Source organism: Eschrichtius robustus, chromosome 14, assembly GCF_028021215.1.
Source record: "Eschrichtius robustus isolate mEscRob2 chromosome 14, mEscRob2.pri, whole genome shotgun sequence".
Classification (NCBI taxonomy): Eukaryota; Metazoa; Chordata; class Mammalia; order Artiodactyla; family Eschrichtiidae; genus Eschrichtius; species Eschrichtius robustus.
In genome coordinates this window covers 22,383,643-22,490,018 of record NC_090837.1, presented here as the reverse complement: position 1 = coordinate 22,490,018, position 106,376 = coordinate 22,383,643, and the positions used below count along the sequence as shown (strand labels likewise).

At 50.1% G+C, this 106,376-nt stretch overlaps 3 protein-coding genes and 1 non-coding gene across 12 annotated transcripts; 2 read left to right on the top strand and 2 right to left on the bottom strand.

The window, feature by feature from the left end:
- The first annotated feature begins 26,195 nt into the window (after nt 1-26,195).
- Nucleotides 26,196-66,228, top strand: EMID1 (EMI domain containing 1). Of its 3 annotated transcripts, XM_068562995.1 has the most exons (16): nt 26,196-26,296; nt 33,928-34,041; nt 34,509-34,612; nt 42,133-42,216; nt 43,244-43,305; nt 44,701-44,821; nt 45,050-45,100; nt 45,184-45,273; nt 45,891-46,028; nt 47,082-47,171; nt 47,312-47,364; nt 47,875-47,937; nt 48,040-48,084; nt 55,666-55,710; nt 62,076-62,166; nt 65,410-66,228. In XM_068562995.1, the coding sequence occupies exons 1-16, from the start codon at nt 26,196-26,198 to the stop codon at nt 65,532-65,534; spliced, it is 1,377 nt and encodes a 458-aa protein (XP_068419096.1). In that variant the 3' UTR covers nt 65,535-66,228. The 3 variants fall into 3 exon arrangements, with proteins under 3 accessions (XP_068419096.1, XP_068419095.1, XP_068419094.1); XM_068562994.1 differs by lacking the exons at nt 45,050-45,100; nt 62,076-62,166 and adding an exon at nt 61,084-61,168 and having other exon boundaries at nt 42,139-42,216; XM_068562993.1 differs by lacking the exons at nt 45,050-45,100; nt 62,076-62,166 and adding an exon at nt 61,084-61,168.
- LOC137777080 (U6 spliceosomal RNA) lies at nt 31,550-31,656 on the bottom strand. Its single transcript, XR_011076409.1, has one exon. It is a non-coding gene; the product is annotated as a U6 spliceosomal RNA (small nuclear RNA).
- Nucleotides 66,229-67,307: 1,079 nt separating the features above from the next.
- RHBDD3 (rhomboid domain containing 3) lies at nt 67,308-72,950 on the bottom strand. Of its 6 annotated transcripts, none has more exons than XM_068563753.1 (6): nt 72,789-72,950; nt 70,266-70,455; nt 69,190-69,573; nt 68,101-68,263; nt 67,724-68,011; nt 67,308-67,636 (listed from the first exon to the last, which is right to left on the bottom strand). In XM_068563753.1, the coding sequence occupies exons 2-6, from the start codon at nt 70,411-70,413 to the stop codon at nt 67,459-67,461; spliced, it is 1,161 nt and encodes a 386-aa protein (XP_068419854.1). In that variant the 5' UTR covers nt 70,414-70,455; nt 72,789-72,950; the 3' UTR covers nt 67,308-67,458. The 6 variants fall into 6 exon arrangements, with proteins under 6 accessions (XP_068419854.1, XP_068419855.1, XP_068419857.1 ...); XM_068563754.1 differs by having other exon boundaries at nt 72,824-72,950; XM_068563756.1 differs by lacking the exon at nt 72,789-72,950 and adding an exon at nt 72,621-72,675.
- Nucleotides 72,951-72,989: 39 nt separating this feature from the next.
- EWSR1 (EWS RNA binding protein 1) lies at nt 72,990-101,540 on the top strand. 2 transcript variants are annotated; one of them, XM_068563752.1, is made up of 17 exons: nt 72,990-73,101; nt 77,421-77,457; nt 77,847-77,898; nt 79,144-79,267; nt 84,344-84,530; nt 86,629-86,796; nt 88,911-89,122; nt 90,044-90,224; nt 92,997-93,031; nt 93,565-93,597; nt 93,921-94,039; nt 97,970-98,099; nt 98,929-99,051; nt 99,504-99,666; nt 100,090-100,187; nt 100,709-100,961; nt 101,146-101,540. In XM_068563752.1, the coding sequence occupies exons 1-17, from the start codon at nt 73,089-73,091 to the stop codon at nt 101,183-101,185; spliced, it is 1,968 nt and encodes a 655-aa protein (XP_068419853.1). In that variant the 5' UTR covers nt 72,990-73,088; the 3' UTR covers nt 101,186-101,540. The 2 variants fall into 2 exon arrangements, with proteins under 2 accessions (XP_068419853.1, XP_068419852.1); XM_068563751.1 differs by having other exon boundaries at nt 92,994-93,031.
- Nucleotides 101,541-106,376: the final 4,836 nt, after the last annotated feature.

Genomic DNA, 106,376 nt, shown 5'->3' with positions numbered 1-106,376 from the left:
AATATTTTTATTTTAAAGTAACTATATTTTTAAAAACATTAGTGAGAATATGGCTTTTTAAAAAATATTTTCGTAAATCTTTTCATGTCTGGCTCCACAGATGATAGCTGGATTCCCATGTCTGCTCCTGCATTCTGTCTGTTGTGATGTATTGCTTTGGTTGAAAATATGAAGAAAATTCAACCTCATACAGATAGGAAGGTGGAAAAAAAGAGGAGCATTTCAATAGCTTTTTCAGACAACAATGGCTATTCTTCTTTGATATAAACTAAAACACAAAATTGGCAGTTTTTCAAAGGTTAGTTGCAGTGTGGAATCTGAAACCATATCAATGGTCTTTGTTATGACGGCCTTTGAATGATTCTGGCCTTGATGCCCCTTTGCTACACAGAGGAGCTGACAGTCCCCTTGCTGGGGAGCCCAGGAAAATGCTGAAGGTAACTCAGCCCTAGTAGGAGCTGGGCCAGGGAAAGGACAGAGGTGACAACGGGGTGGAAGTGGCAGAGCAGTTCAGGACAGTGGCATTGGACACAGCCAGCTGAGACCTTTAGAGGCTGCCAATGACAAGCTGACACTGCCCCGTCCCCTCCGCATAGCCAATTACAACTCAAACAAAACTAACCATAAGTTCCAAACCTTTGTGCATGTTGGAATTAAAATAGCTTCTTTCTAAATCTTCTGCTATCTTCTAGCCAGATTCTGGCTAAGTTTGTCAAAGCCCATCTCTGCTAATTGCTCTGGTCCTTGGGTATCCAGCCTGCTGGGAGTTAAGACAAGCTGAGTGTGAGTGCAGATCCTGCTATGCACCAGGCCTGTGGCCCTCGGTGTCCTCCTCTGTACAGCAGGCATCTTAACACCTGTCCACCAGGGTTGTGAAGACCCTGAGATGAGGCTTGTGAGGCATTTTAGCCAGCGCCTGGTGAGTGCAAGCTCAAGTTTGCTGTTATTATTGCAGGAATGCAAGTGACCTTCCAGGTGCCTCCAGCTGGCTCCTGCAGCCCAGATCTTTCAGCCAGTGCCCAGGGCTTAGTGAGGTCGGCTGAACTGTCCACTCTCTCCACAGCTCCATAACCTGGGGTTTCCCTGGAAGCCTCAGGGCTGGGGATGGAGGTGTTGATGAAAATAATCAACAAACAATCTGTAATAGGAATAGCAAAGAGTTTTATCTGAGCCAAACTAAGGACTATAGCCAGGAAGACAGCCTCTCAGATAACTCTGAGAAACTGCTGCATAGAAGCATGGTTTTCAGCACAGTTTTATGTCTTGTCAGAACAAAGAACATTAAACAAGTCAGGGATACATTCCTTCAAGTTAAAAAAAAAAAAAAAAGCAGATCAGCATGTACACATCAAGTCAGTATGGCCTTGGCACCTGGGAAGGGAGTCTTAGCATCAGAGGAGTGCCATCCCAGGAAGGGAGGCATTTAATCTTTATTTTTAACATGGGCATTCTTTACCTCTGGTCAAAGCGCCCTTTTCTTTAATCAAAGCAGATGTACAATGTATGTTTAATAGGCCACAAACGGGCTGTACTAGTTAGCATAAAATTCAAGTTAACTCATGTATAAGCCAGAATGACTTCCCCAGACCTCAATACGTGAACATTTCTTTTATCAGAGGAATACAAGGAAATGTCTCAAATACAAGCAACTTTTCCATTTCCTCTTCCGGCAGAGCCCAGAACCACTGCAGCTGCTTCCAGAAGGATAGGATCTGGGAGGCCAGGGGGAGGAGGGGAGCAGGTCAAGGAGGCAGCACACTTGTCCCACAAACTTGAAGCTTGTGGTGGACGCTCTGAGGGGCACTGTCCAGATCCCCCTTCCAGGCCGCGGCACCCAGAGCTCACCCCAGTAGCCCAGAACTCGTCCCGGCAGCCAGGTAGTGGGAACACATGGCTAGATGTCCTCCTTGTCCTCCCTTGGGGGATCTTGTCCGCCTTCAGTGGCTCACTTTGCACAAGTCCAAAGGGCCATACCAGCAGCAGAGTCCCAGTGGCCGGCCAGCTCCCCCTGCCCAAGCCTGCCTTCCTGAGAACAAGTTCTTATAACCTGCTCTCAGATCTGGGGTCTCTGAGCTGCCCTCGGGGAGCCCGCCAAGGGGCCTGGGTCCTGCTGGGTGGTCCAGGTGAGCCCCTCACCCTTCCCAGTCTCAAGACCTCCCACAAAGGACTGGAGGAGCCTCTAGTTAGGAAGGGAATGTGCAGCCAGTGGCACATATGTCACACCTCCCTCCTTAGCAGACCCCTCCCCACCCCACCTGAGTCAGAGGCTGAGTCAGAGGAGAGGAGGGAAGTCTCCTTGAAACCTCCCAAGCGTGTGGGGGAGAGGGGAGGGATGGAGACAGAGATGGGGATGGGGCCTCCTGCCCTTTCTGCAGACTTTGGGGACAATCGGCAGAGTGCTGGTTTCTTCTATCCAGCCTTTGCATCTTAAGGGGAACAGAACCCTAACCTTCCCTGGTGGTGGAATGCCACCCTCAGCTGCAGACTTGCGGGAGGGGGTCTCTGAGGCATGGTGGTTTTGCCTGAAGGGGCAGTTCTGCCCCTGGCACAGGGAGGTGGACAGGGGAGCCAGGGCAGCCCCATGGATCTCTACTGAACTAAAAAGGGGAGGTCAGAAGGGAGATGGGTCAGACTACCCTTGGTTTCCAAGGGTTGGCCATAAAAGGAGTTGCAGTGCCTGCCTTCCTCTCTCTTGGATCACTTGCTCTGGGGAAAGCCAGCCGCCATATTGTGAGGACACTGAAGCAGCCCCATGGGAGGCCTGTGTGATGAGGAACTGAGACCTCCAGCCAAGAGCCATGTGAGCAAGCCATCTCGGAAGTGGGTGTTTCAGCTCCAGCCGAGTCTTCAGGTGATGGTAGCCTTAGCCAATATCTTGACCGCAGTCTCATGAGTGACCTGAGCCAGAACAGCTCAGCTGAGCTGCTCCTGAACTCTTGACCTACAAGAGCAACAGATAACTAATAAAGAGTTCCTCAGAATTTGGAGGATCTAGGTGTGGAGGAAACAGGTTCTGCTCCAACCTTTGTTGGTGGTTGGATTCTTCCGCCCTCAGATCCTCGGGCTGTGGCCTCTTGGCTCTGCCAGGAACCAAAAAGATCTGCACCCAGCTCTGCAGACTGGCTGAGGGTATGGCTGGGCCACCTCCCTCAATGGGTAGAAAAGCTTGTTGTGTGTGTGAGGAGGGGATGAGGGGTGATGATTAATTTGCTATGGCTACCATAACAAAATACCACAGACTAGGTGGTTTAAATAACAGAAATGTATTTTCTCATAGTCCTGAAGGCTGAAAGTCCAAGATCAGAGTGCTGGCGGGTTTGGTTTCTCCTGAGACCCCTATCCTTGGCTTGCAGATGGCCACCCTCTTTCTGCCTCTTCACATAGTTGTCCCTGTGTGCATGTTCATCCCTGGTATCTCTTTGTGTATCCAAATTTCCTCTTATCAAAAGGACTCCAGTCATATCAGATTCGGGTCTACCCTAATGACCTTCTTTTAACTTAATTACCTCTTTAAAGACCTTAGGTCCAAATGTGGTTACTTTTTGAGATACTGGGAGTTAGGACATCAACATATGAGTTTGGGGGTGGGCACAGTTCACCTAATACAGGTGCTGAGAGCTTAGTTTTGTCTGAGCCAAGGGGCTGCAGGCAGTGGGGAGGAGCATAAAAGAACTGGGTGTGGGAACAGGACCCATGATCTGAGGAGGAAGAGTGAGGCTCAGGGTAGGCTGCCTGCCTCAGATAACTTTCTGGGAAATAGAGGAGCCAGGACCCAAACATATAGTGCCTGTACCCCACCTAAGTGGACACAGAATCCAGTGGGGGGGGGGTCTCTCTGTGGCCAGAGTTTCATTGGTAGGCCCAGTGGCCACGTCAAGGCCTGGGGCCTTGAGGAGGGTAGAAATTGGAACTTGGGTATCAGCCCAGCCCAGCAGAGGGGACCTGTGAAGGAGATAGCCAGGGAGGCAGCTATGAGGGCCACAATGCAGACAGGCCCAGGGCCAAGATGACATTGAACCTGCACCTCCCTCCTGGACCTCTCCTTGCCAGAACCAGGTGTTTACCCACAGACCCTGGACAGACCATCTCTGTACAGCCTCAGCCTTCGCTATGACTGAGAAATATTCCTGCAGTTTCTGCAACAACCCTTGACCTTCTCTTCACTGCCTGGACTCATTCAGGGTTTTTCCACATTCTTTTCAACTTAACTGACATTTATACAACTTCCTACCCCAAAATAGCAGGATGCACATGGAACGTTTACCAAGATAGACCATATTCTGGGCTATAAAACAGACCTCAATGAATTTTAAAGGATTGGAGTGAGCTTTCGCCTTAAGAAACTAAAAGGCAAGAAGAAAAAGGTGAAGAGCAGAAGGAGGAGATGAAGAAGGGGCGGTGGGGGAGGAGGAGGAGGAGATTAGTGAGACCCCAAGTAAGTAGAAGAAAGGCATAAAAATCAACATGGAAATCAAACAAATGGAAAACAGAAATATAATAGAGAAAATCACTGGAAAAAAAAACTGGTTCTCTGAGAGCAATAAAATTGATTAACCTCCAGCCAGATTGGCCAATAAAAAAAGGAAGAAGACACACTACAGAAGTGCCATCACTATAGATTTTATAGATATTTAAAAAACAAAAAGGGAATATTTTGAACAGCTTTGTGCCAAAAATTTTGGCAATTTAAATGAAATAGACAAATTCCTTGAAAAGACATGATTTACCAAAGATCATTCAAGAACCAAGAAATACCCTGAATACCTCTTTATCTATTAAAGACTTCGAATTTATAGTTAAAAACCTTCCTACAAACAAAACTTGAGGCCTAAATGGCTTCACTGGGCCCGCAAATCCCCCCCAACATTTAAGGAAGAAATAATACCAATTCCATACAAACTTTCAGAAACTTGAACAGGAAGAAATATTTCCCAATTCATTCTATGAGGCCATTAATTCAACTGATACGAAAACCAGACAGTAGTATTTTAAGAATAGAAAAATTACAATATCACTCATGAACACAGAAACAAAAATTCTTACTAAAATGTTGGCAAATTGAATCCAATAATATACAGCAAATTCTCTTGGTTTTTGTCTATCTGGGGATGTCTTTATTTCACCTTCAGCTTTGAAAGATAGTTTTTGCTAGGTATAAGATTCTTGGCTGACATATTTTTCCTTTCAGCACTTTGCCTCCATTGTTTCTTTCTCTTTTTTTTTTAATAAATTTATTTATTTATTTATCTATCTATTTATTTTTGGCTGTGTTGGGTCTTTGTTGCTGCGTGCAGGCTTTCTCCAGTTGCAGCAAACGGGGGCTACTCTTCATTGTGGTGCTCATGCTTCTCATTGCGGTGGCTTCTCTTGTTGCGGAGCACAGGCTCTAGGCATGCAGCCTTCAGTAGTTGTGGCACACGGGTTCAGTAGTTGTGGCTCACGGGCTCTAGAGTGCAGGCTCAGTAGTCATGGCGCACGGGCTTAGTTGCTCTGCAGCATGTGGGATCTTCCCAGACCAGGGCTCAAATCAGTGTCCCCTCCACTGGCAGGCGGATTCTTTTATTTTTTTAACAAATTTATTTACTTTATTTATTTATTTTTGGCTGTGTTGGGTCTTCATTGCTGCGCACAGACTATCTCTAGCTGTGGTGAGCAGGGGCTACTCTTTGGTGTGGTGCATGGGCTTCTCATTGCAGTGGCTTCTCTTGTTGCAGAGCACAGGTTCTAGGTGCATGGGCTTCAGTAGTTGTGGCGTGCAGGCTCAGTAGTTGTGGCACATGGGCTTCAGTGGGTGTGGCTCGCGGGCTCTAGAGCGCGGGCTCAGTAGTTGTGGCACACAGGCTTCGTTGCTCCGCAGCATGTGGGATCTTCCCAGACCAGGGCTTGAACCCATATCCCCTGCATTGGCAGGTGGATTCTTAACCACTGCACCACCAGGGAAGCCCTGCCTCCATTGTTTCTGATGAGAAGTCAGCTATTAGTCTTATTGAAGTCCTCTTGTATGTGATGACATACTTTTCTTTTGATGCTTTCAAGAATTTCTTTTTGTCCTTGAACTTTTTTTTTATTATGATGTGTTTGGATGTGGATCTGTTTGTATTTTTCCTACTTGGAGTTCATTAAGCTTCTTGGATATGTAGATTAATGTTTTCATCAAATTTGAGGAGTTTTCAGCCATTATTTCTTCTTTTTTTTTTAAAGGAATTCCTTTATTTTTATTTTATTTATTTATTTATTTATTTATTTATTTATTTATTTATTTATTTTTGGCTGTGTTGGGTCTTCGTTTCTGTGCAAAGGCTTTCTCTAGTTGCGGCAAGCGGGGGCCACTCTTCATCACGGTGTGCAGGCCTCTCACTATCACGGCCTCTCTTGTTGGAGAGCACAGGCTCCAGATGCGCAGGCTCAGTAGTTGTGGCTCACGGGCCCAGTTGCTCCGCGGCATGTGGGATCTTCCCAGACCAGGGCTCGAACCCGTGTCCCCTGCATTGGCAGGCAGATTCTCAACCACTGCACCACCAGGGAAGCCCCATTATTTCTTCAAATAGTTTTTCTTCCCCCTTTTCTCTCTCCTCTCCTCTCCTCTGGTGCTCCCATTATACATGTGTTGGTGCACGTAATGCTGTATCACATTTCTCTAACTCTCTGTTCATTTTTCTGCATTCTTTTCTCTCTCCATTCTTCAGATTGTATAATCTCTGTCAGTCTATCCTCGTTTGCTGATTCTTTCTGAGCTGAAATGGGTGGGGGAGGGAGGGAATGTGCCATGTCTCAAATGCTACAGACTCTTGCTGTTCTGAGATTTACTAGATTTTCTTGAATAAATGTTTCTTTGTTTGCTGTATGCCCTTAAGGCAATTTTCAGAGACTTTAAGTGTGTTTTTTGTTTGTTTGTTTTACAAATAATTGTTATCAATTATAGTTGTTTCTCTGGGGAGAGGGAGCCACAGAGTTCCTCACACCACTATTCCACAAGCCATCTCTGAATATATGACATGTAAAAAGAGTAATACATCACAACCAAGTGAGATTTCTCTAAAGAATACAAAGTTGCTTTAATATTGGAAAATCAGTCAGTATGATTCACTGTATTAATAGACTGAAAAATAAAAACTGTAAGAGCATCTCAATAAATGCAGAAAAACATGCATTCCTGTTAAAAAAAAAAACTTTAAGCAAGCCAGGAATAGAAGGGAAATTCCTTACCTAATAAAGGACATCTACACAAAAAACACCAAACGACAACAACAAAAATCCTACAGCTAACATCATCTTTAATGACGGAAGACTGAATACTTTCCCCCAAGATCATGAACAAGACAGGCCTGTCTACTCTCACCACTTCTATTCAGCATTGTACGAGAGGTTCTAGCCAATATAATCTGGCAAGAAAAAGAAATAAAAGGCATCTGTATTTGAGAGAAAGGGGGAAAACTGCCTTTATTTGCAAATAACATGTATGTCTACATTGAAAATATAATGGAATTTACAAAAAAGCTATGAGAACAAGTAAGTGAGTATAATAAGGATGCAAGATACAAGATCAACATACAAAACTCAATAGTATTACTAGCAACAAACAATTGGAAATTTAAAAATATTTATTTACAATAGTACAAAAATATGAAATAGGGATAAATACAACAGGAAGTATGAAGCATTGTACAGAACATTGTTCCGAGAAATTTAAAAAGTCTAAATAAGTGGAAAAGTATGCCATGTTTGTGGATCGAAAGACTTAGTATTGTCAAACATGTCAATTCTCCCTAAATCAATCTACAGATTCAATATAATCCTAGTCGAAATCCCAGCAGGCCTTTTGGTAGACGTTGACAAGCTGATTCTAAAATTTACATGGAAATGCAAAGGACTTAGAATAGTCCTTTCAACAACTTTTAAAAAGAACAAAGTTGGAGGGCTTAAATAAATGACTTCAAGATATTATAAAGCTACAGCAATGAAGACAATGTGGCATTGGTATAAAAATAGACAAGTGATTTAATGGAACAGAACAAAGAATCCAGAAATAGACTCATGTATGTATATGGTCAATTGACTTTCAACAAAGGTGCAAAGGCAATTTCATAGAGAAAGTGTAGTATTGATATTTTCAACAAATGGTGCTAAAACAATGATAGTGTGCTGAACCTCCACCCCCAAGATACATCCACATCCTAATTCCCAGAACCTCTGAATGTTACCTTATTTGGGAAAATGGTCTTTGCAGATGTAATTACATTAAGGATCATGAAATGAGAAGATCATCCTGGATTATCCGAGTGGGCCCTAAATCCAATGACAAGTATGTTTATAAGAGACACACAGAGGAGAGACATACAAGGAGAAGGTGGTATGAAGTCAGAGGCAGAGATGGGAGTGATGTGACCAAGGAATGCCAGGCAGCCACCAGAAGCTACAAGATATGGGGAAGAGATTTTCTCACAGAGGCCCTGAGGGAGCACGGCCCTGCCAACATTTTGCTTTCAGACTTCTGAACTCCAGAACTGTTAGAGAGTTGTTTTAAGCCACCAAGTATGTGGTAATTTGTCATGGCATCCTCAAGAAACTAATGTAGGCATCCATACGCAATTTTTTTAAAAAAAGAATTTTGATCCACACCTTGCACTGTATATAAAAATTAGCTCAAAAATAGATCATAAACCTAAATGTAAAACCTAAAACTATAAAACTTCTAGAAGAAAAGATAGGAAAAGAAAATCTTTGCAACCTTAGGTTAGGCAAAGATTTTTTATTTATATGCTCCTGCATATCCAACACCGAACCTGAACTTGGGCTCCGAGTGGCCACTCAGCAAACTTGTGTGGGGGACGAATGAGGCCATTCCCTGTACAGGCCGGGGATGCTCAGGCCACAGAGCCAGCATTGAATCTCCTGGGGATTCAAGTCGGCCACGTTCCACCCAGCAGGAAAAATTCAGAGCTGACATGAATTCAGACCCCACATACATGATTCTTACTGAGTGAGGCATTGAGACAATCTCGCCCTTTGTCAGAACTGTGGGAGTCTTACTTACACGTAGAGAGAAGCCAGTCTAAAATCAGTCGCTTTTTGAAACCATCAACTCAAGAAATTAAGGATTCTGTCAGCGTGCCCTGAATTTCTGAGGCCAGCAATTAGTTCCTTCTAGATTAAAGGATTGTTGTGTTTCTAATACATTATTATGCGGAGTGGGCTTGCTGTGAATTTTAAAACTTTAGCTAGAATCCTCATTAACTGGGACCTTTTATCTGTGTGCAACTTCTAGAAGAGGCCAGTGGCTAGAAAGTGAGCTGACACATCCAAAAAGAAAAAAAAGCATCCAAGGGGGCATCCCAATGCACATTCAGCCCGGGCAGCTGTCCCCTCTCCTAACGGTAACGGGGCCATTTCCTCATAAGGCACCAGGCCCAGGCTGGACTTTGTACATCACCCCACGAATCCTCGCCCGCCCTGTCAGGTGAACACAGTTGTTATTATCTCCAGTTTACAAGTGAGGAGACTGTGGCTGGTGAAGGGAGGTGAGGACCCTTGCTCAGGCCCGTGGTGGCCCAAGTCTGTCTAACCTCCAGGCTCCATGCTTGGTCTCATTTTCCACTGCATCCCCTACTACCTGGACAGTGAAGATCGCTGTGCAGAAGGATGACTCCAAGGCCTTTTGAGTCCACCATCCACCTAAGAACCATTCCATTGTGGAGTGGTGCCCAGGGCCATTTACATGCTGGGAGGGAGCCATGGAAATGCAGCCATGTATGAGGCGGAGGGTGACCCAGAGGCCAGGGTCTCCATCCCATGTCTGGGAACCTCGGGATTCTTTTTTTTTTTTTTTTTTTTTTTTTACTTAATTAATTAATTTATTTATTTTTGGCTGTGTTGGGTCTTCGTTTCTGTGCGAGGGCTTTCTCTCTAGTTGCGGCAAGTGGAGGCCACTCTTCATCGTGGTGCGCGGGCCTCTCACTATCGCGGCCTCTCTAGTTGTGGAGCACAGGCTCCAGACGCGCAGGCTCAGTAGTTGTGGCTCACGGGCCTAGTTGCTCCGCGGCATGTGGGATCTTCCCAGACCAGGGCTCGAACCCATGTCCCCTGCATTGGCAGGCAGATTCTCAACCACTGCGCCACCAGGGAAGCCCAAACCTCGGGATTCTTTCAGGCAGGGTCCAGCCTGGCTGCACTTATGGCAGAACCTGAACTCAGATGCAGCCCTTGAGGGGAGATTTCCAGGACCTGGGTCAGACGCTGGCTGAGCCACCCCACATTAACCTAGGTCCCCTCAGTATTTTAGTCAATCCTCGTTTTTAGTTCACATGGGTTCATATACATAATGTGTGTGCACCCAGCCATCTCCTCACCCCACCCCAGCCCCCGGCAGGCTGGGAACCAGTGCCCACGTCCCCTCAGTCCAGTGCAGGTCCCTGGAACCCTGGGGTCTCCTCCTAGAAACTTTAGAAACTCACAAGGGAGTGGGTCAGGAGCTCCGGCCCCCCTAATAAAATGCCCCCTTCCAGCTCTCCAGGCGAGACGTCAGGAGACAGGCAGCCCCGAGAGCAGACCCATCCCAGGGCCTCCTTCCTCTGGGCCCACGGCACCTACCTAGAGCAGAGGGGCTGCTCAGCACCTCCTGCCAAGGTGGCTGGAGCTCACCACCGCACAAGCTGCTCACAATAGTCTTCTCGTGGAAAATAAAATCTAAAGGAAGTTCTGATACATGCTGCAACATGGATGAACCTTGAGGACATTATGCTGAGTGAAGTTAGCCAGTCACAAAAAGACAAATACTGTATGATTCCACTTATATGAGGTCCCTAGAGCAGCCAAATTCATAGAGACAGAAAGTAGAGTGGTGGTTGCCAGGGGCAGGAGGGGAGGAGGGATGGGGAGTTAGTGTTTAATGAGGATGGAGTTTCAGTTTTGCAAGATGAAAAGAGCTCTGGAGATGGATGGTGCTGACGGTTGCACAACAAATATGAATGTACTTAATGCCACTGAACCATACACTTAAAAATGGTTAAAAAGGTAAATTTAAATGATGTATATTTTGCCACAATATTTTTGGTAAATTTATGTATTTTATTATTTTATTTTATTTATTTATTGTTTCTGTCTGCGTTGGGTCTTCGTTGCTGTGCGTGGGCTTTTCTCTGGTTGAGGCGAGTGAGGGCTACTCTTTGTTGCAGTTCCCGGGCTTCTCATTGCGGTAGCTTTTCTTGTTGCGGAGCACAGGCTCTAGGCGCACAGGCTTCAGTAGTTGTGGCACATGGGCTCAGTAGTTGTGGCACGTGGGCTCTAGAGCGCAGGCTCAGTAGTTGTAGCGCACAGACTTAGTTGCTCCGTGGCATGTGGGATCTTCCTGGACCAGGGATCGAACCCGTGTCCCCTGCACTGGCAGGTGGATTCTCAACCACTGTGCCACCAGGGAATCCCTACAATTTTTTTAAGTTAAAAAAAATATCTAAAATTTCCCTTCATCAAGCATCCTGCTATTCCCATTCTCCCACTGAATGCTGGCAGCAACATTTGGAGGTAACTTCTATTATTATTCTCATTTAATAGGTAAGAAAACAAAGAGGAGGGAGGTGACATGAGTGGCCTGAGTTCACCCAGCAAGTAAGTGTAGAGCCAGGGCTTGACCCAGGGCCAGACTGCAGGACCTGCTGTCTCCCACAGGGAGCCCTGGCCGCAAAGGGAGCCGCCCTTCCCTGATTACTTGCTACAGCTCTGCTCTGATTCCCCTGCCAGGGGCTGCAGACAGGATCCAGATGGTGGTTCCCCTGCTGACCAGGATGGGGCCGAATTGGAAAACCCCTCCTCCAGGGTTTCCAAATGCATCCCAGACTTCTGTCCTGGAAGCGCCTGGTGCCCTCTTGCTGGGATGGTGGGAGGCAGAGAGCAGCCGAGCCTGGCCACTGGCCTGGACGGTGATTGTTGTGGGCGACAGGGGTTGGCACCAACCCAAGGTACCCCTACAGGCCCTGGAATGCCCAGTTTCCTCCGACCGTGAGACTCATCTCATCCTCACCTGAGCTCGTGCCCTGGGGCCACAGTAACAAAGTATCACAACTGGAGGGTATAAACAACACACTTATTGTGTCACAGCTCGGAGGCTGGGAGACTGCAGTTGAGGGCTCAGCAGGTGCCTTTGTGGGTTGGGAGGGAGAATCTGTTCCATTGCTCTCTCCACCTCCTGGTGGCCTCAGGCATTCCTTGGCTCATAGGTGGCCTTCTCCCTGTGTCTTCACATCATCTTCCCTCCATCTGTCTCTGTGTCCAAATTTCCCATTTCATAAGGACACGGCCATAGTGGATGAGGACCCACCCCAATGACCTCATCTTAACTTGATCATCTACAAAGACTCTATTTCTAAATAACGTCACATTTCAAGGGGTGGGACTTCAACATCTTTTAGGGGGACACCATGCAACCCATAACTCTGTTCCACTACACTCTTACTCCTCTCAGCCTCCCTGGAGGCCAGTGGGGAAGGTTCTGAGGGTTGGGGATGTTTGCAAAGTGAAAGGGTATTTCACGTACTCTCTAAGGTTTTGTGAATTTATAACCATCATCGCATGTACTGAATGCTCGCCGTGTGCCAGGCACTGGGCATACACACTCCCCCATCCTTAGCTGCAGGGCAGCTATTACCATCCCATTTCACAGGTGGGTGACACAGCCCTCAGTTGAAGGAATGAAGCTTAGATCATTGCAGTTGGAGTAAAAGGCAATGCCTGGGAATTCGGGCAGGAGAGGAGGTGTGAGGGGGAGGTTATTTCTACCTCCTAAAAGTCTTCGGATCTGGTGACTTCTCTCCATCCCCACGTGCCTGCCTGTATCCGTGTCCTGGGGCTGCTGTAACAAATGACCATAGACTTGGTGGCTTAAAACAACAGAAGTTTATTCTCTCACACTTCTGGAAGCCGGAAGTCAAGACGTCAGCAGGGCTCCCTCTGAAGCCTCTAGAGGGGGATCCTTCCCTGCCACATGCAGCTTCTGGTGGCTCCAGGCATTCCTTGGCTTGTGGCTGCATCCCTCTCGGATCTCTGCCTCTGTCTCCACATGGCCTCCTCTTCTCTGTCTCTCCTCCGGTGTCCTTTATAAGGACATTTGTCCTTGGATTTAGAGCTCACCCAGGTAATCCAGGACGATGTCATCTCAAAATCGTTAATTACATCTGCAGAGACTCTTTTCCAAATAAGGACACCTTCACAGCTTCCAGGACGTGGACATATGTTTTGGGGGTCACCATTCAACCCCTTCTTATAGTCCCAGCTGCCATCATCCAAGCTGGGCCACTGCAACTACCCCGTCTCCCAGCCTCCAGCGCGCACAGCCAGAGGAATCTTTCAGAAGCAGACACCAGACCCCAGTCCCTTCCAACTTAAAGCCTCACAGGCTCCCAGAGCCTCAGGAAGCTCCCTCGGCCGGGTCCTGCTGACCTCTTAGGCCTTGGATCTCCCTGCTCCCCTCCCCGCACCCTGTTCCCACCACACTGACCTGCCCTTGGTTCCTGCAAGGGTCCACGTGTGCTCTTGCCTTCAGGCGTCCCCTGTGCGGTTACCGCCACTCCCTCTGCCTGGGATTCTTCCCGTGGGCTTCACCTGGATGACTTTTGCTCGTCTACCAAGTCTGTTTAGAGAGATTCTCCTGCACTCCCCTTGACAAGTGAATCAGGGGCCTGAGTTCCTACAGCCTGTCCCCGTCACGAGTCGTCCCAGGGGGTTATAACGTGGGTTCACCTGTCTTTGCTCTCCGGACTGCGAGCTCGGCCCGAGCAGGGCCCACCTCACCCACATCCATCCTGCTCACTGCAGAATGGCCGCCACCCGCTGCAGGGCACAGCTGGCGTCCTGCAGTGTGTCTGGGGGAGCGTGAGGGTCAGACATGGCTGGATCTTTCCTCCCACCTCCCACCCCGGCCCATCTTCCTTCCTCAGAGTCTAGGGAAACACTTTTTTCCCACCTTTAAAATCTTAAGTTCTGTTTGAATGTATGTATGTGTGTTTCCTATATAATAGCTTTATTGATATATAATTTACATACCGTACAATTCACCCAAAGTGTACAAGTCAATAGTTTTCAGTGTATTCAGAATTGTGCAATCATCACTACAGTCAACTTTAGAACATTTTCATTATCCCAAAAAGAAATCCTATACATATGAGCAGTCATGACCCATTTCCCTCCGACTGCACCCCTTCCCCAGCCCCAGCCTCAGGCAACCAGTAATCTCTCTGTCTCCAAGGAGTTCCCTATTCTGGACATTTCATACCAATAGAATCTTACAGTATGTGGCCTTTTGTGTCTGGCTTCTTTCACTTAGCATAATGTTTTCGAGATTCAGCCACCTTGTAGCATGTGTCATCACTGCATTCCTTTTTATTGCCTGAATAATATTCCGTTGTATGGATAGACCACTATTTATCCATTCATCAGCTGATGGACATTTGGATTGTTTCCACTTTGGGGCTATGATGAATAGTGACGCTGTGAACCTTTGTGTGCAAGTTTCTGTGTGGATATATGTTTTCATTTCTCTTGGGTCTATACCTAAGTGTGGTGAATGTGCTTTTCTTAATTAAAAATAATTTATATTTTAAATTACAAATGCAAAACACGAGAGATCACCAAAGCCACAAATTAGAAACAAGAAAATACAGACACGTCCATAATCCCTACAAACAAAGATATCTGGTGTCCTGCCCTGGAAACATCCCTTTGCTCTTGTTTACTTATATGGATCGTGAACGGGAGGCCGTGTATGTGGAAACTGTGACAACTCCTGGCCCTTGCATTCAGCTTCCTCTGATCTCTCGTGTGACTATCAATAAAGAACCATTCAGCGCAGATTAGAAATGAAACCAGCTTTAACTTCAAAGGACAAACAGCTAAGAGTTTAGCTAACAGCTAAGAAAGAAGGAAGATTTTCAGCTGTCTGGAGATGGGGGAAAGATTTTCAATGGGGCTGGAACTTCTCATTCTTTGGCCAAAAAAAAAAGCACTAAAAAAAGGGGAAGCCCAAACCCCAAACAAAAATCATCTAGGGAATCATTACATCAAGATAGATGGATTACAAGTGATTTATTTTCTTTTCGAAAAAATTTAATGATATTATATTATTATAATGTTTTACCACTTAAAAGATTCTAAGAAGGCTTTGAGGGATTACGGATGAAAAAGAGTGATTTTATAAAACCCAGCAATTCTTAAGGAGAGTGCGGCCAAAAAGGCCTTTTTTGTTCTTTTATAGTTTCTTCCAAGAATGGGCTCACTGAGACAGAGGCCGAGTGAGCAGACAGCCGCAGACCTGAGGGAAGCTATGAACATCTCAACTCCAAGAATGAAAGTTGCCTGTGAGCACGTAGGAAAAAACAGGTAAGAAAAGGCATTAAAAGTGTCTCTCTTTAAAACGATTGTGGGGAAAAAATGGAAATTCTTAACCATTCATGACCGGTAAGAAAGGCTGAACCTTCATGTTTGCTTTCTTAAATATCTTGCTGCAAACCTTTTCCCAAACTATATGTTCGTTATTACAAAAATAATTCTTATAAGCATTCTTTCTTAAACAGATATTAGTAATTCTAATATTCATGATCAAGTGTTTTAAATATTTCCACTTAAATCTAAATCTAAAAAGTATCATTAAACAGAAACACATTCTTGTCTACTCAGAAGCACAGTCTAGAGGTGGCTGGATGCCTGGCACAGAAGCTGCTGCTTTCCACTCCTTCACCCAGGGTAGACATTGCTAAGTGATCACAGCACTCTTTTCCACCAAACTAAAGACTGTCTCTGTATCCCTATCTATTCTTCTCAAAAGGTAACTTCTAGGAGTGAATCAGAGGGGGCAAAAAAAAAAAAAACAAAAACCACTCATTAATGTGCAAGTACAAACCCAAGGCGCCACCTAGTGGCAGAGCTTCCTAATTGCAGGCAGAGTACAACTAAAACGATCCCCAGTTTTATTTATTTTTTTAAATTAATTTTTATTTATTTATTTATTTATTTATTATTTTTGGCTGTGTTGGGTCTTCGTTTCTGTGTGAGGGCTTTCTCCAGTTGCGGCGAGCGGGGGCCCCTCTTCATCGCGGTGTGCGGGCCTCTCACTGTTGCGGCCTCTCGTTGCGGAGCACAGACTCCAGACGCACAGGCTCAGTAGTTGCGGTTCACGGGCTTAGTTGCTCTGCGGCATGTGGGATCTTCCCGGACCAGGGCTCGAATCCGTGTCCCCTGCATTGGCAGGCAGACTCTCAACCACTGCGCCACCAGGGAAGCCCATATCCCCAGTTTTAGAAAGAACCGGGTCCCTGGGCCAGCAAAGCCAGTCACGATGACAGTAAATAAACTATGCAGTCTAGTCTTGAGCAAATACAGTAGCCCTCCTAGAGAAAAGTTTTGTATTTCAACATGGGTTTTCCTTGCTTTAGCCCAAGAGATTGGCCAATAGAAGAATGTCAGGCAACAACTAGTAGCAACAAAGGGCCTTTAGAAAACCCCAAATTCTTCCCCAATATTCTCTTTGCCAAAGACTGACTCTTCTGTCTGTCAGGTTCCCAAGCTGCCCAGATTTCTCATTCTGCAAACTACATACACCATGCCTCAGAGTCACGTGGGTACCTTTTCCTGAGCAGAATATGCCAGGCCCTGCATAAGGAGCTCATCTGAATTTTCCTCTTAGCAACCTACCCTGAGACAAGTGCTGCTATCCCCATTTTCCAGGCAAATACACTGAGGCTCAGAGAGGGGAAGCAACTTGGCCAAGGTCACACAGTGAGGAAGATACGGGCAGGATTGAAACGTCCTCCTGGCCAAGCTGGGGCTACACACCCCACAATGTCAGCCCCTTCCTGACAGCAGGCTGCCCTTCTTGCTGGAGGAGTCTAAGCAGGTCAGCTGTGCTCCTGGGAACGTCCCACTGGGGAAGGGCACAAGCAGCCCAGATGGGCCAATGGGCCCCATCAGGAGGGGGCTGGGCACAGTGCAGTGTCCCAGTGCCAATTTGGGACCTGGACTGTCCCAAGCACCTGCTCCAGGGTTCTGCAGCAAGACGTTGAGTCGCACTCTGTGCAGTTTATCAGCCTCCCTGGCCTCCCTTTCCTGGGCAGAATACCTCTGCATGGGTGGCTGTGATAATGCATGCCGTCTGCAGGCACATAGATAAAGGCTTGGGGCTGACTCAGTAGAAGACAGGTCATTGCTGCCCACCCCCCACCCCCTGCTCCTCTCCACCATCCTGTCCTCCTGCGGTCTCTCTGCTCACTCCACATCGCTGTCTGCCTGTGTGGCTACTCTGAGCCCCACCTCTTTCCATGTCAGGCCCGGCTCCTCCCTGCTGATGGCAGGGCTCAGTCTCTCTGTCTCTGTATGTTTATCTCTGTCTCTAACATTTTCTTTCTCTCTCTCTTATCCTCCCTCTCTCTCTCACCCTCCTCTTCTCTATCTCTGTCTTCTCTCCCCTTCTCTTCCTCTTCTTCCCTCCCTGGGATCAGGGGAGGACACAGTCAACTTCAGCTTCTCGTGGCTCCAGCGGGTGGACATGGGGGGCAGCCCTGGCTCTCTGCCAGGTCCTTCCCTCTGGCCAGGGCCCCCACCTCCCCATCACCTCCCTGAACAGCCTCCACTCAGGTGTGTCATGAGTAACCGGAATCCCTGGGCCAGGCCTGCTGAGGACAGAGGCACAGGGTTCTTCCCGGGAGGGGAGGGAGGGGCCGCCTCCCAGGGTACAGCTGGTTCAGAGGCGCAGCTCCTGATCCAGCCCTGGCCCTTGTGGATCCTCTGCCTGCCCAGAGGTGGAGATCCATGTCAAAACTTCACCCCAGCACCCAGGGGCCCTCCCAGGATGCAGGCAATAGCAGCTTCCAGAGCTGGAATTGTAAGAGTTGCCATTTCATATGTGTGCATGCGTGGGCGCACACACACATGAATTTAATTCTTAGGGCAGAGGGTGAATATAATATGTATACTTTTTGGTATTAATTTTTTTCAAACCATGCAAAAGGATTCACAGTGAAAACTAACACCCTCAGTCCCTCAGTTCACCTTCCCAAAGGCAGCCAGTTAGCAGTTTCTTGTGAATTCTTCTAAAGAAAGTAAGTGCATGATCTGAGTACTTACGGGTAGATATTCCTGCAATTTCCCCCCAATGGCAGCATCCTTTACACACAGCTGCACTTACTTTTTTCACTTAACAACTGATCTTAGAAGTTCCATAATCTAGGGACTTCCCTGGTGGCGCAGTGGTTAAGAATCCGCCTGCCAATGCAGGGGACATGCATTCGAGCCCTGGCCCAGGAAGATCCCACATGCCACGGAGCAACTAAGCCCGCCTGCCACAACTACTGAGCCTGCGCTCTAGAGCCCGTGAGCCACAACTACTGAGCCTGCGTGCCACAACTACTGAAGCCCATGTGCCTATAGTCTGTGCTCTGCAACAAGAGAAACCACCACAAAGAAAAGTAGCCCCCACTCGCTGCAACTAGAGAAAAGCCCATGCGCAGCAACAAAGACCCAACGCAGCCAAAAAAAAAAAAGTTCCCTAATCTACCTCATCTTTATATATATAAATATATATAAGCCTTATCTTTATATGTATATGTATATATAATTCACATGCCACAAAACTCATTCTTTAGTATGAACAATTCAGTGGTTTTTAGTATATTCAGAGTTGTGTAACCATTGCCACTAATTTTAGAACATTTTCATCACCCCAAAAAGAAACCCCAAAAAAAAAAAAAAAAAAGAAACCCCATACCCACTAGCAGTCACTCCCCATCCCCTGCCCCCAGCCCCTGGCAACCACTAATCTATTTTTTGTCTCTAGGGATTTGCCTATTCTAGACATTTCATATAAATACAATATGTAGCCTTTTGTGTCTGGCTTCTTTCACTCAGCATGATGTTTTCAAGGTTCATCCGTGCTGGAGCATGTATCAGTACTGTGTTCCTTTCAATGGCTGACTAATATTCCACTGTATATGTATGCCACATTTCACTTATCTCTGTTCTTTTTACTGGCAATACAGCATTCCACTGATGGGTGTACCTTAATATACTAGTCTCCTGCAAGGGGCATTTAGGTTGTTTCCAGTCTTTTGATACTACGTATAGTACTGCAGTTAATTTCCTTCTGTTCTTTGCAAATATACATGTAAGAAACTTCCTCACTGTGGAATTACTAGGTCAAAGGAAGACACATTTTGCCTTCTATTACATATTACCAACTGTGCTCCAAAGAGGGCATATGTGAAGTGACATTTTCTCCACATCCTTGCCAACTCACTTTTTCAAAGATTTTAAGTCCTTACCATCAGTTTTGGAAGGTGCTATCTCATTGTGGTTTTCATCTGCAATTTTTTCTTTTGAGTGAAATTGAATGCCTTTTCATTCTGAGTTGTCTGTTCATAACTTTTGTCTATTTCTCTATTGGGTCATTGATTGATGTTATTGATTTGTAAGAGCTCTTTACATGTGGAGGAAATTAGTCTTTTTTTCTGATTGATATGTTGAAAATTTTTTCCACAGTTAATCATATTATTCTTTTTCAATGCAGAAATTTTTATGTACCCAGTGTATCCTTTATGGCTTCTGGGGTATGTAGTTTTCCTAGTACTCTTAGAAAGATTACGGAAAGGGCCCAGCATCTATTTATGATCCATCAGGGGAATCAGACAAATCAACAGATGGCTCCTGCATAGAACGCTGTGAGTGGAGCAGCCCAGTGGACATGTGATCCAGTCTTGGGGTATGGGACACCTTCCTAGAGGCAGGGAGGGGGTGATGTCTGAGCTGTGACAGAAGGGGGAGTGGGCATTGGTAGGCAGAGGGGATGGGATGGGAAACACCTGTGGTCCAGCTGGAGAGCACAGGGTTAGCTGGGAGGATAGAGACTCTCTTTGGTGTCCCAGGGTCTGGGACACAGGGAGGATGAGCAGGCCAGGCCACATTCAGTTCCCACCCTGAGGGCAGCAGGGACACTGAAGGTTTCCCTCACAGGGAAATACCTCCAGTCACCTTTGGGAAGATCCCAAAAGACTGGAAGCGTCAGAGAGGAGGTGAGAAGCCACCAAGGAAACTGAAGCCACGTCCCATAGAGGGTGGGGAGGCTGGAAGGGACAGAGCCGAGGAGTGGGCAGATGGAGAGGATCCAGGCTTGGCCCTGCAGGGGTGGACAGGAGGGCAGGGCAGGGAGAGCCTGGAGTCCAGGTGCTCCAGGGGTGCACATCCCCCATGCTGTCCATCCACTTATGACTCCCTGGGCCAAGCCACGGGCTAGAAATCCATCTCTTCTGGGTCCAGCAGCTCCATCTGCCTTACAGGGCTTCCCAGGCACAATTTATACCAATGCAGTCAGCCCAGAGCCTATTGGTCAGCCAGTGCCAGGCAAGGGCAGCAGATGGCAGAAGGACCAGCTCCTGCCTCTTAGGGGTGTGGGAGTGTGGGTCTGAGGGAGGCAGAGCCTGTCGTGCAGAGGATGGTGCTGGGCTGGCACCCTGGTCCTGCCCCCTCTGCCCGGTCCCCACAGGAGCTGAGACCGACAACCTGGGGTCCTCTTCCCCAAGTGCTCTTCTCTCTGTGTCTGTCTGTCTCTTTTTCTGTCTCTCTGTCTTTCCATCTGCCTCTCTCTACATCTCTCTGGCTGACATCTCTCCCTCTGTCTCCAGCTTGCTGGCTCTCTTTCTCTCTTTCTGAGTATCTCTCTATATCTCTATATCTCTCTCTGGCTCTTTCTCTCTCCCTCTCCTCTTCCTCCTCAGAATCACTTCCTCAGGGTGGAACCCATTCATCCTGGGGGTGTCAGGTGGGGCAGGCCCACATGCTCCTGGCCCAGCAGGCACCTCCTGGGACTGGCAGGGCTGGCAGGCAGCTCCAGGGTCTCCTCTCTGAATGGCTCCTCTTGCCTGTCCTTCGTGCCTGCCAGGTCCATCTCAACCACAGGGACTTGTGGCCACCACTCCAGATGCGTCCAGCAGGGGGTGGGTTTCACCTCACTGTGGCCGGGAAGAGGACATTTTCCCACACAGAAGGCCCTTTCACTTGGCAGACCTTGTTCCTAGACCCTTGGTCACCAAGCATTCCCCTTACTAGCCTAGAAGTGATTACTAGCCCACTACTAGTGATTTAGGGTTTAAATGAGGAAGAATCCCTGTTAACTGGGCCCCAACATTTAACAACATTCATTAACACTCTAGCGTAAATGAGCCAACCTCTACCCCCTCCAGCTAGGTGGATGTTGCCTAAGGAGACCTCATTAGTCTGTTTTTGCAGGAGGAGAGATGTGGAAAAAGAAGCAGAGCCAGGGATACCCAAAGAAGGGAGGTAGGGCAAAGATGGGGGGCAGAAAGGAGGGGATTTGTGGGCAAGGAACCAGAGGAAGGGAAGTGGGACAAACATTGTTAAGGAGAAGGCCTCTTATCTGTCCATTTCTTCACAGTCAGCAAAGCACAGTCACAGGAAAGTCCCCAAGTCTTGTATCCCTCCCTCCCCTGGTTTCCAGATGGGGGCACTGAGGCCCAGAGAGAAGGGACTCACTGTAGATCATGCAGACATCCAGGTGTCCGAACTCCAAATACAGGTGCCCTGGCTGCCACCCTGTCGTCCTCCCCTGACCCAAGGTGCCGGTCTCTCCCCCCTGAGGATTCCTGAGGAGGGCAGGAAAGCCCTCTCTCGGAGCCCTAATTTATGATTTTCCGACAGCTTCCTTCCTCCCATCACTCCTTCCAGCTCCAGTCCCAGCTCCATGAGGAAGGAATGAACTGGGTGAGAAGGGCAGCTCCATGGAGCATAAATAACTTAGCTGGGCAGCTGCAGGCTCTCCAGGTCCCCCAGCATCCCCGCCCTGGCCCAGCGAGGGGCCGCAGGGCCAGGCCTCCACATCAAAGGCACAGAAAGCGGGCATTGTTCCCTAACCTGGAAGGCCGGCCCACCGGCCCTGCCCTTTGTCTGGGCAGAGGCTTCAATGGCGATGGTGCTGGCGCTGGCTGGGCCCCTGGGGGCTCCGGGTACCCCCAGGCCTCTTGGGCTGCTCCCTCCCCTATAGAATGGGCACGACATGGGTACAGATCAACTGGGGCACCTGGGCTCACACAAGCTGGTGTGCAAGCAGGGCTAATTTTATGGGCTCCCCCACCCCCAGCCAGGGAAACTGTCCTTGGGACATAGTCAGAGGGAAGAGGTCCTTAGCACAGGCTCCAGGGGCAGTTCACAGGGAAGGGAGGCTGCGACCCAGGTTTGTTTGCTGTTAGAAGAACAGCATTTCCTGTTTGGATTAGGCCGGCTGGATGTGTCAGTGAATCCACACCAGAAGGGCTGTGTTTCCCAGACCCCATGGCCTGCTCCCGGGTTGGGGGTGTGTGTGTGTGTGTGTGTGTGTGTGTGTGTGTGTGTGTGTGTTCACACATGTGCTCCCTCTCACCTCCTCAGCCTCCCAACGGGAGTCTAAATCTGAGCTGAGTTCTCTTTTTGCCCAAAGAAACCCCCTTGCAGGGTCAGAGGGCAGCAGTGTGGCCTAATGCGTAAGCGCAGAGGCCGGCACCCATCACTCACCAGCCGTGGGCCCCACACCTGGGGATAATATGGAGGCCTCCCGGGTGTGGGAGAAGAGGGCAGGCGACAATGCAAGCAAAATGCTTAGCACAGCGCCTGGCACACGGTCAGCGCTCAGACCGGACCGGAAGCTGCTGTTGTTGCTGGCGGTTGTGGTTCAGTCTTGGCAGCTGAGAAGATCAGCCCCCCAGGGAAGAGGCCCCACCCACAGGGGCCTTGAGCCAGCGGGCCCCTCTCCTCCCCATCTCAGCAAACACTGAAACCTCAAATGACCAAACCCAGGTCCCTGCAGCATTTCCTGCCCTTCCTGCTCAGGGGGGAAAGAGGACCAGAAAATAGGCTGATATCCACCAGGAGAGTGCACCCTCAAAAGGGGGCTTCATACTGTGCCCCAGGACCACTGCGCAGAGACCCAAAGCTTTAAAAACTGCCTTGTTTTTTGTTTGTTTAATTGAAGTATAGTTGATTTACAATGTTGTGTTAGTTTCTAGTGTACAGCCAAGTGATTCGGTTATATATATATTCAGTTTTTCAGATTATTTTCCATTATAGCTTATTACAAGATACTGAATATAGTTCCCTATGCTATACAGTAGGACCTTGTTGTTTATCTGTCTTATATAAAGTAGTGTGTATCTGTTAATCCCAAACTCCTAGTTTATCCCTCCCCCGCTTTCCCCTTTGGTAACCATAGGTTTGTTTTCTGTGTCTGTGAGTCTGTTTCTGTTTTGTAAATAAGTTCATTTGTACCATTTTTTTAGAATCTACGTGTAAGTGATATCATATGGTATTTGCCTTTCTCTCTCTGACTGACTTCTCTTAGTATGATAATCTCTAGGTCCATCCATGTTTCTGTAAATGGCAATATTTCATTCTTTTTTATGGTTGAGTAATATTCCATGGTATATGTATATACCACATCTTCTTTATCCATTCATCTGTCGATGGACACTTAGGTTGCTTCCATGTCTTAAAACTGCCTTGTTTTTTCAGGCAAGGAAATGAGGCTCCGAGAGGGGAGGTGACTTGTCCTGGGTCACACAGTGTCCAGTGGTTGCTCTGGAATTGACACCTAGGCCTATGGGGTGCTGAGCCTATGTGGTAACCACCAGGCTGCACTGGCATGGGGGCCTAGCTGTAGTTTTAAATAAATACCCTGGACCAAGGGACCCCAGCCTCAGTAAGGATAGGACCCTTTCTGAGGTCAAAATGTTGATCACAGCTTTTCCTGGGAGCATCCATCGCTGGAGAAATTCGCAGTGGCCTGGAGCACCCACGAGTTTGGTGATAAAGGAACATATATGCCATTCATCACAGGAGCATCTCAGACACGTTGCAAACAGATGTGGTAGTGCCTCCTCATTCTGTGGCCCTCCTGGGCCTTCCCAGGACAGAAGCCACTGCCCAGCACTTCCCCTTCCTAAAGAGCTGCATACCCTCCAAAGTGCCCTTTGGGGTGTTGGGGGTTTTTTTTGTTTTTTGTTTTTTAATTAATTAATTAATTTATTTATTTACTTATGGCTGTGTTGGGTCTTCGTTTCTGTGCGAGGGCTTTCTCTAGTTGTGGCAAGCGGGGGCCGCTCTTCATCGCGGTGCGCGGGCCTCTCATCATCGCGGCCTTTCTTGTTGTGGAGCACAGGCTCCAGACGCGCAGGCTCAGCAATTGTGGCTCACGGGCCCGGTCGCTCCGCAGCATGTGGGATCCTCCCAGACCAGGCCACCAGGGAAGCCCTGGGGTGTTGGGTTTTGATCGTGGCCACCTGACCAGGCCTCAGATGGGCCTGGGACCATCTCATAAGATGGCCCCTTGAGAGTGACAAGTTATCTAGAGGATTAAGTAACTGATCTAGTTGTGTCAAAAATAAGAGCTAACCAGAGAGGTGCAAAGCTGCTTTTCTTGGGGGTCAGACAGATGGCACATAGAGGTGCCCAAAAATCACAGATGGAAGGGAGGGAGGCAGCTCCCCTAGGGGGGCAAAGTTGGCACCATGATGACGTTGTTGGAGGATGTGAGGAGCCCTTGGGGGAACCACGTGAAGCAGGGGACTGTGGGGGCCAAGGCATATCTCATTCCTGCACACACCCCATAAGGAACGTGCAACTGTTCTCCTTACAAAGAGAAACTGAGGCTCAGAGAGGGGCAGGCCTTGCCCCAGCTAACACGGGCAGAGGGGGCAGAGGGAGGGTTTGAACCCAGCTCTCATTGCCTGCCCCCTCGGGAGACAGGGGTCGGCTCTCTCCACTGGCACACCCTCCGCCCTCTGACTCAGCCCAGGGCCCTGTGCTGCTCTGGTGAGTCTAGGAGAGGTAGTCCCAGGAATCAGAGGTCAGGGCCAGCATGCCCTTCTTGCTGGAGTGTTTCTAGCAGAGATCCTAGATCTGGACAAGCCACAGCAGGATCCTGTAGGACAGGCCCCCGGTGCACTGCCACGGTGGTAGGGGCTTCACCAGCCTGGGACTGCCTGCTGCCCATCAGTTCTGGCAGAAGGGGGTGGGGGGAGGTCAGAGACTGTCCTGGAGTTTGGGGAGGGTCTGGGTGCCCTCTGATGAGAACATAAACACACACTCCGGTCACAGACACATACATCACACACATGCACACAGGCATCACACATTTCACATGCCCCTATCACACCTGCACACATATGTATCACACACACATACCATACTTTCATACACTTTGGTAGGATTCACAGCCCTCTCCCCAGAAGCTCATCCATGTACCCCAGATGAAGTAACTCCACTGTAAGCCAGTCCTTTCCTTGTCACTGATGGGGAAGCCCAGGCCCAGAGCAACTGATGTCTGCACTCTTCCTTAATTGTGCTAAAGAGCTGACACCCCCTCTGAAGTCAGGAGACCTGGATTTGAATCCTAGCTCTTCCAACCACTGATGGGGTGCTTTAGGCAGATGACATCTCCTCTCTGCCTCAGTTTCTCCATCTGTAAAATGGTGATAAGAGTGGACACTGACTTTATGGGGTCAGCCCAGGCCTTCTCCTAGGGGGACTACGAGTGCCTGGGCCTCCTTTTTTCTCTCTGTAAAATGGGGATAATTGTGCCCACCTCACCCAGAGTGGTTTGAAGATTAAACCGAGAGAGGATGTGAGGCGGCGGTGAGGTGCCCTGCACACAGTGGCGCTCACTGCTCAGGAAGCCTTTGTTGCATGGATGGACAGTCCCTCGTGGCTCGGGAACTGGAACCCTCAAAAATGTCGAGAGGGGATGACGCCCCCGCATCATTAGCCCAGGCTTGTTGGGTTTGGGTCCTGGCTGCGTCTGAGACCGTGGCCCAGCCTCAGCTCCCCACTTTGCAACACGTGGGAGGGCACCTCGAAACTGGCACCGCGCCCCCAAAAGGGCCACGCGGCGCAGGGCGCCAGGCTCAGGTGGGCACCTGGCGGCCTTCCTGGCGGGGGTGCCCGGCCCCCCAGGGCTCCTTCCGGGTTGGCAGCGGCGGCGCAAGGGGCGGGGGGCCGCGCGGAGGGGCCGGGCGAGGCCGGGAACGCGCGCCCCCGCCCCGCGCCCGCCTCCCGCCCGCCCTCCCTCCCGCCGCTGCGCTGGGAACCGGGATCCGCGCGTCCTGGGCGGCTGGCTGCGCGGGCGGGGACGCCAGGCTGGGGGCGACGGCGAGGGGCCGCGCGCGGAGGGCGCCGGGCGCAACATGGGCGGCCCGCGGGCCTGGGCGCTGCTTTGCTTCGGGCTCCTGCTCCCGGGAGGCAGCGCCGCGTGGAGCGTTGGGGGAGCCCCGTTCTCTGCACGCAGGTAAGGGCTGCCCCCACCCCCCGCACCACCTCTGTGCCCTGCCAGCCCGGGGTTGGGGACAGGGACTCCAGGCACCGCCCCCCCCCCCCAAACTCCGTGCAAGCCCGGGATTGGGAAAGGGACCCGGTTCCCCACCTCATTGCCAGCCCGGGTTGGGGCAGGAACCCTGGGCCTCCCCGCTATCTGGCAGAAGCTCCAGGCCCTGCGGGGGTACCCTACTTCACGTATACGGAGCCGGCAGTCCCCCGACAGCCTTCTCCACCCGCCACCACTTCACCTCCAGAGCCCCAGGGGGTGGTTTCCCCCGAGGGAGGAAACCACCAAGACTTCCCCCACCCTCTCCCTAGGGCCCCCTTCCTGCACATAGGAGAAGCCCAGGACACCCTCTAGCTGACACTTGGGGGACCCTCCCCGCTTTACTGTGCTCCTGGCTTTTTTTTAGTATCCCAGCTATTTATTTTCCTCAAAGGAAGGAGACTGGGGTGGAGTTTCACAGACCGAGGGTCAGTGTCGGCCCCCAGGGACCTGGCATTTTGGACTGCGCTGGGAGCAAGTGCTCTGTCTTCCTGCTGCTCTCTCAGGAGCAGGGAGAATTCTGTCTGGTGGTGTTTATGGAGCATCTCCCAGTACCAGTGAGGGGGGCCCTTTATGTGCAGTGTTCAAGGATTGAATGAGGTAGGGAACTCTTGTCCCCATTTAGCAGATGAGCAAATTGAGGCCCCAGACGATTAACATAATCTTCTAGGCTCATTGACCATTAATAGCAGAACTGGGATTCAAATCTGTGTCTTTCTGGCCTTGGTGACACTGTTTGAACCTACCCAGGCCCCTCTCCTGGCTGTAGCCCCTGCCCCTGCCCCTGCTGGGGTCCCCTCTCGAGGGCCAGCCGCCACTGTTGTCTGAGGCAGACAATACGGAGTAGCCAGGCCTCTCCAGGCCTTTTCATCCCATTCAAAGGCCTGCCCGGCCCCCACCCCCTACGGGCTCAATTCTTTAATTCTTTTCAGAAATTCCCTTTTCCCAGTGGTCAGGGGCCAGCGTGCCCCCACTGGGCTAGCAAGAGCAGGTGACATGGGCAGGGCTGGAGGGCAGAGGTGGCCGTGGCATCAGAGGCCAGAGGAGCAGTTGTCTTGAGACAGGGACTGACGGCTGGCAGATGTCACAGCCACCACCATGCATGCTGACCTGGGCTGGCATTTCACCTGTACCTATCCCCTCCAGAATCTTCCCGACTGCCATGGGAGGCACACATTTTTATGGTCCTCATTTCATAGAGGAGGAAGGTGAGGCTCAGAGAGGGGACATGACCTGCCTAGGGCAAGGATGTGAACCCCCAGGGTCCCCAGTGTCAATCTCAGGATGATGGTTGAGAAGGCGTAAGTCCTGGACTGCCCTTCAGCCAGTCCACTGCCTCGCAGCCTGGACTCCTTGGCCCCCCAGGACTTGCTATGTGGGAGCAGAATGGTGTCTGTGGGCAGGTATCTGGTGGTCACTGAGGACTGTCACCCCATCTGATCATAGAAGGCTCACAGTGGCCTGAGCATCACAAAAGCTCTGTAGGCAATGCTGTTGCTCCCATTTTACAGATAAGAAAACCAAGGCCTAGAGAGGGAAAGGCACCTCAATCTAAGTCAATCAGTTTCCAGATCCAGTGTACTTTTCACCCCAGCAGCTCTCCTGGAGGAGAGCGAGCTTTTGTCAGCTTGGGGAGCTGAAAAAGGTTTGCAGGTCGTGGTTAGGAATTAGGGGCTCTGGCCTCAGATAGAGCAGGGTTTTATTCCTGGCTCTGTCACCCACTCAGTGTGTGACCTCAGGCAGGTCTCTTCAGGGCCCCAGGTCTCAGTTCCCCTCTCAGTTTCCTCACTGTTCCCCTCTTCCCTCCCCTCGTCCCCTGCACACAGGCCTGTTCTGAGGACAGTCCCCCATGGGAGGAACCAGTGCAGGACCTGATGTACAGTGGTTCCTGCTATGACCAACATTAAGTGAGGGGAGGGACCCCTAGCCAGAGGAGTCTGTGGTTCTTGGCTGCCAGGACCTCCCCTTGTGGCCCCATCCCAGCATCACTGGAGACGGCATGAGGATGTTGCTCCCCATCAGCCCTCCCTCCACCCCTATCCCGGTGCCCCAGGCGCCCCTTGGCAGCCGAGAGACCAGAGGGAGAAAAGAGGCTTTGTGCCTGGGGAGGGGGAGGCCCGGGAAGGCATCCAAGGGGCCGCCCCCAGGCCCAAGAATGTGGCAAGACTTTGAGACCCCCGGAACCAGGGTGCCCGGGGCTGTGCAGAGCTGCCTTGGCTCGCCCTTGCCCCTGTCTGCCCCCCCCAGTCCCTGCTGGGGGTGCTTCCTGCCCCTCTGAGGGCCCTTCCAGCCTTTAATGACCCATCTCAGTGTCTCAACGCTGTGGCTGTAGAGTTGAAGCCGTCACCGGTGTCCTGGTCCAGGCTTCTTCCCCTGCAGTACTGGCTTTTTTTGGGCAAATCCAAGAATCAAGGAGAGTGGAGAATTTTCTTCCCCACCCCCTCCCTTGGGAGCTCAGATCCCAGCGCTATACCCACAGGGGTGACCTGGGTAGGTGACTTCTCTTGGAGCCTCAGTTTCCACTTGGTAGAATGCAGAGCCTGGCAATCCCTATCCCAAAGTCAAGGGGGAGGACCTTGTGCGGAAGGTACAGTGCTGGTGTCCCTCAGGGAAGCCCCTGGACCACAGCCGCCTGGTGTGGGCCCTATGTCACGGTCCAGGAACAAGAACTACCAAAAGCTGTCAGCGCTGCGCTAAGGGCTTTGCCTGAAACCTCCCTTGCTGGAGGAGAGTCTGCTGTCCCCATTTGCAGATGGACAAAGTGAGGCCCCGAGTGGGTCAGGGCTTTGTCCAAGGTCACCAACTTAGGAAGCAGCAGAGCCAGTGTGTGGGGTTCGCCTCCGGTGTGGGGTTCTGGCTCTGTTCACCCCACCCCCACCCTGTGGGTCTTCTTTCTTTCCTCTCCTTTTCATAGCGTCCCTTGGCCCCCAGCCCGCTTGGCTGCCTCCTGCAATTAGCCCCTATCACTGTTCCGGATCACAGCCCTGGGCCCCGTGGAGACAAAGTCCCCTGAGCTCCTCGTGGCAGGGGGTGGAGGGCAGATGCGGGGGGGCCCTCGTGGGGGTGGCCAGTGCCAGGCCGAGCTGGTCTGGCCTGTTTTCTCTTCTCCCGGCAGCCTCTGGAGGCCCAGGAGGTGCTGAGTGGGCAGAAGTGGCAGGCCCAGGAGAGAGGTGCTGCCTCCTCCCAGCCCCTGCCATTGTCCCATCCCACAGGAGGTAACCCAGTGTCATCGGGTTCCTGGGTGGCTTATCACCAACCACGCCCCAGAAAAGAAGCTCCCAAGGGCAGCAGGATGGGGGCGGGGCCTCCAAGGACTGCGCCCATCTGTGGGAACCTGGGTCCTGGCTCCTCTGCCCAGGGCCACTGTCTGTTCTCAGTCATTCAGTCATTCAGCAAACCTCCCTGAGCGCCCCCGGGCTGAGCCCCATACTGGCTTGGTCCCCGCCAACGCCCTCCCACAGCACCATCGGGGGAGGAAAAAGCTCAGGGCTGCTGTGAGTGGCTGAAGGGGGGCCCTGCAGGTGCCCAACTGTGCCCAAAGCCTCAGGACTGAGACCCAGAGGATGAATAGGAGTTTGCTAGAGCAGGGAGAGGGCTTTCCAGGCAGAGGGTATCTCCTATGCAAAGATCTGAGGTGGGGAGAAGACGCACATGGGAGGGAGGGCAGGAAGGAGAAAGAGCAGCAGCGCAAGTGTGCAGGACCCAGCGGTCAGGGCTTGCAGGGTGACGGGCAGTGTGGTGGGCTGTGGACTTCAGGCCAGCAGCGCCCCTGGAAAGTGGACGGAGGGGTGGGCGGGTGGTGGAGCCAGGCTAGGACCTTGCGGAGGAGCTCGGGCTTATCCTGGCAGCAGTGGGGCTGGGTCTTCAAGGCCAGGGAGGGGCAGCGCGTAATTATTGGTGACCCCCCAGGTGGAGGGCACGAGGGGCTGACCTTGAACCCCACCTGGCCAGAGTGTCGCCTCCTGTCTAAAGTGTCTGCTAGCCGGCCATCAGCTCCGTGTCTCCTAAGCAGGGGATTCAAGCAAACTCCAGCTGGTGGGAAATAAACCAGGGAACCAGGCAGCAACTCACATGGGGGAGATTTTAAGTAAGGAAGAAGAAGAAAAAAATTGTTTTCTCTAGCTTCCCCGTGGTCAAAAGAATTGCTAGGGCAATTGTGGGCAGTCACAGGCCTGCCTCCCCCAGTCCAGTCCAGGGGCTGGGCATGGGGGGGGGGGTGTGCACACATGTGTGTGAGGGTGCACAGCCCTGTGTCTGCAGGTGTGGGCCCGAGTGCAAGTTGGACAGTCATTTCTGTGGTTATGTGTCCTGCCAGATTGACCTTGGTCTGATTGCGTGCTGTAGTGTGTGTGTGTGCGCGCACGCTTATGTGGGTCTGTGTGTGCACATGGACATGTGTGTCTGGAAGTTGTGTATGTGGGTGTGTCTGTGTGCTTTCATGTCTGCATGTGTGTGTGCATATTGATGTGTGTGCATGTGTGTGAGTCTGTACACTGGCATGGAGTCTTCAGTCCGTGCCCAGGGCCCTCCTCCTGTGTCCCATGCTCTGGCTGTCCTCTGCCCAGGTTGCTCCCTCCCTCCCTCCTTCCTCCACTCACAGAGCCCCTGGGCTAGGCTGCGGGACATCACACAGGCTCAGGGAGCCCCTGAGTCCCCCTGAACTTGTACCCCAAGTTTTATGCATTTTTTGAGGGAGGAGCGACAGCTCACATCAGTCTCCAAAGGGGCTTATGTCCCCCCCAAACAAGATCCCAGCGGGTTTTAAACCACAGCTCTGGGGACCCAAAGGCTCTAACGGGTGGGGGGGCCTTTCTTTTTTTAACATCTTTATTGGAGTATAATTGTTTTACAGTGGTGTGTTAGTTTCTGCTTTATAACAAAGTGAATCAGCTATATATATACATATATCCCCATATCTCCTCCATCTTGCGTCTCCCTCCCACCCTCCCTATCCCGTCACTCTAGGTGGTCACAAAGCACCCAGCTGATCTCCCTGTGCTATGCGGCTGCTTCCCACTAGCTATCTATTTTACATTTGGTAGTGTATATATGGCCATGCCACTCTCTCACTTCGTCCCAGCTTACCTTTCCCACTCCCCGTGTCCTCAAGTCCATTCTCTACGTCTGCATCTTTATTCCTGTCCTGCCCCTAGGTTCTTCAGAACCTTTTTTTTTTTTTTAAATATGGAATGCTTCACGAATTTGCGTGCCATCCTTGCGCAGGGGCCATGCTAATCTTCTCTGTATCGTTCCAATTTTAGTATATGTGCTGCCGAAGTGAGCACTGGGGGGCCTTTTTGAAATGCATCTTTTTAAACATAAAATCCCCACTTGCTCATTAGGAGAAACATTTCCAGCCTGTGGTTAAGAGCACAAGCCCTGGGGTTAGAAGAAGCTGAGTTCCAACCGTGACAGTGTCGCTCATCGTGGGTGCCTGGGGCACATCCCAGACCCCAGAGCCTCAGTCTTCCCATCTGTAAAGTGGCACTTATAATTAGGTGTGTGGAAGGCCCTGGGCACAGCTCCTGGCATGGTAAACGGAGGCTGCTGTGAGCACAGGGTCCTGAGTGGATGGAGCTCATCTAGGCATGTGATTTTTCCTCACTTAATACACACATAGGGAATTCCCTGGCGTCCAGCGGTTGGGACTCCGTGCTTTCACGCCAAGGGCCGGGGTTCGATCCCTGGTTGGGGAACTAAGGTCCCACGAGCCGCATAGCGTGGCCAAATAAAATTTAAAAAAAATAATAATACACGCATAGCTTTATATGTACATACATTTACAGTCTTTTGGCTTTCTCTGCTTTTCATGTATTAATGGAAATGTCATTCTCTTGGTCCACACATACTTTTTCCCCCTTAACCAGGCACATGGAGACCTTGAACTCTGTCACAGCACCTGGTTCTCTGTGTCTAGGGGTCCCACTTAGGCTGTTCCAGTTTTGCGCCATTCCTGACAGTGCTGTAACAAGCGCCTGGCACCTCTGCTGTGGGTTCCCTGGCCGAGGGCTCTTTTGAGCTCCTGCCCCATCACTGGGCTGATCAGAGCCACCCTCCTCTGGCTTTCCCACCTCTGTGCGGTCGGCCAGGGTGTTTCCTCCTCCTGAACTGATTTCAGCGTGACACAGAACGGTGAAGGGACTTACGCAGAGTCCCATAGCGAGTTTGTCAACTGGTCCCCGCCAAAGACTTTCTCCTTCAGGTGGGCTGGGTGGGGGTGGGGCTGCAGCTGCAGGGCTGGGTTTCCGAGGTGGCAGGCACCTCCGTGATGGCTGGGACATTCCAGGTGCTCACCGGCCCTCAGCCCTGCACGGGGTCACGGGCCTGCGTTTTTTTGCTGGTGCTGGGAAAGGAGTGACCGTTTCAGGTGACCCTTCTCAGCTTGAGCCCCCACCCCACCAGACTTTCCTTTGTGGCCTGGAGCCCAGGGTCAGCAGGTTCCCAGGCTGAGGCCTTCACAGAGCCACAGACCGTGGCTCAGGAGGTGGGGAGGAGACGGGAGCTGACGGGGCCTCTGGGATGGAGGTGGGGGCCAGGCTGAGCCGTCCACATTCCTGGGTTCAAATCCAGATCTGCCATGCACCAGCTCTTTAACATGAACAATTGTCTTCCCCTCCCTGAGCCTCAGTTTACCCCTCTGTTAAATGGGGGGGTGGTTCCTGGTTCACTGTGGGAAGATGATGTAAATACCTTTAGCATACAGTAGGTGCTCAGTATGTGCAGTGCAAGATGATTATTCGTTGGCATTTGAAAAAGTCAGTCCTCCATGCTTGGGATATTGATTGTGCATCCCAGCTGTCACACAGAGGGGACCTGAGGATAAGTGAGACAGAGCCTCTTTCTCACATGCCTCAGGGAGGGAGAGGGCAGACATGAATCGAATCACCAGCTTAATTCAGCATGACAGGGATACAGAGCGCTTAGGATCCCAGGCAGGGAACCATCGCTTCTACTCAGATCGGGGTGGAGGTGGAAGAGGACAAGGGAAGAGGTGACAGCACAGCGGGGCTTCGAAGGTAGGAGGTGTCAGGAAGAGAATTGGGGGAAGGGTGCTCCAGGCATCAGGTCCAGCATGAGCAAAGGCCTGGAGGTGAGGGATCCACAGCAGGAGTGGGAGCAGGAGACTTGGAGGGCTGAGGGTAGGGCTAGGCAAGGGACACCACCAGGTTTCCATTGTCTGACCCTCCCTCTGGGGAGAGAGTGAGGGGAAAGACACTCACTCGCTGCCCTTGTCCAGGTAGGAGGTGGGAGGCAGTGGTGGCCTGGACGGGTCAGGGTTGGAAAGGAGATGCTGAGGAGGAAGAGCCCCGGTGAAGATGCCCTGCTCCCGTCTGGCCCCCTGCAGCTCGTTCCCCAAGACCTCCGAGAGCCCCCAGCACAGCTGTCCCCTCCAGGGTTCTGGAATTCACTGCTCAGCCACTTCAGCCCAGAGACTCCCACCAGGGCCCAAAGAACTCAGAGAGCTTAGGGGTCTCCCTGCCTGGAGACTCGGGGCTCCCAGAGAGAACATGGGCTGCGCGTGGCACCTGAGCTTCCTCTCTGCTGGTCTGTTTCAGGAACTGGTGCTCATACGTGGTGACCCGCACCATCTCGTGCCACGTGCAGAATGGCACCTACCTGCAGCGCGTGCTGCAGAATTGCCCCTGGCCCATGAGCTGCCCTGGGAACAGGTGAGCGAGACCGCGTGGAGCAGGAGCTGCTGGTGTTCCCGCTGTGGGCACGGCCTGGTCGAAGGGCTGGTGCTGGGGCTGGGACCCAGTGCAGGAGATGCCTGGGACCCCAAGGGTGGGCGGACAAAGGGACCATTGTCCATTCCCAGCGCCTCCCCTTGACTCTTGGGCCTTCCTTGGGGGAGGGATTCCAGCATTCACCTGCACGCCTTCGCTAGGTGAGCGTTCAACACTGGGGACAGTCTAGCCCAGCTCGCAGGGGCTTCCTGTCCAGTTGGTTTCTAGATCCCCCCGGCTGGGGGCTGGGGAGGGAATGGAAGGGCTGAGTCCCAGAATGCATGAGGAAAGAGGCTCCAGAGGGACCTGGCGGTGGCAGAGGACCCTGGAGGCTCTGGGTTTGTCCCCATGGATGGTGGGAGGGGTGGCGGAAGGCCCATCTGAACCGGGCCACCTGGGCGCTCTTTCAGCTACAGAACCGTGGTGAGACCCACATACAAGGTGATGTACAAGACGGTGACAGCCCGCGAGTGGAGGTGCTGCCCTGGGCGCTCGGGGTCGAGCTGTGAGGAAGGTAGGACTGCCCCAGGCGCAGACCAGGTGCCTCCCCTCAGGTGTGTGGGAGGGAGCTGTAAACCATCGCTGAGTCAGTAGGTGCTCAAGGGCGCAGCGCCACACTTACTGGGGCTGCTGCACAGAGCTGCTGGCCAGACGCAGCTGGGCCACAGTGGGTGTCTGCTGTCCCACGGGTGTTGACCACCTGCCTCCTGGGACACTGTCAGGACCCCTGGAGGAATTTCATACATGCTGGGTAGCTCACATCTTAGGTCACACATCCCAAGCCTTTCCTCCAAACTTTGGGACATTTCCATGGGAGGTGGTAACGGTGCAGGGAAGCAAAGCACCACTTAGTGCAGTGGGTCAGCAAGGTTGGGATGGCTACACCCAGTCTGCAGGTGAGGAAACCAAGGCTGTGTGATGGGCACACAGGGGCGTGTGATGGGCACACAGCTCCTAAGTGGCAGGATTCGAACCCAGGTCTGCCTGGCTTCCCCCAGGCCCTCAGGGATGGGAGGACTCAGCTGGGCACCCTGTGTGTGGAGTGTGTCCCAGGCAGAGGCCCCCCCTCTCACCCCCCACCTTCTCTGCGTGCAGCTCGGTGGTTTGGGGCCAAGCACCCAGCAGGGGCGCAGAGGAGGCAGCCCGCCCCTCCCCTGACCACACAGCTACCGGCAGCGCCGTCTCCTTGAGGGCGCCTACCTCTGCTGAGGGGTCCAGGCTGCATCCACCCTCACTGCCTGGCTGAACCCAGTGTGCTCCGAAGAATGTCCAGAAAGAGGATGGACTGGCCTAGAGCCAGCCTGAGAACCAGGCCCGTAGGCCCCTCAATAGAAAGAGGCATTCGGGGCCCCCAAGTAGCACTTTAATGTGACTATCGGTCGAAAGATGCATTCTGATTCCAGAAACACCGACGTGTGAAACACAGCCTCCGAATCAAGGGAAGGTGATGCTTATAGCGCCATTCATAGGTGTTTCTTGAGAGATTTACACACTTCACCTCCCTGGGACCCCACAGCAGCCCCAGTTCACAGATGGGGCAACGGAGGCCCAAAGAGGTGAAGTCATACGGGGTGGGGGCAGACTCCCCATGGAGTGGGGCAGGGAGGGAGCCTGGTGGTTTCCATGTGGGGTGGGAGAGCCCCCAACACAGCGGGGGAGGAGCAGGGTGGCCAGAGGGAGGGGGGAGCTGCCCGACGTCCAGCAGGGGTCCGGTACAGAGAGGCAGCCCTTTTTACAGATGGAGAAACTGAGGCTCAGAGAGGTGAGGGGGTTGACCTGCGGTCACTCAGTATGTGAGAGCTGGGACTGGGACCAGCCTGACCAAGCATCCATGTGTCAGTGCCTCCAGGCCTTGAGGCTGGATGGCAGGGAAGGAAACTGGCTGAGACTCTCACCAAGGCAGATGTGGGAGGCTGGGAGGAGCAGACAGGAAGGGAAGGGAGGGGGCCAGGAACAGCGCCCTCCCCTACATGCTGGGAGGAAGAGGGGGAGGCAGAAGGGCCCCAGGGGCAGGAGGGGAGCCAGCCAGGAGGGACTGTTGCCAAGGAGGCCACAGAGGAGCCGGTGGTAAGGAGGGGGCGAATCCCCAGGGTGCGGGGGCCCCCTGGGTGCAGAGCGCTTGCCCATACATAGGCCACTCTGTCCCTGGCTCCCCTCCCAAGGGCAAACCTTCCCAGGTCTGTGGGGCCATCGTGGAGCAGGTGGCGGCAGCGCCCATGCCCTTGAGTGCAGCAGCTGGAGGCTGTGCATCCACGACCAAGCCAAGGGCTGGGGCTCTGCCGCGGGGGTGAGGTGGGGGTGCGAGACAAGGACTGGGGCCGGGCCAACCCTCGGCAGGGCCTTGGGGTTCCAGCCTGGGGATGGGCCAGCTCTGTCACACACCAGCTGTATGGCCTTGGGCCGGGTACTCCCCGTGCACCGTGCGAGTCGTTGTGCAGGGGTATCAGGCCGGGGGTGGGGGAGGCTGCAGTTCACACGGCACTTGTCTCGTGCCCACTCAGAGGGAGGGGCACCTTCTCTAAAGGGCACCAAGCTGCCTTGTGCTCTTGCAACACCTGGGGCTCTCCTGCCCTGGGCCTCAGTGTCCTCACCTGTGAAATGGGCAGGATCATACCCATACTCAGTATGTGAGAGCTGGGACTGGGACCAGCCTGACCAAGCGTCCATCTGTCAGTGCCTCCAGGCCTTGGGGCTGGATGGCAGGGAGGAGACTGGCCCAGGCTCTCACCTGGCTGCCTGCTACCACCAGAAACAACGGGCAAGGAATGGCCAAGGCCAGAATGCATCACGTGGGCTGGTCCTGATCCCCTGGGTGGCCTGGGCTGTTGGGCTCTGCTGAGGGTAGGGCTGTAGTGATCACCCTGCCTCTGGGGGCTCCCCGCAGACTGATCTCTCACCCAACAACCCCATTGTCCAGATGATGAAAGTGAGGCTCAGAGAGGGTACAGGTCTCACACAAGGTCACACAGCAAGTAAGCATCATGGCTGGGATTCTCCCAAGGGCTCTGACCTGAGGTCTGCAATGTCGCCCTGCCTCAGACCCTCCTGCAGTCATAATGATGTAGACTTTATGACTGCCACTGTCATAAAGGGGGAGGAAAGCTGCCACTGTCCTCTGTGCTGGGCACCATGATTTGTACTCACCTGCATCGTGCCATCATGTCACGGTACAGAAGGTCCAATTGTGGAAACTGAGGCTGGGAGAGAGGAGTGCCTTGCTCTGGATCACAGCTGGATTCAAAGCCCTTCAGTCTGACCAGAGCCGAGGTCTTTCCTCTGCAGCAGCGCTGGCCAAGGACTTCGTGGGGCACGTGTTCAGACAGCTGGGACTGACGGAAGCCAGCCTCTGCCCCAGCTCCTCCCAGATAGAAAGATAGAGGAGAGGGGGCTCCCTCACCTTCCCCTCCCCATGGGCTCCCCCAGAGCCGGGCAGCCTCCACTTTCCCCCACACTGGGGCACGTGTTCAGACAGCTGGGACTGACGGAAGCCAGCCTCTGCCCCAGCTCCTCCCAGATAGAAAGATAGAGGAGAGGGGGCTCCCTCACCTTCCCCTCCCCATGGGCTCCCCCAGAGCCGGGCAGCCTCCACTTTCCCCCACACTGTCCCCGTCTGTCCGTCACACCTGTCCCTTCCCCATCCGTGGACCCCCACAGCCCTTGTCTTCTGTGGTGGGGAACAGCAAGGGAAGAAGTTTGCCCAGGGTCACACAGTAAAAAAGCTTAAAAGCAGACGGAGATTCCAGCCCAGTACTTCCTGGGCCCCTCGGCCTCTCCACCGTCCAGGGCTGGACCCTTTCCAAACACGGCTCTTGTGCTCTAACCAAATGCCAGGTTGCAGTGCCAAGCCTGTGCCTTACTCTGCGGATTCAGAATTCTGCAGGTTAAATGCTGTTGGAATTTGCCCATATCTGCCACCCGTCTACTCCACTCCTGTCTGGGAGGCTCAGTGGCCCCCACCTCCGACTCCCACCAGTGTATCCTCCACCCCCAGCCAGGAGGCTCCCCCTCTGCCCTCCCAGCTGCCCCAGCGAGGTGCTCCAGCCTCGCCCTCCCTCCGTTTTGCCTGGGGCCCACTATGGCCTTCTCTCCCACCCCAGAGCCTGGGCAGTGGCTGTCCTCTCTGCCTGTAACCTTCTTGGCGCTCCCGCCTGGCTCCGAGGATCCCCACCCTTTCATCACTAATCCTGTCTCTCTGGTTCCTGGAACGGGTCTGGCGTTAAGTGGGTGCACGGGAAATGAGTGGAAACCTCATTTTACCCACAGAGGGACCAGGACAGACACAGACCAGGGCTTCCCAGAGGGCTGCTGGAGAGTTCTTGGAGCTCCCAGCTCCAGCCCTGACCCCAAACCCTGGCTCAGGCCAACAGTAGCAAATATTTACATTTGCAAAGTAAATTCCCGGGAGGGGAGCTGGGCTGGGGCAGGGGAGGCTACGCTCATGTGGTCTGTGGTCACTGGACCCAGCAGACCTGGGGGGAGGGTTATGAAGGAATAAGCCCCTCGGAGAGAAAGTTAGAACTGGAGCCCAGGGACACTGCCAACGTCTCATACCCCCGGTCCCGGCTGAGGGTGGGATTTAAACACCATGCTCTGCTCCCGTCTTCTCCTGCCCTGGTCCTGCTGTGAGGACAGGCAGCCTCTCCTCTCTGGGCCTCAGTGTTCTCATGAGGATCTGTTGAGAAGGAACATGAGACACTGGGCAGAGGGAAGGGCGGCTGCTTAGGGGGGCACAGGGCTAGAAACTGCAGATGGCACTGGCCTTGTGGAGGTCAAGATGGAGTGATGAGAGCTTGTTGGTGGGGGGCTTTGGTGGGTTCCCTGGTCTGTCCAGGAAGGCTTTCTGGAGGAGGTGACATGGGAGCAGTGGCTGTGGGGATGAGGAGGCAGCGCGCGTGCGTGTGTGTGTGTGTGTGTGTGTGTGTGTGTGTGTATAGGGCTGGCCGGGACCTCCCAGATGGTGGGAAGTGGCCCACAGTCAGGGTCCCGGAGTGGAGCCAGGGTTTGTGGTCCTGGGACTAGCCGGGAGCTCCTTGGAGGGCGAGGTTGGGGCTGGGGAGGGACCCTTCAGGGTGGACCACCAGGCTGGGGTGAGGGGGGCTCTCAGCCCACTGGGGCCCGCTCCAGGGGCCCTGGCTCAACACCAGTGGGAGGGATGTGACTTTTTTTTTTTAATTTTATTTATTTATTTATTTATTTATGGCTGTGTTGGGTCTCCGTTTCTGTGCGAGGGCTTTCTCCAGTTGCGGCAAGCGGGGGCCACTCTTCATCGCGGTGCGCAGGCCTCTCACCATCGTGGCCTCTCTTGTTGCGGAGCACGGGCTCCAGACGCGCGGGCTCAGTAATTGTGGCTCACGGGCCCAGTCGCTCCGCGGCATGTGGGATCTTCCCAGACCAGGGCTCGAACCCGTGTCCCCTGCGTTGGCAGGCAGACTCTCAACCACTGCGCCACCAGGGAAGCCCCGGGATGTGACATTTTTATCCTACAGGAGACCTTCCCCAGCCCTAGGCTTTTTACGTACTGGAATCTTGTGTGGTATAGGGCCATTTACAACATGGTTCATCCCTTAAAGTATTTCTGTCCGTTTATTAGAATTTGGGGGGAGCTTGGGGGGCCATTTTTTGTGAATCTTGAATCCAGAGCCAATATTTTCTGGTCTTTTTGACAGTTTTTGTTATTTAAACTTTCTTTCTTTTTTTTTTTTTTAATTTTAACTCACAGTTTCTTTGAGCCAGTTATGTCTGCACTGCTGGTCAGACCATGCTTTCATTAGTTTTTCTAGTTCTCTCTGGCTCCCAGTGAAATGTCCCAAAGCAAGTGGGTTGAAAAAGAATTTCCAACCATATGTTCACAGATTAAAAACTCGGGGACACCCTGGCATGACATTCGAACCCTTATGTTCATTTTCAAAACAGTCATGTCTGCCGTCCACATTATTTTGCCTTTTATTTTGTTTGCTTGCTTTAAATTCATTTTCAGCCAGTGATTCATGCATTCCTCAACAAGAGGTTTAGTGAAGCCCTGAGGCCCTACTGCGCGCCAGGCACTTTCCCCAGCCACTCACAAGACGGACGAGGTCCCTGCCTGGTGGAGTTCACGTTCCAGCCAAGGAGGGCGGAAGATCAGACCGGGGAACTGGCAAGCAGATAACATGTTAGAGGGTGGAAAGTGCCATGGAAAAAATGGAAGACGATAGCAGGGTGGTGGGGAGGATGGGCAGGGCGGACACTCTGCCCAACTTCATCCCAGAGAAAACCCAAAGTTCCATGGGGTTGGAGGGACGGCCTCTTCTTTTGGTCGACTTCCTGGAAGCAGTCATCCAGTGGCCTTTTACATCTTCACCTGGGAGCAAAGGGGATGAGGAGGGCTTCCCGAGGCCGTTCTTCTCAGGAACCAGCATTCTTGACGGGCACCGCGCCTCCCTGCCTCTGCCCAGGGGAACCTGGGGGACTTGCAGTGCCAGGTGGCCCAGGAGAGAGGACGACGGGCCCTGGAGTTAGACTAACCTGGGTTCCAGTCCAGGCTCCAGCCTTCAGCTGGGTGACCAGTCTCTTTCCCTCTCTGCGTTGTTTCCCCCCAAAGGGAAATATTCATATTCACTCATCCATTTATCTGAGCACGGGGTGGGGGGGCAGAAGAGTGGTAATACCAAGCTACTCTGTGCCCCAGTTTCCCCATCTGTAAAGCAGAGGGGTTACTAGCACCCACTCACAGGGCTTCGTGAGGACAGTGAGTTAAGACTGTTTATGAGAAGTGCTTAGAATGTGCCGGGCCCAGCATAAGTGCTGCACAAGCATTGGCTGTTATTATTATTACCTACCTTGTAGGATCGAGCTGGGCTTAGCACCGGGCATGGCTCATGGTGGCATTACCACCCCCCACTGCTGTTGTTCTGCCCACAGAGCCCCCAACCCCTGCCCCAGTCGTGGGCTGCCAACCCCCTTCCTCTATCCCAGGTGAGATTTACCCCCTGTGAGAGTACAAGTCGCAGGCCCCCAGGGAGGGCATGCTGGGGATGCGGGCCCAGCCTGGGCGAAGGCCCCGTGGTGGGACCCGGAGAGGGTCTGGCAGCAACCCTGCTGGGGGTTGGCCAGAGGGACCCGTCTGGTTTGAATTCCCGGCGCCTCTCACTCCCTGCACCAACCCACAGCCTGGCTCTGAGCTGCCAGGCCCATGCCTTATTTGGGTCTTGTCTCCCCCCAGGCGACACTTTGCGGCCTTAAAAGGCAGGCCTGGGCTGTGGGGGGGGGCAGTTGCCACTGCTGGCTTCAGAGCCCCTCCAGCTGCGCCCCCCGCCCCTGGCTTGGCCAGCCCAACCCTCCAGCTATGGAGAGGACCAGGTCCCCAAAGCCAGACCAGCCAGGATGGCCTGCTCCTCACAGGGGTGGCGGCAGGGGTGGCCTCCTGGAACAGGTCCCCGTGCCCTCCCAGGCAGCCAGCCTCCCTCTGGTTTTCATTTAAAACCAGAGCTGGATCCACTTCGGTGTCTTCTTACCAAGTGGGGCAGGGAGAGGGTGGATGGTGACGTTGCTGTGTTTATTGAGCACCTACTGCATACCAGGCCCTGTGTGTGCTCAGTGAGCCCTTTGCATGCATGGCCATCCTCAGGCCTCACACCAGCCCAGGAGGTGTAGAGACCTTATGATCCCATTTTACAGATGGGAAAATCAGCAGGTCCAGGGAGGACAAGTCACACAGGTCAGCAAGTAGCAGGGCTGGGACCTGACCTTGCATCTGTTGACTCTAAGCTCTTAACCCATGCAGCTTGCTGGGGTTGTTGGAGAAGCCCCCAGCCTCACCCGTGGCCCCCACCCATTGCCAGCCCCTCTCCCCAGCCCCGTCAGGTTGATAGCCTTGTCCCAGCTCAGCCCAGTTCATGCTGTGTGACCCAGGTAAACTGCCCCACCTCTCTGGGCCTGTCTCCCTTTGCACTAAGGGGAGTAGGGATCCCTCTGTGGCTGCAGTGGCAGGTGGGGGGGAGGGGGACAGAACAAAATGTCACAGCCAGCAGGGCTCTCACCCTCACTGTCCGTCAGTTGTAGGCTCCTCTGGCTTCGTGGAGCCCGGGTGGTCGGGCAACGCCATGTGGCGGATGGCACTTCGGCCCACAGCCCTGTCAGGTGGGTCCTGGGGCAGCTGCTTGGGGTCCCCCTGGGCTAAGGGAGGCTGGAGGGGCTGGTGGTGACTGTCCTAAAAGCCAGCTGGGCCCAGCAGTGGAGGGTCAGGGATAGCACCCTGCGCTTGTCCACCGCAGGCTAGAAAGAAAACTGGAAGGTGGAGGAAGGGCCCCCCAAGGAGAGTCTGACCTGGGCCCAGGCACCTGAGACCCAGGACCCCCAGAGTCTTGCAGACACGGGTCCAAGCCCCCAGTTTCCTTTTTTTATTGAAACGACACTTTTCTGAGTGTCTGTAGGATGCAGGGCACTGTGCCAGGAGCTTTCCATAATCAACTTGTTTAAACCTCACCCCAGGAAGGCATCACTGTCGCCACTTTAAAGAGGAGGAGGCTGAGGGTCAGAGAGGGGACATACCCTGCCTGGGGCCCCGCAGCCAAGAAGGGACAGCACTGGGCCTCGACCCAGGGCTTTTGCCTGTTACACACTCACTCCACCCTTGCTCTGAGCTCAGCCTTCCCAGGTGTGAACGGGGTGACACTTGTCCTAACACACAGGATCATGGTGAGGACCGGAGAGGCGAGCTTGTATCGTGCTCGGCGGCTGCCCGGCACTGTTATGAATAACGTTGGGGTATCAGTGAGGAGGCCAGGGAGCTGGATGGTGGTTCTGGAAGAAGGGTCAGAGAGTGGCACCTAAGGCCATCCCAGTCTGGACTGTAATGTGTCGGTCCCCAAAGCTTCAAGCCGAGGCCAGCCCCGCCCATGTGGGATGCAGTCGTTTTGGATGAGGAGTCAGATCCCTGGTCCTGCTCTGAGAGAAACAGTCCCTTGGAGGCTCTGGAGCCAAAGGACACCCACAGGGCATGGCTCACCCTGGACAGGCTGTGACTCTTTAGCCCCTTCCCTGTGATGGGCTATCTCATGGGTTGGGGTCATCAGGTATCTGTCCCCTCCCTCCATCCTGCCCCCAGGGGCTGAGGGGCTCCAAGGGGAACCTGGGAGCCCTGGCCCAGCCTGCTTCCTCCCTGCAGGTTGTCTCAACTGCAGCAAAGTGTCGGAGCTGACGGAGAGGCTGAAGGTTCTAGAGGCCAAGGTGGGTGAACAGCTTCCGGGGCAGGCAGGCACCACCCTCCCATCCAGCTTTCTCAGCCTCCCTTCCAGTGCCCACCCCGGGAAGCCTGCTCACAGTCAGACAGCCTGGCCTGCTCTCCTTCCAGGAGATCCATGAGGTTCTCCTATCCCAATCCCACCCAGAGACTCCTAGACACCCCCCCAGAGCTCGTGGCTGGGTCCCCTCATTGCCCCGTCACCTTCATCCTTTATGCCACCCACCCATAATGCTATCTTCCCAGTTCCAGAAAGCAAAAACATCTATTGCATGTCTCAAATTACCTCAAGATAAAAAGTTTTTAACCATTAAAAAGTAAGACATTCTAAATTTAGAAACATGAAAAACTCAGCACCATGAAAAACCTACCAGAAAACCATTGGCCTCCGTCGCCTGTGCCTCCAGAGAGAGCGATTGCCAACATTTAAGCATCTTTTCTTCCAGATTTTTTAAACACACATAGAGGCATTTACATTAATCTGCATATCCATTCCCTCCTCTGGGAATTTATCTTAGGAAGATTAGTTGCGAAGATGTTCATCCAAGTGTTAATTAAGAGGGAAATTTGAAAACCAAACAACAGAAGGGGTGGTTGTGTAATGAGCAAGTGTGGCTCAGTGCGATATTGGACAGCCATTAACAATGCCTCCATTTTCCAACACGAAAAGATGCCCCTGATCTATCTATCAAGTGGAAAAACCAAGCTTCTAAACAGCATGGGTTAAAACCCCCGTTATGAGGTGTGAGCACCCCAGGAACCCCACCCTGCTCCCCAAGCTCCCTCCCAGGGGAAGCCGGCATGAGGGGCAGCTCAGCTCAGATCTGGGGGCTGGGTCTCAGTTCCGGGTCAGCTGCTCTCTGGGCAGGTCTACACGGCCCCCACTTTCTGGTCTGCGGGCATTCTGGCCTCTCTTAATCCTCAGTAAGTGGCTCACGGGACACCGCTGACCCTTCAGGCTCTCCCCTCCACTGGGTCCAAAAGTGGTTTTGTACACACCTCAGCACCTCTGTTTCATGCCAGACCCTCCCAAATTTCCCTTCAAATTTAGTAAAAATCCTTGCAGCCTGTGGTGCTTTAACAGACCAAGAGAAGTTTCATATTATGTATGCATATAAATGTATATAAATATACTTATTAACATTCAGGTAAGCATAGGAAAAAACCGCACGGCCCAGCAAACACGAGGACAGTCTCAGAACTCAAAGTGGGTGACTGTGATGGTGTGTGATGACTTTTCTACAATGAATGTGATGAATTGTGCATTTTGAAAACCATAGTCACTTCTGATGAAGTTCTGGGCCCCTGTGAGTCCCCAAGCTGGCCTGACCCTGGCAAGACCCTGGTACCCACCCCATCCCTATTGTCCTCTTCCTCCATAGGTGGCGGTGCTGACTGTCACCGAGCAGGCAGTGCCCCCGACCCCAACTGCCCCCGAGGACCCCGCCCCACTCTGGGGTTCCCCAGCTGCCCAGGGCAGCCCCGGGGATGGAGGCCTCCAAGGTGAGTGGGTCAGTGGGGAACACGCTCCCGTGTGGCGATGAGTTGGTTCCAGCCCCCTCCCTGCTGCTGACTCCCAGCTTGACCCCCTTGTGGGCCTCAGTCTTCCTAGTTTTCCCTTGGGCCTGAGGGGATGGAGCTGAGCACTGGAGTCCTGGGAGGCCCAGCAGCTGGTGGAGCAGGGGTAGGAACTCTAAACACCACTGACCCCTGCCTACCCCTCCACCCCAGGGCTACCAGGAACCAGAGAAAACGTGAGGGCCCCTCTGCTCCCCCGAGATGGTAGGTGCTGGCGGGGCGGGCAGGGCCGGGGGCAGGCCAAGCGCAAGGCCGGAGCTGCGGAGCTGATGAACTTTCTCCCCCAGATCGAGTTGGTGCCCGGGGGCTTCCTGGGCCCTCTGGCCCCAAGGGAGACCCTGGCAGCCGGGGCCCAATGGGGATGAGAGGCCCGCCAGGTGAGTGCCCACAACACCGGCCCTTCCAGCTCCCCTGGCCAGCCCCGCTCAGGTGAGCCCAGGCTGGGGCCTTCCTTACCAGACCCTGCCCTCCTGGAGCTCCCAGACCATGGAGGCTAGTGAGGGGTAGGCCTAGGCAGGGGAGAAATAGCAGTGCCCACCCCATGTGACCAGGGTTCTTATGGGGGACGTTGCAGCTAAGGGAGCCCTAAGGAAGGAAGCCCAGACCCAGCCTGGATGGAGTGGGGGATGGGGAGGGCTTCCCAGTGGGAGCTACACCTTAGGTGAGGCCTCAGAATGACCTGAAGTGCACACCAGGCAGCGCCAAGGGAGGATTGATAGAGGGAGCAGCTCGTGCAAAAGCCTAGAAGAGAGAGGAGAGAACATTCTGGAAATCAGCGTCTGCTAGGCACCTGTTGTGTACCAAGTGTCCACTGTCCTGAAGCCCCAGGGGAGGGCTGTGTTCATCCCCCTCATAGGCGGCCAGGGAGTCTGGCCTGTGGCCTCTGGAGCCGTCTCGTACCCGCTGCCCCTGGCTGCCTCATCCCTCCCCCTTGCAGCCACCCTGGGCCTCCCTGCCTCTTGCATACTCACCAAACCCCCTGGTTCCATTGCAGGTCCGCAGGGTCCCCCAGGGAGCCCTGGCCAGGCTGGAGCTGTGGGCACCCCTGGAGAGAGGGGACCTCCAGGCCCCCCAGGGCCTCCTGGCCCCCCAGCCCCACTTGGACCACACTACGCCCGGATCTCCCAGCATGGTGAGTCCCTTGGGGTCACAGCAGGTCCAGGTGGTGGTGGGGTGAGGCTGGCATGACCATCTGCCAGGCACCTTCTGTATACCAGGCTTGCCCTTGGGCCATAAGTCACCTGATCCTCCAATGGGCACTGTTGTCACTGATGAGGAAAACTGAGGGCCAGAGAGGGGAGATCACACAGCCAGGGCACAGGGGGGCCGGCTTTAGATCCACGAGGCCTCCAGAGCCTGTGCTGGGAACCACCAGCATCAGGCCCTCCCACCAAGCCTTGGAGTTGGCCGGGATCCAGCCCTCAGAGCACTGGGAAGCTTAAGGCCTAGCAGCAGGACGTGAGCCCTGAACTCCCAAGGCCACAGCCCTGCCTCTGTGCTCAGAGAGGCCCTGCCCCCTCCACCCAGCTGGGCCCTGACACGCATCCTTCACCTTCTCCGAAGCCTGACTTGCACGCGTGCTGCCAGGGGTCAGCGCTTGGAGTGCCAGGTTCAACCCCATCTGCATCATACCTTTGGTGCGTGACCAGGCACCATTCATTCATTCTCCCTCTCCAAGGGACTTCCCTGGTGGTTCAGTGGTTAAGACTCTGCCCTTCCAATGCAGGGGGCACTGGTTCGATCCCTGCTCAGGGAACCAAGATCCCACGTGTGGTGGGGCGTTGCCAAAAAAAAACCAACAACAACAAAACATTCTCCGTCTCAGAGCCTCAGTTTCCTTATCTGTATGACACCCATGCACAGAAGCTTGGCACAAAGTAAGTGTCAAAAATGGTAACTTTTATTATTATTCCCATTAGGCATGTGACAGTACAGGCTCAGGAGGGTAGACACTTGCTGTATGTCACTGGCTAGACTCTGGCAGTGTCTGCCTGCTTCCTGGTCCTGCATGGCCAACAGTCTCCTGACTCCCCACCCTTGGAGTGGGTGCCTGGTGGCCCCAGCCATTCTGCAGGCTGTCCCACAGGGCAGTCAAAGCTGGCTTGGCAGAAGTGACAGGTTAAAACTGACTGCCCCACTCTGCCCCGCCCAGCCCAGCCCTGCTCACTCATCTTTCCTCCCCCAGGGGACCCATTTCTGTCCAACACCTTCACTGAGACCAGCAGCCACTGGCCCCAGGGACCGGCTGGGCCCCCAGGTCCCCCAGGACCCATGGGTAAGTTGAGTCCAGGTCTAGGGTAAGGGGCAGGGTTGAGGGATGGCAGAGACACTAGGGCTGGCTATCAGGAGGGAGCTGATGGTGGACTTCCTGGCATAGTACTGTTTCGGACCTGAGGACATCATGTCTTATTCCAGGTCCTCCTGGACCTCCTGGTCCCATGGGCATCCCTGGGAATCCTGGACATATAGTGAGTATTTCTCCATATACTCCCACTCTTCTGTCCGTCCATCCACCCCCCAACACCCAACCCATCCATGCACTCACCTATCCACCCACCCACCCACTCAACCACCCATCCATCCATCATCCATTCATCCATCCTTTCATTCATTCATTCAAGCATTTATGGAGCACTTAATGTGCAAAATACTTTCCATAAATCTTCTTATTCAGTCCATGTAACAAGAAGCAAGTATTGTTATCACCTAAGGCCAAGAAAGGTGGAGATTCTTGCCCTAGGGCTGTGGCCAGCACATGGCAGCTTCCAGATCAATGCAGGGACTGTCTGACTCCAGGGCCATCGCTCTGAACACTGAGCTGTATGAACTTCCTGTTGTGTGCCAGGCATTGGGTGTGTGGTGAAGGGCCCAGAGGCCGAGGCCAAGCTGGGGTGCCCTTCCCTACCCCTCTGACCCCTAAGTCCCTGCCCACTCTACCCTGCCCCAGCACAAGGCTGAGGCCCTGTCTTGTTGCTCAGGGACCCCCAGGCCCCACTGGACCCAAAGGAATCTCCGGCCACCCAGGAGAGAAGGGCGAGAGAGTGAGTATTGAGGTGGCCCTGGGTGGAGGATTCTGGGGAGTCCTGGGCACCCTGGGTCAGACCCTCTGACAGCGCACTCCATTCTTCTCCTCCCTCCTACAGGGACTGCGTGGGGAGCCCGGCCCCCAGGGCTCCATGGGGCGGCAGGTAAGTGATGCTGCCCACCGTGCAGCACCCCCTCCAGGATCCCACAGGCCCAGACCCCTGCCACGGCTCCATCTCCTACGGCCAGAGCCCCTGACCCTCCCTGTCTGGTCCAGAGCAAGCTCCATCTCCTTTCTCACCCCCTGTCTCAGGGTCCCATCAGCCTCTTAGGATCAGGCTGCCTCCAGCTCCCTCGCTCTGGCTCTGTATCTCTGTACCTGTTTCTCTTTCTCTATCTTCCCTCTGTGTCTCCATCTCTCTGACTCTTTGTATTTCCCTCTTTCTCCATCTCTCCAACTATGACTGTAGATTTGTCTGTTTCTCGCTCTAGTTTGGTCAGTTTTTGCTGCATGTATTTTGAAGCTTTGTTATTAGGTGCATACACATTCAAGATTTTAATGTCTTCTTGGTCCTTTTATCTTTATGAAAGGAATATCTTTCTCTCTGGGAATACTTCTTGTCTTGAATTCTATTTTGTTTGATATTAAAATAGCCACACCAGCTTTCTTATGCTTGGTGTTTGCGTGGTATATATTTTCCAATCCTTTTACTTTCAACCTGTTTGTCTTTCTATTTAAAGTGCATCTTGGGCTTCCCTGGTGGTGCAGTGGTTAAGAATCCACCTGCCAATGCAGGGGACATGGGTTCGAGCCCTGGTCAGGGAACTGGGATCCTGCATGCTGCGTGGTGCGGCCAAAAAAAGAAAAAAGACATACTTGAGTCTTGCTTTTTTTTTTAAAAACAGTCTAACTATTGAGTTCATTTACTTTTTTTTTTTTTTTGGCCACACTGCCCAGCTTGCAGGATCTTAGCTCCCCAACAAGGGATTGAACCCGCACCCTTGGCAGTGAAAACACAGAGTCCTAACCACTGGACCACCAGGGAATTCCCCATTTACATTTATTTATTTATTTGGTTGCGCTGGGTCTTAGTTGCAGCAGGCAGTCTCCTTAGTTGCAGCTCACGGGCTCCTTAGTTGCAGTTCGTGGTCTCCTTAGTTGTAGCATGTGAACTCTTAGTTGCAGCATGCATGTGGGATCTAGTTCCCTGAGCAGGGATCGAACCCAGGCCCCCTGCATTGGGAGCATGGAGTCTTAACCACTGTGCCACCAGGGAAGTCCCTCCATTTACATTTAGTGATGTATATTATTATTGATATGGTTCTGTTTAAGTCAACTATCTGGCTATTTGTGTTCTGTTTACCCCAAGCTCTCCTTTATTTCTTTTTTTTCCCTTCTTTTCCTGCCTTCTTTTTTTTTTATTTTAGATTTAAAAAAAAATTTTATTGGAGTATAGTTGATTTACAATGTTGTGTTTCAGGTATACAGCAAAGTGAATCGGTTATACATATACAAATACCTGCTCTTTTTTAGAGTCTTCTCCCGTATAGGTCATTACAGAGTATTGAGTAGAGTTCCCTGTGCTATACAGTAGGTCCTTATTAGTTATCTATTTTATATACAGTAGTGTGTATATGTCAATCCCAGTCTCCCAATTTATCCCTCCTCCCCCCTTTCCTCCCTGGTAACCGTAAGTTTGTTTTCTACATCTGTGACTCTATTTCTGCTTTGTAGATAAGTTCATTTGTACCTTTTTTTTTAGATTCCCTGCCTTCTTTTGGATTGAGAATTGTCCTGTGTTGTCTGTACTAATGACTTTTTCACTATACCTCTTTGTGTTATTTTTTTCATGGTTGCTCTAAGGATAATAATATGCATCCTTTTACTTGAATTAGTATTATACCTCTTCATGTATATATAAGAACGTTGCAACTGTATAATTCACTCCCTTCTGTCCTTGTGCTATTGCCATCATATATTTTACTTCTGTATTTGTTATAAATCCTCAATACATTGTTGTTATTGCTTTAAACAGTTGACTTTTAAAGAAGTTTAAAAAACAAAGAAAAATAGTCTTTTACATCTCATGATGTATTTATCGTTTCTATACTCTTTATACCTTCCTGTAGATCCAGATTTTCATATCGTATCATCTCTCTTGAGCCTAAAGAACATCCTTTAGCCTTTTTTGTAGTGTGGGTCTGCTGGCAACAAATCCTCACTGCTTTTGTTTATCTAAAACTGTATTTAACCTTAATTTTTGAAAGATATTTTCAGTGGATATAAAATGATAGGTTGGCAGTTTTATCCCCCTTTATTACTTTAAAGATGTTGTTCCGTGGTCCTCTGGCTTACGTAGACAATTACAATTTCTCATGAGAAACTGACTGTCATTCTTATTGTTTTTCCCCTGTACATAATATGTCTTTTTTTCTTTAGGCATTTAAGACTTTCTCTTTACCCTTGGTTTTCATCAGATTGATCATGATGTAGTTGGCTGTGATTTTCTTTGTGTTTATCCTGCTTCGGGTTGGCTGAGATTCCCAGATCTGTAAGGTTGCTGGGTTGTGTTTTTCGTTGGTTGTTTTGTTTAATGAATAAAATTCTTTTTTACAGCATTTTTTGAGTTCACAGCAAAATTGAGTAGAAAGTATAGAGAATTCTCATATACTCCCTGTCCCCACACGTGGATAGCCTACCCCACCATCGACATCTTACATCACAGTGGTGCATTTGATACAATTGATGAACCCACATTGTCATGTCATTATCCCCCAAAGTCCATAGTTTACATTAGGATTCATTCTTGGTGTTGTACATTCTATGGGTATTAATAGATGTATAATGACATGTATACACCATTGTAGTATCATATAGAATATTTCACTGCCCTAAAAATCCTCTGTGCTCTGCTTATTCATCCCTCTCTCCCTTCTAACCCCTGATCTTTTAACTGTCTCCACATTTTTGCTTTTTCCAGAATGTCATATAGCTGGAATAATACAGTATGCAGCCTTTTCAGATTGGCTTTTTTCACTTAGTAATACACATTTAAGGTTCCAGCGTGTCTCTTCATGGCTTGATAGCCCTTTTTTTTTGGTTTGAATAATATTCCATGGTATGTACCACAGTTCATTTATCCATTCACCTACTGAAGGACATCTTGGTTGCTTCCAAGTTTTGGCAATAGTGAATAAAGCTGCTATAAACATCCAAGTGTAGGTCTTTGTGTGGACATAACTTTTCAATTAATTTGGTTAAATACCAATGAGTGCAATTGCTGGATCATATGGTAAGAGTATGTTTAGTTTTATAAACTTTTTTGTAAGTTTTTGTAAGAAACTATGGTCACCATACTATATCTTAGATCCTTAGATTAGAAGTTAGTCATCTGGGAGTTCCCTGGCAGTCTAGTGGTTAGGACTTGGCACTTTCACTGCCCTGGGTTCAATCCCTGGTCGGGGAACTAAGATCCCTCAAGCTGCACGATGCAGCCAAAAGAAAAAAAAAAAAGAGCTTAGTCATCTTATAACTGAAAGTTTGTACCCTTTTACCAACCTTTCTCCATTCCTCCCCTCCCCACAATCCAGTCCCTGGCAACCACCGTTCTACTGTTTCTCTGAGTTCAACTTTTCTTTTCTTTTCTTTTTTTTTCGCATTCCACATATAAGTGATACCACACGGTAGTTGTCTTTCTCTGTCTGGCTTATTTCACTTAGCATAATGCCCTCCAGATTCATCCATGTGGTCACAAATGGCAGGATTTCCTTCTTTTTTAAGGCTGAATAATATTCCTCTGTGTGTGTGTGTGTGTGTGTGTGTGTGTGTGTGTGTGTGTAACCCACATAGTATTTATCTGTTCATCAATCAATGGACACAGGTTCTTTCCATATCTTGGCTATCATGAATAATGCTGCAATGAACATACGTCTTCAAGACAGTGATTTCCTTTCCTTTGGATAGATAACCAGAAGTGGGATTGCTGGATCATACAGTAGTTCTATTTTTAATTTCTTGAGGAATCTCCATACTGTTTTCCATAATGGCTGTGCCAGTTTACATTTCCACCAGCAGTATACAAGTGTTCCCCTTTTTCCACATTCTCACCAGCATTTGTTATCTCTCATCTTTTTGATAACAGACATCCTAACAGGTATGAAGTGATAGCTCAAGTTGTGGTTTTGATTTGCATATTCCTGATGACTAGTGATGTTGAGCATCTTTTCACATACCTATTGGCCATTTGTATGTCTTCTTTGCAAAAATGTCTATTCAGGTCCTTAGCCCATTTTCTAATTGGCTTATTTGGGGGTTTTGCTATTGAGTTGTATAACTTCCTTATATATTTTGGATATTAACTCCTTATTGGACATGTGGCTTGCAAATATCTTCTCCGATTTCATAGGTTGCCTTTTCATTTTGTTGATGGTTTCCTTTCCTGTGCAAAAGCTTTTTAAATTGGGTTGTTTGTTTTCTTCTTGTTGAATTTTAAGAGTTCTTTGTATATTTTGCATATACAGAGATACACCTTTGTACACCTTTATCAGATGTATCTTTTGCAAATATTTTCTCCAAGTCTATAACTTGTCTTCTAATTCTCTTGACATTCACTTTTGCAGAGCAGAAGTTTGTAATTTTAATGAAGTCCAGCTTATCAATGATTTCTTTCATGGATTATGCTTCTGGAGTTGTATCTAAAAAGTCATCATCAAACCCAAGGTCATCAAGGTTTTCTCCTATGTTATCTTCTACGAATTTTATAGTTTTGCATTTTACATTTAGGTCTGTGATATATTTTGAGTTAATTTTTGTGAAGAATATGAGGTCTGTGTCTAGATTCATGTTTTTGCATTTATATGTCCAGTTGTTCCAGCATCATTTGTGGAAAAGACTACCTTTGCTCCATTGTATTGCCTTTGCTCCTTTGTCAAAGATCAGTCAACTACATTTATGTGGGTCTATTTCTGGGCTCTCTATTCTGTTCCATTAATCTATTTGACTGTTCTTTAGCCAATACCACACTGTCTTGACTAGTGTAGATTTATACTAAGTTTCCCTTTAAGCACTGCTTTCACTATCTCCCACAAATTTTGCTAAGTTGCATTTTTATTTTCATGTAGTTCAAAGTATTTTAAAATTTCTCTTGAGATTTGTTCTTTGGCCCATGTGTTATTTAGAAGTCTTTTGTTTAATCTCCAAGTATTGGGGGAGTTTCCGGTTATCTTTTTTTGTGAGGGGGGCTGTGCCTCGCGGCTTGTGGGATCTTAATTCCCCGACCCGGGATCGAACCCATGTCGCCTGCAATGGAAGCTTGGAGTCCTAACCACTGGACCGCCAGGGAATTCCCTCCAGTTATCTTTTTGTTAGGGATTTCTAGTTTAATTCCATTGTGGTCTAAGAGCATACATTGTATGATTTTTATTCTTTTTAATTTGTTGAGATATATTTTATGGGCCAGAATGTGGTCTATCTTGGTGAATGTTCCATGTGAGCTTGAGAAGAATGTGTAATCTGCTATTGTTGGATGAAGTGGTCTACAGATGTCAATTTTATCTGGTTGATTAATGGCATTGGTGGATTCATCTATTTCTCTTTGCAGTTCTATCGGTTTTGGCCTCACATATTTTGATGCTCTGTTGTAAAGTGCATACACGTTAAGGATTGTTATGCTTTCATGGGGTGGTGACCCCTCTATATCCACGATAACTTTCCTTGCTCTGAAGTGTGCTCTGTCTGAAATTAATATAGCTACTCCCACTTTTGTTAAAAAATTAATTTATTTTATTTTATTTTTGGCTGCATTGGGTCTTTGTTGCTGCGCGCGGGCTTTTCTCTAGATGTGGCGAGTGGGAGCTACTATTTGTTGTGGTGCTCAGGCTTCTCATTGCCATGGCTTCTCTTGTTGCAGAGGACGGGCTCTAGGTGCGTGGGCTTCAGTATTTGTGGCACGCAGGCTCAGTAGTTGTGGCTCGCGGGCTCTAGAGCGCGGGCTCAGTAGTTGTGGCGCACGGGCTTAGTTGCTCCGCAGCATGTGGAATCTTCCCGGACCAGGGCTCGAACCCGTGTCCCCTGCATTGGCAGGCGGATTCTTAACCACTGCGCCACCAGGGAAGTCTGAGGCTCTGTTAATTTTTTAAAAAATCTTTCTTCTCTCTGTGCTTCACTTAGAATTATTGCATTGACCTGTCGTCAAGTTAATTGATTCTTTCTTCTGTTATGGCACATCTTCAGTTAATCCCAGCTAATGAATTTTTTATTTCAAGTATTATCATTTTCATTTCCAGGATTTCCATTTGATTCTTTTTTCATAATTTTTGCATCCCTCCTGAAATTCCCCATCTCATCACCCATTGTATCAATTCCACTAGATTCTTTTATTTTTTTTAATTTTTTTTTTTTTAAAGCTGGTATATTAACTCTGCTCTTTTTTTTTAAATTTTAATTAATTAATTAATTTATTTATGGCTGTGTTGGGTCTTCGTTTCTGTGCGAGGGCTTTCTCTAGCTGCGGCAAGCGGGGGCCACTCTTCATCGCGGTGCGCGGGCCTCTCACTATCACGGCCTCTCTTGTTGTGGAGCACAGGCTCCAGACGCGCAGGCTCAGTAATTGTGGCTCACGGGCCCAGCTGTTCCGCGGCATGTGGGATCCTCCCAGACCAGGGCTCGAACCCGTGTCCCCTGCATTGGCAGGCAGATTCTCAACCACTGCGCCACCAGGGAAGCCCTAAATTTTTTTATTTTTGGCTGCATTGGGTCTTAGTTGTGGCAGGCGGGATCTTCACTGAGGCACGCGGGATCTTTTGTTGCGGCACACAGGCTCTTCACTGCGGCACTCATGATTCTCTCTAGTTGTGGCGTGCGGGTTTTCTCTTCTCTAGTTGTGGCATGCTGCCTCTGGGGTGCATGGGCTCTGTAGTTTGAGGCACGCAGGCTCTCTAGTTGAGGAGCGCGAGCTCAGTAGTTGTGGCGTGCAGGCTTAGTTGCCCCACATCCCCTGCGATGGAAGGTGGATTCTTTACCACTGGACCACCAGGGAAGTCCCTCCACTATATCCTTTAACATAGTTGTCACCGATATTTTAATCTCCATGTCTGGTAATTCCAGTACGTGGGTTGGCTATGGATCTGTTTCTACTGACTGATTTTTCTCTTGCATATGGGTCACATTCTTCCATTTCTTCACATGTCTAGTAATTCTGTATTGCATCCTGAACAATATAGACAATATAGTGAAGACAGTCTTCCTCTGAAGAGTGTTGAGTTTTGGTCTACGGTGTGGCTCCAACTCAGCTTTGTGACTTTAGGATGGGCAGTTCACGGACCATCCAAGGATTAGAGTGGAGTATTTATACAGATTTTGCTCCCTTACTGTGGCTCCCTGCTTTCCAGCATTTCCCCTCAATTTCCTCCTTCTTTGGCAGTCTTGACCCCAACCTCTGACTCCTCAGGCCAATAAGACTAAAGCTTCCTGCTTGAGCTGTTTGCCAGGCAGAGGCGGCTGGGATGAGCCCTCAGAGGAAAAGCCATAAGTATACTGATGTTACCCAGTGCGGTTCCCTTCTTTCTAAGGTCAGATATCCTTCAGTTACTGGCTGCTCTTTATCACTTTCCATTGCCTTCAAACAGTTGTTTTTTTGCATTTTTATCTCGCCCAAACGAGCTACTCTCTGTCTCATCCTTGCTCAGCCTCTCTTCCTCTCTCCATCGTCACCTCTCTCACTGGTCCTACCTCTCTCTCCTTGCAGGGAGAACCTGGCCCCAAAGGAGACCCTGGTGAGAAGAGCCACTGGGTAAGCTCTAGCCCAGCACTGACCTCCCACTGCCCCCCCCGCCCTGGACACTCAGGAGATTATTTGGGGGTGGGGGCACCCCATCCAAATCCCCTTTGCAACCTGGTCTCCAAGTGGGGAGCCTTGCCAGTTCTCAGCCCCAGCGTCCTCCCCAACCCTGTCCCTCCCCAGTGGGCAGGGCCAGCCTTATCAGCAGACCCTACATTCTCTGTCTCTGTCTTTATCCCTATCTCTGCCTTCCTTCTGTGGCCTTTCCAGGCCAGGGTGACCCTGCCAGTTCCTCCTGGATAGTTTGGGCTGACCCAGTCCAGACTGCATCCCCTGCCTCCATAGCCCCCTCCCAGCAAGGGCTTTGGCTTCTGCTCCCCTGTCTGCAAAAGAAAGGGAAGCATGAAAACAATATCCACACAGAAGAACAGGACAGGAGGCCTTAGGAGAGCCATGAAGCAGAGGAAGGGAGGTGTAGAAACGCTGAGGTACACAGGAGCGCTTCGGTAAAAGGGACAGGGCACTAGACACCACCATACACATGTGAATCACAGGAAGGGAGACCTGGAAACCACCATGGACACATTGTACATGGTAAATGAGGTCAGGGGACCTAGATCCATTGTACCCAAAAGACCTATAATTAACATGAGGTCCCAGACACCATCACATACACAGGAGACCCATGAGGAGTGGGAGGAGAGGCCTAGAAACTGCCATACGCACCAGAGAACCATGGAAAATGAGATGGGGGATCTAGAAACCACTGTACACAAAGGAAGCCCATGAAGACTTGGAAGGGAGGCCTAGAAACTGTCACATACACAGCAGACATAGAATAAATGGGAAAGGGGACCTAGAAACCACATGTGGAATCCTAGAACCTTCACAATCACGAGAGAGACTTGCAGTGAATGAATTTCAGGGCCTAGAAATCACCCACCCAGGAGACATGGGGGGAGGACTAAAAGCCCCATGGTGCAGGGACCTGGAAACCATCACTGACATAGGAGACATTTGGAAAACTGGATGGGATGGGGGTAGACAGGAGAGGCAACTGGGGAGTTCTTTTAGAGGCTGGTATTGTGCCTCCCTCCCTCCTCCACCCCTCTCCCTGGTGCAGTCTGGCTGGGACGCCCTACTTCCTGGCATGCATTAGTTAATGAAGACATGGGAAGCACCCAGCGCCTGCCCTGCCCTCTCTGCTCCTGATTGTGGGGTCAGTGATGGATACAGCCGTGGGAGCCCCCCACCCTGCACGAGCCCTCCCCCATGTCTTTCCATGACTTCTGGGGTCCTGCTACCTCTCTGGCAAGCCTCTCCCAGCCCCTCACTGCCACCCCACTCCCTTACCCACCCTCTACCCCCTAGTGGCTCCAGAGCCTCTTAAGCATACTGCCTGCTTGGGTGTGAGCTGGGCTGGGGGTCAGCTAGACCTATGTGATCCCAGCCCTCTGCCTCCTCTAGGCCCCTTCACTGACCTCTCCCAGAGACCTTTCGTTTGGAAACACATTTTTCACCCAGCCCAGAGGAGGTGGGAGAGGTGGGATGAAGGCTGAATTAGGCTGGGCAGCCCCATCCCTATATGGGGGTCCCAACAGGAGAACAGATGCCTGAACTCTCCCAGAACAGACTTCAAACTCAGGACCACCTGTGGGAGGGGCCCCCCCCAAGAGGTAGCAGGGCCCCTGCCCATCCACCTGCTTTCCCCTCACCCACCTGCACTTCTGCCCCTGCTTGCCGCCTGCCTGGGAGGGGACCCGCTGGGCTGGGGGCTGCATGAGGCTTTGGGGGCTGGGGGACCAGCTCTGTTGGGGGCAGGTGGGGATGAGGTCTGTGTGAGGAAGAGGCCTGAGGGCTCCTATACACACTCCACCTACCAACCCCCACTTAGTGAAGCTTTTGGAGCCACTGACCTGGCTGTGGCTCAGCATTGACACCCAGTGGTCATGAAGATGCACTGCAGGCACTGCCTGGGAGTGACGGGGCTCAGCTGGCCCATCTAGACCAAAGCTCATACCCCTTATTCAGACAGGAAAAACTGAGGCCCAACTCCACAGAGTGAATTGTTGGCAGAGCTTGAACTGAAGCCCAGGCTTTTCAGCTCCCAGGACTGAGGGAGCCAGCTAACTTTCCCCAAGCGCCTCCTTGGTGGGTGCCAGGCCCCAGGCTGGGCACTGTGGACATAGATGTGATTTGGACACAGTCCCCATCCTCAGGGTGGTCACAGTGGGGTGGGGGGAAACAGACCAGTAACCAGCAGTGACAGGACAGGGGGAGCTCAGCTATGATCGTGGAGGGGTGGATTTAGCATCTTCTTGGATAAGGAGACCCAGGCTGAAGCCTGGCAAGGGGTGTTCACGCAGAGGAGAGGAAACATCACATGCAAAGGCCCTGGGGCACCCTGGGGCCCAGGGTGTTTGAGGAGCTGCAAATACTTGGAGTGACAGAGTGTGACAGGCAAGGAGTGAGACAGAGGTCATAGAGGCTTTTAGGACTTAAGAGGCCATGCTGAGGAATTTGTACTTTGTTCTATGGGCAGTGGGGAGTCATTGAAATATTTATAAGTAAGGAAGTGACATGGTCAGATTTTTGTTTGCAAAAGATCCCTCTGATTGCCATGTGGAGAAAGGATGGGAGAAGGGAGCAGAAAGAGAGACTAGACAGGAGGCTGTCCTGGTCACCCTGGCAAGAGGCTATGGGGGCCGGAACTGGAAGGGGGACAGTGAAGAGGGACAGATGTCAGTGGAGCTGAGAGACACTTGGGTACTTGTCTGGCTGTGGAGAGGGGAGCGAGAAGTTAAGGGAGACGTTTACAATAGTAAAAGAGAGAAGAGAGCCAGGAGAAGCTGGCCTGCTGAGTTTTCTCCATGGAGAATGGGGAATGTCTACGTGACAGCTGAGTGGGGGTGTCCAACAGGCCCTGGACACTCAGGCCAGGATTGGAGGGCACTGGGACGTCATTGGTGCAAACAGCAGGCCACCCACCCAGAATATTTTTTTGGCATTTTCCCCCATATTTTTGCTTTGAAAATTTTCAAATATATAGAAAATTTGGTACAATGACTATCCTTGTACCCTTCTTCTAGACTGACCAGTTATTAGTATTTTGCTGCTTTTGTTCTTTTGCTCTTTATATATCTATAGATCTTTTTTTTTTTTAATTTATTAATTTATTTATTTATTTATTTATGGCTGTGTTGGGTCTTCGTTTCTGTGCGAGGGCTTTCTCTAGTTGCGGCAAGCGGGGGCAGCTCTTCATCGCGGTGCGCGGGCCTCTCACTGTCATGGCCTCTCTTGTTGCGGAGCACAGGCTCCAGACGCGCAGGCTCAGTAATTGTGGCTCACGGGCCGAGTTGCTCCGCGGCATGTGGGATCTTCCCAGACCAGGGCTCGAACCCATGTCCCCTGCATTGGCAGGCAGATTCTCAACCACTGCGCCACCAGGGAAGTCCTATAGATCTTTTTTTTTCTAATCCATTTGAAAGTAAGTTGCAGACCTCATCCACATCTCCCCTAACACATCAGCATGTGTCTTGAAAGAATATGGACATTCTTCCAAAGAGCCACAGTAACACTGTCACACCTGAGAAAGGTGACATTAATTCAGTGAAATGATGCCACTTAATATACAGCTTATATATAAATTTTACCCATTGTCCCCAAAATGCCTTTTGTAGCTGGTTTAAAAAAAAAAAAGAAAATAAGATCAATCAGGATTCATGTGTTGCATTTGGTTGTCACATCTCTAGGTTCTTTTAATCTAAAATAGGCCCCCTGCCCTTTTCTTCTTTCTCTTGACTTTGTCATTTTGTGACTGTCCCACTGTCTAGATTTGTCTGACTGGTCCCTCGTGATGAGATGCAGGTTAAATACCCTTGGCAGGTGCACTAACTGGGGATGTAGTGCCCTCTTATTGCGTCTCATCAGGAGGCTCATGACATCAGCTTGTCCCATTGTTGATGCTGGCCGTGGCTTAATGTAATTTTTGAAGGTCATCCATGTTTAGATGGGTGTAATACTTGAAGAGAGATTACTTTAGTGTGACCCGGTGACCCCCAGGCCCAATGGCCAGTCAGTGGCCCCATCCATGTGATGTGGACAGGACAGCCAGATCATAAGGGACAGTCTCAGCATGGCCACAGTGGGCTTGCTCAGAACAGACATGTTGGGAGGACTCTTGATTGTTAGATGTTTTTGTGGGAACAGCTTCCTTGAAGGTAGTAATTGTACCAAGATGCATATTATACCTCATCCCTTCATTTAATCTGTACTAAGTAAAGCACTCTGAGAGAGACTCCCAGATGTGTCAGGGCTGGAATAGTTCTGTTGCCGTCCCGGTGCTCTGTCAGAATTACGATATCTACATTCCGGAAATAGCTTTAGTCTGGACTCGGAAAGAGGAAGGAGTGAGGGAGTGTGGAGTTTTGGCAAGACCATGGACCCTATGCTGGGGGAGGAAAGGACAGACAGACAGACACTGGGAAGAAGTGAAGGCGAGGGCCAGCTGGCGGTCCCTGGCCAACACCGGCACCACTTGAGACAGGAGACCCCAGAGCAGGGAGGCCTAGGGGAGGGGTCTGAGGGCCGCTGCCGCATCCCCGGGGCCTGGGTGCTGGAGACTCAGCTGAGAAGAGAGGGCGGGGCTGAGGGCTGGGCTCCGGGATGTGCAGCATATGGACCTGGAGTAGTCAGAGCCCAGGGAGGGATGGGCTCAAAAGGGCTGGGGTGGGGGCACCTGGGCCTGAACTTCAGCTTTGCCGGCATTTTAAGCCTGGCTTCCCAACAGCGATGCCACACAAACATTTTCTGATTTTACTCTTACATGTTCATTTGGACATGAGTGGGAAGGATATCGGTAAGTAGCCTGATCCCACCAATGGAGTTAATTAGGGTGAGACAAATACAGTATTTAAGGCAAAACTGAGTCAGTTTAAAGACTGTTAAGTAAAGAAGAGTACAAGTGGCCCAGGGATGTGGCAGGAATCATGCAGATGATGTGAGAACAACTGGTTTCAGGCAACAGAGATGGAGGAGGGGCCGGGGCTCTGCGGCGACCTCTGGGCAGGTTCTGTGGCAGGCTCTGGGACAGCAGTGCCGCCCCTGCAGACTGGCCTCTCCCCGCCCCCAGTGCAGCAGGATTTGCAGTGGTGTGAGGAAAGAGCAGCCAGCTGTGTGGGATCCTACTGAGGAGGTTGCTTCCGCCTGCCTTGTCCCCCTCCCATCCTCTCCTGGTCTTGTCCCGGCTGTCCGTGGGCCCTGGGCTGTGGCAGGTGGTGTGGGGCTTCAGGTGCATGTCCAGGGTGGGGCATGGGCCTCCAACAAGCTTTGCAGGGCCCCCTCCCCTGCCCCCTTCACGGCTGCATCTGTCTCTTTCCTCCACAGGGGGAGGGGTTGCACCAACTACGAGAGGCTTTGAAGATTTTAGCTGAGAGGGTTTTAATCTTGGAAACAATGATTGGGCTCTATGGTGAGTAGAGACAGACAGACGGACAGACAGCCCAGCCCCCGCCTGCCAGGCTTCCCCAGGCCCTCCAGGGTGGAGCTGCCTGGGTCCAGTCAAGAGGCTGGATAAGGTACCTGCCCTTCTCCAGGTGGGGACCTGAAAGGTCAAGACCACCCATCTCTCAGTGACTGGTCCCTTGTCCACAGGTGAAGGGGGTGGCCCTAGAAACCCAGGCCCCCACCCCTGTGGTAAGACCTGGGGCTCCAGACATTGTGGGTAATGTGGTTTCCAGGCCTGCAGGGGAACCAGAGGTGACAGATTTCGAGTCTGAAAGGAATTATGGGCAATGGAGCCAAACTCCAGAGCTGCAGGGGATTGTGGGTAACAGAGCCAGACTGCAACAGTGCAGGGGGTTGTGGGTAATAACGTCAGAGCCCAGGCCCCCAGGAGGATTATGGGTAATGAATCCAGACCCCAGTCAGGCCTCAGCTCAAGAGAAATTGTGGGGAACAGAGCCAGTCTGCAGGCCCACAGGACAACAGGTCATGGGGCTAGACACCAGAAGTGCAGGGGACTGTGGGTGACAGAGCCAGGCTCAGGTCCCAGGGGACTCTGGGTAATGTACCACCCACCAGTTCTGACCCCAGAGGCTCTCACTGGGCAGGCCATCCTGGCCCCAGGGTCCCCCTTTAGTGGCCTGAGAGACCCTCCCCCAGGCATTCACCCACTAGTTCTCCACCTATCTGGTCACTTGAGGAGCCAAGCGAGTCCCGTCCCCACTTAGAAGGAGCAGCCAAGGTCCCAACAGAGACTCACGCCCAGGCTCCTGCCCGGAAGCCAGCGGGAACTGGCCCTACCCCCCTCCCTCGGTGCCCAGCCCAGCCCCCGGAGGCCGGACACGCACCGTCTGCTCTTCTCGATCTCCCATCAGGCTCCTAGCTTACAGAGCTTCCTGCAGCAGCAGGCTCAGCTGGAGCTCCTGGCCAGACGGGTCACCCTGCTGGAAGCCATCATCTGGCCAGGTAACGGCAGGGTGGGCAGGCAGGGGCAGCCCCTGCCAGGAAGGGCCTGGGAAGGGCCTGGGGACACAGAAGGCACCTCCCAATACTGGATCCAGACTAGCAGACAGCCACTCTTCGGCCCTTCCATCCGGCCAGCAGACGGTGTCTGGCACAGAGGAGGTTCTGGTAACTAGTTCTTGAGTGAATGAGCACCTGCTCTGTGCCAGGTACCTCGCTGGCACAGGCTCCAACAGATAAGACAGACAGGGTCCTGCTGTCATGGAGCTTAGGGTGCTGGGGGGAAGCCCTGGAACTGGGTGTTAAACCTAGGGTGATGAATACCACAGTGGAGTGAATACAGGTGGCCACCAAAGCCCACAAGTGCTCCTGATGCAGGCTGGGGGGTGGCAGAGGACATCTCAGGAGGGCTTCCTGGAGGAGGAGGCGTCTAAGTGGAGACCTGAAAGGCAAGGATCGGGGGCAAGTGAACAGGCAGAGGAACAGCATGGACAAAAGCCAGGAGACCAGAGAGAACCTAGAGGGACAGTTCCGTGAGGTTGCTGAGGGTGAGAACAGAGGCTAGAAGATCTGGCAGGGCCCCGTTTGAGAAGGTCCTCAAAGGTAGGTCAGGGAGGCATGGAAGGAGGTTAGGACACCTGGCTGTCACAGTGGTCCTAAGGAGGTCTCTCCACATTAAACTGGAGCCTGTGGCTGGCCCTGGAGAGAGTCAGGGATTGGCCACCCTGTTCCTCATCTACCCGTGAAGAGGCCCCAGCCCTTCTCCCAGCTGCCCCATCTCTCAGCCCAGTCCTAGCGCATCAGTGCACACAGCCTCAGACATCATGTCCAACCTCCCATCTATTTTACAGATGGGGAAATTTGAGGCCCCCAGCAGGAAGAAGAGCCAAGGTTAGACCCAAGCCTCCCTCATTTGGCAAAACTGTAGGGCACACCTGCTGCAGGCTGGGTCTGAGGCAGATCTCAGGGTACCCGCCTTGGGGAGCTGCCCATCGGGTGGTGGGCAATCCTCAGCATCTATAGAGATGAGGGCCATTGGGTACAGGAGCACCAAAGGATGTGTGTGAGGAGAAGCCTTCCTGGAAGATGGGACCCTTGCATTAGTCATGGAAGGTCCCTACAAGTGTGCCAGGAGGAAGAGGTGGGAGGACAGCCCCCGTGGGGACAAAGGCCTAGAGGTGGGAAGGTGTGTGGGTTCTGCTTCCAAAGCTGCTCTCGCCACGCCCCAGGGCTTCCCCAACTTCTGAAAACTCAGACCATCTCCCAGACCTCCTCCCCTCTCCCAGAGGAAGGACCAAGGACCAAATCCCAGGCGCTCAGCTCCTTGTCAGGTGTCCCCTGATTCCCCTCTCAGGAGGATTGGGAGGGGAGTCAGAAGGGACACACTGTGGCCTTGGATCTGTGCTCTGCCCCCCTCAGCCGGCTCTGTCGCCAGCAGCCCAGGGAGGAAGTGCCAGGCACCTGGCAGTGTGGCCAGGAGGAGGGGAGTAGAGGAGATGGAGCCTTCCCCATTGGCCCATCATACACAGCACGTGCTAACAAAAGACCCCGATGGGGCTCATGTTTAGATTATAATCAATAATGATGATAATAGTAACAGCTGTCACACATCCAGTCTACCTGGGCTGGGAAATTTACATCCATCATCTCCAGTCCTTGCAACAAGCTTTCTAGGTGGGCGATACTGTGCCCACTTCACAGATGAAGAAACACAGGTTCAGAGGGCTCGTGTGACTCCCCCAGGACATAGGGATAGTAGTGGTGAGGCCAGGGGTCCGCCCTAGGTCGGGCCTCTAAAGCGCCAGCTCTTTGGGCTCCATCGGCAAAGGTTCCCTGACCCCTCTGCTTTGCTAGGCACTGAGTGGGGCCCGGGGGAAACCAAGGCCCTGAATTTGATCATGTCAGAACAGCATCTCATGACTGACTCACAGTGACCAGACCTGCAGGAGCCCTGGGTTGAAAACACACCAACCTAGTGACCATAATAATCCAACATTTACTGTGAAAACCACTTTCCACTCTTGGTCACATTGAACACTCTGCAAGGGTGTGACAACAGGAGTGTCATCCCCACGTTCCAGATGAGGCTTAAAGGTTCTGGGACTTGCCCAAGGCCACATAACTGGGACATGGTGGGGCCAGGACTTGGCCTGAGCTGATGTTGGAACCTGAGCTTTGAGCTACCCTCCTCCTACGCTCCCTGTTTTAGGGCATGAAATGTTCCTTGACTGTGATTGCAGATACCTGTCTGCCCCAAGGGCCCCAAATCTCAGCCCAGAGGTGCATGGGACACAGGGTCAGAGCGCTAGACAGTTATGAGTATGAGGGTATAGCTCCCTCCCTGGCATTGCCTTCAGTGGGAAGCTGGTGCTCACCAGAGTCAAAGTGTCTCTCCTGTGAACAGGGTTTCGAAGGCTCAGCCAAGTCCTCCATCCTGGGGCCCTCCCCCTGCAAAAATAACCCATCCTTCTGAGCTGCCTAACCCCTCATTTAACTTTGAGAGGGACTGAGGTGATAGTTACATAAGGCTTCCTGGAAGAGGTAGGTCCTGATCTGCGTTTTGAAGGTTGAGTAGTTTTCCAGGTGGGAAGAATGCCAATTATCCGGTTTTACTCTTGGGGGCCAGCTTATTTGCAGGTTGGGGCATAATCTCACCATAGCCAAATCGGAACTGACTTCAGTAATTACTGGAGTTGGCCAGGGCCTCTGTATCTGGAACTGTCCCCCTGGTTTTAGAGATGAGACAACTGAGGCTCTGACAGAGGTCCAAAGCCACACAGTAGGTCAGTGGCAGAGCCTGGCCTTCCTGAACCCTTCCCCACTACAGGTGGCCTAACCTGAGGAGAGAGGAAGAGTGAGGCTGATGCCTGGCCTTAGTTTACCCAGCTCTGAAATGGGAATGATTCAGGGCACACCTCCGCTCCAAGATACGTTAACGAAAAAAAGAGCTATACTGTTTATGGAGCATCTACTACATGCTAAGCATTTCAGAAACATGGTGGGTTCATTGATCCCCACTTGACAGAGAAAATCAAATAGAGGCCCTGAGTGTTCTAGCTGGGTTAGGGGCTAATAACTCCTGGGGGTAGGGGCACTAACCAGCTTTGCAGACCTCCTTCTTTTCACACACCTCTGCCTCTCAGACTCGGGCAGAGAGCCCCAGCCCCCCACCCCCCAGAGGGCCAAGGGAAGGTGGGCACCTCACACAGACATCACTAACCCGGCCTCTTTCCTTCCCTCCCGCAGAACCAGAGGGGTCAGGGGCAGACCCTGCCGGCACGGGCACCCCCAGCCTCCTGCGGGGCAAGAGGGGAGGACACGCCACCAGCTACCAGATTGTGGCCCCCAGGAGCCGAAACGAGAGAGACTGAGTGTGGTGGTGGCCCCTTGGGGAGGGCCAGGCCAGGCTTCCCTTCCCAGCCTGGACTTGGCCAGCTGCCTCCAAGGTCCGCCATCCGTATTTATTAATATCCTCAGGGTCCCTTCTGCCACCTAGGCCTTTGGGGTGGGCATGTCTTGGTCCTGGCACCCCATGCGCATCTGCCTCCTATGAGGCTGAGCAGGGACTGGAGCCTGAGAGGGAGGTGTGGTCCAGGCAAGAGGTGAGGCCTTGCTCAGGGCCCTGGGCCTCAGTTTCCCTCTGTGAAATGGGGTGATGCAGGCCTGTGGGGAGGGGCGGCAGGTCTGGAGCTTCTGTCTTCTCATCAACTGCCCGGCCATCCAGGCCCCAAGCAACAGAGGGAGTTGGAAGCTGGGGCTCTGCCCGGCCCTCAGCACACCCAGGGATGATGAGAGCGGGCAGTCTCACCTCCCCACTCCCCAGCCAAACCTGGGGGCCCACCTGTATCCCTTGTCTCCTTGTTTTCTGGTGCTGGGTTCCTGGCCCTGAGGTCAAGCTACCTGATCTGACTGGACATTCAGGGCTCCTTGTCTCAGTTCTGACCCCTGAACCCTCAGTCCTTCTCATGTCCCAGGCGGAGGGGGCATGGAGAGGGAGGGGCCACCTGCTCCCACAACAGCTTGTGACAGACACCAGGAGGTAGATGTGTATCAGCCAATAAAGGCACCCAGCCTCATTGCCCACCGGCCTGGTCTCAGTGTGTGCGTAGATGAGGGGCAGCCGGGCAGGGCCAGCAGCCTCTCTTCTCAGTGGCCTTCACTGTCCACCTGCAAAGCACGACTGTGAGGCCAGGGCTCCCCTGGCCATCACCTGGGCAGCTGGGGAATGGGGGTAGGTGAGCAGAACAGAGGGTCAGGCCATCCCCACCCCCTGGCCAGGTGTCCAGCAGGAGCTACCAGACCTCGGGGCAGCTTCCCTTCTCTGAGCCTGTTTCCTCACCTGTAAAATGAGACTGATGGTGTAGTCCTCAGGTTTCCCAGTCTGTGTCTGGCCCCTGGCTGGTGACCAACGGCAGGGTTGGTCTCTGCGGCCCCTCCACTCTGGCCCTGGCCTGGGGTACAACCTCACGGGTGACCAGAGCACAGGCCGCTCCGGGACCTACAGCCCCCTGTACTGCTCCTCAAAGTCCAGCTTCCCAGCCCCTCTGCCTTGCAGAGTTCCCATCGGTGACTCACACCCATGCCCCACCCTCTGCCCTCTAGGCTCTGGCTACACCTCCCCTCCCTGGGAGGGGGCAAGGACTGAGAGGGGCCAGGAGGGAGGAGCTGCTTCTTCAAAGCCGAGGAAGCTTCTCCCCCACAGCACGCCCACATTGCTTCCTGCCCCCGGGGGCCCCGCAGGGCCCAGCCACCGGCCTCAGAGCCTGCCCTGGGCCAGGCCTGAGGACACGTACTGAACTGGCCCTTGTCCAGCAGGGACACAGGGGGCTGTGGGCAGTGAAGGGATGCTGTTCCTGGCGAATCAGGGAAGGCTTCCTAGAGGAAGGTCTCCGTGTAGGCCAAGACCTGAGGATGGGTAGAAATTAGCTGGGAAACAGATGACAAATGCTCCTTGGCAGAGGGTCCAGCCCAACAAAAACCCCGAGGCGGAAGCTTGGTAACACTGCGTCTCTGGACATCAGGGAGCTGCTCTCCTGCAGTCGGCTGTTTGTTCACTGCTCGTTCATTCTTTCATTCATTCATTCATCCCCCTGATGCTAACGTAGAAGAGTCAGACACAACTGCTGCCTCCAAGGAGGTCCAGGTTGAAAAGTGAACTGGTTTTTATTCTAAACAGTACCAGGGCAGGATGCTGGGGGGCTGCCCCTAAACCCACCCTGACTCTCAGCAGACAGGGCTGGGCTCCGACTTCCCACCCACAGGCCAGGCTTCTTCTCACCTGAGAGCCTGCCTGTGCTAGGGGGGCCCAGGACCCTCAGGGTGGGTGGGCCCACCCCTCCCCTGAGTCACCAGTGCCTCGGTGCCCACCTCCCCACCAACCAGCAGTGACACGGCACCCTCCACATGGCCCGTGGCTGCCAGGGCCACCACCGCCTGCTCCGTGGGGAAGCCCATGCGCTCCAGTTGCTGCAGCCTGTGGGAAGAGGGGACAGGGAGGGAGTGTCAGGGCCGCCTCCAGCCCCCACACCAGGGGACCCCACCCCTACTTACCCCACCTTACCGCAGGGAGGAGACAGAGGACTTAGGCAGCCGGAGTGGGCTCTCGGGACCCTGGACTGGGCCCTCAAGGAGCGAGGCCTGGATCCCCTTCTGCAGTATCTGCTCGTCCAGGGCTGCCCACAGCGGGGTCCCTGGGGGGAAGCTGGGCCCAGACCAGGCCAGTCCCACCTCTGAGGAGCCCTCCCAGAGCGGCTGCACAGGCCCCAGGCCTGGCGGGAGCGGGGCTGAGCCTTCACTGAGGGGCCAGAGGCTAGGGGAGGCCATGTAAGGAGGTCCAGGGGTGGGTGGCCTGGAGGGGCAGAAGCAGAAGAAGGCCTGACTGCCAGCCACCGGCATGGCTTCCACCACCGGGGCCAGTGTCCTCGGCATCACCCTCACCTCACTCCGGCAGGATGGGTGACAGGCAGCTCAGCCTGGCTGCCTGGGGTGGGAAGGAGCTGGAGTGGCCAGCACCCCGCCAGGGCCCTGCACAGGACACCCTCCTGCAGTGCCTGCAGCCGCTGCTCAGAGATCTCCAGCCACCGGAAGGCCCCAGCCGCGTCTGTCTGCCCAGGGCAGGGCGGCCGGTCAAGGAAAACCACATCCAGCCAGGGGTGAGCCCGCGCCACATGCCAGGCCCTGTGCCAAGTGTCTGATGGGAATTCCCTCCTGTCTCCTCACTGTGGCCCTGCCAGGGAGGTGTCATCACCCTCGTCAGCAGCGGAGGCTCAGAGAGGAAGAGGGCCCTGCCTGAAGCTACCCAGCCAATGAGAGGCAGAGCCAGATGTGCCTCATCCCAAAACCTGTCTCATCCCCATTCAGCCGCCCCCTGCCCGCTGTCCCCTGAGGCCTGTGTGCCTGCTCAGGCCTGTGACACCAGGCCCACCCCTGGGCCCTGCCCCAGCCAGGGCGACATGCTCCCCTCTCCAGGATTCAGCCGGGTGTCCCCAATCCTAAACGACTCCAGGGTCAGCCTGCACCCACTGTTCCCTCTGACTGCACTGTTGTCCCCGACAGGCATTAAGCGTCTTTAGAGCAAAAGTCTGTGTTTAACACACCTGCACCACTGGCTGCAGGTCGTTCCCCCTTTTGGCGCCAGGAGAGTCGCAGGCTCACGCTCACCCTGGTCCTTACACCCTCTGTACTGTCTGCCAGGCCCGTGCTCTCCTTTTCCACTTCTCGTCACCTGAACCCCTCCTTCTGCATGGTCTCGGCGTAGACCCACCTCCACTGGTACATCCAGATTAAGTGCCTCCTTGGGCCCCTCAGCTCCCAGGCTCTCCTTTAAATTGTAATTGGTACCTCTACATGGCCACAAGCCCCCAGTCCCCAGCCCAGAGCCAGGCGAGAGTAGGACTTGGAGACGCTCCTGGGATGTGTGTGAATGTGGGGGCCTGACCCCTTGTGCCAATTCCTTCCCAGGCACCCTGGGGGCCCAGCCACAGAACCCACACGTCCATACGAGCCCTGGGCCAAGGCAAAGGATACAGGCCAGGCCAGCCAGGAGGCCGCAGAAGAGCTGCAGGAAGGGCGGCTCGGAGCTGAGCAGTGGTGTCAGGGCGAGCAGCAGCCACGGCAGGAGCCATGGTGGCAGTGCCCCACGGGGCCGTCTAGGGTGGTAACCCTGCCCCGCCAGCATGGCCAGGTGGACAGGCATGTATCCACAGCCCCCGGCTGCTCTGGACACCCCGAGGCCTGCCAGCAGGACAGCCATCAGCCCGGAGGCCAGGGCAAGGAGGGTGGAGGCATGCAGGAACCGCAGTGTGCCCAGGTGGCACTCCTGCCGCCAGCCCAGCGTGGGCAGGAGCAGCAGGCTCAGCAGCAGCCCTGGGAGGGCCTTGTGGCCCAGGGCATGTGTCAGCAGCCGGTGCGCTGGGAGAGAGAACGGGCTTATGTGCCAGGTTAGTGCCCCTAACCCCCAAGGCTGGCCCAGGTGTGCCAGATGGGGAAACACCCTCCACCAGGGCCGCCCACTAAGCCAGCCTCCCCTCCCCGGGAGCCAAAGTCTGCCCACTGCCAGTAGTTTAATCACTGGTGGTGGGGACCAAGGGCTTCCAAACACTGTGACCGCCCCCCTGCTGCTTTAAGTAGAACAAGCCAGACCCAACACTCGGTCTTCTTAAGAACAACCAACCATGGATAAGTCACTTCACTTCTGTGAGCATCATTTGGGTTCCTCAAATGTAAATGGAAGCTGTCATTCTTGGGAAACAGGTGTTCAGCTGGGGTCACTCCTCAAACCCCTAGTGCCTCCTTCCTGTTTTTGGGCTTAACTGAAAGTCTTAGTTTATTTTAAGGGAAAGCCACCAGAAAGGGGAGCCGTCTGAAAAGAATTCCTACTCACAGGCTCCCACCCCTGTGCTGGCCCCTCTGCCCAGGTCCTCGGCCCTCCCTTCTTGGCTGTAGTTGAGCTGGGCATGCTCCCGTCCAAGGCTGACCTTCCCCGGGGCCCTGGGTCCTGTCCTTGCCTGACAACTGCAGGATGCATGCTGCTCCTGCCAACTGGTCTCAGGCCCTACAGCAAGTCTCCTGCCTCCTCCAAGGCCCATGTGGCTGGCCCTCACCCTGCCAAGGGTCCAGCAGCAGCTCTGGGGCCAGGACAAGGCTGGGGCCGGCTCCCAGCAGCCACAGGCCGCTCATGAGCAGCATCAGGATGGAGGAGGCGAGAGGCAGCGCCGGGGTCAGTAGGCCAGGGGGACCTCTGGCATGCATAGCTTGTCTGAAGGTGATCAAAGGTGGTCTTGGGGCTGTGAGCTAGGGGTAAAGGAAAACAATAACAACAGTTATTATTGCAGCTTTTATCTGACTTCCTTTCGGCTACCATACCAACAGCACAATTTTACAGAAATAAAAACTGAGGCTGGAGAGGCGGGTGCAGCAACTTGGCCGTAGAGGACCTCAGAGCCTAACCATGTGTTTAGCCATCTTGCCATCCCACCGATGTGTGAGGATGGGAAGAGGCCAGGCCAAAAGGTCTCTGAGCCCTGATGGGCCCTGGAAAGGAGCCTGGAGTGGGAAGCACGGGGAATGGGAAGTTGAACGGGGGCCCTGGACTCCCAAAATTTTTTGGATTTGTGCAGTCCCCCAGGGCAAATTCAGGGCCATCTCCAGCTTTCCTCTGCCTCCCTCTTCCCTCAGGCTACAGACCAGCCACCTTCCTCCCTCCCTTCTCCCCTCCACTGACTTAGAGCTCCAGGTGGCCTGAGCTGCCCTTGACAGAGGGGGTAAGGCCAGCCAAAGGGCAGGCAGATTAGAGAGGGGGTGGAGCAGAAGGGTTGGAGGAGAGGCAACAGGAGTCTCACACCCTGAGTGCATACAGTGACACTGGACAGAGACGTCCCCTTCCTCGAGCCCCGACCACAGCCCCTCTGACCCTACCCTCCCTTTCACAGAAAGGTTTCAGTATCCACTCCACTTCTTCCTGCTGTGTATCTCTCCCTGGGCAAATCTGGAGCCTCTCCGTCCTCATCTGTAAATTGGGGATTAAGAAAATCCATTCCTCATAGGATGAGAAAAAGGAATGGACTCAGGCAGTCCCACAGCTCCTGCTGGATAAACTGTAGCCATCCTGGCTGTCCCCAACAAGGGGAAGCCTGAACATGGAAGCAGCTGCTCCAGCCCTCAAATGTGCCAATTTCCTGCCCATGAGGCAAGGCTTTCTCTCCCATTCTCCCTCCTCACATCCAGCCTGTCCTCTAGGCCCTGCTGGAATCCCCTCACTCCTGTACCCTAGCCTGTCTCAGGACTCCCACTGAGCTGATTTTATAGGGCAGGAAGCAAAATCCCAGAGAAAAGAAGGCTGCTTCATCAGCTCCCTTGTCATGGGCATCCTTGGCATCAAAACCCACCCGCCAGTTTCCTGCAGGAAAAATACAGAAAACTCCTCTGCCTGTGACGTCCTTCCCTTCATCTCTCTAACAGCAAACTCCTATTCACCCTTTGAAGTCCAGCTCAAAGGTCCCCTTCCCCTCCTCTGGTCCCTCCACATCTTGGAGCCTACCCTATACAGTGAGCACCGCTTGGCCTGTTTTTCTCTAGGCAGGTGGTCTGAACTGGGGGAGGAGGGGTGCTCCTCTTTCTCATGGTCAAGTTCCCCAGGGTGCTCCTAGCACATAGCTCGTGCTTTATGTGTCTTCACTGAAAGAAAGACACTAGCTTTGCTCCGGGTCCCGCTGAAGGATTTGGTGAGCCCTGCCCTTCACTGGGCGTGGGCATCTGCCTAGGGAGACTGGGTTGAATCCAAGAAGTCAGCCAGGTGCCAGCCTTGCAGGGAGCCAAGGCACCCACTGCCAGCCTTCTCCTGCACCCTCACAACCATCCTCCCCCCCCCACCCCGTGTACTTTAGCAAGAGTGAGAGACTTGCCCATGGACCAGCAGAACTGGGATCTGAACGCTCCCGGTCTCAGTCTCTTTATCTACAAAACGGGGCTGTGCAGCATCAGGCTCTGCCTACCTTACTGGGAAGCCGGGAGGACAGAATGGTAAGACAGGACAGGGACAATTCTTCCGGGTGATGGACAGTGTGTGTGTGTGGGGGGGGGGGGGGTCCCAGGGTGTGGGTGGGGCTCAGCTTTGTGACTTTAGGAAAAGTACCCCAAGTCCTTGGGCCTCAGTTTCCCCTTCTGTAAAAACAAGGTTGTTGGATGAGAGGTGATTAAAGGGTCTTCTCAACCTCGACCGTTACTGGGGGGCTCTCGGGCCGGGCGCTACGTTCGGAGCCTCCCATCCAGCCCACCGGCCTTGGCCCCCTCCCCCGCGGACCGGGCCACGTGTCTGGGGTACTCACGGCGCAGCGCACCCCCCGCCCCCAGAAGGCCGAGTAGAGCCCTTGGCTGGGAGTCGGTACTCTAGCCTCCCGCCGACACCCGAGCGCCCCGAGCCCATTCTGCTCGCCCTCGGGCGCGTGACCCGGGCTGACCGGTCGGCACGCCACCCCCTCCTCCTCCGCCGCCGCCCGCCGATTAGTCAGCAGTTGTTCTAGGCCCCGGTCCCTTCCCCCAGCCCTCCCGCCGGCCTCCGTTTCCCTCCAAGGCCGACTCTTCAGAGACGGTCCCTAGAGCCAGCGGGAGTAACCATTCCAAACAACCTAGCATCGACCGGAGAATCACTCCGACTTGTTACCAAGATCCGTTCGCCAGCCGCTCCCGCCCCTGCGGTGCTATTTTGGCCCGCACGTCACATCCGGTGCTCTTTAGAGAGGATTAGGACTAGAGTTGCGGGCGCGAAGGGTGAGAAAGCTGTGGTTCGTCCCTCCCTTTCCCACCCCCGTGGCCTGGCCCGATGGTAGCACCCGAGGTTGCGGGTTTCGCGCCTGCGCAGTGCGGCGCCTAGAGGGAAAGCGAGAGGGAGACGGACGTTGAGAGAACGAGAAGGAAGGAGAGAGAAAATGGCGTCCACGGGTGAGTATGGTGGAACTGCGGTCGCTCCGGCGACTGCCAGGATGCCCAAATTGGGGGCTGCTTGTTTCTCGGGGTGGCCGGGACGACTGAGTGGACCTGCCGAGAGGGACGTGAGGTACCCGTCGCGGTTCGAGAAGCTCGACGGCCGGCGTCCCCCTCCGCTCCCTCCCCTCCCCCAACGGGGCAGGCCGGTTCTGGAACCTTCCGGCGCCCCCCGCGCGCGGGGGCCTCGAGGCGGCGGGTACGCGCGGGGCCTGCTTTGGTCTCCATTGTGTGGTGGCCGTCGGGCCCTGCGCCCTGGGCAGCCCGCCACGTGGGCGGGGCCTGCGGCCTCTGGGGCCCCGCGTGGGGGTGGGAGGGCTCGGCTAGGCTTCGGGCCCGACACCCCGAAACCGTAGGTGGGGGGGGGGGCCGGCGGCGGCTTGAGAAGCCGCAGGCCCGCTGACCCTCTGACTCTCCCCACCCCAACCCCATTTCCAGGGCGGCAGCCCAAGCCCGAGCGCTGCTCTGCCTCACCGAGAAGACGAGGGAAAAAAAGCAAATAAACAAAAAAGGTTTCGCGGATTTGTGAGCCGAGGGGCGCCGACCTATGAGCGGGAGGCCCGTCATTCTTAAAGCCGGGTCGGCTGGGGCGTCCGGGGCCGCCGAGCTGCGTCCTCGGCGGGCTCCAACCCCCAAGCCGAACTTCTGCCCGAATTGGGCTTTAGACGGAGTGCCCCCCCGCTCCTTTACAGCCCCCCAGTCGGCTGCCTCTTCGGGATTCGCTTTTTACCATTATTAATTCTCCTTACCGCCCCAAAAATCAATTCCCAGGGCCATTTTTCAGCAGACGGCGAGGGAGATTTTTTGTATAAGGCCAACCCGGATCGTGTGGCCAGAAATTCCCACCGAAAGAAATTTCTGGCGTCTTTGACTTAGGGGAAACAAAAGGCCCCAGTCGGCGTTTGAATTATACTTAAGTAATCGTTTCGCACGTTTATTCGCTTAGGTTAAGCTGAGAGGCTTGTTTATTTCGTGGACTGATAGAAGAGAGCGGAAGGAGGAGCGGACTGGACTTTGAAAGCCCGGGGTGGGAACTGGAATATGATGTTTGGGGTGTTCCTTGACGCCCGGAGTGTGTAAGAGAGTAGCCTAAACGTGACCTGCAGTTTGCAGCCTGTTCCTGCACTAACTTGTGGTTATTGGTCGAGTGGGGCATTTTTGCCTCCGGGGGTGTTCTTAGGCAGCCTGACTCCAGGCCTTAAGAGGCAGTTGGAGAAGATGGAAGATGGGAAAAGCTCTGGGTCCTTCAGAGTTTTAATTTGAAAAGGGTCCAGAATCCAGCAACGGAATGACAGTTTAAGAACTCTCCGCAACTATGTTGTCAGTAAACAAGCAGGTAGATGCTGGCTGTTAGTGCCAGGGTACAGAGTGCCCCTAGAAGAAAGAACTCTGAAATAACCACAGTCTTAGACACATCTTGGTGGGAAATGGTTTCCTCAGAGCCCTTTCCACCTTCCTCTTCCCTGCAGTGTTAGGATTTTGTAAGGGGGAGTGCTACTCTCCCTTCCCTGTTAACGTTTGGGGAGTAAATATGTGTGTGTGCAAATTTGTGTGTGGCTGGACTTGCCCCTTTTTCGTTCTACTTTGTTCAAGCTGTGTTTACTGGTAACCACCACATACTATATTAGAATTACAATTGTGGATTATGTAGACACACAGTAGTAGGCCTGGCTGGGGGCCCTTTGGGGGGTCATTAACTTATCTGGACTTTGGTTTCCTTTCAGTCCAAATGAAGAGGTTAGGCTAGACCTTTTAAGAGCTTTTTCAGCCTTCAGCTTCTGACCTTACAGCAAAGTATTTTGGCTCCCACAAAGTTGTCCCGTAGTGACTTTAACTCGTGATGTAGTCTGAAGCTCTAAATCTCTGCAGTTTTGATCGTGACTGCCTTAAAGTATCTAAAAGCCACCACCTTGGGTAATGTTAGTTGTTTTTCCTCCTCATGTGTAGCATATATAGAAAAGTACCTAGAGTATATGTCCACTTTAACGAAGAATTACAACACGAACTCCCAAGTAACCACCATTCAGACCAAGAAATAGAACATTGTCAGCACTCTGGAGGCGCCCCCCCCCCCCCCGCCCCCCGCGGTCACAGCCCCTTCTCTCCTCAACCTGTCCTGTATTTTTAGTGTAGTCTTCAGCTGCAGATTTGGGAGTTAAAAAAACAAAAGAAAAAAACATAACTGCTAAATAATCTGACCAATGTGTAACTGTAGATTTTTGAGGCCATATAATGTTTGTATGCTGTAGGTAGATAACATAAGTTCTCATGAAACACATTTGCTACTTCCCGTAGCCCACCAATATGGGGCTAAATCAGCTGCTTTCCCATGGATCTGAGATCATTCCTTGTTCATGTCAGCTTCGCCACTTTGATGTTTTACATAACTGTTCTTGTGTAGCAGTCCTCTTGCAGACATTGAGCTTATATGTCAGCTATTTAGAATCATTTCTCATACAGAAGCCTCTGCAGAAGGTAGTTTGAAATATTTGATTTTTGATGCTTCATTGGTATGTTTATTTTGTAACTACAACATGGAAGAAGTGATTTGCATTTAGTTTTTTATATGTCACATACAGAGCTAAGATTGTCTTGAACAAATCAATTTGTTCATTATACCTAGCCTTTGGCCATTGATTTGATAATGTTGATTCAGGGTTCTGAGTTAAGGGTGTACAGAGGAAGGAAAGTGGTCAAGTGAAGTGTATAGAGATGAAGAATGAGCCAAGTTAAAGAGATGGATTCAGCAAAATGCTCTGGGGGCAGGCCAGGTGAACTGTGAAGCAGGCTTTGAATGGAGTGGGGTTAGAAACCCCTCCACCAAGAGCTGTCAACTATTGCTTTCAGATGAGGGACTATTTTCTGATTGGAAAAGAAAGGACCCTTTGGTCTGCCTTAATGACAGTGTTGCCTTCTAACATAGAATAAGATACATAGTTCTTGTGGAGAGCAAAGAATTGGGCAGGAGTTTTAAAAAATAATTACTTTAACTTCTTTAAAAATATATGTTTGATTCAGTAGTGCCATGAAAACCTATTAACCATTTTATTTTCTGTTTTCACTACTTGCAAATGCCTCAGTGGACCAGAGGGGTTTTTTTGTTTTCGTTTTTAGTCCTTTTTTATGCGTGTTGTAAATTTCTTATGAAAAGGAAAGTTGTAGGAAGCTTTACTTAGAGAGGAGAGGGGAAGAAAAATTGTTTTTTTTTTTTTTAAGTTGAAATCGCTTGAGTTTAAAAAGATGATGTTACCTAAAACCAAGTTATTCCCCAAAAGATTAAATGCTTTCTCCTCTGCCAGTTATCATGATTCTGCCTTGACTGCTTCACTGGTACTTAAAATGTGTCTAGTTTTTAAATTATTCTACAGATGTAGCCCTCATACAGTCAGCAAACCCTTTAGAACACTGGATTGAGATGATTGTCCTCTTGTTTTCTGCCATTTCATTTCACAGTCCTCCTAGGGAATTATGGTTGGTCTAACTTGCTAAAGTGAGGGAGTGATTTTTTTTTCTTTAAACTAGTTTTTGAGGAGGTGTAGCTTCTGATGTAACCATTCTGGTGTTAAACGTTATATTGTTGCATGCCTCCTTTTTATATGAAGGTAAAACTTGGGATCCTCTTGAGTTTATCTTGTTCTCCTGTTAGTTTTAGGATGATGATCATATATTTGAAATGACAGCCTACAGTTAAGGGAAGTTTGTAGTCATGGGAACATGCAAAGTATCTTTGCCAGATCAGATGATCTTGACCTCATTAGCTGGCACTTTGTTCAGATTTTCTGTTTAACTGGCTCAGGTTTTTTTAGTTTGGTGTTGAAAGATAAGAGGTACTCATTTGGACCTGTGTTGTCCTGTAGGTCCTCTCAATACCGTTTTTTGGGGTTTTTTAAAATATATTTATTTTATTTATTTATTTTTGGCTGTGTTGGGTCTTCATTGCTGCGTGTGGGCTTTCTCTAGTTATGGCGAGCGGGGGCTTCTCTTGTTGCAGAGCACGGGCTCTAGGCACACGGGCTTCAGTAATTGTGGCGCACGGGCTTCAGTAGTTGTGGCGCACGGGCTTAGTTGCTCCGCGGCATGTGGGATCTTCCCAGACCAGGGCTTGAACCCGTGTCCCCTGCATTGGCAGGCGGATTCTTAACCACTGTGCCACCAGGAAAGTCCCTCAGTACAGTTTTTAAAATTCATCTTCCTGCCACCTGCATGCCTTCCCCCCTTTTTTCCTTTCTCCTTGTAAACGTTGGCTTCACACTATTTTCTCTCCTTGTTTTCTCTAGATTACAGTACATACAGCCAAGCTGCAGCCCAGCAGGGGTAAGTCAGACTTTTACAGCAGTACCTTGGGTGTGATTGGTTGTTTTTTAGGGTACAGAGCCTCCTTTTTTTTTTTTTTTTTTAATTTATCAATTTCCCCCCTCCTTTCCTTTTAATTAATTAATTAATTTATTTTTGGGTGTGTTGGGTCTTCGTTTCTGTGCGAGGGCTTTCTCCAGTCCCAGCGAGCGGGGTCCACTCTTCATCGCGGTGCGTGGGACTCTCACTGTCGCGGCCTCTCTTGTTGCGGAGCACAGGCTCCAGACGCGCAGGCTCAGTAGTCGTGGCTCACGGGCCTAGCCGCTTACAGAGCCTCCTTTAATTGTAGAGGATTTAGTAATGGAATCTGGATTTCTATATTCAGTTCTTGCATTTAATTTCTCTTACAGCTACAGTGCTTACACCGCCCAGCCCACTCAAGGATATGCACAGACCACCCAGGTAATCTTTAAGATAATTATTTGTGGCTGCATCCTCAAGTAAAATATTTCCATCAGCCATTGAAACAATAGCTAGCATGAATCTTTTTCAGAAATTAGGTAGTAGAAGAGTATAATGTGCTTGTAATCATAAAATACACAGGCGTTTAAACTTTCACAGTGGGAGTGCCATTGTAATGAAACCATCCTCAAACTGGGAGTTGCTAGCTCTCCTTTCCTTCCTAGTATGGTTTCTCAAGTTAGGTGTTTTGCTCCATGCTTGTTCCTTCTACATATTTTGTGTTTAAATTTATTTAATTTAATCATACAGCAGTTCTGCAGAGGAAGGTGATATTATGACATTTTGCAGATGAAAAATTGCAGTGCATAGATATTACACCATTCGCCACTGGTCACACAGTAAGTGATGGGTTAGCTCTTATGGCTGCCTAACTATAGGGCTTTTGAGCTCTTTCTAGTACATGAGTCTATTCTAAAGTCTAGGCCAACAGATACTAGAAATTAGCCACCTAGTGTTCTCAGTATCATCTCAAATTCTGAAATGGTCTGTGGCATAAAACGGATATAGTAGCTCTGCCATGGAAACATTATAGGACAGGCAGAATGTGATGTCTCTAGCTGATCTTACATAACTGGTCATTCACGTCTAGAATGTGATCTTGCTAATATCTGAAAAAACAGTTCATTCCTTGCCAGGTTTTAAGTATTACTGATGTCCAGGTTCAAAAGACAGCACTCTTGCTGTCTTAAGAATATATACAGTGTTCTTGTTCATTTTCTTTGAAGTGGTATGATAATTTTTAAAATTTTGTCTCAAGCTGAAAATATAGTTTTCAAAATCGTCTGACAGATTTTAGTCCCATTTTCATTTTCGTTGTTCATTTTATCTTCCTAGCATTTGTTTCCATTTGCTAAAACTGCTACACTAAGTGCTGGCGATTATACACACCTGTTCCCTCATTGTTAATCATTTGAGGGCATCTTGTTAATCTCCTGTATCGTTAAATTGTGGTTTTGCCTGATTATCTCAGGAACTTTTTTGTAGTTTATGAAAATGAGTGGATTAGATAAGGGGAAACAAGCATTCATGATACTGCGATCACTTGCCTGTTTTTTTAAAATCTTTTTATTAGAAAGCATATTTTTGACTTTGTTTTTCCAATTTAGGAACTTAGAAGTCAGTCCATTTTATTGCTAAAATACAAGATTCATATATGAAGTCCTTAAATCCATTTTCTTTGAGCAGGCATATGGGCAACAAAGTTACGGAACCTATGGACAGCCCACTGATGTCAGCTATACCCAGGCTCAGACCACTGCAACCTATGGGCAGACCGCCTATGCAACTTCTTATGGACAGCCTCCCACTGGTAAGACTCTAGAGAGACTTTGGGGTTACATTAGCTAGGGTGTTTGCTAAGAAGCTTGTTACTTGTGCTCTTGGGTGTATATTCTGGTTGATACCTTGGCGTTTGGGAATCCTTTATTCTTAGGAGGAGCTGGGGGTTTTTGTTTTGTTTTTTTCCTTTTCCTTATATTCTCCTTGAGGGATCTCTAATAGAATGTGGGTGGGATAAATTCCAAGGGAAAAAAGAACTTTTCCTTCTAACTATTTTATACAGTGTATTGAGTAATCTCACGACAAAATGGAGAATATATAAGAGATTGTGCTAATGCTAATACTGGGAAAGAATGAGCCTTCTTAAACTGAGCTGCTTAAAAATCAAACTGATTTTCACATCTGTTTGCTTCATCTGATAGTGTGCCCTCTACTTTTTGTTTTGTGCTTTCCACAGTAGAAGGGACCAGTACAGGTTTGACTATCCTGCTCATTCTTGCATGGGAATTGCTTTCCATCTTGTCTAACCCTGTAATGTTAACCCTTTAGGTGTTTTCATTTGTTTAACCCTCAAACTTTCTAACATCACACACAATAAGGTGCTAATGGAAAACTGCTTCAGGTGCCATTCGCAGATACATGTCCCTTTTCTTTATGTGATTTTGGGAAAGGTTTCGCTTTGTTTTATTTTACATTATTTTGTGTCAAGCCTTAATAATAGTTGCTCACCTTCTCAAAGGTATTTCAGGTGACTACTCCCCAGCTGATTTCCCCCTATTCCCTGAAGGATAGATTGCATGATTAGATTTATTCAGAGGAACAGATTGCCACCTTGCATGTATTATGTTTGTCTGTTGGTTGGCTTCCAGTCCAGACACATTTTATTTTCTGTTTACGTGTTAATGAATTATTTTAATTCATAGTATGTCTTAAATATATATGTAACAGCATTCCAGGGAGCAAAAAAGAAAAATTATTTTAAGAATTAGAATAAATTGTATCCTAATACTGGGGTTGAAAGTGGAGCCTGTGAAAATTTTACAATAACTTTTTTATGTTTGGTGCTGTGTGACATTTCAGGATCCCTACCTTAAAGATGTAAAAACTTTTATTTTTCAAACTGTCTTTAATCCCCAAGTTATATATGGTCTATCAGAGTCATTAGTAGGGAGAAACCCACCTGTAATTTATGTCACTTCGTAACAATGTCCTGGATTTGATGGGAAGTATTTCCTAATCTATCTCATTAATGCATATCATTGAATAGGATGGGAAATGTTTAAACTTTTTGTGGGTGTTGGCAACTGTAGGAAAAGCTGGAACTGAGACTCTGCAGTTTGTATTTTTAGCACAGAATTTTGAAATTGTGAGATGAACTTTACATATTCAAGCTATTATGTTTTTAATGAGATGTAATTGACATATATAACATTAGTTTCAGGTGTACAACATGATTCAATATTTGTGTATGTTGTGAAATCACCACAGTAAGTCTAGTTAACATGAATCACCACACATCCTTTTGATGAGAGCTTTTAGGATCGTCTCTCTTAGGAACTTTCAAATATACAATACAGTATTGCTAACTGTAGTCATCATGCTGCAGATTACATCCCCATGACTGATTTATTATAACTAGATGTTTTGTATGCTTTTGACCTTAACTTATTTTAAAAATAAGTATCATCTGAAGTAATACAGCTTAGATCTAGCCTTTGGAGCCTTTGGATCATTTTATAAGAACATGATAAAGTCATTTATAGGAAATACAGTAGCCTTCTAGATTCTGTGGAGCCATGTTTTTGCTTTGTAGTTTATGGAAGTTTATGTAGTTTATGTAGTTTACCCTTCATATCTCCCCAAATTCTTCCGTCAACTTTTGGAGTGTAGGAACTAAAATTAAACCTAGTGAGCAAATTGAGGCTGAACCAAACCAAGCAGGACCCTGACAGTAGTAAGTAGGTTCAGGAACACTTAATACTTTTTTCCTTACCTCTTACTGCCTTTACACATAAAAGTCATTGGATAGGGCTTCCCTGGTGGCACAGTGGTTAAGAATCTGCCTGCCAATGCAGGGGACATGGGTTCGACCCCTGGTCCGGGAAGATCCCACATGCCGCGGAGCAACGAAGCCCATGTGCCGCAACTACTGAGCCTGTGCTCTAGAGCCCACGAGCCACAACTACTGAGCCCACGCACCGCATCTAAAGCCCGCGTGCTCTAGAGCCCATGCTCTGCAACAAGAGAAGCCACCACGGTGAGAAGCCCGCGCACCACAACGAAGAGTAGCCCCTGCTCGCTGCAACTAGAGAAAGCCCGCACACAGCAACGAAGACCCAACACAGCCAAAACTAATAAATAAATAAATAAAAATAAATAAATTTATTTTAAAAAAAGTCATTGGATAATTATTGGAAGAAATATAAAAAGACACTTCTAGAATATTTTAAAATTAAGCTTCATGAGAAGGGAGCTATATAAATCTCAACTCATTAATTGGAATAGAAATCTTAGACTTTATTTTTTATCATTGAAGTTGAACAAAAATTCTGGTTGGTTTGTGTGATGTTTCTTACTACCTTTTTCCTTAAATTTATCAACACATAGTAGATATGTTGTCTTTTTGCTGTTGGTCTTTTTTACTGTCATTAAATCATTTTGCTCTTTTAATTTTTGCTCATTTTGATTGGCTGCTTGTGTGGGTACTACAATTAATTAAAAGATTATTAATTTTAAAAAAAGATTATTAATTAACCCAGTGTCTATTAGTGTAATCTTTAGCACTGCAAGGCTCTGTTGCTGGATACTTTTATGACACGAGTTATTGCCCTTGTCACTTTTTTTTGTTGTTGTTGTTTTTTAATTGTTCTTATAAATCTTTTTTTTTTTTAATTGTATTTATTTATTTTTGGCTGCATTGGGTCTTTGTTGCTGCCCGCGGGCTTTCTCTAGTTGGCGTAGGCGGGGGCTACTCTTCATTCCGGTGCGTGGGCTTCTCATTGCAGTGGCTTCTTTTGTTGCGGAGCACGGGCTTCAGTAGTTGTGGCTCACGGGCTCAGTAGTTGTGGCTCTCAGGCTCTAGAGCGCAGGCTCAATAGTTGTGGCACACGGGCTTCGTTGCTCTGCGGCATGTAGGATCTTCCTGGACCGGGGCTTGAACCCGTGTCCCCTGCATTGGCAGGTGGATTCTTAACCACTGTGCCACCAGGGAAGTCCTCTTCTTGTAAATCTTATAGATGGCCTGTCATGTAGGGAAAAAAAAAAATCTGTGTAGGAGTAACAGAGTAGGTGGAATTAGATTCCAGTTAAATAAGTGAGTGCTTTATGTGGTTGACATTAGGATTCTGCAAAGAACTTTTAAATTAAATAAACAGTTCAGATGAATAACATGCCAACTTGAAAAACTTCCAGTGCTTGGGGCTCCCTGTTCTGTGAAATATGCTTTCATATACACTTCAGCCCAACATATTTGAGAAGGAAATATGTGTATAATTAATTTCAGAATTTCCCTAAAATGTTTGAGATGGAGAAGAAAGTATTATACTCTGTGCTACAAAAGATGACACTTTAGATTGTACCAAGGGAAGTTGGTATTTGTTTTTGGCTGTTGGTATTTGTTGGTATTTGGCTAAGTTGGTATTTGTATTTATTTTTGTGTATATAGTGAGGACACTTTATTCTAACTGAAGTTTAAGTACTGAAACATTTTTACTTTAGTGAGATTTGGGTTTTTCTTTGATGGACATAAATGCTGACAGCTAGACCCAACTTTTTATTGCATGGCTTAACTTGTGCTCGTTGACCATGAGGGAGGAGTAGGAGGGAGGGAAGCCAAGCACCAGGAAAGGTTATAATACTTCTTATAGGAAAGGGACGCAAGTTAGGAGCTGCAGGTCCAGGGGTGGGAGTTGTCACATTCTAAGCCCAAGTTCCAGGTGAAAGGGCATGGATCCCGGGAATTCCCTGGCAGCTCAGTGGTTAGGACTCCAGGGCCTGGGTTCAGTCCCTGGTCAGGGAACTAAGATCTTGCAAGCCGAGCAGTACGGCAAAAAAAGAAAGAAAAGAAAGGGCATGGATCCTGCCTGGTTTGGCAGAGGCAGGAACTAGGGAAAGAGCCTAGCTTGGTCTCTGCACACCTGTGACAGCATGTCTGTAATATTTGGTTAGGGAAATAGCAAGGGGGCTGCAGAGTCCATCTCCAGTATTGCTGAGCAGGAAAAAGACTCATTTGCTCGCGGTGGGTAAATAAGGGAAATGGGGTGGGTAATTTGATGACGGGCTTAGAATCTCAAATGGTTTTATTATGTGAAAAACATTTACCTTTTCAATGTTTATTTTGGGAATGTTAACTTTAATTTAAAATAATTTATCAGAAAAGTTAAATAGGGAAAACCTTTGTTGGTCATATGTACGTAAGCAAATATAATTTGTAGTATGTGTTTATTACTAATGTGCCATTTCAAATCTTAGTGCTGGTTACAAGCATTTTCTTAGTTGTTTGTTACCCGAAACAAAATTAGCAGTTCTTAGAGTGTTTAATCAATTGTTAACATCTCACTGAAAATTAAACACATGTTCTCTGCAATTTCCAGTTTCCTTAAACGTGAACTGCCCATGATGCTTGGGGCTGAAAGCAAATAATTCCAAATGATAGGTTTTAATGCTAAAACTTGTACCTGGATCATTATTTTAGAGCTACTTAAAGATGTTGTGTCATTTGCCTTTTACTTCCCTTTCTGGGACATTTTATTCCTGTTGGAGTATAGAATTAGTGAAAGCAGACTTGTCCCCTATTGAATGCTTTCGAGGTAGGGGCAAAGGGAGCCCTTTTTTCTATACCAGCACTTTCTATGGCCTACTCTCTTTCCTCCTTTCTTTTAGGTGTGGTTTAGAGCAAAAGAGACAGTGCTTTGCTGAAAACTGAGTATTTTCAGAGAACTTAGGCTTTAAATATTGGTTTGTTGCTATTTTTACTGAAGGGGAAATATTTAAAGGAGCTAAATATCATGATGGTTGAAAGTAGGTGGTTTACAGATTGTCTTGTTAATGAGTGTCTAGGCAGGTCTCTGAGGAGCCAGAAATCTGACATAGCTCTCCTTTATTCCAGGATATTCTACTCCAACTGCCCCCCAGGCATACAGTCAGCCTGTCCAGGGGTACGGCACTGGTGCTTATGATACCACCACTGCTACAGTCACTACTACCCAGGCCTCCTATGCAGCTCAGTCTGCATATGGCACCCAGCCTGCTTATCCAGCCTATGGGCAGCAGCCAGCAGCCACCGCGCCTGCAAGGTAAGGCCCCCTCACCTACCCCGAATGCAGCAACCTCAGGCTTTCAAAAAAGAGAGCAAGCCTCACTTAGAATGTATGACTTGGTTCCTTTGTAATGCTTACTCACATACTTTGGTGTTAACTAATTGTTCTTCACCAGGTACAGTCACACCACAAACAGTACTCTTCATTTAGTAGAGAAATGGTGCCATCCAGGGGCCAAAATGAGGAATGTCACTGAGTGGGGTTGTCTAGTTTCAGAAGAGTGGACTTTCCGGTAGGAGGAAGCTGTTGTATTTACTTTGCTAAACCCAGAAGAAAATTGAGTGTGGTTTCCTCACAACAGAACAACTGATAGAATTGTACTTTGATGCTTTTACCTTTGGTTTTATTGACCCTGTAAATGGATAACACCTTTCTCTTTGGGAAAAACACTGTAGTTCACAGTTGGGGTAGGGGGTAGAATCATGTGGTTCAAGAAATAGTCACATGATCCAGTTGTCAGTAAAGGGTATATCCATATCCAGAAGTCAAACGTTGGTGACATGATTTTCTCTGTTATGTATTGGCTTGGTAATCTAAATATCCCAGGCAAGTATAAATTCTTAACTGGGTGCCCTGCTATAGGGTGAATATTTGAGCAAAGTTCACACTCCGTCACACCATTGTAAAGCAATTACACTCCAATAAAGATGTTTAAAAAAAAAAAAAGTTCATACTCCGTGACTGATTAGCAAGTAAACAGTATTAATTATGACTTAACAGAAGATTTCAGGTCTTTGCTTTAGGCAATGCACTTAGGTGGCTTCTGCATACAGTCTTGAAGGAACATTGAATTGTGGTTTGAAAGAAGACTTTTTAGGGAGTAAACAAGAGATCAACTTGTAACCTAGACTTTTTGTCTGCTGTAGAGGTAAGAAATTAGCTCTGGCAAACACTCATGAGATTACTTCTAAAATGCACAGTGAGTAATCAGAGCTACTTGGTAGTTTACCTCTTCTAGACAGCCTGTGCAGTGGTTAGTGTTAAGCTGATTCCTGTAGGGTCCCAATTCAGTTGACCTAGAGTGTTCTCAGATGTTTGAAGTCCCATTTGATGCTCCATTGCAACAGTATATCCAAGCCATAGCTGGGGGGTGGGGGTATATTACTAATTGGTCTTTGAATAAATCATCCTTTTTGGTTCCTTTTTCTTAATTTTTCGATCCTTAACACTTTATAACAGCTGTCTTGTGATCAGTGATAGCTACTCCCTTTTCCCCTGGAAAGAGGGGGCTCGTGACCCGTTTCAGCTCTTTGGAGAAACCAGTGCTTCCACATCCTCCCTGGTCTGCCTGCTGATTCTTGGGCTTTGCTTAAAATAGCATATGCTCATTTTGCTACAACCCTGTTATAAACTGTTAAGGTAAAGGGATTATAGAAACCTCTTTTTTTTTCCTTGGGATTAAGATTGGTTTTCGTCCCTTAACAAGGATGTTTTCCAGTTCACCTGAGCGTGAGAGGAGTGTGTGTGTTTGTCTATCTCCATCCCTGTGTGTGTCCCTGCCCTACTCTGGTATTTCCATTATGGAGACTGAGGCAGGGTTAGATTAATTTATGGCAGTTCAAGTTAGGAAATGTTTTTTTCAGGTCTGTTCTTAATAGATGAGAAACATAAAAAGAAACATAAACCCACAGATTGTCCAAACTTATAAATGCCATGGACTTATGTAAATGTTACTCTGACCCAGAATTTGCATTATTGTTAAAGTTTCTTGTTTGTCTTTAATGGTCCTTTTTGAGAAAAGGCATTTTCTTCCCGAACAAACCACCTCCCCTCCCACATCTCTTAAATGGGCAGCACAAAGTATTGTAACTGCCTTTTGTAGCTGCTGATATGGAATGAATGGAGCATGTTGATGTCTCTTCTGTGGATGAGATTAAGTCTCCCCCATCTTTAGTGTTGTCTTCCAGCAGAAGCAGTTGGACTGACATTGGGTTTTGATGTAGTTCACTTTGCAATTGTATATATTTCCAAGCTCAATACTAACATTGCTTATTGCTCATAGATTGTAGAGTTCTTACCCAAGAGTTTTGTGGTTGAGAAAAAAGAAGTCTCACTTTTTTATTTCTCCTTTTAGACCGCAGGATGGTAACAAACCCGCTGAGACTAGTCAACCTCAATCTAGCACAGGGGGTTACAACCAGCCCAGCCTAGGATATGGACAGAGTAACTACAGTTATCCCCAGGTACCTGGGAGCTACCCCATGCAGCCAGTCACGGCACCACCATCCTATCCTCCTACCAGGTCAGTCTTCTCATTTCTTGTTCTTGTGGCCAGTGAGCTAGTAGAATAACAAAACAGATTTTTTTCAGGCTGACCAGCTTGCTTCTGCTTCCTCAGGTGGGCTACGTTATCTGACTCTCCCAGTGATAAGCCTGACCACATATTGTACATTAAAACCTCAGTCCTAAGTTCTGATAGCAGTGCCTGACAGTCAAAAACTCTTCTCTAAATACGTTTTTATCACTCTAGGTTTTTTCTTTTCATTTTTTTCTTTTAGTTTATTCAGATGAGAAACAATGAAAGCAGGTAAACAGAACCATAGAAGCCACATTCTCTGATGCATTTGAGCTGGGTAAAGTGCAGGGCATTATTTTTTCGAAAAAAGAAAGTTCACCTTAATCATTTTATATTTAAAGGTTCATTCATGCACCAGGCTTTTTTTTTTTTTTTAATACATTTATTTATTTATTTATGGCCGCATTGGGTCTTTGTTGCTGCGCGCGGGCTTTCTCTAGTTGCAGCGAGTGAGGGCCACTCTTCGTTGCGGTGCGTGGGCTTCTCATTGCAGTGGCTTCTATTGTTGCGGAGCATTGGCTCAAGGCGTGCAGGCTTCAGTAGTTGTAGCACACAGGCTCAGTAGTTGTGGCTCGTGGGCTCTAGAGCGCAGGCTCAGTAGTTGTGGAGCACGGGCTCAGTTGCTCCATGACATGTGGGATCTTCCCGGACCAGGGATCAAACCTGTGTCCCCTGCATTGGCAGGCAGACTCCTAACCACTGGGCCACCAGGGAAGTCCATGCACCAGCCTTTTAACGGTTAGGCCAAGGCCCCTCCTTTTGACTAAGACTTTACTTGTTCTGTATTTTGTTGTACATTAACCACACCAGCAGCTACAATGTCCAGTTTTGGTTTCTTTAAAGTAGAGGAAGAACTGCAAGTTCTCACATTTGATGCAAGTTTTCAAATGAATTGTCTGAATTGTGTCCTAAAGTGTTAACTTAGTTTTGATAGAATTAACAGTTCCCCTTTTTGTACTCATTTCATTGGTTTATACATTAAAGTACAGCAGACATGAGCAGGCTTATGAGCAAATACAGCTGACTGGTAAGTGTCTCTGTTCAGCTTGGAGCAGCAGTGGGCAGGGCTCTAGCAGTTCTTCCACAGGGCCCACCCACAGCTGTCATGCTGAGAGCACTTAATCTGGCTAGTGGAATAGGTGCACTTGGTGTGAAGAGAGGCCTTTGAATACTTAAACAGCTGTGGTGAGGGAGGTGGTGATACTTAAAATTGTTGTTCTTAGAATTAAAATTGTAAAATGTGTTGTCTTTTTGGTTTTTCATTATCATGGTTCATCCAGAGTTTAATACCAGTTCTTTCAAGCTTTATTTCTGTGTAAGAATGTATCTTTGTTTAGTTTCCCTGCCCTGTAGTTGACATGTGTGAAGATGAATATCAATGTAATAACTCATCTTTCATACAACGCCTTGATACTGACATTTCCTTGTCCATCTTTTCTTTATTAATGCCCAGATTTTGTAGATGATCAGGCATGTCTGAAAGTTTGAAACTGTATACATACCAAAGCAATTTGAAACTTAGACTTATCCTCAAGAGAAAAATGGCCAAACACACACCAAGTGGCCTTTTAGCTTCAGAAAAATTGTCATCACTCAAGGGAATTATCGGAGGCAGCCTTAGAACTGAATACCGCACTTAACTGCCTCATTTTTCTCAGTGCCTTTTTGCTGGGGCAACCTTCCCTGGCAGCACATCTGCCTATTTTTCCCTTAATACAGGAAGCACCTAAACTCCCGAATTTGCCTTGAATTTGGTTGAGAATAACTATTGTTTTAATGAGGGTGGGGGTAAAGGAGACGCTCTAGGGTTGTACATTTTATAGATGGGTTGTTTTTAATAATACCCTCTCCCTTCCATTCAGAGCTTTATTCTGAATACAAAAATACTTGCTTATTTTAAATTCATTGTATGTTAATATGTAGAAAGTAACTGCATTTTTAAGGATTTCTATGCCATGTACTATTAATGTCTCATGTTTAGGGGACTAGAAGAAATAACAAGTCTCTCCTTTCTAACAAGCTCTTTTTTTTTTTTTTTTTTTTTTTTTTTTTACTTTCAGCTATTCTTCTACACAGCCGACTAGTTATGATCAGAGCAGTTACTCCCAGCAGAACACCTATGGGCAGCCGAGCAGCTATGGACAACAGAGTAGCTATGGTCAACAAAGCAGCTATGGGCAGCAGCCGCCCACTAGTTACCCCCCCCAAACTGGATCCTACAGCCAGGCTCCAAGTCAATATAGCCAACAGAGCAGCAGCTACGGGCAGCAGAGTGAGTTGCTAAGAGAGAAAACCAAATAAGAATGGTTATGTTTGGAGTTTCTGAAATGGGGAAATGCTCTTTACTATTGTGTACTTTTGAACTCCAGGATGCATCTTGAAGGTATCATATCCTGGCTAATATCCTGGCTTTTCTCCAATTTAATTGCTATTAGTATGCCTTACAAGAAAAGAGAGTTTGTAACTGACCAGAGAAAACGTTGTAGACTGCCAGCCCTGCTCTCTTTGGGGAGGTTATATGCAGTGAGTGAAGCCAGCATTTCTTATGGCCTGCCCACCCCAGCTTATTAAGAGAGAGTGAGCAGGTAGCTATTGAAGACTACTGCAATTTTGATAGTTAACAAAATGCTATGTTTTGTTTTTGTTTACATTCATAAAACAAACAAAAGTTTCACAGAATGCTTACAGTTTTATGTGGAAAAGCAACCAAAAACTCAAAAAACTGTCTTCACAGTGTAATCTCTACCTGGATTGTTGTTGTCTTTTAACTAAATTCCATTCTGAGTATGTCTCATCATGACAATGAGATGAGTAGTGCTACTTGATGGAGACTACCCCTTAGCAACCCCCAAGAAACCTGGCTCCATTTTTGTTTCTTGAGTGTGGTTTAAAGAAGCAACTTTTTAAAGACATCTTAGGATACAGAACCCTGTAAACTGTTGACCAGAGTCCTTTTTTTGTTTGGGAGTGGTCTCTTCTAGACGAACTATATGAGGTTACTTCAGCCTTAATGAGCCAGCTGTTCTTGTTGAACTTTAAAAAGCCCGCTGATCAGGGGTGCTTAATCAGGTGTAAAGAAGATGGTACCTTGGTTTGTGCCTTGCAGTTGAGAATTCTATGATTCCAGGAGAAAGTACAACAGGCAGTGGTGTAAATACTGGTCCACGGCTTACAGATGTGACTCTTTCCTCAGGTTCATTCCGACAGGACCACCCCAGTAGCATGGGTGTTTATGGGCAGGAGTCTGGAGGATTTTCCGGACCAGGAGAGAACCGGAGCATGAGTGGCCCTGATAACCGGGGCAGGGGAAGAGGGGGATTTGATCGTGGAGGCATGAGCAGAGGTGGGCGGGGAGGAGGACGCGGTGGAATGGGGTAAGAGCAAACCTTTTCTCCTTTTACCTAATTTTGTTTCATCCATAGGATTTTCAATGGCAAGAAGGGACTGAAAGACATAAGAAATTTATTTCTGCATTTCCATGGATAATCTGATGAGCCCAAGCCATCTTCCAAAACATGGAAATGTCATCTCTGTGGCATATCTATTGAGGCAGTTTGCTTTTTTCAGTGCCAATCTACTTGGTTGGGATGGGGAGAACAAAGAATGGTTTTGAAACTAGAGCTTTCAGTTCCCTTCATGGTTTCCAGAGGTCAAAAGCCTCTGTGGGTAATAGACTTGGGATGGAACACACACAACTCTTATAACAACCCTAGGTATTTAACTAATTGCTTCTGAATGGTTGTCTTGAAATACCTGGTATATATACTGCAAAAAAGGAATGCAGCTGTCTTCCACAATGTTTGTCCCCAACTTCTTTTTGTACTCGGAACTGTTGAACATAATGATGAAGATCTTGGTCCCATAACCCTTGAACTATGGCCTGAGGTGCACCTGGTACACAAGAAGTCCAATAGCTTTTTGAAGAGTAATGTATATAATTACGGGATCACTCTTCCCATTGGAGATTTTGAGAAGTCTAAATCGGTTTGACCATTTTAATTTATGGCACAATCTGGTTTAGAAAACTTTGTTTAGATCAGTAACATAACCCTGCTACTTGTGCCTGCCCTTCCCCTCCCTTCTCCCATACCCTTTTCCCTTTCTGGTGTCTATACTTTGATGAAGGTGAGGTATAATGTTGGTTAACATAATCCAGAAGGCTTAGTTCTGTGTGTGTTCTGTCCCTATATAAATAGTTAAAAAGTTATGCAGAATGTTAATGTAAGTATAAATTGGATTTGGTGCCACTGTAGGTTCAAGGAAAAACTGAATAGAATTTCTTTAGAAATGTAGTTCAAGATTAAATACATTAAAAAGTTGGTCTTTATTTTTTACATTAGCAGTCTGTTTACTATTGAACAATACTGGTTTAAAATACTGTTTTGCATATTCTGCATAACTTAAAAAGTCTTCGGTGAAATCTTTATTGGAAGAAAGTCATTTTACAAGATGCAAAAACTTATGAATAATTTGGTATAAAGTAAAATTAACATTCTGATTTGAAGAATGTCATTCCATTATAAAGGTTTCACCTTCTTTATGGATGTTTTAAGTAGATGTAGACACTTGAAATCACTATCATCACGTTTCCAATCACCTAGAATCCTTAGTATTTTTTGATTGCAAAACCAATTTCAAGTTTATTCATTTTAATTCTCCAGAAGTAATAATTCTACTAATTTTGCTAGACTTTGCTAGTAGAGGGGTTCCCTCTTTCTGGGTGAGAAGTCTCTCCTGAAGCCATAGAAAACATCATGGCTTTCCTCATAGGTTTTTCAACAGACTGTGAAGCAGTCGGTTGGATCCTTTGGGGACAGGACAAGGGCTTTCCCCTCTCCCCTCTTTTTTATTGTGGTGTGGTGATGGTTTTCAGTGTCTTCTGCAGGTAAGGCACTCAATGTTGTTAACATGCCCTTTTTCATTGCCTCAGTATTTTGATATTTTCGTTGGCTGTTAAACGTGGAAACTTTTTAACATGCTTTGTCGCATTTATATGCTACAGGTTACAAAGTGAGAGCCTTGTATACACTTCAATACTTAAAAAGTACCCGTACTCAGTACTCAGCCGGCAGCATAATGAAAAGTGGGACTAGACACGGTGTCCATATGGAGAGGAAAAATATACATAGAATATTTTTAACAAAATGTATTCATTGTATAAATGGAATCCTTCTGTAACTTTGGTAACTGCATACTTGTTGTTTGGTAATGAACCAGAGGAGGTATAATACTCTAGAATTGTGTAACATTAAAGTGTAAACTTTTGTGTTTAAAGAGAGAGAACATTTTATGGTGTGTACTTTTAAAAAGGAAACAAAGCTGCATGCAACAGCTTGAAATTGTATATTCAGGTATTAAAGGTGCAATACTGGTTAGAAAAAGCTCAGGGCCTCCCACTGAGGAGCTGCCTTTAATTTTTTAAAAAACAAAAAGGCCCAGTTCATATTTCTTCCCCCTTTAAGATGTGTAAGGCGGTGATTTTATACTGCCATTGTCATTGTTTTCAACTGATATGTCTATAAAGTTGCACCCCCAGTCCGTGGAGCCTTGGTATTTGTTGTAAATTCTCCTTTCACAGCGATTGTTAAACCCATTAGTGCCCTGAAATGTATGGCTTTATGCTGAAGATCGGCTGGATGCGTCCTCTGGTGTGTGTTGTAGGCCTTTACTTTGGTGTCTCCTGCTTTATTATACTGTGACTTGTTAGGAAGCCCGGGGCCTCACTTGGCTCTCCCCTGGGAGAGGTTGAGGGTGCACCTTTATGAACATGAAAAGATTCATCACAGCAGTTACCCCAGCTTGCTACTTCTCTCCACACCAAGCTCTCCCTGTTTTTCAGCTGACGGGGTGGGTGTTTGGGATGTATTTTTTCCCCCAGTTTGCCAAGTATTGCACTATTAATACCAGCCCCCCGAAATGAAAGGAACCAACCACAGTGGTGTGTACAATCAGACGAGCAAGGTTGTATATAAAGGAAATTTGAGCGAGCTGCCCTGAAGAAAGGCATAGTGACAAGATGAGAGAGATGCATTGTTTGGAGATGTGTTTAGCCAGTGCCCTTCTTCCCCACGAGCCCCCCCAAGGCTCAGAGCGGTACTGGCTTTTAAAGGGAAAGGCCTTCATTTCTTCGTTTATCCCCCCAGCAGCGCTGGAGAGCGAGGTGGCTTCAATAAGCCTGGTGGTAAGTTTTTGAGTATTACCATGGATAGTGTTTAAAAAAAATACCGTCAGTTTTTAGAAAACTATAATTTTATATTAGTTTCATAAGCGGTTTAAAAATGATCTATACAAAAGAGACTAATGGGTACTGCCGGCATTGTCTTAGGGGTAATAAGGTTAACCTATGGTTACAAAACGAAGGGTAACTTGAAGTATTGAGCAGCTGCTTCTGTAATATGGGGGAGAATACAGTTTTAAAATTTGGTTTATTTGGAGGAAAAAATTTGACTTAAATTTAACACTAATTTGGCGCATAAGCATTGAGAGTGTATTTGGTTAATGGTTTAAAAGCAAACCAGCAAAGAAAAAGCAAACCCTAGCAAACCTTTCACAAATGTTAAAGGGGCACTGCTCCATTTTAGCAGTGCGGGTCATTTTGAATTTAATGAAGCCCCATCAAATGGTGGTGTAGTAGATAGCTATGTGTGTTTGTAAGGTTTGTAGCTTGCAAGACGTGCACTAACAGTATTTTATATGATCTTTCCTGGTTGGCAGGACCCATGGACGAAGGACCAGATCTTGATTTAGGTAATTCCGAATTCCTGATTTTTATATTGTGCTTTATAAATGAATAGCACAGAAGCAAGTGCGTGTTGGGGTTCAACAGCCTGGTAAATCAATGGGATACTCTTGCTGTCAAGAGCAGTTTGGGGCTTCCTTTATCATGAGTGACTACTCACAACCACCTTAAACAAAAATAAAGTAAACCAAGAGTTCCATGTCATTCTTATTAGTAAGGTTGGTAGTTCTTTTAGCTTTGTGATGAATACCAGTGGGCAGTAGTGACCATTGGTTAATAAGCCCTTAGGGATACATGACAATAACTCCCTTTGTCTACTTTTCTCTGGAAGGCCCACCTGTAGATCCAGATGAAGACTGTGACAACAGTGCAATTTATGTGCAAGGATTAAGTGACAATGTGACTCTAGATGATCTAGCAGACTTCTTTAAGCAGTGTGGAGTTGTCAAGGTAAGTAAAAGCATGACCATGTGATTTGGCAGATCTTTCAACCACAGCATTTTAAAGAGAACTGACTTGAGAGTTTCTGAAGTTGCCTGACTTTTCCTTCTGGACTGTCCATATTGTGGTTTGCTCCTTAAAATACAAAAAGCAAAAAACAAAAATTTTTTATAGAAAAGAAAAGCTAAACATGATTTAAGCATACTTGATAACTCAGGGTCATTTTTATAATTATCATGTTAATTGTAAGACTACTTAACATGAACATTACTTATTGTGAAATATAGAATATGACATAGTTTTAAAAATAATGAACACTTACGTATCCATATCCCAGCATAGGAAGTACGGCTTTATGAGTACCTTTGAAGTACCTACCTGGTATATGTCTTCCCTTCCCAGTTTTACCCCTTCTCTCAACTCCCATCCTGAAATTTATCATTCCCTTTCTTTACTTTATAGATGTGTCCTCAGTAATATTTTGTTTTACATAATTTTGAAGAGTATTTATTAAACACTACTGTAAGGCAGTATACTGGGAACAAACAGATAAGAACCCTTGGAGTTTACATATAGTGGGGAACATACTGTAAAAAGGAATAGTTGTGCTGTGTTCAGTGATCGTGATTGTTAGGGAGGAAAACAAATACAGCAAGATAGAACAGGGATAAAATGAGGAACAGAGCCACTAGGAGCAGGGAAATAATTTCAGAATAGTAGAGGGAATAGTGAGGCAGGAGCTTGCCTGGCAAACTCAAAGAAGCTAGTGTGGCTAGAACGGTTTGGTCTGAGCGGCTGTAATGGTGGTGGGGTTATTAATTAGATGAGGAAAAAACTAAGAGAAACTGGGATTTTGAGAAGTGTGGGGGGGTCCCTAGGTCAAAATTTCAAAAGTCTGGGCATCTTGTATTTCATTCATAAATATGTCACAAGTTATTCGTAAATTCTCTTAACAGGCTGCTGCTAACTTTTTAGTTTATAAGCCATGCTCCATTGAATGTCCTTGTACCTATCTCCTGGTGTGCTAGTTTCTCTATTGTGTATATAGTTGATTCTTGTTATTCATGGTAGTTAAGTTCTATAAAATCACTATAAACACTGAATTAGTGAATGCTGAGCCACTGTCCCTGGGGGAAGTATGTACACATATACACATACACATCTCACATATATTATAATCATAAATTCTAAAAATATTCATCCTGATAGATCCTACTCACTTTATTTTACAAAGAAAAAAAGATTCAGAAATGAGACTTGCCCAAGTTGGTATTCATATTCATCCATTTAGTCCCAGAGCCAGAACTTCTTACAGAACACTGCCCCATCCTCCCAGTCTCTGTCCTCTGGTCATTTCTAGAGAGAGCTAGAACGAGAGGGGAGAGCGTCATCTTGTTCCTTCTCAGCTGGGAACATGTGCATCTGGCAACATGTGTTTCACACTCTGTGCATGTCTGCAAGTAACCACAAAAAGTGCCACAAGTATTGATTTTGGTAGGCAGAATACTGATGAGTAGGCAGATTTGCAAATCTGAATCCACGGATAATGAGAACCCACTATGCCCAGGTGTAGAACTGCTGGTTCTTACGATGTGTACAGTGTTTAACCTCAAAATAACTGTCTGGCTGACCAGCTTAGACTCCCACTGGCACTCTGACTGCACACCTGCCACACCCTCACTGGGAATCACCTTTTTTTTTAACTTTCACTAATCCGGTAGAAGAAAATGGAAATGTAATTTAATTTGCTTTTCCCTGATCATTAATAATGTTATAATGGCACGCTATCTTCTTTGAAATACCTGTTTGTGTTTTGTACGCATTTTTCATTGGGTTGTTTGTCCTTTGTTGATTTATTAGTGGTTCTTTATTGTCTGAATGCTGATTCTTGTCTTTGTTGCAAATACAGGTCTCCCAGCTTGTGGCTCACTTTTTTCTTTTTTTGGCCGTGCCACACAGCTTGCGGGATCCTAGTTCCCCGACCAGGGATTGAACCTGTGCCCTCAGCAGTGAAAGGGCAGAGTCCTAACCACTGGACCGCCAGGGAATTCCCTGTGGCCCACTTATTCATTTTTTTTTTGATGAGTAGAAGTTCTTAATTTTACTGTAGTTGAACTTAGAGGTCATTACCTTACTGGTTTGTGTATTTTTTTCCATTTGCCAAGACCTTTTATTCCGCAACATCTTTTGAAAGAGCCATCTTCTCCCTGGTGGTATATAATGCTTTCACATAGAAAGTACACCTCTACCTGGAGCTGTTTCTTGGCTGTTTTGTATACTTGGTTAATTTGCATGATCCTATGCTAGTAGCACTGCTAATTACTCTGTGCTCAATATTGATACCTAGTAAGGCAAATTCTTCCATTTTATTATTTTTCTTCAGAAATGTTTTGTTGTTTACTCCTTGCTCTTCCATATATATACATACGTTTTGGAACCAGTTTATGAAGTTACTTAAAAAACCCCAATTGGGGGAATTCCCTAGCCGTCCAGTGGTTAGGACTCCACACTTCCACTGCAGGGGGCACTCATTTGATCCCTAGTCAGGGAACTAAGATCCCATATGCTGTGCAGAGCGGCAAAAAAAAAACACAAAAATCTATTGGATGTTTACTGAACCTGTAAGAATTTTATTTATTTATTTTGGCTACATCGGGTCTTCATTGCTGCACGTGAGGGCTCAGTATTTGTGGCACACGGGGTTAGTTGCTCCATGGCATGTGGGATCTTCCTGGAGCAGGGCTCGAACCCGTGTTCCCTGCATTGGCAGGCGGATTCTTAACCACTGCGGGGAAGTCACCGAATCTATAAGAATTTGAGGAGAATTGATATTTTTATAGTACTGAGTAGTTCCCCGCCCCCCACTCCCCATTAACATTGTATTTCTCCATTTATTAGGTCTTTGGTAAAGCCAATCTCCTTAAAAGTTTTGCAGATCTTTATTTTATTTTTAGATTTATTTTTTAGTTAATGGTCTATTTTGAATGGCATTTTCTGATTCAGCGATTTTGGTAAATCTTAAATCATATAAGGAGATTTCTCTCTACTTGTGATTTATATGTTGTTTATTTGGGTATGTGGGGTTTATTTGTAGTTAAGAAAGCAGTGTTTACTATCAAAGTTTTGTAAAATTACAGATTTTAAACTGACATACCCCATCATTCATACCACTATTTCGCCACATTTCCTTTCAGTGTTTATGTGAAACATAGGTATCAGCATATATATATATATATATAATTTATTTATAAATGCAGATAAGAGTTTGATCATATGCAAAAAACACATAAAGCCATATTCTTGTGCAGTGTGGCTCTTGAATTCAAGCCACTTGCATCTGGTGTTGAGCTGAAAAACTAGTCACCTGTTCTGTCTCTGGAGGGAAAAACTGGCTGTGTTGAACTTGAGATAATCAAGACTCCTTTTAGCACACTCACAGCCCTGTATGTTGTACTTAATGATTTTCAGGGTAATTTTTACTTTATGTGATGTGTGTCTTATATGATGGCATCAAAGCCTGACTGAGTCCTAAGAGGTGGCTGCTCACTGGGTGCCTGTTAGTGTGACCCACAGGGTGCTGGGGCAGGTGCAGGGACACAGGAAAAGGTGGCTGGGGAAGGAGTGGGACCTGTACTGTTCATTTACACAATTTGGAACTTTGGTTTTATGATAAAACCTATTTTGGTTTTATGATGAAACACATCTAAGAGGAAAAGTCTTCTAAGTACAGAGTTGTGGTAGCTATTTAGGAAATAAGTTACCCATAATTCCACCACTCAGAGATAAACTATAACAACATCCTTCTGAATGTGTGTCTGGAAAATTTACTGCTTTTGACAGTTTAAAGAACTTGGATGGGGAAAAAAATTTCACATGGATTTTTTCCCCTGAAAACTAGTATATTCTGGTCACAGCTTAATTATGCTATTTTATGCCTAGATAAACAAGAGGACTGGACAACCCATGATCCATATCTATTTGGACAAGGAAACAGGAAAGCCCAAAGGCGATGCTACTGTATCCTATGAAGACCCGCCAACTGCCAAAACTGCTGTCGAGTGGTTTGATGGTAGGAACCCTAGGTCAACAAGGGTGTGCTCCTAGCCTTCTTAGCTCTGCCTCCTCTGGGGCACACAGAGGGTGTGGTAGCAAGTGTTGCCTGTGTCAGCTTGTGGGTTAAGAAAGGGTCTTGCTCTGCTGTATTTAATTCTGGCTGTTAGAATGTTGTTCTCTTAAAGTGGTTCTAGGGACCAGGGACAGATAGGTTCTCCCTCTGTGTGGCTATAGGGCATGGCAGGAAGGAGGACCTCAAGAGCCAAAGGAGCAAGAAGACCCTCTTTCTTCTCCTGGAGGAGCACTGGATGGCTGCTGGGAAGTGCTTGTCGCGCTCCCCTCAGCCACGTGAGGGCCCGGGCACTGACCATGGGTTAAGAGATCCCTTACTTTCAGTCGTTGTTCAAAGCCTCATGCTAAAGTTGTCATTCTTCTCTAAGCACAGATGTCAGAGGTGCAGAAAGTCCCACAGACATCTCAGCCGTATACATTTGCATTTACATATATATGTGGCTTTGACATTGATCCTGGAATTTCACTTCACACAAAACCAACTTTAAAGTGTCAGAAAGTTCTGCCTCTCCTCTATTGGCCACTTCCTGCTCTACTTGTCCTTGCTTCTCACCCTATTTTTTGTTTTTCTGTTTCTTTTAAAGGCTTTTCTGGCCTTGCCTGTAAAAATCTTAGGGAACATCATGGGTGGGCACACTTGATGAAGCAGGAATGGTTGGTTTGATAATAGGGTGGGGTTGGTGAAAAAGGAGTCATCTAACCTTGCCTAGTCCCTCAAGGGGACTAAGAGTTGGAGGTTGGGAGTAATTGGCGTTCTGTTAATCTTGTTTCAGGGAAGGATTTTCAAGGGAGCAAACTTAAAGTTTCTCTTGCTCGGAAGAAGCCTCCAATGAACAGCATGCGGGGAGGAATGCCCCCCCGTGAGGGCAGAGGGATGCCGCCGCCGCTCCGAGGAGGTATTTACTGGATTACTGTCTCTGAGCTGTTTCTGTGTTGCTTTGGAAGTTTTTTAGTACACTTGTCTTTGAGGAACTTGGTTTCTAGAGTGAAGGCAAGCCCATTAGCAATACTGAAAAGGTGTGTAGAATCGATACTAGACTATTGGATGCTGACGGTAAAAGTTGGTGGGAGTAAAAGAAAAGAGGATGGGTTGATTGGTCAGGGAGGCTGGAATCCCCAGGGAACCACGCTGCCTGGGGTTTAGCCCTGGGCTGTTCTCTTCATCTGCCCTCCTCAAGTTGTTGTGGAGCTAACTGCAGTGACGACAGTGACTAGCCCTCGGGTCTGTGGGAAAGTATGGGCCAGGTGATGGGGCAGCGACAGCTGTGATCTCTGAGTCCCTTCATGAGACGTATGCCTGTAGCACATCTGGTGCTGCAAAGAGGTGGTTTATGCTTTCTTATTGCAGGTCCAGGAGGCCCAGGAGGTCCTGGAGGACCCATGGGTCGCATGGGAGGCCGTGGAGGAGACAGAGGAGGCTTCCCACCAAGAGGGCCCCGCGGTTCCCGAGGGAACCCGTCTGGAGGAGGAAACGTCCAGCACCGAGCTGGAGACTGGCAGTGCCCCAATCCGTATGTACTTCTCCGGGCACACTGATAGCCTACTAGTGCAGTCTCCCTACATCTTGCCCCATTCCCATTCTGGAGAGGCCTGCTGGATTCTTTTCATCCGGAGGAGCGTAATGATGACCCTGATGGCTCTGCTGGGGGTGGTGGGGGTGGCCTAGTCGGTCCTTTACCGGCTGTTTTGGAGCCTTCGGGAGAAGGTCACAGTCCATTCGACTCAGGCCCACATGGTTGTACAGACACTTTGCTGGATCAAACTCTGGTGCTATGGTGTGTTGCTGCCTGAGGCTACGGCTCAAAAGCCGTTTTCTGTGGACTGATCCTCTTAGTGGTGTTGGACCCCGGGATTCAGTGATTATGGTGGTTTCTGCTCAGGTGGTGCCTTCACTTGTTCAATAAGTGATACTGTTGTGATGTAACTTTATGCAGGGGGTGTGGAAACCAGAACTTTGCGTGGAGAACAGAGTGCAACCAGTGTAAGGCCCCAAAGCCTGAAGGCTTCCTCCCACCACCTTTCCCACCCCCGGGTAGGTACCCTCAGCTTCTTGGCACTGAACCTCTTGTGTTAACTTGGTGGGCTTGGTAAACAAAATTCAGCTGCCCAGACCAGGTTGGTGATTTCAGCAAGTGCAGCCCTGGACACTGTGGCTCTTTAAGTTACACGGTTGACCCTTGAACAATGCGGGGGTTGGGGCGCCGGGCCTCTGTGCAGTCAAAAAAAATCCACTTAAAACTTTAGTCGGCCCTCCCTCCATATCTGTGGTTCCACATCCTCAGATTCTACCAACCTCAGATCATGTAGTACTGTAGTTTATATTTAGTGGGAAAAAAATCGATGTATAAGTGGACTCATGCACCTCAAACCTGTTGTTCAAGGGTCACCTGTAGTTCCATCATCAGTTCTAAATTGTGACCCAGGTGTTCGGGTGAGTAAGTATCCGTTTCTGCTCTGGGGGAAGACAGCAGATCCTGAGGGGACCTCTGCATTCACCCATTCTCTCTGTCTTAGCACTGAGCTGGCCTCTCCTGTACTTTCCCTTACCTTTAGGCGGTGACCGTGGCAGAGGTGGCCCTGGTGGCATGCGGGGAGGAAGAGGTGGCCTCATGGATCGAGGTGGTCCTGGTGGAATGTTCAGAGGTGGCCGTGGTGGAGACAGAGGTGGCTTCCGTGGCACCCGGGGCATGGACCGCGGTGGCTTTGGTGGAGGAAGACGAGGTGGCCCTGGGGGACCCCCTGGACCTTTGATGGAACAGATGGGAGGAAGAAGAGGCGGGCGTGGAGGACCTGGAAAAATGGATAAGTATGTGGTGGTAGAATCAGCTGTGGAGCACAGGGCCCATTGGGCGGCAGGCCATTCCCATCTTTGGAGCAGGTCTCACCCGCTCTGTGCGAATGAGGCAGGAAGCTCAGCTCAGGGCTGTGGAAGGGCTTCCTTTCCTCTCCCCATTTTAACACATTGCCCCTTTTTCCTTTTTGCCCTGCAGAGGCGAGCACCGTCAGGAACGCAGAGACCGGCCCTACTAGACGCAGAGACCCCGCAGAGCTGCATTGACTACCAGATTTATTTTTTAAACCAGAAAATGTTTTAAATTTATAATTCCATATTTATAATGTTGGCCACAACATTATGATTATTCCTGTCTGTACTTTAGTATTTTTCACCATTTGTGAAGAAACATTAAAACAAGTTAAATGGTAGTGTGCCGAGTTTTTTTTTTTCCTTCTTTTAAAGATGGTTGTTTAACTAAGACTAAACAATGGGAATCCCTTGTGAGCATGCTCAGTTATCATTGTGGAGAACCAAGAGGGCCTCTCTGTAACAATGTTCATGGTTGTGATTTTTTTTTTTTTAAATAAAATTCCAAATGTTTATAAACCATCATCCTTCTCGGCCTCTGTTCTGCAGCCACTGCACATCTACTTGGAGCATTCCCCCAACCCCCCAGATCACAGCTCATTCAAGCGTCATGTGTGAGGAAATCTGAACGGTCAAGATGTGACAGTGCGGTGTTGGTCACGGTGCTGCTGGCAAGGAAAGGGGGTTCGAGTGTCACTTTGACCCTGAGCCGTGTCTCAAAGGGACGTCATAGCCCAGGTCTGTCGGATTTGCAGCGGGGGGCACTGTGTTGGGGATCCGTGGCTGGGAGCCCTCTGAGGGAGCTTTGGGTCACAGGGCCCTCTGTGAACGCCCCTCCCAGCAGTGGTGGAGTTGGTGGGCCTCTGAGGCTCCACACACTTCAGGATGCAGGTCTGCCTTAGTGACAGCTAAGGAGGGGAACCGTTTTTATATTTCCTACTCAAGTGGTAGTGGTTGGTTATTGTGCTTCCTTGATGTTATGGGGTTAGTGTTTGAAAAATTAGGTAAACAGCCTAAGGCTAAAATGGAGGCCTTGGTTAAGATTGCCTTCGTTGCCTTTTGCGGGGTCAGAGCACATTTCTGTTGTCGGGGAGGAGATGTGAAGAGACCCAGACCCATCACCTGTTGGCCTTGTGGTCAGTCTGGTCTCTTCTTGGAGCCGCATAAGTATCCAAAGCAGGCCAGTAGGTTTCAGTCATTCAAAGATCCAAGGCTCTTAACATGTCCATCTGGGAAAAGCCAATTTCCAGGTAAGCAATTGTAACTTAATCCATAAATGTGTCCCCAGGCAGATGCTCAAGAAACTAACTTCGGCCTCACACCCACCCAGTCAAAGATAGCTAGTGTCCTAAGGCTCAAGGAGAGATTGTCACCTTCAGCCAGGGGAAGGGGCAAGGGTTTGGAGTGAATTTTCCCTTCCATCCCCTGCCCAGTGGGAGCAGGGCCTGGGGAAGCAGGTACACTGCTCACAGCACCCTGCTGGCCCCAAGGTCTGACCACTCACCCCGGGTCTTCTGCTCTCTCCCCAGCCCACCTGGACGTACTTTACATTACAACTCTGTGGTTTCCTGTTTCTTTTTCTGCATTACCAGCCCATTTCCCAAATGAATACACATTGCGCTTGCACCTTTGGAAAACCTTCCCTTACCCCTCATTAATCCCCATCCAGCCACCAAGCCGTTTTACTGTTTTCCTCGGCATCCACCTCCTCTCCCTTCCTAGAAACCACTTCCAACCAGTCTTGCCTCTGCTGAGACAGTAGCGACCTCCATGTCACCAAATCACTGGTGGTGCCTTCCCAGCCTCTGCTGCCCTCCTTCTCTGCCTGACCTCTAAATACAGAAGCTCCCAGGCTGTGATAGGGCTCCTCTGACCCCTCACTGCTTGGCTGACCGCCCACCCTTCTCCCAAGTGCCAGCTCTTCCCGGGACCTGATGGGCTGAAAGGGCTGGATCCTGCCCCGCACCTCCCTCCACCCCATTCTCAGCAAATGGAAGAGTTTGTCCCCTCATCCTGAACCTTGGAGTTCCTCATTGACTCCTGTTCTCTCAGACCCCAAAGCAAACCATCAGGCTCTCCAAGACGCAGCACCAGAAACACCCATGCCTCCCATGGCCCTCTCGCAGGGCTCCCAGCTTCCCTCCACCCCTCTAGCCCTTACACCCCAGAGGCTGACCGACCTCACCATTCTCGAAACCCTCTGGAGGCTCCTGCCACGCTGGCCATGACCCATGAGATCTGGCCTCCCTCAAGGCCCCGTGACCCGAGCTGCTCTCTCTGCCTTCCTCCCCGCAGTCCCACTACACAGGCCAGTGCTGTTCTCGCAAGGGGCCAAGAACGCTCCCACCTCAGTCTTGGCAGGTGTCAGAGCCAGAGTTCACACTCCTGAGGCCCGAATGCACCCACGACATCACCGGTCTCCGTCACCGGGCTCCTGCATCGTGCCAAGTGCTCATCAGCCCCTGAGGCAGGAGTGAGCACCCCGTGGCTCAGGTGAGGAGATGAGACTTGCCTTCAGGCCCAAGGGGGCTCCTCAGAGCCTGCGCTCTCCCCCTCCTGACCTGCCACCCACAGGCATCCTATTTCTAAAGGGCTGGGTGCCCGGTCCACCCCCTCCCCGGCCTGCAGCACAAGCTAGGGGACCACGAGCAGCCCTCCCAGCAGCTGCTGCAGGGACAGCCACCAAGTGTGACAGGCGTTGCCTAACTCCTGCCCAGAGCTTGAGGCCCCCCGCAGGAGCAGCCTCGCGTCCCTGGCGCCTAGGCCCAGGGGAGGTACTTACGTCAGGCAGGCCAGGTCCTCTCAGCCAAAAGAAACGTCTGGACTGCACTGACCTCAGATGCCCTCAGGCAGCGTGGGTTCCAAGCCCTGTCTCAAAGGGCTGCGCAGAGCTGGCTGAAGCCTGGGGATGGGGTGGGGAGTGGAAACCGGGTTCCTCACGCCGCTCCCAATTCTCAAGAGCTCCTGGTCAGTCACACTTAGAATAAAAATTTCCGGCACACCCTCGTGGTCCCACAAGACCACACCCCGCAGACCCAGGCCAAGGTTCAGGGGTCAGTGGGAGACCAATCTCTGCCCCTACGCGTGGACAAAGGCTCACAGGGAGTGGCTCACCTCCAAGGGAGGAAATTGGGGCTTAGGACAGTGCAGTGACAGGGCCAGACCCCACGCCCCTAGGCCCAACCACAGGCCCTGGAGCCGTCCCATCCTGCCCCACTCCTAACAGCTGCCGGGCGCAGGGTGAGCGTGAGCACAGGGAGATGGAGGCTGGTGGGAAAGTGGGCCTTCCAGGCTTTCTGGTCCTGCTTCTCCGGGGCACAGGAGGCAGGGCAGGGGAGCTTGGGGTCACTCACCCCACAGCCGGGGCAGGAGCAGTCGTCATGGTTGGACCCACATCTGGACAAAGCATCCTGAAGCCCCCCTGGGTCACCAACTCATCCTGGGCCATGCTCACAGGTCAGTCTAGCCTGGAGGGCATCAGATGGAACCAGCCAGGACCTGAGCTGCTCAGTGCCAGGGCTGGGGCCTGCCCGCAAGCCCATTGTCCAACCTCCGGCTGCAACCAAGGCCAGCAGGCTGCGCCCTAGCACCCAGCAACCGAGGCTGGAAATCCAGCCATGTGCCCGTTGCCCAAGGGTCAGCCTGAGCCTGCACTGGAGCCACAGCATTCTGTACTCGAAGGTGGCCTGTGGGGTCTGTGGGGATGGGCTCAGGACAACCATAGCCCAAACCTCTCGTCCCACCAGCGGTGTCTATGCTTCCCTTGCTCCTGCCAGGAAGAGGAGAGGACGCCTTACGATAGAGGGGGTCAAAGACAAGGCCCTCCATGGCCTGGGCCGTGGGTCTGGCCACACCAGTGGGCACCACACCTGCCATGTGTCCTAGAGTCAGAATATTGGAGTCTCTGGTCTGCAGTGGGCCTCTGTGATGGCAGGCCACAGCTCAGGGGACTGGAGATAGAGAGGAACAATCCCCCCTCGGCTCCTCCTCCTCAGAGGAGCAGTGGATGTATGCCCTGGCTGCACTCGGCTGAGTAATAACATTTTCACAACTCTGTGGTGTGACTACTGTTGTCCCATTTTACAGACAGTGCAACTGACTCAGGGAGCTTAACTGTCCACCCAATGACCAACAGCAGGGCCTAGGTTCAGTCTAACCTCTCGTGTCCAGGACCCTGCAGTGACACGAGGTAGATATGAGCAGGGGTCAAATTCCTGCACAGCTGCTGACCACACACATCCCTTTCCCTCTCTGGGCCTCAGTTTCCCAAAATTGTAAAAGGAGAACACATAAAAGCATTGTTTTGAGAATTTACTTACTTAGTTTCCACACCCTGATCTTCCCCTGCCCCATCTGCAGCAATCCTGTCCTCCCCAGGTATCAGTGGCCCCAAACCTGGGACTGTGTCCTCACCTTCACACCTAATTCACCAGCACATTCTATCTGCTTTCCCCTCAAAATACAGCCAGAATCCAACTCCTCTCAACATTGGCACCACCTGGTTTCCTCCAGGGCCCCTGCCCTGCCCACCACACTACCACAGGGAACCTGTTATGACCTAACTCAGGTCACACCCCTCCCCTGCTCTAATTCCCTCCATGGCTCCCAGGTCCCTCAAAAGAGGCGTGGCCCCCTCAGCCCCACCTCCATCTGCCTCCACCCAGCCTCACAGGCCACCTCCCTCTTTCTTGGACACACCAGGCACACACCCACCTTGACCTTGGCCCTGGCTATTCCCTGAGCCTGAAACACTTTCCTTCCAGATATCCACACAGCTCCCTCCCTCACCTTTACTGTTCACTGATCAAAAATTACAGGCCCGGGACTTCCCTGGTGGTCCAGTGGCTAAGACTCCGTTCTCCCAATGCAGGGGGCCTGGGTTCAATCCCTGGTCAGGGAACTAGATCCCACATGCCGCAACTAAAGATCCCACATGCTGCAACAAAGATCCCTCTTGCTGCAACAAAGATCCCTCTTGCCGCAACTAAGACCTGGCGCAGCCAAATAAATAAATAAATATTTAAAAAAAAACAAACAGGGACTTCCCTGGTGGCACGGTGGTTAAGAATCCGCCTGCCAATGCAGGGGACACAGGTTCAATCCCTGGTCCCAGAAGATCCCACATGCCATGGAGCAACTAAGCCCGTGCGCCGTAACTACTGAGCCTGCACTCTAGAGCCTGTGAGCCACAACTACTGAGCCCACATGCCACAACTATTGAAGCTTGCGCACCTAGAGCCCATGCTCTGCAACAAGAGAAGCCACTGCAATGAGAAGCCCACGCACCACAATGAAGAGTAGCCCCCGCGCGCAGCAACGAAGACCCAATGCAGCCAAAAATAAATACTAAATAAATAA

Excerpts from the sequence above, each read along its gene's own strand:
- EMID1 (XM_068562995.1), top strand. The coding sequence starts at position 26,196 with ATGGGCGGCCCGCGGGCCTGGGCGCTGCTTTGCTTCGGGCTCCTGCTC. Across the intron at positions 45,101-45,183 it reads CCCTCTGCTCCCCCGAGATG|ATCGAGTTGGTGCCCGGGGG; the intron begins GTAGGTGCTGGC and ends TTTCTCCCCCAG. Across the intron at positions 62,167-65,409 it reads GGAAGCCATCATCTGGCCAG|AACCAGAGGGGTCAGGGGCA; the intron begins GTAACGGCAGGG and ends TCCCTCCCGCAG.
- RHBDD3 (XM_068563753.1), bottom strand. The coding sequence starts at position 70,413 with ATGCATGCCAGAGGTCCCCCTGGCCTACTGACCCCGGCGCTGCCTCTC. Across the intron at positions 68,012-68,100 it reads ACCCATCCTGCCGGAGTGAG|GCCACCCACCCCTGGACCTC; the intron begins GTGAGGGTGATG and ends CTGCCCCTCCAG. Across the intron at positions 67,637-67,723 it reads TCCTCTGTCTCCTCCCTGCG|GCTGCAGCAACTGGAGCGCA; the intron begins GTAAGGTGGGGT and ends CTCTTCCCACAG.
- EWSR1 (XM_068563751.1), top strand. Across the intron at positions 77,899-79,143 it reads GATATGCACAGACCACCCAG|GCATATGGGCAACAAAGTTA; the intron begins GTAATCTTTAAG and ends TTCTTTGAGCAG. Across the intron at positions 93,032-93,564 it reads TGGCTTCAATAAGCCTGGTG|GACCCATGGACGAAGGACCA; the intron begins GTAAGTTTTTGA and ends CCTGGTTGGCAG.